This window comes from Panthera onca, chromosome E1, assembly GCF_046562875.1.
Source record: "Panthera onca isolate mPanOnc1 chromosome E1, mPanOnc1 haplotype 2, whole genome shotgun sequence".
NCBI classification, from domain to species: Eukaryota; Metazoa; Chordata; class Mammalia; order Carnivora; family Felidae; genus Panthera; species Panthera onca.
Genome location: NC_138352.1, coordinates 45,446,367 through 45,588,169, shown reverse-complemented (window position 1 = coordinate 45,588,169; position 141,803 = coordinate 45,446,367). Strand labels below are relative to the sequence as shown.

Below are 141,803 nucleotides of genomic sequence, written 5' to 3'. Positions count from 1 at the left end.
CTTTTTTTCCCTTCTTTTTCTCTTTTACAATTCTTTTCTTTTTCTTGAATACAGAAAGAAAAAATTCATTATTTTTAATTTTTATTAAAAATATTTTTCTTTAATTTTTGTTACTATATTTTTTATTTTTGTGTGAATTTTTTAAAATTCTACTTTATTTCCATCATTTTATTTTAGTCTACTTCAGTGTATTCACCTTTTCAAATTTTCAAGTAATTTCCTTTTTTGTTCTTTTTCTTTTTTTCTCTTTTTTGTTTCTTTTCTTTTCCTTGGACGCAGAAAGAGAAAAACTTCATTTTTACTTTCAATTTCTATTAAAAATATTTTTATTTAATTTTTATTACTATATTTTTTGCTTTTATGTAAATTTTTTCAAATTCTATTTTACTTCCATCATTTTACTTTAGTCTACTACAGTGTATTCACTTTTTCAAATTTTCAAATGGTTTCTTTTTTCTTTTTTTATCTTTTTCCTCTTTTTTGATTCTTTTCTTTTTTCTTAAATACAGAAAAAGAAAAATTCATATTTATTTTTAATTTTTATTAAAAATATTTTTCTTTAATTTTTTCTACTATATTCTTTACTTTTGTGTATATTTTTTCAAATTCTATTTTACCCCCATCATCTCATTTTAGTCTACTTCAGTGTATTCATTTTTTCAAATTCTCAAACGATTTCCTTTTTTTTTCTTCCCTCCCTTTTTTTTCTCTAATCTGTCAAACCACTTTCAACACCCAGACCAAAACACACCTAGGATCTAGCATCATCTATTCGATTTGTGTGTGTGTGTGTGTGTGTGTTTAGTTTTTAATTTTAATATTTTTTAATTTTAATTTTTTTAAATTTCAATTTTCTACCTCATTAATTCCTTTTCTCCCTTCAAAATGACAAAGTGAAGGAATTCACCCCAAAAGAAAGAGCACGAAGAAATGACATCCAGGGATTTAACCAATACAGATAAAAGCAAGATGTCTGAACCAGAATTTAGAATCATGATAATAAGAATACTAGCTGGAGTTGAAAATATATTAGAATCCCTTTCTGCAGAGATAAAAGAAGTAAAACATAACCAGAATGAAATTAAAAATGCTATAACTGAGCTGTAATCATGAATGGATGCAGCAGCGGCAAGGATGGACGAGGCAGAACAAAGAATCAGCAATATAGAGGACAAACATATAAGGAATAATGAAGCAGAAAAAAAGAGGGAGATTAAGGCAAAAGAGCACGATTTAAGAATTAGAGATATCAGTGACTCATTAAAAAGGAACATCAGAATCATAGGGGTCCCAGAAGAGGAAGAGAGAGAAATAGGGGTAGAAGGGTTATGTGAGCAAATCATAGCGGAAAACTTTCCTAACCTGGGGAAAGACGCAGACATCAAAATCCAGGAAGCATAGAGGACTCCTGTCAGATTCAACAAAAACCGACCATCAACAAGACATATCATAACCAAATTCACAAAATACTCAGGCAAGGAGAGAATCATGAAAGCATCAAGGGAAAAAAAGTCCCTAACATACAAGGGAAGACAGATCAGGTTTGCAGCAGACCAATCCACAGAAACTTGGCAGGCCAGAAAGGAGTGGCGGGATATATTCAGTGTGCTGTATCAGAAAAATATGCAGCCAACAATTCTTTATCCAGCAAGGCTGTCATTCAAAATAGAAGGAGATCGGGGCGCCTGGGTGGCTCAGTCGGTTAAGCGTCCGACTTCGGCTCAGGTCACGATCTCACAGTCTGTGAGTTCGAGCCCCGTGTCGGGCTCTGGGCTGATGGCTCAGAGCCTGGAGCCTGCTTCCGATTCTGTGTCTCCCTCTCTCTCTGCCCCTCCCCCATTCATGCTCTGTCTCTCTCTGTCTCAAAAATAAATAAAAACGTTAAAAAAATTAAAAAACAAAATAGAAGGAGATATTAAACGTTTCCCAAACAAAAATTAAAAGAGTTTGTGACCACTAAACCAGCCCTGCAAGAAATTTTCAGGGGGACTTTCTGAGGGGAGAAAAGAAAAAAAATATATATATATATACACACATACCAAAAGCAACAAAAGATTAGAAAGGACCAGAGAACACCACCAGAAACTCCAACTCTACAAGCATCATAATGGCAATAAATTCATATCTTTCAGTACTCACTCTAAACATCAATGGACTCAATGCTCCAATCAAAAGACATAGGGTAACAGAATGGATAAGAAAACAAGATCCATCTATATGCTGTTTACAAGAGACCCACTTTAGACCCAAAGACATCTTCAGATTGAAAATAAGGGGATGGAGAACCATCTATCATGCTAATGGTCAACAAAAGAAAGCCGGAGTAGCCATACTTATATCAGACAATCTAGACTTTAACATAAAGACTGTATCAAGAGATGCAGAAGGGCATTATATCATAATCAAGGGGTCTATAGACCAAGAAGTCCTAACAATTGTAAATATTTATGTGCCAAATGTGAAAGCACCCAAATATATAAATCAATTAATCACAAACATAAAGAAACTCATCCATAGTAATACCATAATAGTAGGAGACTTCAACACTCCACTCACAGCAATGAACAGATAATCTAATCAAAAAATCAACAAGGAAACAATGGCTTTGAATGACACACTGGACCAGATGGACTTAACAGATATATTCAGAACATTTCATCCTAGAGCAGCAGAATATACATTCTTCTCCAGTGCACATGGAACGTTCTCCAGAATAGACCATATACTGGGACACAAATCAGCCCTAAGTACAAAAAGATCGAGATCATACCATGCATATTTTCAGACCACAATGCTATGAAACTCTAAATCAACCACAATAAAAAATTTGGAAAGGTAACAAATACTTGGAGACTGAAGAACATCCTAGTAAAGAATGAATGGGCTATCCAAACAGTTAAAGAGGAAATTAAAAAGTATATGGAAGTCAATGAAAATGATAACACCACAATCCAAAACATCTGGGACGCAGCAAAGGCAGTCATAAGAGGAAAGTATATAGCAATCCAGACCTTCCTAAAGAAGGAAGAAAGATCTCAGATGCACAACCTAACCTTATGCCTTAAAGAGCTGGGAAAAAAAACAGCAAATAAAACCCAAAACCAGAAGAAGACAGGAAATAATAAAGATTAGAGCAGAAATTAATGCTATCAAGACCAAAAACCAGTAGAACAGATCAATGAAACCAGAAGCTGGTTCTTTGAAAGAATTAACAAAATTGATAAACCACTAGCCAGTTTGATCAAGAAAAGGAAAGGACCCAAATAAATAAAATCAAGAATGAAAGAGGAGAGATCACAACCAACACAACAGAAATAAAAACAATAATAAGAGAATATTATGAGCAATTATATGCCAATAAAATGGGTAATCTGGAAGAAATGGACAAATTCCTAGAAACATATACACTACCAAAACTGAAACAGGAAGAAATAGAAAATTTGAACAGACCCATAACCAGTAAGGAAATCATATTAGTAATCAAAAATCTGCCAAAAAACAGGAGTCCAGGGCCAGATGGCTTTCCAGAGGAATGCTACCAAACATTTAAGGAACAGTTAACATCTATTCTCTTGAAACTGTTCCAAAAAATAGAAATGGAAGGAAAACTTCCAAACTCATTCTATGAAGCCAGCATTACCTTGATTCCAAAACTAGACAGAGACCCCACTAAAAGGAAGAACTATAGGTCAATTTCCCTGATGAACATGGATACACAAATCCTCAACAAGATATCAGCCAATCGGATCCAACAATACATTAAAAAAATTATTCACCATGATCAAGCGGGATTTATACCTGGGATGCAGGGCTGGTTCAATGTCCGCAAAACAATTAACGTGATTCATCACATCAAGAAAAGAAAGGACAAGAATCATATGATCCTCTCAATAGATGCAGAGAAAGCATTTGACAAAATATAGCATCCTTTCTTGATAAAAACCCTCAAGAAAGTAGGGATAGAAGGAGCATACCTCGAGATGATAAAAGCCATAAACTAGCGACCCAACACTAATATTATCCTCAATGGGGAAAAGCGGACAGCTTTCCCCCTAAGGTCAGGAACAAGACAGGGATGTCCACTCTCACCACTGTTATTCAACATAGTATTGGAAGGCTTAGCCTCTGCAATCAGACAACACAAAGAAATAAAAGGCATCCAAATCGGCCAGAAGGAGGTCAAACTTTCACTCTTCGCAGATGGCATGATACTCTATATGGAAAACCCAAAAGATTCCACCAAAAACTGCTAGAATTGATTCATGAATTCAGCAAAGTGGCGGGATATAAAATCAATGCACAGAAATCGGTTGCATTCTTATACACCAACAATGAAGTGACAGAAAGAGAAATCAAGGAATCAATCCCATTTACAGTTGCACAAAAAACCATAAAACACCTAGGAATAAAGCTAACCAAAGAGGTGAAAAATCTATACACTGAAAACTATAGAAAGCTTATGAAAGAAATTGAAGAAGACACAAAAAAATGGAAAAAGATTCCATGCTCTTAGATAGGAAGAACAAATATTGTTAAAAGGTCGATACTACCCAAAGCAATCTACATATTCAATGCAATCCCTATCAAAGTAACACCAGCATTCTTCACAGAGCTAGAACAAATAATCCTAAAATTTGTATGGAACCAGAAAAGACCCCGAATAGCCAAAGCAATCTTGAAAAACAAAACCAAGGCAGGAGGCATCACAATCCCAGACTTCAAGCTATACTACAAAGCTGTAATCATCAAGACAGTATGGTACTGGCACAAGAACAGACACTCAGATCAATGGAACAGAATAGAGAACCCAGAAATGGACTCACAAACGTATGGCCAACTAATCTTTGACAAACCAGAAAGAATACCCAAAGGAATAAAGACAGTCTCTTCAGCAAGTGGTGCTGGGAAAACTGGACAGCGACATGCAGAAGAATGAACCTGGACCACTTTCTTACACCAGACACAAAAATAAACTCAAAATGGATGAAAGACCTCAATGTAAGACAGGAAGCCATCAAAATCCTCGAGGAGAAAGCAGGCAAAAACCTCTTTGATCTTGACCGCAGCAACTTCTTACTCAACAAGTCTCTGGAGGCAAGGGAAACAAAAGCAAAAATGAACTACTGGGACCTCATCAAAATAAAAAAACTTCTGCACAGCGAAGCAAACAATCAGCAAAATTAAAAGGCAACCGATGGAATTGGAGAAGACACTTGCAAATGACATATCAGATAAAGGGTTAATATCTAAAATCTATAAAGAACTTATCAAACTCAACACCCAAAAAGCAAATAATCCAGTGAAGAAATGGGCAAAAGACATGAATAGACACTTCTCCAAGGAACACAACCAGATGGCCAACCGACACATGAAAAAAGGCTCCACATCACTCATCATCAGGGAAATACAAATCAAAACCACAATGAAATACCACCTCACACCTGTCAGAATGGCTACCATTAACAACTCAGGCAACAACAGATGTTGGCGAGGATGCAGAGAAAGAGGATCTCTTTTGCATTGTTGGTGGCAATACAAGCTGGTGCAGCCACTCTGGAAAACAGTATGGAGGTTCCTCAAAAAACTACAAATAGAACTACCCTATGACCCAGCAATTGCACTACTAGGCATTTATCCATGGGATACAGGTGTGCTGTTTCAAAGGGACACATGCACCCCCATGTTTATAGCAGCACTATCAACAATAGCCAAAGTATGGAAAGCGCCCAAATGTCCAACGATGGATGAATGGATAAAGAAGATGTGATATATATATATATATATATATATATATATATATATATATATGTATATATATATACATATATATACACACACATATACACACACACTGGAATATTACTCGGCAATCAAAAGAATGAAATCTTGCCATTTGCAACTATGTGGATGGAACTGGAGGGTATTATGCTAAGTGAAATTAGTCAGAGAAAGACAAAAATCATATGACTTCACTCATTTGAGGACTTTAAGAGACAAAACAGATGAACATAAGGGAAGGGAAACAAAACTAATATAAAAACGGGGAGAGGGACGAAACAGAAGAGACTCATAAATATGGAGAAAAAACTGAGGGTTACCGGAGGGGTTGTGGGAGGGGAGATGGGCTAAATGGGTAAGGGGCACTAAGGAGTCTACTCCTGAAATCATTGTTGCACTATATTCTAACTAATTTGGATGCAAATTAAAAAAAATTAAAAATTAAAATTAAAATGTAAAAATAAATAAATAAATAAAAATAAAAAATAGAACTACCTTATGATCCAGTAATTGCACTACTGGGTATTTACCCAAAGAATATGAAAACACTAATTTAAAGGGATATATGCACTTCTATGTTTATAGCAGCATTATTTATACTAGCCAAATTGTGGAAGAAGCCCAAGTATCCATCAGTAGATGAATGGATAAAGAAAATCTCATGTATAATATACACAATGGAATATTATTCATCCATAAAAAAGAATGAAATCTTGCCATTTGCAACAGCATGGATGGAGATAGAGAGTATAATACTAAGCAAGTTAGAGAAAGACAAATACCATATGGTTTCACTCATGTATAAAATTTAAGAAACAAAATAAATGAGCAAAGGAAAAAAATAGAGTGACAAACCAAGAAACAGACTCTTAGGGGCATCTGGCTGGCTCAGTTGGTCAAGAGCACACAACTCTTGATCTCAGGGTTGCAAGTTCAAGTCCCATGTTTGGTGTAGAGATTACTTAAAAATAAAATTTTTAAGGGGCGCCTGGGTGGCGCAGTCGGTTAAGCGTCCGACTTCAGCCAGGTCACGATCTCGCGGTCCGTGAGTTCGAGCCCCGCGTCAGGCTCTGGGCTGACAGCTCGGAGCCTGGAGCCTCTTTCCGATTCTGTGTCTCCCTCTCTCTCTGCCCCTCCCCCGTTCATGCTCTGTCTCTCTCTGTCCCAAAAATAAATAAAAAAACGTTGAAAAAAAAAAAATTAAAAAAAAAAAAATAAATAAAATTTTTAAAAAATATTTCTTTATTTTGAGAGAGAGAGAGGAGAGTGAGTGGGGGGAGGGCAGAGAGTGGGAGACAGAGAATCCCAAGCAAGCTCCACACTAGCACAGAGCCTGACACAGGGCTTGATTTCACGACTGTGAGATCTCATGACTGTGAGATCTCAAGACTATGAGATCTTGATTTCGGCTGGCTGAGCCGAAATCAAGAGTTGGATCCTCAACCGACTGAGCCATCCAGGTGCTCCAAAAAATAAAATCTTGAAAAAATATAAAGAAATAGACTCTTAACTATAGAGGACAAACTGATGGTTACCAGAGGGGAGTTGGGGGGAGGGGTAATGAGTGGAATAGGTGATGGGGATTAAGTTTTTGTTGTTGTTGTACTTTGTTCTTCTTAAAGTTTTATTTATTTATTTTGAGAGAGAGAGAGAGAGAGAGAGAGAGAGAGAGAGATCACACAAGGGTAGGGGCTGAGAGAGAGGGAGAAAGAGAAAATCCCAAGCAAGCTCCACACCAGCAGTGCAGAGCCCAATGTGAGGACTGAACTTATGAACCGTGAGATCAGGACCTGAGCCAAAACCAAGAGTCAGACACTTAACTGACTGAGCCACCCATGTGCCCCAGGAGTGCACTTGTGATGAGCACTGGGTGATGTATGGAATTGTTGAATCACTATATTGTACACTTGAAACTAATATAACACTGAATGTTAACTATACGGGAATTAAAATGAAAACAAAACCACTATGAATTACTTTATTCCCACTAGGATGGTTATAATAGAAAGACAGATAGTAAGAAATGTTGGTGGAAAAATTATGCCTGCTTGTACACTGCTGGTGGGAATAGAAGATGGTGTAGCTGCTGGAAAACACACCGGCAATTCCTTAAAAGGTTAAACATAGAGTTATCATATGACCCAGTATTTCAACTCCCAGGTATATATTCAAGATAATTGAAAACATATGTCCACACAAAAACATGTGTACAAATGTTATATAATAGCAGCATTATTCATAATAGCAAAAATTAGAAACAAGCCAAGTGTCCACAAGCTGACTAGTGGTAAACAAAAGTGGCATGTGCACAAGTGGAGTATTATTTAGTCGTAAAGAGGAGTGCAGTACTAACACAACATGGGTGAACCTTGGAAACATTGTGCTCAGTGGAAGAAGCCAAAAGAAAGAAGACTACATATTCTATAACTCCATTTATATGAAATGTCCAAAATAGGCAAATCTGCAGGGACAAAAAGTAGATTAGTGATTAGTGGTTGCCAGGACCTAGGGAGAGAACAGGCTGGGTAGAAGGTTGCTTTCAGAGTGAGGAAAGTGCCCTGGAGTTAGATAGTGGCTGGTGATGGTTACACAAACCTGTGAATATGGGAAAACCCATTGAGCTGTACACTTTAAATTGGTGAATTTTATGGCATGTGAGTGATATCTTGAGGGTAAACTTAGCCAAGTTGTTTTTGAGAAGGTCACGCTGGCTGTGAGGAGAGCAGATCAGAGACTGGGGTGAGAGATACCTTAACAGTTGGACACGTGAAAAAAGGCTTTGGAGTTTACTCTACCGAAGCCCTGACCTGCACCGTGTCCTAGAATAGAGTTCACTTTTTCAGTTACTGTGGTGGTAGCAGAGGGTGGAGGCCTTGCACTGCCCATGGTGCTGACCTGAAAGGCTTTGGTTCTTATAAACCTCCCTGGGAATTCATTTCCTGAAAGGGCTCTTAATCCTCTTCATTGTGGTCCTATGATCAGCGCCCCCAGAGCGTTGGGTCCCAAGACAGTTTCTCAATGGTAATGTGCATCTGATGCAACAGTTCACACACTTTTTAATAACTCCCATTGCTCTTGCCCTCAACAGCCCCAGCCCAGCTTCACTGCATGAATTAAGCCCAAGTTTCATACCCTGAGGAATGTCCCTTCCCTTAATTAGGCCAATCCTCTGTGTGTTCTTGGTCTGAGATAGGCCAAGAGAAGAATGGAGCTGTGGGAGAAGTGTGATCTGGAGAGTGGAGGCTCTAAGTCCCCTTGGCCACTTTGGGCTGAAGGTAGGTGATGGCCCAGTGTCCTTCCCATGGACAAGTCAGCACTGAGAAGGCTCCCGCAAAGTCTATTGTAAGACAAGCATGGAGTGGAGGGAAAGCGTGGGGCAAGAATGTTGGGGCAAAGGGATTGGGGGAACAGTTGATTTTATCTGGAACTACGACTTTGGTCTGTACTAGCTTATGTGTTGTGTAGAATTTAGGACAGAGGGTGGGAGGGATAGCAGAATATAGACACAGCTGGTTTCTCCCCCATCTCCCACACACATGCTCCAGCTTCTTCCCACACCTAGAAGAAAACACACCAGGTCTTTATCTCACACTTCCCACCCTCTAATGTTTCCCTTTAAGTCCCCTCTTCCACCCACTCTGAGTTTCCATTCCCTCTCTATTGCTATACCTCTATCCTCCTTTCTCCTAAATCTTGTGTTAATAAACCTATTAATACTTCCAAGATGACCCCAGACTAGATTCACCTCCATTTTTGGAATTGCTTTTTCTCCCTCCCCTCCTCTCTTTCAGTCCCGTGTGGATGGATTTCCTAAGAGCAAGAGGGATGGGAAACAAGGTTGAGCAACAACAGAAAAGTGTTTGGGATCCATCTCTTTATTTATTTATTTGTTTGTTTGTTTAATTTTATTTTCCATCTAAATCTATTCTCTTTGCATGTAGGTGGAAGAATCATTTCCAAAGATTCTTACGAGTTTGTGCTAAGCATGCTGGCCATGCTAAGATGATGCTTTTGTAAATGTGGTGATGCTGGGAATTCGGATTTTGGGTTCCTTTCAAATTCCCTTGAACTGAACTCTCATTCGATGGCTACTCCCTCTCTTCTCACCTCCCACAGTGCTCGGGGCCCATGCCAGCACTCCGCCCACCATCAAGCCGCCAAGCATTCTTTTGGGAACCATCTATGAGAAAGGCTATGTGCACCCTAAGGAACTGTGTAGCACTCGACATATCAGACTTGCACTGAAATTACAAACACAAGCGAGAAAATAGAACCATCCTCATGGAAAAATACTAGTCCATGATAATGTAATGGATTGGCTAATTACTCTTGGGCCTTGAAGGAAAGGTGAGATTCAGATAGGTGAAGATGGGAAGGAAATCCAGGTGGGGCACTGGCCTGATGAAATGCCTTGATGCTTAAGGAACTGAAGAGGAGATCAGTTTGGTTGAAGCCAAGGGTTCTCATCAGGGAGCAAGTAGGAAGAGAATAGTAGTTAGGAGTGCAGATTCTGGGACTAATCAGACCTGGGTCAGAGTCCCAGAGTAGCAAAGCTCTGCTACTCACTCTGTGTGACCTGCGGCAAACTATTTACCAACTTGAAGCCTTAGTTTACCCATCTGTAAAGCGGGGATAATTAATAGAATTTACTGTATTTTATAAGCATGCAAAGATTATATGAGAATTAAACAGGCTAATGTTTATGAAATTCTTAGCATAGTGCCTAGCACATAGTAAACACGCAGTAAATGTCTACTACTACAACAACAACGATTCCTGCTACGAGTGCAAGAAACGTTTACTACCTCAACTACTGCTAAGTGACAGATGGGTGTGCAAAGAAAGGTAGGAGCCAGTTTATGTGGAAGCCCTTGAAAACTCATGTAAGTGTGAATTCTTTCTTGTAGGCAATGAAGAACCAGGGAAAATTTTTGAAAGTTTGGATCTAGAGGGAAAATGTCTTTTAGGAAGTTGACGTTACACAGTGTGTATTTCTGACTGATAAAGGGATATAAAAGTGCCTTAATGGGGCATAAATCTTAATAGGGATAAAGATAAAAACAAGGATAATAAAACTGTGCTGTTGGCATTTTGGAATCCATGATCAGGTGGGAGGGTTGGGATTGGGGTAAAGAGTTAGGAGGTCAGGAACTTTCTCAGAGAGGTCAAACCAGGCCATTTAAACTGCTGCCCACCCAGATTGACCTTGACACCATGTGGTAGAGCAAGGACACAAAGCCAGAGACAAAGACATATGATCCTCTGTTGGGGTTGCTCTGACAACACCCCTGGAGTGCCAGCTCCATTTTCGCCTGTCTCGGGGCTTATCCCTAGTGTGCTGGGATAAGCCTATTTTAACTCTGTCTCATCACATCATTTCCCACCAAAAGGCTTACAGGGGTTCTTAGTTATCCATGGGGACATTTTTCAAATAGTTTTATGCTGGAAGTTGGTGAAGCCACAGAATAAACAGAGTGAATCTTCCTAGAACGCAGTTTTTACACAAATATTGGGGACAAATGTGAGTTTTTGATAATATAAACATGACAGTATTTTCAATACTGTAATACCTCACAGATAATTTCAGAGATAATTCTGTTTCATATTTGCTAGTAGAAATCTTTTCACACATATTCATTCAATTCCCTGTGAAAAGTACCTCAGTGCAATTGCTGCTGTCCTTCCCATATATTAGGTGGGAACCAGGGAGGAGAAATCTTGTTCTGTTCTATTATCTTCACAGGGTGGGGCCTCAGGGCAAATTTTCCTGAACGATTAGAGAAAACAATTTTAGAAAATGTAACTCAAGTGAATGGGTTTTAATATTAAAGAACTCAGTTTATTTTTCAAGTGAATGTCCTTCTGGAACTTTCACTTACTGAACTAAAGAAATTGATTTCTTCTTTACCTTATATTTTCTATAACACCTTGGCCTTAGCAATCAAAGTTTACAAGCCACAATACTTAAATTTTAAAAAGCCTCTCAAAGATTGTCTAGAGATATGTGTATAATAGAAAGTTACGTAAGTGTTAAAATATAAAGCTTGAGAGTTCAAGGAATTTTTGCATTTGTCCTGGGCTGATTTGAATTACCCCCACAGATGGCCCCATGGCAACAAATACCATTAGAGGAGTTTTTATGTGGAAAAGTTTGAGAAGTGCCAATCATCCCAGCCCAGCTTCAGCCAAGATCATCTGCTTGTTTGCTTTACATTTGTTTCCGAATTAGGACATGACAATCTCTTCTAATCCACACCTCTCTTCCTTCAGTGGTGAATCATGCAGCTCTTCAAATCCCTGCCAGGAAAAAGCATCTATGTGTTTATCTAAAATCATTAGTTTTTATATCCTCTCAAGATTTATGCATCCGGGTTGATGACGTTTGTGGTCACAGGTATTTGCTGATATGCTTATTCATTCATTCATTGATTCATTGTATTTGGGGAGCCTGTAGTTCACAAGGCATTGGGCACATCTGGTGTGAATCAGACTTGAAACCCATGGATGAGGACAGTGATACAAAGGGGAAAAGATCCATAAATGTCTGTAATACATTGTAGGGTGTGGTTAGGGAGATAAGTCTGTGAGAACCTTGAAAATGTATTTATCTCCATGGAAGGCTCCCCTAAACTCCATCTTGAAATATATTCAACAGTGACTTTGATCAACCAATTCCTGACTCTCCAAAGGAAAACAATGGAATTTTCATAATTTTTGTTTTGCACGGTTTTCCCTTAGGCATGTGGGGAAGAGCCCATGGAAGCACAGAATATCACAAGGGTGTCAGAGTTTATCCTCTTAGGATTCTCACAGACCCGGGACCTTGAGAAATTCCTGTTCCTGGTGTTCCTATTTGTCTATGTCACCACTGTTGTGGGAAACCTCCTTATCATGGTCACAGTGACTTTTGACTGCCGGCTCCACATGCCCATGTATTTTCTGCTCCGAAACCTGGCTGTCATAGACCTCTGTTATTCCACTGTCACTTCTCCAAAGATGCTGGTGGACTTCCTTCATGAGGTCAAGACCATCTCCTACCAGGGCTGCATGACTCAGATCTTCTTCTTTCACCTCTTGGGAGGTGGGACTGTCTTCTTTCTCTCAGTGATGGCTTATGACCGCTACATAGCCATCTCCTGGCCCCTCCACTATGTCACCATCATGAACACTCAGCTCTGTGTGGGGCTAGTGGTGGCTGCTTGGTTAGGGGGATTTGTTCACTCCATTGTCCAGCTGGCTTTGATGCTCCCCTTGCCTTTTTGTGGTCCCAATGTTCTGGATAACTTCTACTGTGACATCCCACAAGTGCTGAGACTTGCCTGCACTGACACCTCCCTCCTGGAGTTCCTCATGATCTCCAACAGTGGAATGCTGGTCCTCATCTGGTTTCTTCTCCTTCTGATTTCTTACACAGTCATCCTGGTGATGTTGAGGTCCCATTCAGAGCAGGCGAGGAAGAAGGCAGCTTCTACCTGCACCACCCACATCATTGTGGTGTCTATGATCTTCATTCCCTGTATCTATATCTATGCCCGGCCCTTCACCCCCTTCCCCATGGACAAGGCTGTGTCCATCAGCTACACGGTCATGACCCCCATGCTCAATCCCATGATCTATACTCTGAGGAACCAGGAGATGCAAGCAGCCATGAAGAGATTAGGCAAGCGTCTAGTAATATGTAACAGGGAGTGAACTTAAAATATCTTGACTCAGGAGTGTCTGGGTGGCTCAGTTGGTTGAGTGTCCAACTTTCAGTTTTGGCTCAGGTCATGATCCCAGGGTCGTGGGCCTCTGCCCCTCCTCCCCTCAAATAAAAAAATTAAAAAATTTAAATATCTTCACTTTAAAATGACAAGTCTTCCCTCTGAACTTCTGTTTTCCCATGTGAAAAGTGGAGGAAAGTCTTTATAGAGTATGACATTTGAGATGAAATCAATATTTCTATGGACCCACACCTGTGTCAGGTTACTGTATTGGGCACTTTCTCACTTCTATCTCATTTTCATAAAACTGATAATGGATATGTTATTATTATTATTGTATTAAATGCTTTAACAAATGAGAGAACTCAGAGAGAAGTGACTTGCTCAACGATGAATAGCGAGTGGCAGAGCCTGGCCGGGACTTGGTTCCTTTGACTCCAAGTTTAGAGGTAGGGCTATGGGTGGGATTTGAAACTCGGGATCTCCTACAAACACAAGGGAAAACCTAAAGAGTTCCTCGGCTATGGATGAATACCTGTGATAAATGGTGAAAAATTTCATCTTAACCCTGGAACAATAACACTCTTTTCGGTCCCCTGCTTTTAATCTTCTTTCTTTATCTTTGGAGTTCTGTAACTTTACTCAGCTATGTCTTTGCATTCATTGATGGTTGTCAATTTTCCTGTGGCCTTTCAATCTATTGATTCCATTTATAAATGATCAGAAGTCACTTGCTGGTTTTATTTTTTAAAAAGTGATCTTGAGTCACTTTTTTAATTTATGAAAATTTTACTTTTATGTGATCCAGAACATCAATTCTAAGGATGGTAGGAAGCATAGAAATTCTAATTATAATCTATAACATTGACCTAAAGGAAAGAAATGGGGAGAACTTCCTCAGATTTATCTTACAGGTGATCATTTCACAACACGAGATACTCAATTCTGAACTGACTTGTGGAGACATATCCCCTTTTGATGAACATAGCTATATCCATGAGAATTTAAGACATCTCTTACTGAAGTTATGCTATGTTTATGATATAAATGTGACTCAGATATAAATTAACACTAAATGGTTAGGTGCAATGTCTCTCACTATAAAGAATGTAGAGGAAAAAAATATAAAATACGTTGCTCATAACGGCTTAAATTTAAAAAGAGCTCTGGGAATTCTGGTTAACAGAAACTTTCTTTTTTGTAAATTTTTTTAATGTTCATTTATTTTTGAGAGACAGAGTGAGAGCGAGGTAGGGTCAGAGAGAGAGAGGGAGACACAGAATTTGAAGTAGGCTCCAGGCTCTGAGCTATCAGCCCAGAGTCCGACATGGGGCTCAAACCCACGAACTGTGAGATCACGACCTGAGCTGAAGTCGGACGCTTAACCAACTGAGCCACCCAGGCGCCCCCAGAAATTTTCTAGTAAGACAGAGGGCTTTTTTATAATTTTATCATGTGGAGAATTGGAATATTTACATATATGCCTACTTTCATAAAATACAAATGTTTTAGAGAAGAGTTAATTCCCCATTTCAGATATTAGGTACTATAGGTACCGAACAGTGGTTCGGATATTTTTTTGTGGGTTGCCTGGCCAGTTCAGTAGGTAGAGCATGCAACTCTTGATCTCAGGATCTCTTGAGCCCCACATTGGGTGTAAAGGTTACTTAAAAATTTTTTAATGGCTTTAATTAAAACTTTCCCCATGTTCTGATGCTGTCTTAAATTGTATAGTGAGACAATAACAGGATTTGAAGCCATGGCATTCCATCCAGGCTTTAACTCCTGCTGGCTGTGCTCCTTTTGGACATCATTGAATCTCTACTTCTTTAGCTATAAAATTTAGCTGTATTTCCTCACAGTGTTGTGTGGGTCAGTGAGGTAAACGTAAAATTCCAATACAGTACTTGGTATATAGTAGGCATTTAATTAATATTAGTTCCTCCACACATTCCTATTTAAAATTATTTTTTTTTACTTTCCATCAATACTTTTTATTAAATTTCAATTTCAGTATAGTTAATATAGAGTGTTTAGTTAGTTTCAAGTATACAATACAGTGATTCAACAATTCTAGACGTTACTCAGTAAGTGTGCTTAATCCCCTTCACCTATTTTACCTATTCCCACACTGACCTCCCCTCTGGTAACCATCAGTTTGTTCTCTAGAGTTAAGAGTCTGTTTTTTGGTTTGTTTCTTTTTTTTTTTTTCCCTTTGTTACTTTGTTTTGTTTCTTAAATTCCACATATGAGTGAAATCATATGATATGTGTCTTTCTCTGACTGACTTACATTGCTTAGCATTATACTCTCTATCTCCATCCATGTTGCTGCAAGATTTAAATTGCAAGATTTAATTTTTTTATGGATGAAAAATATTCATACACACACACACACACACACACACATATATATATATATATATATATATATATATATACATATACCTATATTTTGGGGTTGGAGTATATATATATATATATATATATATATATATATACACATATATAGGGGTGCATACATCCTTTCAAATTAGTGTTTTTGTATTCTTTGGATAAATAACCAGTAGTGCAATTACTGGATCATAAGGTAGTTCTGTTTTGTTTTTTTTGTTTTTTTTTGAGGAAACTCCATGCAGTTTTCTACAGTGGCTCCACCAGTTTGCATTCCTGCCAGAGTGCATGGAATCTTTTTCCACATCCTCATCAGCACTTGTTTCTTGTTTTTTTTTATTTTTTATTTTAGCCATTCTGACAAGTATGAGATGACATCTCATTGTGGTTTTGATTTGCACTTCCCTGATGATTAGTGATGTAGAGTATCTTGTCACGTGTCTGTTGACCATCTGGATGTCTTCTTTAGAGAAATATGTGTTCATGTCTTCTGCCTATTTTTAATTGGATTATTTGTTTTTCTGGTGTTGAGTTGTGTAAGTTCTTTATATATTTTGGATACTAACCCTTTGTTGGATATGTGATTTGCAAATATCTTTTCCCATTCAGTAGGTTGTCTTTTAGTTTTGTTGATGGTTTCCTTTGCTATGCAGAAGCTTTTTATTTTGATGTAGTCCCAATAATTCATTTTTACTTTTGTTTCTCTTGCTTCAGGAGACATATCTAGAAAAATGTTGCTATGAGTGATGTCAGAGAAATTACTGTCTGTGCTCTCTTCTAGGATTTTTATAGTTTCAGGTCTCATATTTAGATCTTTTTTTGAGTTTACTTTTGAGTTTACTTTTGTGTATGGTGTAAGAAAGTGGGCCAATTTTATTCTTTTGCACGTTACTGTCCAGTTTTCCCAACACCATTTGTTGAAGAGACTGTCTTTTTCCCATTGGATATTCTTTCCTGCTTTGTTGAAGATTAATTGACCATACAATTGTGGATTGATTTCTGGGTTTTCTGTTCTGTTCCATTGATCTATGTGTCTATTTTTTGCCAGTATCATATTGTTCGATTACTACAGATTTGTAGTATAAGTTGGAATCTTGCCATAGATACTTTTAAATTAAACCAAGATACAGTAAAACTTTGGTTTGCTAGCATAATTCACTCTGGAAACATGCTCGTAATCCAAAGCACTTACATATCAAAGCGAATTTCCCCATAATAATGGAAACTCAGATGATTCATTCCACAACCCCAAAATATTCACATAAAAATGATTACAATACTGTTATATAGTACAAAATAATAAAGAAAAATAAACAAATGAGCCTGCACTTACTTTTGAAAACCTTCATGGTTGGTGTGAGGGAGACAAGAGAGAGGAGGGTTATTGTGTAGGATGATTTTCACTATCACTAATGGAATCACTGCTACCTATTGGCTCAGTGGAACCTTTATTTTTCATGCAACTTTAACAAGGAACCTACCCAATGACACTTGCTTTTGCCTTCTTTCAAGGATTTCGTGGGAATGTGAATTGCATTGTCGTTAAACAGATTCATCGTTCACACTGCTACAGCCTTATTTGGGTGGTGCTTTACTACAAAAATTTTCACTGTTTCCCACAATTTACACATCTCCCTAATCTCATCTGAAGTAAGGGATTCCTCTGCTTTTTCCCCGTCCTCCTCTGCAGACGAGATGCAGACGTAGACATCTTATAAAATCTTGCAATTTCAGCCATTTGCATACCTTGTTTGTACTTCTCAACGATTTCCTTCTTAACTTCCACCGTAATCATCTCCTTCTTCTTGCCACCTTTCTTCTCAACCTTTTCCTGCCTGGGGGCCATTGTGTACACTTGCACGGATGTTGACTACAGTACAGTATTAAACACTTGTCATATACTGTATTTAATGTAACTGGCAATAAGGCAGAAGAAAGGGTCTATATCTGCAGGCAGCCTGACCTAGAATGAAGCAAATCATTCCTAAGCTTGCTCTTCTATGTAAAAGCAAAGGACTGTCCATAGGTACTTTGAGGTGACAAAAAATACACTAATGCCAGTTTAGGCACCACCCAATGTTCTGAAAAATCACTGATTTCTGCCAGACACCACAGCCTGAGGCCAAGCATCTGCGCATGGGAGCTGATCATCCATAAGCATGCAGCATGACAGAGAGAGAGAGATTGAGAGAAAGAGGGAAGAACCATTGGCTCAGTTGTGATCAGGTGACATCTGGCATCATGTATTGTTCATATTGCAAGACATCGCTTGTTTATCAAGTTAAAATTTATTAGAAATGTTTGCTTGTCTTGTGGAACACTTGCAGAACAAGTTACTTGCAATCCAAAGTTTTACTGTAGTTATCAGGTTCCTTAGGGTCTAAATAATCAGATTTAGTCAAGTAATGCTTTTTAGTCACTTTGTTTACATAGGATTAGTGAAAACAGATACAGATCTCTTAGAAGTTGTTGATGGAAGGCTGTAAATTATTTCAGTGATAGATTTAAAAAATCAGGGGGTGCCTGGTGGATCAGTCGGTTAAGCACCCAACACCTAATTTTGGCTCAGGTCATGATCTGATAGTTTGTGAGATCGAGCCCCATGTTGGGCTCTGAACTGACAGCATGGAGCCTGCTTGGGATTCTCTCTCTCTCTCTCTCTCTCTCTCTCTCTCTCTCTCTTTTCTCTCTCTCCCCCTCTCTCTGCCCCTCCCCTGCTCATTCATGCTCTCTCTCTCTCTCTCAAAAGAAATAAATTAAATAAATAGATAGATGATAGATAGATAGATAAAAAGAGTAAACATTCTGGTTTCTTTATAAAATTTCTTTTCTATTTGAGTGTAACTATACTCAACTGACACAATATTACATTAGTTTCAGGTGTACAACACAGTGACTCAACTTTTTTTTTTTTAAGTTTATTCTTAGAGACAGAGAGCATGAGTGGGGAGGAGTAGAGAGAGGGAGAGAGAGAATCCTAAGCAGACTCCATGCTCTGTGCTGAGCCCCACGCCAGGCTCAAACTCATGAGGGTGAGATCACGACCTGAGTCAAAATCAAGAGTTGGGTGCTTAACCAACTGAGCCACCCAGGCGCCCTATCATCTTCTCTATGTGTTATGCTCCATGGTTGTAGATTGGGTCTGGCTCAAAGGATACTTCACTTCTCAGCCTTATTAATCCGTCCATCTTGCCATTCCGGTTGTATTTATAATCAAGTTCAGGGATGATTGATGTATGAGGAGGAAAAGGCCTCAATCAACCTCACATAAGATGTGTTTTTATTTTATGTTTGATCCATAAAAGGGGGTATATTGGTCAGGGTTCCACCAGAGCAACAGGACCAGTCAGATATAAATATATGTATATTAAGAGATTTATTGCAAGGAATTGGCTTACATGATGTGAGACTGAACCCTGGGCCAGTAGAAATGCATAGGATGGGCATCAGAAAGTGCAGGAGAGGACTCTGTATGAGCTGAAGCTGCAGTCCAGAACACTTTCAAGAAAACCTCAGTTCTGCCCCCAAGGTTTTTTAACTCATTGAATCAGGCAAGTTCCAGATTATTTAGGAAATTCTCTTTTACTTAAAATCAACTGATTATGGGGCACCTGGGTATCTCAGTCCATTAAGCATCTGACTCTTGATTTTGGCTCAGGTCATGATCTCACGATTTGTGAGATCAAGCTCCATGTTGGGCTCTGCGCTGAGCATGGAGCCTGCTTGGGATTCTCTCTCTCTCTCTCTCTCTCTCTCTCTCTCTCTCTCTCTCATCCTGCCCATCCCCCACTCACTCGCAGGTATATGCAAGCATGTGTAAGCTCTCTCTCTAGATACGTAAACATTTAAAAACTCAACTGAGTATAGACATCAATCACATGTGCAAAGTACCTTCACAGCAACTCCTAGGTTAGTGTTTGATTGAATAACTGGGAACTATAGACCAGTCAAGTTGACATATAAAACCTACCACCATAATGTAAGAATAACTAATTATCAGAGATGCAGGGTCCCCTCAATGAGAATATAAATGAAATTCCTTCTGTATGTATCCTGCATCCATTTAAGTTTGAAGTTGTAGCAACAGTTAAATCTGACAAATATTTATTTTCTTGGGTATATAGTGCATAGGGAAATACTTTTCTCAGTTCAGTTTTCCGTGACTAGGTCTTTAGTGTAAATACTCCATTCCTGCCATCTGGTCTTTGGAATTCATTACATTGGCTAGTGGATGCAGTGGTGAAGAGATTAGGTTTGGAGGGCATTCCGCAGACCCGTATGTGCCTTGACAGGGGAAATATATTAATTGGAACATATCAGCTTTCTCTTAGCGAAAGCTAAGCCAGAATCAGAACTTAAAATCACCCACATGATAATCAACAAAATACACAAGTCCTGTCTCCTTCCCCAGAATCAATCCAGACCACTTTTTCACATGACTATATTTTAAAAAGGAATGAAGCTCTACATGAGAATTAGTGGTTTGTTTGTTCAAAAAAATTTTTTTAATGTTTTATTTATTTTTGAGAGACATAGAGACAGAGTGTGAACAGAGGAGGAGCAGAGAGAGAGAGGGAGACACAGAATCCGAAGCAGGCTCCACGCTCTGAGCTGTCAACACAGAGCCCAATGCGGAGCTCGAACTCACGAACTGTGAGATCATGACTTGAGCCACCCAGGCGCCCCTGTTTATTTGTTTTTTTAATCTACATCTCTTGAATGTGGAAAATCTTCACATGGTATTCTTGTCTGCCAGAGGCAGATACTTTATTTAGCCAAGTGTAAACATTTGCAATGAAAGAATTTAGAGTAACCTGGAAATGCTATGTAGATCAGAGAGCTCTAAGAAATCAGGTTTTATGGCACGTCAAGTTTACAACGGCAGTTAATTCCAGTTTTGATCTGTTTTCATAATGAGAAAATATAGGGGTTTCTTGCACCAATCCTCATGTTAGAAGTAATAATAACTCACATGTAAAAAATGCTAGCATTCTATAGATAATGTGAGTAGACCTGGATACGGTTGGTAAATCAACACGGGGGTTGGGGGTCTGGTTGGTAAAATAAAGGACAAGATTTTTAATATTGTTCCTATTTAATAAGGAATATTTTATAATAATAAATAATATTAATTAATTATATTATATAATATATATTTTTATATATTAATGTATATATAATATAAAAATATATATAATATATAATAATATATCATTATATATATTATATAATATATAAATATATTATATATTAATTAATTAATTAAAATAATATTAATATTAATAATAAATAATAATGCAATAAGTTCCTATTGTAGCATACAAACATTTCCCCACTTATGACTTTCTGTAAATAAAGATCAATTAAGTTCAAAAGTAGAAGGAAAAGGAGAAAGAGAAGAAGAAGGAGAGGAGAAGAAGAGAGAAAGAAATCAAAACAGCTTGATGATTCTGCACACACGCATGAGACAGAGAACAGTCAGTGGTGCTGAATGTGTGGCCCTAGAAACAGGAACATCAGCATTATCTAAGAACTTGTTCAAAATGCAAAATCTTGGCCCTATTATTGACCAACTGAGTGAGAAAGTCTGGGGCCTCGGGGACACACTAATCTATCTTCTCACATGATCTCCAGGGGATTCTTTTAAGGGTAAGAATCACTGGTCTAACAATTGGGTTTGTCTAACACTCCCAGAGTCCATTTCTTTGGAAGAGACTCTCATCCTTTTAGACAGTGGCCTGAAAATCCTACATCCTGAAAATTTCTAAAATTTTCAATGTCCTTGGTACTTTTGGCCCAAGGAAGACCTCTGAGAGAGTAAGTGTTTTTGAGACATTTAGAAACTTTTTAACAACTCCCATTGTTCCCTTGCCTCAGCGGGAATAGGGCTAGAATCAGCCCAGCTCTGCTTCCTGAGTGGAGCCCAGTCCAATAGCATCTCCCTGAGGATATGCCCTCTTTCCCTAGGGTCACCCCCGCTGTCACACGTGATGTGTGGGCAGTGACCAGGGACCTGACGCTGCAGGAAAAGGCTCTCCAAGACAATGTAAGACCTGAGGACTTTCTCTGGTTCTGGACTGAAGGAAGGTGAGAGACCAAGGTTTTCTCATCTGTAGATAAATCAGCTGCAAGAAGGACCCAGAATCACTTACTGGAACATGGAGAGAATATGTCAAATGACATAGACTTGATGGTAGTAAGTCTAAAGTATGAGGAGAGTCTCGGGAAGTTATTCAGGGGAACTGAGATGTTGAAAACAGATGCCTCAGGTTGCATGTGGAAAGCTCGGCTTTTAACAACCAAGCAGGGATGGAGGGTGCTGAGGGCTGAGCGTGAGGAAGCGCACCACACAATCCCCCACCTAGTTGCATAAAATCAGGTCACATACTTACTTACTCATACATTAAGTTAGCAAATAAGTTTTGAGCAACTGCTAGATCAGGGTTGCTGTTAGAGGTGCTGGAGCTAATTTGCTGAATTTACAATCTAGTTTAGAGGGACAAGAAAAGAACGTGGAAGATGCTATAATGTAGGTATTTATAAAACATTATTGGAACCCAGAAAAAGAAGGGATTAATTCTGCATGGGAGAGATATGGGGAGGAGTCACAAGAAGGTGATATCTGAGTCCTTCTAGGTTGAGAAGGTAGTAGAAGATATTTCAGGAAACAGAACTCATTACCAAGGCTACGGAAATAACTGAGCATATGGCACATGTGAGAAGCTATGAATTTCTTGAATGGCATTCTGTTCCTGGGTAACAGGGGTATTGATTACAAAGGCAGATGAAGGCTACATTTCATAGCCTGTGTGACATGCCGATAGGGAGTTGCAGGCACTTCTGTAAGTATGTTTCAACTCTGTATAAATCCACAAAACCTGTGAGGCAGCTTCTAAGAGCTGGAGTTTTAAGCTGTGAGCTCTAGGCAGTCATTAAAGACTATAATGGGAGAGAAACGTGATCAGACATGAGTTTAGAAAGGTCTCACTGACTGTCTTATAGAACCAGACTGCAGTGGAAGCAAATGGAAGCAGAAGGATGAGATTAAAATGACCTTTAATACATAATGGATCTCAATAGGCATGTGAGAGACAACAGGACTGAGACAGGGCAGGAGTGGGGAGGCCACCCACCCCTAACCTTGTGCCCCTCCATCTCTTTCCTTCCACCTTCTTCTCCACATTTGACACCATTCCCTGCCCCCTCCGTTGCCCACCACCTCCCCATTTCCCCTTCCTTCACCTGTTCTGTTCCTCCCTCTCCTTTCTCTTCATCTCCTGCCTTGATTCCTTTGTCTATTTCCATTGCTCTTATTTCAACATCTTCCTTTGTCTTCTACCCTTGTATTCAGTAACATCTTCTAAACTTCTTATTCCTTTCAGAAGATCTCCTTGAGTCCCCATCATACTATATTCATCATCTAATTTTTAATGCATTCTTTTTTTAATGTTTATTTATTTATTTATTTATTTAGTACACACAGGCACCTGAGCGAGCAGGGAAGGGGCAGAGAGAGAGGGAGACAGAGAATCCCAAGCAGGCTCCAAACTATAAGTGTTTCTCACAATGGTGAGATCATGACTTGAGCCAAAATCAAGAGTCAGACACTTAACTGACTGAACCACCCAGGCGCCCCAAGAGAGTCTCTCTCTCTCTCTCTCTCTCTCTCTCTCTGGACTCTTTCTTGTCTCAGCACACACTCCATCACTTCCCTGGCCTCACTGGGTAAGGGGCTATACCCCATAGCTCCTCTCCCACCCACTAGTCCACACCACATGCTTTTGGAGTGTTGACTGTCCACCAAGATGGGCACTGTGGGGCAGAAATAAAGATCTGTGTTTCTGCCTCTGGGAGTTTTCAGTTAAATTACAGAGGAAAAACATGGACACAGGAACAGTCCATTAAAATGAGGATGGGTTAAATGTTGCATGAAAAATGATTGCTAGAAAAATGTATTGACACTGGCAGAAGGGAGGATGTATTTAGAGGAGGAAACTACCCAGAAAAGAGTGATTGCCAGAGTGATTTATTTCCAGCACTGTTCCAGGAACTTCATGTGTTATTTTATTTAATCCCCTAGACAATTCTATAGAGATGATGTTTTAATTCCTATATTGCAGATATGGAAACTGAGACCCAGAGAGATGAAGTAGCTTAATCAAGGTCAAATCTCAAGGAGGCAGAAGCCCTGAAATTTTACTGATGTTCTGTTGGACTCCACCTATCTCTCTACAATTGTATCACATGGAATCTTTGAAAGGCAGGTTGCATATGTCTCTGGATGTCTTTAAAGATATGTCACGAATGCATATGACAGCACCAACTTGTAAACTCTCCACAGACAAGCCAATTTCATCAGCACCTAGTGATATGGTCTACACATGAGGCTCCATCATCTGGAGCTGGACAACTCTGAGCCCTGAGCACTAAAAGCGACTTCATGCATGTATACCTATGGTTCATTTTCCTTAGGTGTATGGATGAGATGCCATGGAACCAGGGAATCTCACGTGGGTATCAGAATTTGTCTTCCTGGGGTTCTCACAGACTCGAGAGCTCCAGCTTTTCCTGTTTCTGGTATTCCTGATTGTCTACACCACCACTGTCGTGGGAAACCTCCTCATCATGGTCACGGTGACCTCAGACACACGGCTCCACACACCCATGTACTTTCTGCTCCGAAATCTGGCTGTCTTAGACCTCTGTTTCTCCTCTGTCACTGCCCCAAAGATGCTGGTGGACTTCCTCTCTGAGAAGAAGACCATCTCCTACCAGGGCTGCATGGCCCAGATCTTCTTCTTCCACTTTCTGGGAGGCGCCATGGTCTTCTTCCTCTCAGTCATGGCCTATGACCGCCTTGTTGCCATCTCCCGACCCCTCCACTATGTGACCATCATGAACACACAGCTCTGTGTGGCACTAGTGGTGACAGCCTGGATGGTAGGTTTCGTCCATTCCATTGCCCAACTGGCTCTGATGCTCCCATTGCCCTTCTGTGGCCCCAACATCCTGGATAACTTCTACTGTGATGTCCCACAAGTGCTGAGACTTGCTTGCACTGACACCACCCTCCTGGAGTTCCTCATGATCTCCAACAGTGGGCTGCTGGATGTCATCTGGTTCTTTCTCCTCCTGACCTCTTACTCAGTCATCCTGGTGATGCTGAGGTCCCACTCTGGGCAGGCGAGGAGGAAGGCAGCTTCCACTTGCACCACCCACATTGTCGTGGTGTCTATGGTTTTCATTCCAAGCATTTACCTCTATGCCCGGCCCTTCACCCCCTTCTCCATGGACAAGGCTGTGTCCATCAGCCACACGGTCATGACCCCCATGCTCAACCCCATGATCTACACCCTGAGGAACCAGGAGGTGCAGGCAGCAGTGAAGAGACTAGGGAGGCGCCGGCTGGTTTGTAAAAGGGAGTGACAATGAGTGGGTCACTTCTCTCTGGCTTTGTTTTCCATTTGTAAAATGGAGGGAAAGCTACTGTGTCTGCTGGCTGTCTTCATAGCTTGTGCATATGTTGTGGAGGTCATCATAGAAGTGAGTGAGTTTTGAAACTAAGCAACTGACTCAGATTTTTGGGAAAAAGGGAAAAGTCCCCTTTGGTGGCTAAGGTTTGTGCCAGGTTTCTAAAACCCCTGCTCATTGAGAAGTGTTCTCATGACTCTGGAAAGCTACACCCTTCTTTCCCCCTTCTTGGGGGATCGTTTCCTCTTGTGATGAGGGCATTTCCCCCAGCGAAGGCACTTCTAGTTTATGTGTTTTGACTTCTCTTCCCAGCACCCCTTTTGACCTGTGTCTAGAGTGTTAGAGAAAGCACAGACCTTGAAGACATAGCCTTAGCTTGGGAGCCCTTGACCCATATGTTACCAGACTGCTGACCTTGGATAAGCTACCTGGCCTCTCTTGAACTCATGGATTCCTCCTCACCAAACTGGCATAAAGCAATATCTGTCCCAATAATCTCACAGATTTGTTATAAGATCCAAAACGTGTATAAGAATATTTTATCAACCTTACATAGAACCTATGTGAGGGTTATTGTCATTGTTATGATTATTCCTGACATATATTTTTTCATGGGTTGAGCGGTGTTTTGGAAGTGTTTGGTGGCGATTCCTCAGTGTGGTGAGGGAGGCATGGAGAGGGTGGGAGCTGAACTTCAGAGGGCCACGCAGCATGCCCATGAATGAAACAGAGAACAGAGAGTGAGCATAAATTCAGGGGCATGTCTTCAAGGAAATATTCTTATTTTTATTTGTGATGGATGATTTGAACTCTTCTATGACAGTAAGATATATTCTCATAGGAACATTCTGGAAAGCCACACTCTCACACATTTCTGCCTTCTTGGTGGACAGTTTCCTGTTATTATGACACCATTTCTCCATAAGAGCATTGTATTTTCTTTATTTTGACCCCTTTTTCCAATACTCTGTTTTGGTGTGAGTCTGGATTGGTGGAAATAGCACAAGACTTAGAGGTTAAGCTTTAAATGAAAATCTCTAACCCATAACTTACCAAACTGATGATGACCTGGGATGAACCACTTGACCTCTCTTGGCCTCGTGACTTCTTCTTCAATAAATTTGCTTAAATTATTATCTGACCTCCAAACCTCCCAAATTTATTATAAGAATCAAATAAAAAATCATGTGAGAAAACATTGGGGAAACCATGTAAATATTTTTTCTTCCAGTCTTTTTTTGATGATTTTATTTTATTTTCAAATTTGAAAATATCATGAATGTCCAGATTATTTCTGCATTACATTTTCAGTGTAGAATAATGATTGTTACAAACAAAGGATTATGTGTAAAATACATGTAAGTTCTAGAACATTATAGCATTATGAGAGCTCCTAGAAAGACTACTTGATTTAAGAAATAGAAGTTACCAGTAACTTATACCTACCCACAGGGTCCTCTGCCTCACATTCACTCTCTCCTCCCCAGTGAAACTGTTTTCTTGAATTTTGCATTTGCCATCCTATTGCTTACAAAAACACTTTTATCACGTTTTTACATAATCAGTAAATATACTGATTCTGTTTTGTTTTATTTTGAGCTTTCTGAAAATATCCTACTGGACATAATATTCTTGGATTTACTTCTTTTTCCACTGAACATTATATTTTTAAGCTTATTTGGGTTGTTTCCAGGTTTGTTTGTTTGTTTGTTTTGCTATTGAAAACAGTGCTATTTTGAATATTGCCTTATTTGTCTCCAGTTGCCATGTTGAGGAGCTATGGGCTATACCTTGAGACAGAATTGCTGGGACGCCTCAGTGGCTCAGTCGGTTGAGCGTCCTGACTTTAGATTTTGGCTCAGGTCATGATCCCAGGGTTCTGGGATCAGGCCCTGTGTTGGGCCCTGAGTTGAGTGTGGAGCCTGCTTAGGATTCTTTCTCTTCCTCTGCCCCTCTCCTCCACTCTTGCTCTTTCTTTTTTTTTTTTTTTTTTTAATTTTTTTTCAACGTTTTTTATTTATTTTTGGGACAGAGAGAGACAGAGCATGAACGGGGGAGGGGCAGAGAGAGAGAGGGAGACACAGAATCGGAAACAGGCTCCAGGCTCCGAGCCATCAGCCCAGAGCCCGACGCGGGGCTCGAACTCACAGACCGCGAGATCGTGACCTGGCTGAAGTCGGACGCTTAACCGACTGCGCCACCCAGGCGCCCCCACTCTTGCTCTTTCTATAAAAGGAGAGTGAGAGAGAGTGAAAGAGAAAGAGAGAGAGAGAGAGAGAGAGAGAGAGATGGAAATGCTAGGTTTTAAGATCTTCAAAAACAAAACTTTACAAAACGGTGCCAAATTGTTTTCCAAAACTGTTGTACCAAATTACACGTCCATAAGCGGTGTCTAAGTGTTCCCACCAATTCACATCCTTCTAGCAGTTGATATTCTGAAACATCTTAATTTTTGCCAGTTTCATGGGTAAAAAATATTTTCTCTGTAGTCTGTAATCATTTGCATTTCTCTCCTCCCTAATGGTTCTTTCCATGTTTTTATTGCTTTCACTTTTCCTGTGAATGCCTTTCGTTAATTTTTCTCTTAACTTTTTCTAGTGAATGTGGGAATTCTCACATAATTTGATTACTGATCAATTGTTGGTTATGTTATATACAATACCTTCTCCCAGTTTGTGATTTGTCTCTGTCTGTGGTGTTAATTTTACTGTAGTTGGATATATTAGTCTTTCATTTCAATATGAACTCATTGATCTCTAATTTAAAAAAAAAAATGCTTCTTACCCAGAGGACAGAAAGATATTCTACATATTTCTTTTATCTTAACTTAAACAAATTTTAACTTCTTGAAAAATCTGAGATTTATAGAAAAGTTGCAAGTGTAGTAGAAGGACTGTTTTTTCCTGAAAGCTTGAGGATCGGTAGCCGATCTGATGCTCACCATTCCTTAATACTTGAACATGCATTTTCTGCAAAGATGTTTTCCTATGATACTGCCACACAGTCATCAACACTGTTGCAGTAACAATATGTTGCTAGAATCCAGTTTTCAGCCTCTATTCAAGTTTTGCCAAATATCACAGTAAAGTCATCTAGAAAGAGAAGCTGGATCCAAATCACATGTTGCATTTAGTTGTTGTGTCTTTTTAGACATCTCGAATCTGGAAGAGCTTCTTGAATTTGGTTATCTTGGCACCTTCAAAGATTACAGGCCAGTGATTCTGTAGAATGTCCTTTAATTTGGATTTGGCTGATATTTCGGGTGATTAGCTTCAGGTGATGCATTTTGGTCACTCTTTCAAGGACATCCCAGAAGCCATGCTGTGTGTTCTTATTGCATGTTATGAGGTGCGATTGATGTTGCTTTGTCTCATTACTAATGCCCTATCACTTCGATTACTTGACTGAGGAGGTGTTTGTTAGGATTCTCATCTTTGTTATCATTTTCTCTTGAAAAATAGTAAATATTTTGTGAGGAGGTACTTTGAGACTATGTCAATATCTGGTTCTTTATCAAACTTGCAGTTTATTCTTTTGTTTATTTCTATCTGTGTGGACTTGTATTTTCCTTTTTTTTAATCAATTGAGTTATAATCTGTTACTAATTTGTCCCAGAGTTGGCCAGTTGGAGTCTCTTCAAGGTGCTTTTTCAAGCACATCCTTACTTTCTGGCACAGTGTCATGCACATGCTTATCTTATATTTTCCTGTTCTGGCTCTGGAATCAAGTATTTCTCTAAACAGTCCTGCCAAAAGCAATTTTGGTGAAGAATGGTGTTTACGGGTCACTATCTGGGTGCTGGGAGTGCTCACTGATTTAGCCAGGGTCATGAAGATTTACTCTAGTTTTCTAAGAGCTTTATAACTTTAGCTCTTATATTTAGGTCTTTTTTGAATTTTTTTTTAAGTTTATTCATTTATTTTTGAGAGAGAGGGAGCATGAGCATGAGCCAGAAAGGGGCAGAGAGAGAGGGAGAGAGAGAATCCCAAGCAGTCTCCACACTGTCAGCAGGGAGCTGATGCAGGGCTTGAACTCATGAACTGTGAGATTATGACCTGAGCTGAATCAAGAGTCAGACGCTTAACCTACTGAGCCACCCAGGCGCCCCTCGAGTTAATTTTTGTATATGGTATAAGGTAGCAATCCAACTTTATTCTTTTTTGTGTGGATATCCACTTGTCCTCATGCCATTCATTGAAGAGACTATTTTCCCCCATTGAAGAGTTCTTTGAAAATCAATTGACTGTAAAATAAATAAATAAATAAATAAAAATAAAAAATAAATCAATTGACTATAAATGTATGAATTTATTCCTGGACTCTCAATTCTATTCTTTGGTATATACATCTTTTCAATGTTTCTTTGGAGGGATGAGTCCTGGGAGTTCCCCACTCTGCCATCACTCTATCCTTAATTTATTAATTTATTTAATTTATCTCCCTCTATACAACCCACTGCCCATACCAGATCCATTTCCTTACTGCACTTGGGCTTTGGTATCACACTGCAGGCCAGCCCCCCAACTCAGTCAGCTTCTTACACTACTCATGCTCCAAAAATCTCACCTCATAATGTCCCCCATGTGGACATCCTCCTCGCCCTGCTTGGTCTCCAAGTCCTGGTGTCAGACTGAACCCCTGCATGAACACGCACCTCATCCCTTTGAAGCTTTGATTCCTTGCACTGAGTGATGTTCTCCTCACCTTGCTTTAACACCCACAATGGGCAGGTCCCAGGAGGGGACACCCAGGCTCTGACAGCCCATACTGGGTCACATCCTATGGACACCCCATTCGAAATATGTTTTCATTCTACATTCAGAAGGGATTTTCTCAACTCTATTTTCAAATTCTGCTATTACAGTTTTCATTCCTGTCAACACATTTTAATTTCCAAGAACTCTTCTTTGTTCTGTGACTTTTGTCCATGCCATCCTGTTCTTATGTTATGGCTACTCTACCTTCTTGCTTCTCTCAAAGGATGCTAATTATATAAACTGGAGATTAAAAAAAGTTTTCTTCTGTTTCCCAGGCCATTTATTTTTTCTTCTCATTTATTTTTCTATTTATTTTGTGTTTGCCCTTTCTGTTGGTGGTCTTCCTTAAACTCCTGGTGATCTTCTATTATCTGCATTTAAGAGTAAGGCAATACAATGCTAATTGGTACCTCTATGTATAGTGTAGATTTCACTTCAGGGGTTCAGGTAGAACCCCTGAAGAACCCCCAAGTGACAACACATAAAGGTCTATTTTTCCAGAGCTTTTTCTCCAAAGGAAAAAAAATCTTGATTTTCTGTCTTTGGCTTAGATGCGAGAATTTTGCACTGGGGTGATGAGCCTCAGTACCTCTTAGTATAGAAAGATTCCTACCTGACATCCCTCTCTCAAGTACATTACTCACATCTGAGTTTGTGACCTCTGCTATTACGAATTTTCTTGTGTAAGAGAGACTTTGCATCATTGTCAAGATCCTTTTGCCTCCGGCCCATTATGTTCATTCCTGTTCCTAGGTGCTTTATATGAATATAACATTGCTCTTGGGTGCCTACCCAACAGTCATCCCCAGCCACTTCTCCCTTGGTTGTCCCTCTCATAGGTGTTCACTTTGCCAGAACACTTTAAAGCTAGGAGCGCTCACATGTTCATGTGATCCAGGAATGACAAATACTACAAAACGTGTGTTTTCCAGAGAGCTTTTGGGAAAGATTTTTCTTCCATGATTAAAGGCCAGAGATGTAGGAGGAAAAATAAACTGTCCCACACCCCTTTGCTTCCCTCTAGCCTTTGAATGAGAGTGTGTGAGGACACACATGATTATTGAAGCCATGGAGTTCATCTTGGCTCATGAGGGAAAGGCCAAGAGCATCACAGAGTCACTCAGGTGGTGTCTTGATATCATTGGGCCATGGCCCCACCTGGCTCATTGGCTTTGACTCCCTGATTTTTCTGAATCACATTTTTCTCTCCTCCTTTTCTTTTGTTTTTGTTTTTTTTAATTTTTTTAATTAAAAAATTTTTTTAATGTTTATTTATGTTTGAGGGAGAGACAGAGTGCAGTGGGAGAGGGTCAGAGAAAGAGGGAGACACAGAATCCAAAGCAGGCTCCAGGCTCTGAGCTGTCAGCACAGAGACCAATGCGGGGCTTGAACTCACCAACCACAAGATCATGAGATGAGCCAAAGTCACCCAGATGCCCCCTCCTCCTTCTTTTCATATCTCCCATCTCCTTTCCTTTATCCTCTCTTCCCTTCACTCTCCTCACATCTTTAAGTGTTTTGAAGCTGGGATGGGATGAGTCGAGGACGCAGGCAAAGTTACAGGCCCTTACTGCCCTCGTTAAGTCTTTGCTGAAACAAGATGGGGTGTGAAGAAATGGAGGAACAGCTCCCCCATGTCTGTTCCATCCACCCTCTCATCTCCTTCCCCCTGTGGCTGTGGAGGCCTTCATCTGTAGGTCACTCTCCTGCATCATGCTCTCCACTGGCTTCTCATGTCCTGTTAGATAAATCTAAATTCATTAACCTGGTTCTTCCAAGCTCTCCAGAGTCTGATCCCTGCCTCCTCTCCTCCCTCATCCCCCACCACTTGCCCTGTGCTCTGGCCTTGCTGAGGCGCTCGGGGTTCCTGGAGTAGATGCTGTGCCATTTCATCCCTGGGCCTCTGTTCTTCCTGCCAGAAACACACTTCTGCCTACATGCATGAACCGTCCCTTTGTTCAAATGTCCCCTCCTCTGGGAAGCTTTCCCTTCTCTCCCAGGCATGGCTAGGTGCTCAGTCCTTTAACCTTTGAGTCCTTCCTTGATAGAGCTGTTTCCTCCTTGATGTGAGTGCATTTATGTGTTTCTGAGCCTGTTTTCCCCACTTGACTGTGAGTTCGTTGAAAGCAAACTGTATGCCTTATATTTGTGTCCCCAGCACTGGGCAGAGAGGTGGACCCAGACATCCTCTCTGTGCTCTCCTGCTCTTCAAGGATAACTTCCACTTGTGCTAACAAACATTTACCGAATTTTCAAAATAGGCCAGCTACAAAACTCCAAAGCAATAAGCCACAGTGTAATCAATTTTAAAACAGATAAATCATCCATAATCTCACACGGAGGAATCAACTTTGGGGTTGACATGTGGTTTAGGAGACATTTTACAGACATTTATGTGCCTTGAGAGGAGAAATATATAAACTAGAACATACATGGGCTTTCTCACTGAGAGGTAAATCAGAATCATAAGGATTTAATCTAGGTAATTTAATTAGTTACTGTGAATTATCTTATAGTTAGTGACATCTGATAGTTAGTGAGATTGATAAAGGCTATTCCTTTTTCCAGCATTAACACAGGCTATTTTTACAAGCAGCTGGATTTTAAAATGGAGTATAGCTCTAAATTTTGGGAAGAAATAGCTTTTTAAGTTTATAGCTCTTGTATGTTGGAAGAAACCAAAGCTTTGCATAGTGTTTCTATATGCTAGAGGGACTTCATTTTATTAAGTATAAATATTTGTACTGAAAGAACTCAGACCAACTTGGAAACTTCATGTGGAACAGAGAGATTCTATCTAAGAAATCAAAGTTTCCATAGTGCACCAAATTTAGGAAGCCAGGCAATTCCAATTCTGACCAGTTCGTCATAATAAGAAAATATATGCACTTCCTGTACTAGTCCTTGTATGAAAGGGAAGATCTTACTGAGTAATAAAGAGTACTAGAATTTTATAGAAGGCCCAATAGAATTGGATATGGATGGGGAATCAACTTTGTGGTCTGGTTGGCAAAAAGAACCCCACAAAGTTTACAGGGTTTCAGTTTCCAAGGTGGTATACAAACATTTTTCCACCTATGAATTGCCCAAGTTAAGATCAATTAAAATTATTTTTAAGATAAATATCAAATAATTTTTTTTTAATATATCAAACTGGTCGTGTTGGTGATGCTGTGAGGGAGAACTGTCCATATGCTGACAAACCTGAGGTAAGTCGTTCTCAGACTGAGGCCCCAGAGAAGCAGCATCAGAATCATCTGAAAGCTTGTCAGAAATGCCAGTTCTCAGGCGCCCACAAGACCTACTCAATCAGACACTCTGTGCGGGCTGAGTTTCAGTGCACCCTGCAGGTGATTCTAATGCATGCTCGAGTGTGTGAACCACTGCTCTATGAAATGGGTCCTTCCAAAAGTCTCAGACATGTTAATTCTTTTGCAGAGACTCTGTCCTCCTAATTCTATATTTCATGAATCTCTACAATTTTCAATGTCTTTGGTAGGGTTTTTGTTTTTGTTTTTGTTTTTGTTTTGCCCTCAAGGCAGACCTCTCAACTAGTGTTTTTGAGAGACTTAGCAACTTTTTAACAACTCCCATTGCTCCCTTGTCCCCAGTGGGAATCATTCCAGCTCTACTTCCTGAGCCCAATAGTTTCTCCCTGAGATTATGCCCTCTTCCCCAGGGTCACACCCATGAGTGTGCATGGGGGTATGGGCTGGCACCAGGAAGCTGCAAAGGGACATGGAAAGAACCCCCCCAGAAAGATGTAAAACCTGAACTCTCTTCTCCCATTCTGGGCTGAGGAAAGGTGAGAGACTGAGGGTTTCCTCACCTACCAATAGGTCAGCAGTAGTTGGGTTCTTGAAAACACCTGCTAGAGGGTGGGCAGAATAAACAGGTGACATAGACTTGAAGGTAGCTAAGTCTAAAGCGTGAGGAGAGCCTCAGGAAGTAATTCAGGGGGAATGTGCTGTTAAAACAGTGGCTTCGGGTTGCATGTAAAACCTAGTCAATTTAGCAACCGAGCGTAGAGGGGGCCTTAGGAGGTACAGGCAGGGGATAAGTAAAATCACTCAAAACTTCTCCACATAATCAGTTGCCTACTTGAGACATTAATTTGACAACATTTGTTGAGCATGTGCCATATCAGAGTTGTTGTTCCAAGTTCTAGGGTTACTGAGATATTGAAATTATAATATACTTGGTTGACAGAAGATGGAACAAATGAGTGATGATAAACCTATAACCGAGGTATTTTAAAAAATATTATAAGAAGCTGAGAAATAGTAGTTCTGCAGGAGAGAGTTGGTGAAATAAGTGGCAGAGAAGGTTATGTCTGAGTGGGTAGTTTCTAAGGCTGAGAAGGTGGGAAACAGGATTCTAGGAAACAAACATGGAAATAAGCAAATATGTGGCATGTTTGAGAAACTACAATCCATTAGAGACAGTGGTTCATCAGATGCAGAGATACTGATTAGGAAGGCAGAAGGAGGCTTCATTTCGACAGCTCATATGACATGCTGAGTGGATGGTGTGTGTGCATATGCAGGTATGTATTTCCCCTCTGACATGATCTACAAAAAGTATTCAATGTGGCTCCTAAGGAACGCTAATGAGCGGTACTGTGCGGAAGGTGGACTTGAGGGAAAGCAAATAGGTGTGAGCAATTCAAAGAGAAAGCTCTCTAATAGATACTGGATTGCACAGGCAGGTGAGAGAGGATGGGAGACTGAGGCCCCCCTAACCCTGTTTCCGTTGACCTCTCTACCTCCATCACCTTCTCCAGCTTTGGCCCCGTTCCCTCCCCGGCCCACTGTCTTCCTATTTCCCCTTCCTTCACCTGCTCTGTTCCTCCCCTTGCCCTTCCTCTTCATCTACCCTTAATTCTTCATCGATTTCCATTTCTTTTCCTGTAATATTTTCCTTTCTCCTCTACCTCTGGATTCAGTACCCTCTTCTGAAATTGCTGTCCTTTCAGAAGAGCGGAGTCTTCTTCAAACAATATATTCGTCACCTATTACTTGATGTCATGAAAGTCCCTTATCCCTCTGCCTCTTGTGTCCACATATGTTCTGGGGAGCCTCACCAAGTAAGGGAACACCTATGCTAGGGGGTGGGGGAGACCAGATATCCCAGGTGTTCAATCATGTCTCCATGGGCTCTTCCATGGGCTCCTCTGCACGAACCTGCATACCCTACTCACCCACCCAGCAGGCAACATCTGGCACTTATTAAGTACCGACTGTGAGCGTGGATGGGGACTGAGGGACACAAATATATTGTGAAATTGAGACCATCTGTCTGTAAGATGACATGGTTGAATTGTGGAGGAAAAACAGACAATATAAAAAGTTCATTAACATGATGATGTGGTCAATATTGTGTGAAAAGTGACTAAAGAAAAATGTCTTTGGGAAGAAGGAAGGGTGTCTTTAGAGGAGGAGGCTACACAGAGAGTGATTACCATTTATTTCCAGGCACTATTCTAGAAACTTTGTATGTATCATTCTACTTCAGCCATCTGAAGAGGCCATAATGTATTTTTATTCCTAACTTTCAGATAATCAGATAGACCCAGAGAGATTAAGTAAACTTAATCAAAGTCAAATCTTAAGGAAATGGAAAACTTTATATTTGACTGATGTTCTGTTGGACTCCAACTGTCTCCCTACCACTGTCTTTGAAAGGCAGGTTGATATGTCTCTGGATGGCGTTAAGATATCTTATGAATGTATATTACAGCACCAACCTGTAAACTCTCTAGAGATAAGCCCATTTCATCAGCACCTAGTGATATGGGCTACACATACGATGCCCATCATATAGACCTGGACAACTCAGTTCTGAGATCCAGAGCACTAAATAGACAAGTGGTAACTTCATGCATCCTGTGGTTCCTGTGGTTCCTGTGGTTCCTTTTCTTTAGGTGTATGGAGAAAATTGCCATGGAACAAGGGAACCTCACGTGGGTATCAGAATTTGTCTTCCTGGGTCTCTCACAGACTCGAGAGCTCCAGCTTTTCCTGTTTCTGGTGTTCCTGTTTGTCTATACCACCACTGTCATGGGAAACCTCCTCATCATGGTCACGGTGACCTCAGACACACGGCTCCACACACCCATGTACTTTCTGCTCCGAAATCTGGCTGTCTTAGACCTCTGTTTCTCCTCTGTCACTGCCCCAAAGATGCTGGTGGACTTCCTCTCTGAGAAGAAGACCATCTCCTACCAGGGCTGCATGGCCCAGATCTTCTTCTTCCACTTTCTGGGAGGTGCCATGGTCTTCTTCCTCTCAGTCATGGCCTATGACCGCCTTGTTGCCATCTCCCGACCCCTCCACTATGTGACCATCATGAACACACAGCTCTGTGTGGGACTTGTGGTGGCTAGCTGGATAGGAGGATTCGTCCATTCCATTGCCCAACTGGCTCTGATGCTCCCATTGCCCTTCTGTGGCCCCAACATCCTGGATAACTTCTACTGTGATGTCCCACAAGTGCTGAGACTTGCCTGCACTGACACCACCCTCCTGGAGTTCCTCATGATCTCCAACAGTGGGCTGCTGGATGTCATCTGGTTCTTTCTCCTCCTGACCTCTTACTCAGTCATCCTGGTGATGCTGAGGTCCCACTCTGGGCAGGCGAGGAGGAAGGCAGCTTCCACTTGCACCACCCACATTGTCGTGGTGTCTATGGTTTTCATTCCAAGCATTTACCTCTATGCCCGGCCCTTCACCCCCTTCTCCATGGACAAGGCTGTGTCCATCAGCCACACGGTCATGACCCCCATGCTCAACCCCATGATCTACACCCTGAGGAACCAGGAGGTGCAGGCAGCAGTGAAGAGACTAGGGAGGCGCCGGCTGGTTTGTAAAAGGGAGTGACAATGAGTGGGTCACTTCTCTCTGGCTTTGTTTTCCATTTGTAAAATGGAGGGAAAGCTACTGTGTCTGCTGGCTGTCTTCATAGCTTGTGCATATGTTGTGGAGGTCATCATAGAAGTGAGTGAGTTTTGAAACTAAGCAACTGACTCAGATTTTTGGGAAAAAGGGAAAAGTCCCCTTTGGTGGCTAAGGTTTGTGCCAGGTTTCTAAAACCCCTGCTCATTGAGAAGTGTTCTCATGACTCTGGAAAGCTACACCCTTCTTTCCCCCTTCTTGGGGGATCGTTTCCTCTTGTGATGAGGGCATTTCCCCCAGCGAAGGCACTTCTAGTTTATGTGTTTTGACTTCTCTTCCCAGCACCCCTTTTGACCTGTGTCTAGAGTGTTAGAGAAAGCACAGACCTTGAAGACATAGCCTTAGCTTGGGAGCCCTTGACCCATATGTTACCAGACTGCTGACCTTGGATAAGCTACCTGGCCTCTCTTGAACTCATGGATTCCTCCTCACCAAACTGGCATAAAGCAATATCTGTCCCAATAATCTCACAGATTTGTTATAAGATCCAAAACGTGTATAAGAATATTTTATCAACCTTACATAGAACCTATGTGAGGGTTATTGTCATTGTTATGATTATTCCTGACATATATTTTTTCATGGGTTGAGCGGTGTTTTGGAAGTGTTTGGTGGCGATTCCTCAGTGTGGTGAGGGAGGCATGGAGAGGGTGGGAGCTGAACTCCAGAGGGCCATGCAACATGCTCACGAGTGAGTATAAATACAGGGGCGTGTCTGCACGACTCTGACTACCATCAGAGCCTGCCATCTACCCATTAAACCCCATTTTCAGACTCAACACTTCTTGCAAACAGGAATGGGAAGATCCATTCATTTGCTCATTCATTCATTTTTGTAAAGATACATTTGGGGCCTGCTGCAGTACTTTATGCATAGACAGTGCTCTGTAACAGTTTGCTGGCTCTCTGTTTCTCTTTATCCCCATCCCTTTTTCCTTCTCTACCTCCTGCATTGATTTCTGCCAGTTCAGTCTTTACATCCATCTGGGCTTTCCCTCCATCCCCAGTTCACTGGTGTTCCTTGCTTCCTCTCTTCCTAAACCTCATTGCCATGCACCCATCATATCTTTCCTTCACTATCACAATGGGGCTTTGGGATCAGGTTGTTAGACAGAGTTGAAGAGAAGAAATAGGTTATGGTTAGAGTTGCAAGGGGTTGCAACCCCGACAACTTTCAATAAAAAGAGGAGGTTTAAAGTTCTCTCTGAAGTTGCATATTGTGGGTATAAGAAGCTGTCAGGACTGACACAGCTGGTCTCTCCTCTTTTCCCTCCCTCCCTCCTAATGCAGTCACCTTATATATGGCTCAGATGGGAGCCTCAGCCTGAAAACCTGACTTTCCCATTCTGCTTTCTGCAATCAACTAGCTCAGTGTCTCAGGTTCCAATTCCAAAACCCTATGAAAATAATCTGATTGGCTGAGGCTGGGCCACATGTCCCATATGGCTGAGGGGATGTGAATATCATGTGACAGAAGCATGACCATCAAGGTCCGTCCCTTCAGCGAGAATTGTGGGTGAAGGTTGTTCCCAGAGAAAGAGCATGTGGGTAGACAGACTCCCCTATAGATATATCTGCCATGAAAGGCACAAGGAGGATACCCTTTAAATGACACCATCCAGGGAACTTGTAATTAGTTATGTCTAGACATTCATGTGTTTATTCATCCATTAAATAAGTATTCATTGAGTGCTTTCCAATTTAGTTTTTCTGTTCTACTTGTCCTTTTTACCCCAGGTTCTTAGGGAAACTGTCTTTGTCTTGGCTGAACTGAGGGGAGAGAGGGCAGCGTCCTGGGGAAGCAGGACATTCTCAGAGGACACATGTGGCAGCAGCAGTGGCTGATCCAGGAGAAGCCATCAGCAGTCGCTGGGGGAGCTGGGATGCAGAGAGAACTGAAAGCAGGAGAGGAAGCAGCTGAGGCACCAAAGACTATGGACAGCCATGTACAGGCATATCTCCTGCATCTCATGGATGCAGGGACATACCAAGGAAAGGGCAGAGGGTGCCTGTGCAGGCCATAGAGGGATCTTTTTCTGTGGAGAATTTAAAACAATAATAAAACTGACTAAAGTTGCTTCAAAAAGTACCATGCCTGGGCAACTCTAAACAATGTTGGAGCTAAAATTCTCCCTGCCAAGTGGGTTATTCCCACCACCCTGCCTTTCATAAACCTGGTGTGTGTGTGTGTGTGTGTGTGTGTGTGTGTGTGTGATATACAGGCAGGACCCTGGGAAAATGGGAGAAATAATTAGAACTAGAGAAGGGAGAAGACCAGAGACCTTATGAAGGAGGAGAGTGTATGCAGTGGAAAGAGAGAACTTCATGCTTTCTCTGATTCTGTACTGATGTCGATAAAACAGCAAGGTTATGGGGAGACCACTGAGGTGAAGGCCAAGGGGGAAAGACGAGTTTGAGCTGTAGTCCTGTCTCCCATGACAGGGAATCTGCCCAGGGAGCCCCTTGCAGCCCCCCCTCAAGAACATGAAAATGGGGCCCACAGGCCCTTGGGCTTGCCCCATGCTGTGAATTGACAAAGAAGCTACAAAAACCAGGACACCTACTGCTTTGCAGTGAGAGCTCTCATAAGAAAAAGACACATCATTTGCTCCTTTCATCCTCCCCAAAGGAGGTGCTGGAAAGAGGAAGGAAGAAGTGTGAAGGGACAGATGAGTAATAAATGGACACATAAATAATTTCAGGAACAAAACCTATGAAGGAAAGGCATGGAGCAATGTGTCTGGTAGGGTGGGCAGTATATAGTAAGATGTGGTGGGGGAAGGTATCTCTGAGGAGGGGATATTTGAACAAAGATCTGGATAATGAAGAGTCAGTCAGTTCAAGATCTGGGTGATGGGCAAGCATTCCAGATAGAATGAAATAGCAAGGTCCTGAGGTAAGAATGAACTTGGTGGCCAAAGGAAGAAGAAAAGAGACTATAATAGGAATGTGGTGAACAAAGAGGATCTTGGTAGGAGGTGAGCTCTAAGATGTTGTATTAATTATCTACTACTGCATAACAATCCCAAACCTAGCAGCTTACAAGTAGTTATATGTTATCTCTCATGAGATCCATGGGCCAGGAGTTCTAGCAGGGCACAGCACAGACATCCTATCTCTGCTTCTTGGGCCTCGGCTGGAAGACTCAAAGGTGAGGGGTGGAATCGCTTGACTTTCATTCACCCGACATGTCTGGCTATTGATGTTGGTATCAGCTGAGTACCTAGGTGGGGCAGTGGACTGGTCTCTCCGTGTGGCCTGGGCTCTCTCACAACCTGGTAGCTGGGTTCCAAGGACATATGTCCTGGGGGAGAGAGACAGGTGGAAGCTCATGTGGCTAGTCTCAAAAGTCAATGAGCATCACTTCTACCACATTCTGTTAGACGAAGTGAGCCACCAAGCATAGCCCCCATTCAAAGGGGGGACTTAAACTCTATCTTTTGAATGAGGAGGGTCAAAGAATTTGTGGATATATTCTTTTTTTTTAAGTGTTTTGTTGTTTTTATTTTTTTTCAATATATGAAATTTATTGTCAAATTGGTTTCCATACAACACCCAGTGCTCATCCCAAAAGGTGCCCTCCTCAATACCCATCACCCACCCTCCCCGCCCTCCCACCCCCCATCAACCCTCAGTTTGTTCTCAGTTTTTAAGAGTCTCTTATGCTTTGGCTCTCTCCCACTCTAACCTCTTTTTTTTTTTTTTTTCCTTCCCCTCCTCCATGGGTTTCTGTTAAGTTTCTCAGGATCCACATAAGAGTGAAAACATATGGTATCTGTCTTTCTCTGTATGGCTTATTTCACTTAGCATCACACTCTCCAGTTCCATCCACGTTGCTACAAAGGGCCATATTTCATTCTTTCTCATTGCCATGTAGTACTCCATTGTGTATATAAACCACAATTTCTTTATCCATTCATCAGTTGATGGACATTTAGGCTCTTTCCATAATTTGGCTATTGTTGAGAGTGCTGCTATAAACATTGGGGTACAAGTGCCCCTATGCATCAGCACTCCTGTATCCCTTGGGTAAATTCCTAGCAGTGCTATTGCTGGGTCATAGGGTAGGTCTATTTTTAATTTTCTGAGGAACCTCCACACTGTTTTCCAGAGTGGCTGCACCAATTTGCATTCCCACCAACAGTGCAAGAGGTTTCCCGTTTCTCCGCATGTGGATATATTCTTAAGTTACTATTGATGTGTAGATAAGAGCCAGATGATGAGAGAGTTTGAATTTTATTCTGAGTGCAGTGAATCTTTGGAAGGTTTGGATGGGAGGCGGGGTGGTAGCATGACTTAATTTATATTTTAAAAAGGTCATGTTGGCTGCTGGACAGAGCAGATGAGTTATAGAGGTCAGACCTGGTAGAGGGTGGTGAAAATTTGACTTGGAGAAAAGAGAGCTGGATTCAAGTTCAAGTTCCTGCACTAAGTATCTGTTACCTTGGGCAAGTCTCCCAACACAAGGATATAGGAGTACCCTTTTGCATTTATATGAGGATGTACCTCGGGCTTCTCCCTCAAACCTGCAGGGGCCGATGTTTGTTTCATGTCTCTCCCCTGTTCGATGCCTGTTTTTGCTCACCACCCTAACCCCAGTGCCTAGCACAGGACCTAGAATGTGAAGGCTCTCCACAAATATTTGTTCAAAGAATAAATGAACATATAATATTGTAAATATTGTTCCTTAACAGCAGACCTCTCTGACCTTCTGGTCCTGGAGAGTATCCACCAACGCCATAGGCCTTCAGTGATAAGGCTGTGGTGAGGAGGAGCATTGAGGGAGCATCTGGTTGCATCTCTTCTGGAATGATCCTGTGCCCATTGTATTCAGAATGCCCATTGCATTCAGAACCATTATCACTGTCCAGATGTACATAAAGAAAGCAATTCTAAAGGTTCAGAGCCATCGGGGCTGTGGCTGCTGTTGCACTTGATGCCTGCCATCCCCTGTAACATTGCATATTCTTGCTTGTAAATAGTTGGTTTGATACAGCAGTGAGAACACGGAGATTGCAAAGATGAAGAGACAGAACTTGGGTTCCTTCAGTTCCGTCACTTTATGTGACCATTTGGAGTTATCAGTTGTGTATAAAATTTAAGACCATGAAACAGAGTGTAAACTGCGAAGTACAATGTTCTTAAACGGAAATTTTACTTCATAGATGAATGGTGTACTGAATTTGAGTATCTTTACCATTGAAACGTATTCTTCTTTTAAAATTCCAAATTGTTTATTTTAAAATAAAACAAAAATCACCAGAAACTATAAGAATATATTAAATATTATATTAAAAACACCAATTTGTAGGTAGTTTTTCTCCTTTATTTATTTATTAATTTTTAAATGCTTATTTATTTATTTTGGGAGAGAGCGTGCGCACACGAATAGGGGAGGGGTAGAGGGAGAGGAAGAGAGAGAATCCCAAGCAGGCTCTGCACCAGTGCACAGCCCCACCTGGGGCTCTGATCTCATGAACTTCAAGATCATGACCTGAGCTGAAATCAAGAGTCACACACTTAACCGACTGAGCCACCCAGGTGCCCCTCCCCTTTATGTAAAACATAGTCACATAATTAAAAAGTATTAATCCAATACTTTTTTCCTTTATATATTTTAAAAATATTTTTTAAAAGTTTACTAAGAGAGGGGCGCCTGGGTAGTTCAGTCAGTTAAGCATGCAGCTTCAGCTCAGGTCATGATCTCATGGTTCGTGGGTTCGAGCCCTGCGTTGGGCTCTGTGCTGACAGCTCAGAGCCTGGAGCCTGTTTCAGATTCTGTGTCTCCCTCTCTCTCTGCTCCTTCCCTGCTCTCTTTCTCTCAAAAATAAATAAAACATTTTTTAAAAAAGTTTACTAAGAGAACTTTCACACATTTCCAACCATTATCATTACTTTTTTCATTATGTAAAAGAGGGGCTATCAAAAAACAATCTGCTCCTGGTACCAGATACTCGAGGTTGCCACTGGGCAACCTTGGGGCCACTGGGGGGTGGAGGAGGGCCGCTGAGGTGGGAGGCAGGGGCTGCAGAGGCCGGAGACTGGGTTTAGGTAGGGCATGGGGACAGGAGGGCCGGGGGCAAGGACTCTTGGAGCAGGTGCAGGTCGATACTGAGGAAGGGATGGCCCTGGGGCAGGAACAAGGACAGACAGGCTGTGGGGCGCGGGGGTGGAGAGTGGGGTGGGGTGGGACGACGATCCTGGAGCTGAGCAGCAGCTAATGTGCTCTGTAGGTGGAGTAGGATGTGGGGGAGCCAAGGACGATCTGCGCCTAGCGGAGGACACATGGGAGGAAAGGCCTGGTTATGAGAAGGCGTGGCCCTTGGGGACCTTCCACGCTTCTGATGTGGAATTGGAGGCCCGGCTGGGGTCACACAGGTAGTGACAGAGCCGATCCAGACCTAGGCCCCCTACTCAGCTTGAGCCTGCCGCTGATGTGCGCCGAGGAAGCCCGCGCAGGAGCACTGAGCCCAGGACAGGACCTCTGCTTGCATGGAGGCCTGCCACCATCGCTCTGCTGGTGTGTTTCCGGTGACATCTCATTGTCTCCCCCGATGGCCCCATGATGCAACCCTTTAATTTTCAGGGCTCAGCACTGCCTCAGCCATCACCTCACCCTCTCCTGGCATCTTAGAGCTGGCAGGGATAGGGAGTAAGGGGGAGGGGCCTAGTCACTGACCTGAGGTTTTTCATGCACTCAGTAAACATTCATTGAGCACCTGCTGAATGCCAAACCTTGTGCTGAGGGGTCTGGGGAGATACAAGAGTAAGGCAGACCCAATTTCTGCCGGGGGAGGAGAGGAGCCTTTCCAAAGTTCTGGCCTAAGTCCCATTTTAGGGATGTGGAAACAGGCCTGGAGAGGGGAAGTGACTTGCCCAAGATCGTACAACTACTTAGTGTCAGGACTGGGCCCAATCTTCTGAGGCTTGCTGCCCCTCAATCTTCCAGCAAATACACACTGAGCAATGCCTGTTCCAGGCGCTGCCTTATGCCTTGGGAGAAACACATCAGTGAGCTCAGTAGCAAAGGGGGCTGGGGGTTCAGTCTCACAAGTCCACTGAAGATCAGAGGGAAGTTCCAGAGCTCCACCTCAAGAGGCTGGACTTCCCCTCCCTCACCCTAGGACAGGATATAAAAGTCCCTTCCCAGCTACTTCCAGAAAAGAGGAGGAGGTGAGAGGTCAGTTTGGGGATCTCCAGGTGAGAAGGAAGCAGGGGACCCACCTACGTGCAGGATGTGGGTGTCAATCCCTTACCCCACTGTGGCTGGGGTCTCACGGCAGAGAGGAAGCTGTTCCTAGCCCTGGCAGGGGTCTTAGCTACACTCATCCTGGCCCAGCCCTGTGAGGGCACTGTCCCAGGTGATATCCCTCTGCACAGCCAAGGAGGAGGGCAAAGGAGGGGGAAGTGCTTGGGTCTGGGGGAACCTGTGGTGCCCCTGGACCTTGAGTCCCCTTCCCTCTGGACAGCCTTCCCCAGGACAGTGGAGACCTCGGCCCTTTGGGGCTGTCTAACAGAGGCCCCGTTGCTGGTGAATGCTACAATCAGACTCAGGAGGTGGGCCTGGGAGGGTTGATGAGGTGGGGGTGAGGGCTCCAACCATGGTCATGTCAGCTATCACCTGCCCCTGGGCACCTCGGGCCAGTGCCATGTGGGTAGAGAGCCTTCCTTCCATCCATCCATCCTGTCCACACTGCCCTGACTCTCCGCCACCAGGCTGGAACTTCCGCTAGGTAGCTGAGCTTCCTTTCTCCAGCCCTCGCCCTCCTCTTGCAGGTTCAAGCAGCAGCTTCACCGCTGAGGCTTGGCCAGCCCCATGGACGTCCTGTTCTACTTCAAACAACTGTTAGCAGCCACCAGGACAGTGGTTCGGGCTGCTGATTGTATGCACGTGGCTTTGGGGCTGCTGGAGGAGCAGTTGCAACTCCAGGGATCCAGTTCCTTCAATGTCACTGGTACTGTGCCCCTCCACGGAGTCCCAGGGACTGCTCTGGCCTGAGAGGGCAGGATGCCCAGCTGGGGGTGTTGGGAGAAAGAGGGTACAGGGATGGGAGATGTGGAACAGACCAGCTCAGCAATATGAGGTAGGTTTTATACCTGAGATTCAGCTATATTACTCGCCCCAAGTCTCTTAGCTGGCCGAGGGTCAAGCCTGGATTCAAGCTGCCTCTGGGCTGGGCTTTTACTTCCCATGCTTGTAAGTGATGGAACATCTTCCAGACCCTCAGCTGCTACTCACGAGAGGGAGGAGGAAGCCATTGCACCTCTTGGTGGGTGTCCAGCTGAAGGGAAGTGACAGCCTGTCCTCTTACTCAGCTGGCAGCCAGCGGGCCAGGGCCTGGTTGGAGGCCCCCAGCAAGGGTCTTTCCCTGCAGCAGTGAGTGGGCTCCAGTCAGAGGGTTCTGGGGCTGGAGGCCACTCGGTGTGGAGTGAGGGGTGGAGGAGGGGAAGGGAGGCACCCTTGGGTCAGGGGCAGCCCCTGCACCCACTTGTTGCATTTCCCAGTGATGGTCCTTTACTTGTCACTGCACTTCTCCTCCTGGTCCCGGAGAGCACAGCCACTGGCCTGGGACAGAAGCTGAAGCTGGGGTTCCATCAGCATGTGTGGGGACAGGAAAGGTGGGCAGGGGCCTGGGTCCAGGGTCCTAGCTCCTTCCTGAGCTTAGTATAAGCATCTATATAGGGTGTGATCTATTAGTACCAGCCATTATAGTATTGTTTTTTCTACAAGAGTTAGTGTCAAAGTATCTTGCTAAATATAAAGAGTGATGTGCCTTGTTCTATGTCTATTGATCTAAATGATTTCACATTTATCAGTTTATCAATTTTCTCTTCATATGTCAATATAACAATCAATCACCTACTCATCTACCAACATCTATTTATTAATTCTTCTTCCATCTATTCAATTCTCTCTGTATTTATTATCCGTCACCTACCAACTAGGCATCTATCTGTCAGTCCTGTCATCTAGGCATCCATTGGTCCATAAATTGATCTATCAATCTGATCTATTTACCTCTTTGGAAATGCTCGTGGGGTCTCAGCCAGCCAACCTGGCTTCTCCCCTTCTCTACTCCTGGAATCCTCAGGGCCACACCAGAGACCATCCTTCTCGGGATGACAGCCACACAGCAGGTGGGGATGGGAAGGGAGGGCAGGAGAAGAGGAGACACTGTGTTAACTCCAGCAGGAGCAGTCTGCTGCCCCTGAGTCCCAGGGTGGCCCCAACATTTTGTGGGGTCCAGGAGTCCACGCCCCACACTGACCTATCTCCACACTGGGTCTGGGCCATCTCGAACCAGATTGTGCTCTTCTCCAGTGAGAGGCTGACCTCCCACCGGGGCCTGACCCTTATGTTCATGCAGTGCGGCCAGTTCATTGACCACGACTTGGACTTCACCCCTGAGCCCCCAGCTAGAGTGGCCTTCACTGTGGGGGTTGACTGTGAGAGGACCTGCACCCAGTTGCCCCCCTGCTTCCCCATCAAGTTACCCCCAGCCAGTCCCCCAGGCCCCAAATGTGGCCCTCACCCCAGGCCCTGAGCTGGAAGACTACCATGCCCTCCTTAAGAGCTGTCTATGATGTTTGAGTATCAGACCAAGGCAGGAAGCACGGCCCGGGACAGACCCTCAGTTCTGTGCGTGTTTGAGGGCAAGACTCTGGGCTGCTGTTTTTGAGAGCCTGTAGGTTCCCTTAGCTCTTGCCCTTCTCTCTTTCCTGAAGTCGTCCAAGGGCCCTGTATCTCTCACCATCTCCTGGGATCATGTGTGAGCAGGACACTATCCTTCAGGCTGAGAGGCAAGGGTGGTGTGGAACACTAGAGAAGAAAGGATGGATTCCAGGGAGCAGAGCCTCTCTGGGAATCTGGGGCAGGCGGTGGGGGAACACATATGCATACACTCCCACATTCGGCGACATTCTTGGGGCATGACGTGTGAGGGCTCCTGGCTGGCTCCTCCCTGTTGCAATCTCACCCCTTCCTCTGGCTCTGGTTCGGGAGCACCTCCTTGGGAGAATCTTCCCATATTTTCCTATCACACCTTTCGCTTTTGGCTTTTAGATCAAGCATAGCAAATAGCGTCTCAATTTAGAGTTACGTCTCTATGCGTGCACCTGTTTTCACTGAACGCCAGCTTCCTGCAACGTGTGCTGGGTTTTGTTGAACTTCGTAGTCTCCAAAGCACCAGGCATAAGCGTGCTTAGGAAATGTCGAATAAAATGGAATAAAAGAAGCACAGGCCTAAATGTCAAGAGAACTAATCCTTCCTCTCCTGCTGAGTAGTTGTCACTACCCCTCTCTGAGCCTCAATTTCCCCATTGGTAAAATGGGGATCTAAGGCCTTACCCGTTCCTAACCTTTCATGACTCTACCATACAAAGTGCTAAGGCTGCTCAGACTGACCTGACTAGTACTGCGAGCAGCACTAGTCTGGGTGAGTCAGGGAGGGCTTCCTGGAGGAGGGGATTTTCGCCCAAGGTTTTGAAGCAGGTGGGGGATGATCGAGAGGAGTGAGCTTGCTCTTCAGGGGCCCCCGTGTCAGTGGCTCCGCTTCCACCTGAGATCCCATCCAGTGACCCCCGCATCAGGGACCAGAGTGACTGGATCCCCTCCTTCCGTTCAGCGCCCTCATGCCCCCCAAACAGGAACCAAGTCCAAAACCAGCTCAGCGCGCTCACTTCCTTCTCAGATGCCAGCATGGTGTATGGCAGCGAGGTCTCCCTCGCCCTGCAGCTCTGCAACCAGACCAATCACTTGGGGCTGCTGGCCATCAGCACCTGCTTCAGTGACAACGGCTGGGCCCGGCTCCCCTTCGACAACCTGTGTGATGACCCCTACCTCCTCACCAACCCCTCCCTGTGCGCCCCCTGCTCCCCGGCAGGTCAGCCCCAAGCAGCCTACTGAAGAGTATGTTAAATAAGACCTTGTACAAAAGGTTTAGTTCAAAGGCAGCGGATGACTGTGTGTAAGGCCCACCTTCAGGAATTTGCTTTCCTTCCTGGCCTCTAGGAGAAGCTGTGGCTCCAGGAACAGGCTTCTCGTTCTCTTTCCCTGGGGCCCCTGGGGAGAGCGGTCTGACACCAAGGGCACAGCTGGGGAAAGGTCCAGCCCTCGGCAGGGAATGTGCCGATGGATACAGTTCATGGGATGGGTGGGTTCACAGTCCCAAGGCCAAGGTTCCCAGAGTCATGTGGGTCCCTCGGCCAGCCGTGGTCTCGCTGACTTACAGAATAGAATCCTCAGGCCCGAGTCCAGAAGCTGCTCCATGCTTTCCCACCCTGCCTGAATCTGTTCCGGTAACTGGGATCTGAGACCCACAGTCCCCCTGCTCCTGACCCATTGTGCTGGAGCGGAGGGTGGCAGTCAGTGAGGAAGTTCATAGCACAGTTGAGGAGACGGAGGTCTGGCCAGGCCGGGGAGCCTGGCCCAGGTCACATAGTTCTACCACCTCTTTCTAGTCCCCAGAGCTCTGTCTGCTTCAGCAGAAAGACACTTCTCTGGGAAGGGCTGTGGTGACTCTGAACTCGGGGTTTTCAAGGGGACTGTTGACCATCTGAAACCCCCAAACTGGCAGCAATGCATACCCTGTTTATGCGGGAGCACACCCGGCGGGCTATGCAGCTGAGACGCCTGATTCCCCCGTGGAGTGGAGACACCCTGCTCCAGGAGGCCCGGAAGACCGTGGAGGCCACGGTCCACGTGGGGAGTCCTGGGTCCCAGCATCCCTGAGAAGACAATCTGGCCTGAGACACCATTTGAGGGAGTGGCTCCCACTTCCCCTAATGCATCCTTTGGGGAAGTGCCTCAAATCAGCTAGGTCTGGGTGGTTGGGAGTGTACCTGAGATCCCACCTGTACCCCAAACTGTGCCACTAACTGGCTGTGTGTGACACCGTCCTTGTCATCCAGCTATCTGGGCTTCAGGAGCTTCACCAGCCAATGGGAAATAAACATGTCCACTTTTGACATGATGGCAATAAGGAATTAATATGTCTGAGCAGCCCTTTGGAAAGCGGAAGTTTTGTCCAAAGGCAAGGGGATGGGGTGGGCGGCCTCTAAGGTTATGTTCCTCCGGTCTTCTCTTGTAGATCATCACCTACTGAGACTTTCTGCCCCTGGTTCTGGGCGAGGCCCAGGCTCCCCCCCGGGAGAAAACCCTGGGGCCCTACCGGGGGTCTTGCTCCAATGTGGACCGTCGTGCGGCCAGTGTCTTCACCCTGGCCTTCCGCTTTGGTCACACCATGCTCCAGCCCTTCATGTTTCGCTTGGACAGCCAGTACCGTGCCTCAGCACCCAACTCATGTGTCCCTCTTAGGACTAGCTTCTTTGCCAGCTGGCGAATCGTGCATGAAGGTGACCAAGTTTTAAGAGCAGATGGGAATGGTGGTGGGGCCAAGCTTAGTGCCAGGAGGCCAGGCTGCTGCTCAGGCCCCTGCTAATCATCTCCCCAGAGCAGTGAAAACAAGGCAGGTGCCACCAAGACCCTAGGTCCTGGGCATCCCATCCCCTCAGGGATCAGAGGATTTCCAAAAATCCTCATGTCAGACTGGTGGCTTGCGGGCCTCACAGGAGCTTGTCTTCTGCTCCTTCTTTAAGAAGTGGGGGTCACTACTTTCTCTGCCAGCCCCAGCACACTTCGAGTCTACCCAGGCCTTTGTTTCCGGATACAAACATTATAGAATACAAGCGACCAGCTTGTCCAGCTCTGAGCTAACTTGGCGTCATCTAGTGTGTGCTGTTCACGTTCCCCACCACCAGGTGGCATCAACCCCATCATCCCAGGCCTCATGGCCACCCCTGCCACGCTGAACCCTCAAGATTCCGTGTGAGTGGACGAGCTGCGGGACCGGCTCTTTTGTCAAGTGAAGAGGATCGGGCTGGACCTGGTGGCTCTCGACACGCAACGCAGCCGGGACCACAACGCGGCCTCCCGGGTCAGGGGGCTGCCCGTCCCTCCTCCCAGGCTTTGGCCTCGGGTTGCTGCTGCTGGTGGTGAGCGGGTTTCAGAGAAGACCCTTGGTGCATCCTTTCTGACTGCCACTGTCTAGGCGATGTGCTGTGGTCGAGAAGCATGCGAGGCCACGCTTCATGTGGTAAAGCATCCCTGGGACCAGCCTTTGGCCATCCTGTCCTATCTTCTCCAGCCACTGTACGGCCTCTGGCTGTAGATTCACAGCACGGCCAGGACTTGGACACAGGAGTGGACAAAGCAGTACAGGAATTTCCGGGTAAACAGTAGATCCAAAGGGCGGGGAAGAACAGCTCCATTCCCCACTTACCCAGGCGAGCTCCAAGGAGGAAGACTCAGGTTCCAGGGATACAGAAACTGACTCCTGCTCTAAGTCCAGAAAGGCCAAGAGCCCCAGAGGCAGGAACAGTTGGAGTAAAATTAAGACAGCCTCGGCTGTTTTGTGATGACACAAAAATCCCAGGAAAGAGGAAAAATTCATCCCGGAAAAGAAGAAAACGTAGGCACTCTGCTAGGAATTTTCATGGATATTAATCATTTAGTTCTGCCAATGACCTTGAGAAGCAACAGTTACAGCCATTTTTATAGATGAGGAAATAAGCTCAAAGATATCTAGTAATTTTCTGAAGGCCACATAACTAGGAAGTAGTAAAATTTGAATCAAGTTCAAAATTTCTTTCTTCCCCTTGTTTAAGCTACAATGTTAGGGGAAGGCTTTGGTCACTACCTTGCTCCCCTCTCCCTCCCCTGAACTCCCTACTTTTTTGTCCAAATGCAACCCAAAGCCCCATCTGCTTTGGCTAATCTTTGGCCGTGTATGACGGAGTGGGGGCAGTCTCTACTGCACCTAACACAGCACTTGGCGGGCACACAGCAGGCACCCAGGAACCTGAGTTTCTTTCCTCCTTACATGCGGGTGCTATTGACAACTAAAGAGCTGTGGGCGCACCCTGATGGAGAACTGAGATTGCTAGCCCCCGGCCCCCACCCAAGGGCCACACAGTTTTTGTGCCCCCACCCCCCATACCCTTTCCTCCAAGCTGTCCCAGAAATATTCTCCAGATACTAGCTCTGACAGTCTCCTCCATTCCAAACACCAAACCTGGAGTTGGAAGATCTTGTTTGAACTCCACTTAATGGTGGAGTGACCTTAAAAAAGTCACAGTTGGGGGCGCCTGGGTGGCTCGGTTAGGCATCTGATTTCGGCTCAGGTCATGATCTCATGATTCCTGGATTCGAGCCCCGTGTAGGGCTCTGTGCTCACAGTTCAGAGCCTGGAGCCTGCTTCGGATTCTGTGTCTCCCTCTCTCTGCCCCTCCCACACTTGTGCTCTGTCTTTGTCTCTCAAAATGAGATAAATAAATGTTAAAAACATTCATTTTTAAATTTTTTAAAAATGTTTACTTTTGAGAGAAAGAGAGAGAATGTGAGCAGGGCGAAGGGGCAGAGAGAGAGAGGGAGACAGAATCTGAAACAGATTCCAGGCTCTGAGCTGTTAGCACAGAGCCCGACCCGGGGCTCGAACTCACGAACCACGAGATCATGACCTGAGCCGATGTTGGATGCTTAACCAACTGAAGCACCCAGGCACCCCCATAAAATTTTTTTAAAAGTCACAGTTGCTCAAGCAAATATCCGTTGATACAATGGGGATTACAAAATGCCTCACAAAGGTATTGTGAGGATCAGAAGAGATGATCACATAACTGTGCTTAGTGAGGTAAAACATTGCATCATTTTCCTTTGCTCAGCTGGAAGGTGGTGTTTGTGAGTTGTTCAATGGACAATATTGGGCAAGCATTTCTTCAAGATTGGGCCAAACCTCTCTCGTATCTTGCTGGTCCCCACCCCATCATCGGGCTTGGTTCTATTGTGGGATCCTAATAGCAGAGAAATCAGTATGGCTGGTCTTTGGAAATTTCTGAGCAGCTGAAAACAAATTTTAAAGCAACTTTATCGAGACATAATTAGCACATCCCAAAAATCACCCATATGAAATATATGATTCAATGACTTTATCAATGACTTCAGTAAATTTAGAGTTGTGCATTGTTGTTTTTGTTTTGTTTTTGTTTTTGTTTTGCCTGTTAAGGTCTTTGGCCCATTGATCTCCATTGCTAATGTCAGAACATTTTCATCACTCACAAAGAAACCTTATAATAACAGTCCCTCCCCATCCCCACTCCAGCCCCTGACAATCACTGATCATCTTTCTATCTTTACATAATTGCCTATTTTGGGTCTTTCGTGTAAATGGAATCATAGCATGTGTTCCTTTTCTGAGTAGATTAACCACATTTCATTTCTTGGTTTGTTCACTTATTTACTTCTTCACTCATTCCTGCTACAAACCTGATTAAGTCTTTTATGTTCTAGGTCCTATCTTATTTGCACCTAATTGATGTGCCTGAGCCCAATAAATCATATCCCTGTGGTTATGAGTGTTGGATTACTACAGCTTCTTATGTTAGGACACACTCACAAAGCCTGGTTGTCTACTTGCTTTGAAAATTAGAGCGCAGTGGTTCGACATTTGGAAGGTTCGGGCCTCTTCTGTCAGCAGGGATCTTGTCCTGCCTAACATTTCCGGACCACAGAGCTCTCTCAGGAGAAACTGGAGAAGTAGAAGCTAAAGGGAAGTCAGACTGAATCCGCTTCTGCCCCTTTCCCTACAGGGCACAACGCTCGGAGGCGCTTCTGTGGGCTTTCCCAGCCCCGGAATCTGGCACAGCTTAGCCAGGTGCTGCAAAACCCGGATTTGGCAAGGAAGCTCCTGAATCTGTATGGGACACCCGACAATACTGATGTCTGGATTGGGGCCATTGCAGAGCCTCTTTCGCCAGGGGCCCAAGTGGGGCCTCTTCTGGTTTCTCTTTTTGAAAACCAGTTCACAAGAGCCTGAAATGGTGACAGGTAAGTGACCCTACCCTAAAGAGACCAGCCCCAGAGGAAGGGCAGAAAAGCACTAGCATTTCAAGTCTCAGCAAGGGGGAAAGTGCCTTTTTTTAGATTCATTTTTTTTCCAAGTTCACAGGGTCTAAGACCAGGAGGCTCCTCTGGGGAGAGACTGGTCAGAGGGAGAGAGACAGTGGGCCAGGCAAGGCTGATATTGCCTGAGCTACGGACATCTTTAACCCATGAGACTGACTGGTCAGCCTCGCTCTTCCTGGCTAGTGGATCCCAGAAAACATGGACAGAAAGGGCTAAATCTGGTTTCCTTCCTAAACTTATGGTTAAACACTTGACTTATTTGGATTTGGTATCTACCTGGGTTCAAATCCAGTCCTGGCCGCTAAATTACTGTGCATTTATACTGGGCAATTTACTTGACCGCTGAACCTGTTTCTTCGTCTATAAAATGGGAATAATACCTATTTCGCAGGAATTCTGGAGAAGTGAATGAAATGATGTGAAGCACCTGGCATGCAATGGGTGCCCGTCCTGTTAATTCCTCCCTACCACACGAGGCCCTGAGCCAGGTTTCCTGGTCTGGAATTGCGTATGACCATACTGGTATCCCCACCATTTCGAGGGACATCTTCAGGGCCAACACTTACCCCCAGGGCTTTGTAAGCTGCACCGCATCCCCAAGTTGGATCCGTCAGCCTGGCAAGGCTAATGAGGCCTCTGCAGGTAAGGGGGGGGGGGGCCCTCCTCCAACAGCCCTGGGTGGGGCCAGGCTTCCACATCCTTCCCTGGACCAGATGGCTGAGACCCTTTAGGCCTCTCAGCAGAGACAACAAAACTCGTCACTAGGGACAGGGTACTCTCCCCTAGTGGCTTCCCGGTATGCTAGTTTCTGGACTGTTAATCCAAGGCTCAGGACTTTGGGGGCAATTGGGAAGTGTCGAATCAACCCCAGCCGAGTCATCAACACCCCGACACAGCTCCATGTCTGGACACCCAGCAAGTTCCACACTGGCCCACTTGTGCTGCTTCCACAGGAGCCCCATTCCACGTCTGCAGCCTCGGACACAGGATCACGTAGGGAAGACCACAAGGCTACCTTCTCCCCCGGAGCAAGCACGCCTGCTGACGCTTTTGCTGGCTATGGCTCAGGGCTGGTTCTGTGGCTGGGAGTCACGGCTGGGGCTCCCAGCAGCAGTGAACCCTCCCACCTTGGGAACCTCTTAGGTAGAAGGTCAGGCATCAGCTCTGGGTGAAAGGAGGTCTTGAGGCCCAGGCAGGAAGAGTCATCTGAACGATTTCCAGCTTCTTTTTTCTATTTCCCAGCCTGTCCCCCACACCTGCCCGTGGCTGCAGGCCACCCCACACCTGGTCCTGGCCATCCCACAACCCTCTGCTGGAGCCTGCAGGCTGGGCAGCAGGCTCTGCTCGTACCAATAAAGGACGGCTGGGGGGCAGGAGCTGGTTTCTGAGTTAGGCTGGGGAGGGCATGACATTTGGGCTTTGCTCCAAATGTCTAGAAGGAGCACAGCCAGGACACCGGTGGCACTAACCCCTAAGGCTCTCCTGCGGGCTCATATAAGAGAACCGAAAGAGACACTATGGATAGGAAAGGGTACAAAAGGGGAAGATTCAGGAGAACACCTTGGCCACGCCAGCAACCTGAGCAGAAAACCAGCCAACACATCAGTCAATATACAAAGTTTTTATGTACAAGAAAACACAATAAAGGTACTACCCAGCTAGCAGAAAGGACTGGGCACTGCCTTTAGCCTTCATTTACTCCAGAAATAAGCTGTATCTCCAAACACAACAAGCCCAAGCAGCAAGCCCAGGCTACCCTGGAAAGAGGAGGCTGAGGCTCTCGGGCCAGGAATTCAAGATATCTCTCACCTTTCTTTAGCCTCCATTGTTCTTTTTACATTTTTTTTATTTAAGTAGGCTTCACGCCCAGCACAGAGCCCAATGCGGGGCTCGAACTCACGACTGTGAGACCAAGACCCGAGGTGAGAGATGAAGAGTCAGACGCTGAACCGACCGACCGAGCCGCCCCGGTGCGCCTTGAACCTCCATCTGTAATGCAGGCTGCAGACCAGGAGTTGCCTGCGGCTCTCCGCTGGGAGACGGTGAGACAAGCCAGAAAAGAGGCCGTGTTGAGGACTGAGCTAACTGTGGGGTCACCCCAAACGGAGCTAAACCAATAAGTCTGCCTTGGGGTGACTCCCGCTTGCAGTAAATGAAATATGAAGAGGGGGACCATAGGGTCTCCAGCTTTATTGCTTCGCAGCAGGGAGGAGACCCTGCTGAAGACCAGGCAGAGGCACCGGCCTGGGATTTTCTCAGCTCTTCTGGTTCTCGGCAGGTCAATGGGGTCACCAGTCAGAAGGACGAAGGTAGGGGGACACCAGCGTTAGCCATCACGCATCTTGTCCTCTTGCCCAGGGGCCAGTGCAGCAGTGCTCTAGGACACCATGGTTCCCGAAGGGCTCACCAGGTCCTGGGGAAGGCTTTCTCGGGCCTCCTGCATGCGGCGCCGGGCGCGACGGAAGGCCTCTGCGAGGGGAGCAAGTATAGCAGTCAGCTGCCACGCTGTGGGGAGGAGCGTGGCTGCTGCTGGTGCTGGGTGGCCGGCTGCGGGGGGCAGGGAGACCTACCCAGCACACTGTGAACGGAACTCTGCTGGCTGAATCCCTCCAGACGGTCCAGCACACTCCGCATCCTTTTCCGGAGGAAACTGGACTCCATGAAGGCCCTGCACACAAACCCACCACACGGCCACAGCTGCTCTCCAGCCCTCAGGGGTAAGGCTCCCCGAGGCAGAGGCCAGGGTTACTCACCTGGATTGCTGCAGACAGTGCAGGCGGAAGGTGACGCTGCCTGTGGTCTCAGTGCGGAACCCAAAGCGGCTCAGACGCTCTCCCTGTGGTGTGCAGTTAAGACAGCGTCAGGCTTCTGTGGCTTCTAGATCCCAGGAGCACGCTGGCCTCACCCCCATCCTTACTCCCATTCTCGGAGAGAATGGGGAAACCTCATTCCAGCACCCAGACTCCATCATCTCAAGGCTAACACTGGGCTCCCAACTGTAAATGAGGGGACATTCCAACCTCCCTGGAGAATAGCAGCCTTATAAGCGGCCTGCCAATCCTCTCCACCTTCGATTACTGAAGCCTCCGTGATGGGCTGGAAGGAGGGGCCAGTAACTCTGACGGGACCAGGGGAATCTCTGAGTATACTCATTTCCAGAGATCTCCTAGGATAGGAGATTTCCTAGGATCTCCTATGTCTGTACCTGGTTCAAGATGTGGCCATGACCTCCAGCTTAAACCACAGGCAGGAAGGGACTAAGTAATAATGATGCAATTAAGGGGCCTTAACCCTGATCCCACCTTCTCCAGAAGAGACAGGAACCTAAGCTCCCAGCATGAAGTCTGCCTAGAGACAAAAGTGACCTTGAAGGTTCCCGGTATCCGCACATAGGAGAGGTCCTCCAGTTCCAGAGAGCCGCCAATGAAAAACCTCCTCAGCTCAGCCACTGTGCCAAGTTCCATGGGTCTCCACGTGGAGACTGTCAGGGTGTGAGAGCCTATGCAGAAAGGACAATGGGGCCACAGCCAGAAAGGGCATGTGGTCTCTCACTGACCCCCAGCAATGACACAGGCCTACCAACCACGAAAACACCTGACCTCTGGTGAAGGTTATCATGGGGGCTTGGGGCACCTGTTTGGAAATCAATCAGCTAGAAATTAAAAGCTCTGCCAGTTGTTACTTGCATACCCAGGTCAAGTTTCTTAACCCCCATGATCTCCATTCTCCTCACTAGTAAAACGGAAACGGTATAGCGCCTACACATGGTATACAATGGTATAGCGACCTCGCAGAGAGGTCGGCAGAATGAAACGAGACGCGCTTCGTGCAATGCCTGACAACAGAAGACAGTGGCTATTACTTCAAAATGAATGCTGATCCATCCAATACATGTGTGCCGAGAGCCCACCCTGCCTGAGCCGGTCCCTCAAGGCCGCGAGTCAAATCAGCGGAGCTCGGAGCGGACGCCACAGATGCTCAGGCTGCTCTACTTTGCGGTTAGTTGCAATTTCACTCAGTTGTCTCTAACAGAGCGGGGGAAATTCCTCAAAACGAGCAAGGAATATTGCAAGTTAAATGCGTCTAATTCCTAACCGTCCCTACTTCTCACTGGAAGCGATGGAATCTTTTGGAAGTGTTAGTCTCGCTCCTAGGAGCTGGGGCACAGAGGCCACGTGGAGGGCAGGGACAAGAGGTCACCTGGGGTGGCGGGCAGCACCACAGCCCCGTAGCCTTCCACGCGATACCTCTGCCAGAAGTCCAGTGAGAGGACCTCACAGTAGAGCACAGGCCACTCTGGGAGAGCATCTGGGAGACATGAGAGAAGCAGCAGGTCACAGGAGGCCTTCACCAAGAGAGGGTACCACCAGAGGAGATGCCGGGCCCAGGATCTACTGAGCTACTCACCAGCAGATTCGTCTTCATGGAGGAAGGAGGCCTCAAATGTGAATGGGTAGGAGAAGTAAGCCACCTTATCCTAAAAAAGAGAAGTTTTATTTTATACTCGGTGTCATGGGATAGGCTAGGCCTCAACGGGAACTTGTTCTCTCTGTGGCCGATGACATACCTTCACGAGGGAAAAACTCTCACTCAAGATAGGAAATAAGAGGCTGAGAGGGGAGGGGACGCCCAAATACAGGATGCTACCATCCACAGAAAGACAGAGAGGGAGCCCCTGGACCAGGCAGCCCTGCAGAGCCCACAGAGAAGGGCCAGAGCCAACTCTGAATCCTCCCCAGTCCTGATAATCTTCGGAGTCCTGTTCCCCTCCAGATACCCCTCTTGTTTTCCATACCAGTCCCAGGGATTTGGTGGCACAGGTCTGTGTTATTCCTGAGAGCTGCTGGAATGCTGGGCTTGACCAATCTGAAAGCCAAGGGGCATATATACAGTCAGTTGACCTGGGAGGAAGGCAAGTGGTTGAGAAAAAGACAAAGTTCCTTTATCGGTTCATTTACTCACACACTCAGTCATTCACTTAACATTTACTGAGTGTCTGCTATGTGCTATGACCCATCACTGGGGAGAGAAAAGATCCCTGTCTCTCATGGAACTGACATTCCAGTTGGCAGGGGAAACACAACAAACCAGCCAACAAGAGGCTATTGGGTAGTGACAGATGCTCTGCTAAAAATAAAACAGGCTCATTTAGACTGGATGGTGAGGGAGGACCTCTCAAAGGTGACACTTTGGCTGAGACCTAAACTCGGAAGAACCATTCGTGCAAAGATAGACAGAAAGGTTTCAGACAAAGGAAATGATCCCCAATAGGCCCTAAGGTGGAAATGAACTTGGCATGTTCAAGAACAGAAAGTCTGACTGGAATTCTGTGAGGGAGAGATAGGCAGGGGCCAGTTCATTCAGGCTCTGGAGCTTGGTTTTTACACTAAGTGGGAGGGGAAGCTGTTGGGGTTTAAAGCCGAAGAGAGACACAGCTAGCTTCCATTTTCAAAGCCATGTGGCTGTGGCGCCTGTGGCAGATGAGGTGTAAAGGAAGCAGCAGGGTAAGTAAGAAAGTTAATGCATTGGCCACGGCAGAAGATGAGAGATGCAGGTGGCTTGGTCTAGGGTGCTCGAGAGAGCAGATGTTCAGGACATCTTTTGAAGACAAAGCCGACAGAACTGCTGATAGAATGACGGGCTGCAAGGAGCTAGAGAAAGTGAGGAATTCAGGGTGTCTCCTGGGTTTTCGGCACCAGCAACTAAGTAAATGACATGGCCATGTCCCTTAGGGAAGGGACTCTTTCCCTAAGATGGGGGAAGACCATGAAGGCAGGTTTGATGCAGGAAGGAGAATCAAGAGTCCTCTGGGTCATGCTAAGCAGAAATGACAAAGAGGTAGCTGGATATGAGCCTGGAGCTCGGGGGAAAGGCCAAGGCTAGAGAGAAATCTGGGGGGTCTGAGACGCCATTACAAGTCATGGATGGATGGGACCACCTAGAAAGGCTGTAAAGACAGAATAACAGAAGGCCCAGGCCCAGCCATGGACACTCTAATGCTTTAAGACCAACAGATGACCAAACAACCAAGGGGACTGATGAGCCACCTACAAGAAAGAAGAGAGAAGTGTGGAGCCAGAAGCCTAAAGGAGTTTCAGTGAGGAAATGCAAGCTGGGCCACGAGCTTCTGAGAGGTCATGTAGGGTGAATGCACAGAGGTCACCACAGGATTTGACAACTTGGAAGTGATCTATGACTTTGAAAAAGACAATAACTATTTCTTTGAAAAAAGGTGGGAAGGAGGCCTGACTGAATTCCTCTAGAAAATTGTCAGAATGGGTATAAAAGAGACTTATGAAAATTACTTACTAGTGGTTGGCAATTCCACAAAGAAGTGCACATAGAGATTGTCATACTCGTAGCCTTGGGCTGAAACTAAGAAAACAAAAAATGATTTCAGCTCATTCTCCTATCACCCTTAGCACCCGACTCAGTCCTGAAAGGCCTACACACTTCAGGAAGCAAGTCCCTGGAGGGCCAGGAACTCTCTGCGTTTCCAGGAAAGACTCAGGACTGAGTTTCCCAAGTAGTGCAGACAACCTGGTGCGTCCACTGCGGCTACAGGAGCTACTTCGCAGCTCTACGGGGCCCCTGCCCAAGCATCAAGGGATCTCTGTCTGGCAAGGCACTTACCTACCTCTCCGTTTACAAAGAGCCGGAGGGCACCTGGGGCAGTCTAAGGTGGAGAGAAGCGGGAAAAGATCAGGGCATCTGGGGGAGTCAGCACTTCTCCTCCAGCCCGTCCACGAACCCCAGGAAGACCTGACACCGGCCGCCAGATCTGGGTGCGTCACTATTGCGCTTCCTCCCTACCCTGCCACTCCACAGATCGGTTTCCTTCATTTCTAAAATTTGTAACAGAAAAGAAAGCACATAATTTAAAGGGTGAGGAGGGCAATGAAGTATGGAGAGTTTACAGGAATAGCCAAGGGAAGCAACAACCGCCGCCCTTCGCCATACAGGGTTGGGGGGCGCAGCTGGACACCCCTGTTCCCTTTCGACCCCTGGTCAAGGAAGGAGGGAGCTCACTTTTTGAATTACTTGTGTTTTCTTATCTAACTTTTTAACACTGCCCGTCTACTGTTAATGCAATATAAAAATAACGAATTGGTTTGGGGAGAGAGGGAGACTGCTGGGTAATCCTGTGCTTGTTTCCTGACCTAGGAATGGAACTCCCGGAATAAAGAAGACAAAGAACAGGACCACAGAATGACTGACATAAACTATTTTGTTTTGGTTGTTTAAGAGCTAAATTATTTGACAAACAGAAATGATTCCCCTTCCCTCTCCATGGGGCATCTTAGGAAAAATATCCACATGAAGAATGAGGAAGACATTTTTCTTCCCTACATTTATTTTTAAAAACAATTATAAAGGAACACCTGCATGTGTTAACCACTGATAAAAACGTAAAACTACTAAGTTTAGGGAATGCAAAATAAACATTCCTGACGTACCCCTCTCACCACCCAACCCCCACCCCAGAGAAAGCAATCCATAGCACGTGTGCCCTTTTAGAACCTTTTCCCTGACATTTTCTTTTTCATTAATGGTTCTGTCAATATGCTGTATTTCAAAACACGTAACAAGAACTGTGCTCTACATGCTATCCTCTGACTTCCTTCTGGCATAAAGAATATGTCCTTTAAGAAACGTGCTATTACTCAGCCACAGTCCGAATGCCCTGGCCAAACCCAGCTCGTGGTGCTGCGGGCAGCCACGCTACTCACCATCTCAAAGTCAGTGCCCACCAGGCTGCTGAGATATTCCTTGTGGCGGCCGTAGAGCTGAGGAAACAAACCACATGAAAACTAAAGATGCAGCCCCAGCCAGGCCATGGGTCAGGTCTGAATGGGTGGGAGAAAAGAAGCTGTGGCAGGAAATGCCGCAGAGAGCTGGAGGCCTAAGCATCCAAGCCACTGACTTTTAAATTAAATTAAATTTTTTGAGAGAGAGAGACGAGGGAGAGAGAGCGAGCGAGCGTGCACATGAACAGGGGCGGGGGGAAGGGTCAGAGGGAGAGGGAGAGGGAGAGAGAGAATCTTAAGCAGGCACCACATCCAACGTGAAGCCCGACGTGGGGATCGATCTCAAACCGCGAGATCATGACCTGAGCCGAAATCAAGAATCAGACACTTAACTGACTGAGCCACCCAGGCGCCCCAAACACTACTGTCACTGACATTTTAGAGTGAAGCACAGAGGCTCTGGAGTCTGCTAGTCTGGGACCAAATCCTGGCTTTTGCACTTACAAGCCCATGACCTTGGGCAGACTTCTTAGCTTTTCAATCTCAGTCTCCTCATTTATAAAATGGTAATAATAAAAGTATTCACCTCAAAGGGTTGTAGTATTGTCTAAATGAAATAAAGCATGTGAGGGGCCTAGCAAAGCTTGGCAAACGCTCAAAATAAATAGTCATTGTTATGTTATGTGATCAAAAACTTGTGGCTGACACTCAGCAGTGCTTCCCATGTAAGAAAGACTGCAACTGCGCACATCAACCTCGGACGTGGGCTCAGCTCCTGGGCACCAAGGCTCGTCCCCGCGCTCGGAATGAACTCGCTCTTACATCCTTGAACACACGTTGCTCCCGCTCCTCTTCCTCTGGCTGTGCGAGGGAGGACACGTTGTCGATAGTATACTTCCACAGCTCCTGCTTCTCCCCCTCGGTCTCAATTCTGTCAGGTCAAACCACAAAAAGACCAACTCTCACCAACGATGAAAAAGGCCAAATGATGAGGAGAGAGAAACAAAGTGGAAGAGCAGAAAGGGCATCAGAGTGGACACAGAGTATAGGTCCGGGGCCCCTTTCTGCCTCACAGTCACGGGGAAGCCCTAAAGCACAACTTCCCTGGCACCCGGTTCTCTCACCCGAAAAAACAGACAGGTAGGTTTAGGTCATTTCTAATTTACTGTCCTGTTATTGTAAGACATGGAGGCAGGAATAGCCAGCCCAGAGGAGGAGATGTGGCTGAGCTCCCCTCGCCCTGTTCAGGCCGGTGCCTTCATGTAGCGGCACCGAGGATTATTTTCACTTAACTACACCACCGAAGTTATCCCTTTCAAACTGGTATAGCTGCACGCTTTCTGAGAACGGGGTCCCCACGATCCTATGAGTCTATCAGAAAACAGAATACGAACCATTGCCTGGGAATAAGGAAATCAGAGAAGATGAAGGACTTCTCAGAATCCCAACTAGGGGCCAGAAGTGAAGCCAAGGGAAGGAATGCCAGTCTCCACTCTCCCTTACTTCTTTCCCTCACCTGTAGGGTCCTTTGAGGCCGGTGAAGTCAGGTTTTACTGTGATCACACCATTGCTGTCCACCTTCAGAGTACAGAGGACATGTTCATACTTCTTATAGCCAAGCCTAGATACCAGAAAATCAACACCCAGGTTCAGGACCACTGGTCCCACCTCCAGAGAGAGGAAGACATAGTCAGCCCACGTCAGGCGAGAGGACAGAGGCTATAGCGAGAACCGTCATAGTACCTTCTTCTGAGTACAACTAAGAAGTAAAAGAGGAAAAAGTCCCTCCCTCCCACATACCCCAGGATGACTGTAACGGGTAGGTGATGGTTAGCGAGGGAAGAGGAGGAGAATCTGAGCTGGGGGGTGAGAGGCTTCACTCACTTTCCATAGGGCCCCAGGTCTGCCATGATGTACATTGTCTGAAGAGGGGTGTTGATGACATGGTTGTTCCTGACAAATTCTTCTGATGGTTCCCAGGTGACAATTCGCGACTTGAGGATGCCGCCCTCCCTGGGAGACACCACAGGAAGGGTCACTTCCCCGGCACCTCCTAACGAGCCTAAAGGAGGAATCTAGGGGAGCACACCCAGGGAGGACCTACTGCAGAATGGGAAGCTCGAGTGGGTGAACATATCCGGATATTGGCCTGGAAGGACTACAAAGCCCCCCCCCCACCCCTTCCCCCATACAGATTTGCACTCACATCCCTCGCCTGTCCTGCCGTCGCCGCCTGACATTTGCCATTCGCTCAACCAAGAACGATGGCACCTCCCGGGCTGCAGTGGTCATTTTCTGACAGTGCTAGGAGAAGAGAGCAGCCCTGTGTGATCCATCTGGTCAGGGCCACATGGGATCAGGTACTGAAGGCAAGCCTTCCTTCTGAAACCTCATCTGGGACCCGAATCTAACAGTCACACCTCACAACTGTATGTGTCAGTGGAGGAGAGCAGTAACACAAACATGGCACAGAAGATTCCTACCATGCCTTGGTTTGCTCCAAGATTTTAGCAGCATATCATCCTTCAGAAATGAGTTTCTTTATGATAATATTAAAAGGAGTCTGCAATCTCTGAGTACACACCAACAAAAAGTTGGGCGAGTGTGCCTGGTAGCTGTTCACATTACCAGGTACTTGGAAGATGCCAAATGGGATACAAAGTATCGCGTGAAAAGTCCTTTGCATGGGTAATTCAGCACTAAGTGTAATGTCATTTACTTTTCTAAAATAGAAAACCCAAATTTTATATGCTACCAACCCAGAGCCTTCCTAACATAAGCACCAATCTTTCAAAAACATTCATTTAATACCTGCTCCTTGCAGAGCTACAAGGTCATAGACAAAAATCAGAAAATACAGGCTCCAATCTCAAGGAGCTTAACATTTCCCAGGAAGAAAGAACATGTCCTACAGGGACGAACACGTAAAGCAAGTCCACAAGGGTACGTGAGCCGCTCCCGACGGCTGTACTGAATCCCTCTTCAAACCCACAGACTCAGAGTTGTGGCTGCATCCCCTGATGAGTTTTATCTAGATGGTTCAGGACTCCACCCACCTGTGTCATCTCATGATGAACGGAGGAAGTCCAGCCCAGGGGCTGCTTCCCTCGGGTCCGGGTCCGTAGTCTGCAAGCCTATCATTAGACACACTACCAGCTTCCCCGGGCCCTCTAGCAGGTGGAGAAGGAGCAGCCACACCACCCGAAAACTGTGCCCACTGTCCGGCTTGGCTCCCAGCAGCACGAGGCAGTTCCTACATAGGCTGTCTGTTGCCCCTTAACAGGCTTCTGGCTTAACATACAGAACCCGGTGAGACCAGAAGCTAGGGGAGGAAAAGGAGAAGGAAGCCATGGGACCCCAGAAAAAACCAATACCTCCTCCACATTGGTGTATCTATCAGAGTCAGTGTAGGTAAAAATCCGTCGGTTCTTCCTGCCACCCGAAGCCTCCAGCTTCAGGATCTCTTGACGGTACTGATGATCCAAAGGGCTCTGACAGGCCGCTTCATTTCGGTACAGATCTACTTCAAACTGAGGTAACAAGGACACAGAGATGTACTGAGAATATGTCAAACTTTTGTCCCTGTAACTGTTTAGTCAAATCAGTTCTATAGAGTTAATGCTATTTGGGGCGCGTGGGTGGCTCAGTCGGTTAAGCGACCGACTTGAGCTCAGGTCATGATCTCGCGGATCGTGGGTTCAAGCCCCGCATCAGGCTCTGTGCTGACAGCTCAGAACCTGGAGCCTGCTTCAGATTTTGTGTCTCCCGCTCTCTCTGCCCCTCCCCCACTCACACTCTGTCTCTCTCTCTCCCTCAAAAACTAAATAAACATTAAAAAGAAACTTAATTATAGAGTTAATGCTATTTGACATGTTTTCATAGCCAATTTCCATTTATCTGAATGAATGAAGGGCAAGGGATCCAAGAATGTTAGATCTAAAAGGAACCAGAGTGATGGTCTAATCCAACTTTGCTGTTACAGATGGCAGATTTCACCCAGAGGTGAAAAGTGCCTTACCCAGGATCATAAAACAGGGTAGCGTTGGTCACTATGTTATACTGCCCTTTAAACACATCAGGGGAATGTATAAACTGCTATAACTTTCTGGAAATTAGACAATATGTGTCAAGAATCTTTCCCTGCTACCAGCCAGGTGGAGGTAGACCAGGTAGAGGTAGGTAAGTGACACTGGCTTACCTGGCTAAAGAGCTTCTCCTGCCACCCAATCACGACCTCTTCCTCTTCCTCTTCCTCTGAGCGGTGTCCACCTCCAAAGACCACAGAGTGAGTCAAACGTCTGAGTCAAATCAGCACCACTTCTTGCTCTGTGATTGGTTACTACTGAAGTCCCTGCTCTAATATTTGCCACAAAACCAGCTGGAGTTTTGGGATTTATTAAGCACTCACTCTAAACAAAGGTTAGAGAGGCTGTGGATATATGTAGAAGCCAGGATTAGGACCCAAGAAGTTTTAATTACTACTTTAATTTGAATAAAAGGAAGTCGTGGCTCCCAGGAATCACTTAATCTAATTCAGTGTCAGGAGTCAAATTTAGATATGGGCTGAATACCTCTTCCTCAATCCCAATTGTCTACATTTGCTAGATAGGAACTCTGGTGTTTTTACCTTTACTGTTCCTGAAACCATATATCTAGAACCACAAGCCCTATAACCTTTAGGAGACCAAGTGCCAGAAGAGAGGAGGAAAGGTGAGTATTTAAAGAACCAAATTGAATACACTCGTAGCTGAGTATGCCTTTTTCAGAGACACATGCTTCACAACCCACCAGCCCACCCTTGCCCAAGAATATATCTGAACAAAAACAACAAAAGCAGAGAGATTAGTGATTTAACACAAACACACTGTCCTCTCTTCCTCACTCTTCTGGCTTCCAAGATAAGGTAAACTGCAAGACACCAGTTGATGTTAACATGTTCCCTTTTCAAGCAGATGCCAATTAAGAATTATTTTTAAATAGTGTGTATGTGTGTGTGATATAGATATAGGTATAGATATATGTAAAACTTAAAGTTATTTTTAGGGGCGCCTGGGTGGCTCAATCAGTTGAGCATCCGACTTCGGCTCAGGTCATGATGTCACAGCTCGTGATTTGAGCCCCGCATCAGATTCTGTGCTGACAGCTTGGAGCCTGGACCTGCTTCAGATTCTGTGTCTCCCTCTCTCTCTGCCCCTAACCCACTCGCATTCTGTCTCAAAAATAAATAAACATTAAAAAAGTTTTTTTAAGTTGTTTTTAAAAGCGTGTGTATATATAATATACACATATATTAGGAATTTGGGGCATATTTTCTCTTAGAAAAAAAGGCCACAAGCAGTATTTAGGTTTCTAGGCAGATTTATAACATATCTAAGGTATAATCTTTGTTATTTTACTACATTTGACCACAATTCGGATCAACTCCTGATGGCAAGAATCAGGTCTTACTCAATTTCCATACACAACATAATGGAGCAATTAAAACTGCTTGGGATCGGGGCGCCTGGGTGGCGCAGTCGGTTAAGCGTCCGACTTCAGCCAGGTCACGATCTCGCGGTCCGTGAGTTCGAGCCCCGCGTCAGGCTCTGGGCTGATGGCTCGGAGCCTGGAGCCTGTTTCCGATTCTGTGTCTCCCTCTCTCTCTGCCCCTCCCCCGTTCATGCTCTGTCTCTCTCTGTCCCAAAAATAAATAAAAAACGTTGAAAAAAAACAAAAAAAAACAAAAAAAAAAAAACTGCTTGGGATCAAATCCTTGCTTCAACATTTACCGACCGTGTGACCGTGGGCAAGGAACTCAACCTCTCTATGCCTTTTCTTAGACTACAGAACGGGGTCTACTAGGTCTTAAAAGGTTACTACCGCCCCAGGCCCTTCCCCAGATCTCCAAAGGGTCGCATCACCACCAAACACCCACTGGCAGTTGGGTGAGGCCTAAAAGTGGCCAAGTCTATGAGGTCCTTCCCAGGCTGGGCAGCAGGCTGGTAACGGAGGAAGTTGCTTGATGTGATTCTTTGCAGGTGGACTCTGTCAGGAAAAGAAAAGCCCGAAATACTGATTACAAGACATACAACCTGGAGATGAACAAAGAGCAAAGATGGGGGGGGTGGGGGGGGGGGAACCAAAAGAAAGAAGAGGGCGGGGCTACCAAGGTGGGCCTAGTGCACCTGAGCGCGGCCCGGGATCCTAAGGGAAAGAGTGCCGATTAGAGAGTGTATTGGGTACACAGAGCTCCGAGGAATTTGAGAAGGGCAGAGACTTGAGAGGGCTTGGACAGGTCTGGAAGTTGTGAGTGGAGAGGGTTGAGGGTAGTGAGGGAGACGCGAGGAGACCAGAAAGGCAGAGATCAAGATTGAAAGCGGAAGTGGGCACTCAGCAAACAAGTGAGGTTCAGGCTCGAATTATTTGAGAGTATAAAAGCACAGGGCTCTGGGACGATGCGACTACCGGAGACGCAAGTTGCGCACGGGGTCCCGGGAGCGATACACAGCCTCCCCGGTGTCAGTGCTCCAAACTGTCTCCGCCATGACAGCTGCGACTCGTCGCGACAGCGCCGGAAAGCGCACAGCCCCCAGTTCCCCTGGCAACGGAGACGCGGGGTTTGGGAGGCGATGGAGGTGCTGCGCGCGCAACCTACGGTTCCTGGCACGGCGCCGCAGGCGAGCGACCGGAGCTGGCGGGACCCTGCCGGAGCTATGGGGTGCGGTCAGGTTGCGGTACCTCTGGATCATGTGCTTGCGACCTTATCGCATGTACGTGCGACAAAGCTCGTTCACACCCAGGACCGGATTTGGTGCCCTTTACAAGTGAGAAAACTAAGGCAGCACCATCGACTCCTTTCACAATGGTGAAATGGTGATTCCGAAATGGTGATGGAGATTCAGACCCAGGTGACCTGAGTCCTCGACTCGACTTGTCTTATCACGCCACACTGCCTTCCACTGATGCTCGAAAACTTTGACCTGAAAATCGGTGAACGTGATTCAGAATGCACCCATTCTTTCAGGGAAGGCGTTGGCACTTATTCAGACATGAAAATATATTCTTGGAAGAAAACAAAAAAAGTGTCAGAAGAGTTATTAGTCCTTGAATTGGTATTCCCTGAGCCGGAGAAAGAAGGAACAAGGAAGCTAACAGTAAGGAAGGAATATTTGTTATTATTGAACAGTTTTTTCCCCTGAATGTGTTGGTTCCGGATATTTAAACCATCTTAAGAAATTGCACTAGCCTCCTGAAAAGCCAACAAAGTGCTATTCGAAAGTCATGTTTCATTGGCCATCAAAGCAAGACACACCATTATATGGAGTATGGCTCTCTGGCACCTTGAGGTATATCAACAGTTACCGAACTCTGACATTTGCTACTCCCCCAACAGAGTAAGCAATTGTCCCCTGAACTCAGCAATCTCTTGCCAGTTTGATTATATGGCTTTGGGAGCCCTGGGCAACCTAGCTGCTGTTGTGTAACACCGAGGACTTAACCATAAAAATAGCACCATTTATTTAGCATCCAGTACAGCCTGGGTGCTTTGTTTGCATTGTCCCTAATCCTCATAGAAACCCCTTAAGTAGGGTTACTCCCATTTAAAGGATGACATTAGGGAAGGCCAGGGTTTAAAAGGCTTATTAAGATTGAACTCTAGTAAATGGTGAAGGAGCTGGGATTCCAGCCCAGGTCTGTCTTTTGAAGCCTGAACACCTTCCAGTCTGCCTTGCAGCCTCTCACCCACCATTTTATTTCATAAGAGCACACAGTTTCCAATGTGAGAAATAATTATTTCAACAGATGAAACTGGAGGCAGAATTCTAGCTCTTAAGAAATGGTCTAATTTTTCCTTTTAAAGTTGTAAATAGACAACACTATGCCACATGAACAACAAATGATAAAGGTGGAGGATGCATCAAGAGTTTAGTTTATTGGGGCACCTGGGTGGCTCAGTTGGTTAAGTGCCTGACTTTGGCTCAGGTCGTGATCTCACAATTTGTGAGTTTGAGACCCGTATCAGGCTCGTGTGCACTGACAGCTCAGAGCCTGGAGCCTGCTTTGGATTCTGTGTGTGTGTGTGTGTGTGTGTGTGTGTGTGTGTGTGTGTGCCTCCTGCCCTGCCTGTGTGTGCTCTCTCTCTCTCTCTCAAAAACAAACGTTAAAAAAAAAAAAAAAAAAAGTTTGCAACCAAATCAAACTTATAGCCAAGTCAATCTGACATAATTATAAGCAAAATAGGAACTGTACCACATGGTATGGAAACATAAGTTATTGTATAAGTAACTATAAATGAATTATTTTTATACTGGTAAGCCAGATTTTTGTATTTTCTCTTTGTTTACTGGTATCTATATATCAGGATTCTTAAACCTGGGGTCTATGACTGAGGCTCAATGGGTCTATTAAGTCTTTCCCTAGAATTTTGTGGCATGCATTTTCTGGAACAAGTTCATGGCTTTTATCAGATTCTGAAAGGAGTTTGTACTGTGATATCAAGAATGGTGTGCTTCCCACTACACATATATACTGACATCTTGTTAAGAGTCAAAAGTTTGGGTTGTATCGGATAAAGGACAAAATCTCTTGAACCATCACCAGCAACCCTACCACCCTCATCTGGATGGCTCAGAGTTGACATTTACTGTGTTCTCCCTAAAATAACACCATCATGTGGAGAAACTGGTTTAGAAAGCATTTGTACAAACCATCATGAAGGGCAAATATTGCCTTCATATCACATATTTATAAACCAAGACATTAATTAAATTTCTCACATTCTTATGACAAGGAAGCACAGAACCTGGGCTTATATTAAAGGTGTTCTGACTCCAGTCTGTGGGCTTTTCTTTGCATTTTGATTTTTTTAATGTTTATTTTTGAGAGAGAGAGAGAGAGAGAGGCAGAGAGAGAGGGAGACACAGAATCCAAAGCAGGCTGCAGGCTCTGAGCCGTCAGCACGGAGTTTGGGCTCTCCTTTGAATTGTGCTGTTTCCTTATATCTACTCCTGCCCCAACCCCTTCCCTAATTTTTTCATTACAAAACCAGTGAGCCACATCAGAACAGTCCAACACTGTCCCTTTCCCCTCCCCAACTTGTACTTTATAGCTTACTTGGGCTCTCCTTACTCCTTACTTAATAAGACTTTGGGAAAGCATGAAAGGAAGAACATTATTATAGTTCTTCAAAAACTTGTCTCGGTCCCCCAGTGTCCATGCTGTGTGCCTAATAAATATCCCTCAAACTCACCAGTCCCAGGAAGAGATCCTCCTGAATGAAACAACCTTAGGAGGCGTAATAGGATTGATTTCTGCTTTATTCTCTTTTTCTCCAACTTTGAAGATGGAGGAAGGGGCCATGAAATGTAGACATGCCAATTATAAAATTGTTTTAATGTTTATTTTATTTTTAAGAGAGACAGAGCATGAGCAGGGGATGGGCAGAGAGAGAGAGGGAGACACAGAATCCGAAGCAGGCTCCAGGCTCTGAGCCATCAGCACAGAGCCCAATGCAGGGCTCAAGCTCATGAACCATGAGATCATGACCTGAGCCGAAATTGGACACTCAACCTTCTGAGCCACCCAGGTGCCCCTAAACATGCCAATTATAAATCAGAGATTGTCAGATTAGATAAAAAGTAAAATCCAACTATATGCTGCCTACAAGGAACCCACTTTAAATAAAAAGATAGTTTAAAAGTTAAAGGATGGAAAAAGATATACCATACAAATATTAAAAGAAATCTAGAATGGCTATATTAGTAACAGGCAAATAGACTTAAAAATGAGGAATATTAGCAGAGATAAAGAGGTGTATTTTATAAATTTAATTATATATTGATAAATGCAATTCATCAAGAAGACATAAACCTAAATGTTTATATACTTAATAACAGAACTTCAAAGTACATAAAGCAAGAAATTAATAGAAATGAAAGGAGAAATAGGAAAATCCACAATTACAGTTAGAGGTATAACATATTTTCTTAGCAGATGATAAAATATGTGGGGAGAAAATCAGTAAGCTTATAGAAGGCCTAAACAACATCATCAACCAATTTGACTTAATTGACATTTGTAGAACATTTCAGTCTACAGCAGAATGTATATTCTTTTCAAATGCACATGGAACATTGACTAAGACCATTTCTGGGCTATAAAACAAGTCCTAGTAAATTTTAAAAGATTGAAATCATACGAAATACATTCCAAGACCAAAATAGAATCAAAAGCAGAAAGAGATCCAGAAAATTCCAAGTATTTGATATTTAACTTCTAAATAATTTTTCAAGAAAGAAGTCATATTGGAAATTAGGAAAGACCTTAAGATTCTCTCTCTCTCTCTCTCTCTCTCTCTCTCTCTCTCTCTCTCTCTCTATATATATATATATATATATATATATATATATATATATATATTTCTGTCTCTCCCCCTTCTGCCCCTCTGCCCCTCTCCCGGCACACTCTCTCTCTCTCTCTCTCCTAAGTAAGTTAATTAATTAATTAATTAATTAATCCACCTTGCAGGAAGGTGGACAAATGAGAAACTTCCAGTTATAAGAAGAGTAAGCACTAGGGATGTAATGTATGACATGATGACTATAGTTAACACTGCTATATATTATATAGGGAAGTTGTTAGGAGAGTAAATCCTAAGAGTTCTCATCACAAAGTAAAATTTCTTTTTCTTTCCTTTTTATTGTATCTATATGAGATGATGGATGTTAACTAAACCTGTTGTGGTAATCATTTCACAATATATGTAAATCAAACCACCATGCTTTACACCTTAAGCTTATACAGTGATGTATGCCAATTATTTCTCAATAAAGCTGAAAAAAAGTACAATTTTTTCTTGTACTATCTTTTTTCTTTCTATCAGATTTGAAAGACAATTGCATAAAGGAAGAATTTAAAACTGTGTTGATGAACTTATCAGGAATAAAGATGTAATTTGTAGGACAATAAAGGAAGAGGAAGGGAACAGAGCTATACAGGAGCAAAGCTTTTGTATGTTATTGAAATAATAATGGAATTAATCTAAACTGGGTTGTTATAAGTTAAGATATTAATTATAGGGGCACCTGGGTGGCTGGTTAAGCATCTAACTTTGGCTCAGGTCATGATCTCATGGTTTGTAGGTTTGAGCCCTGCATTGGGCTCTGTGCTGACAGCATGGAGCCTGGAACCTGCTTTAGATTCTGTGTCTCCCTCTCTCTCTGCCCCTCCTCCACTCACACTCCATCTCTCTCAAAAATAAATAAACATTAAATTAATTAATTAATTAATATATTAATTACAATCCCTAGAGAAATCACTGAGAAAATAACTCCAAAAATTTTTTAACGTAGTAAAAAAGACAGTAATGGAACTTAAATGGTACACTAGAAAATATCTAACACAAAATAAGGCAGTAATAAAGGATCAGAAGAACAAAAAGAATACATATAGAAAACAAATTTAAAAAATGGCAGATGCGCTCTGGAAAGCAGTGTGGAGGTTCCTCAGAAAATTAAAAATAGACCTACCCTATGACCCAGCAATAGCACTGCTAGGAATTTATCCAAGGGATACAGGAGTACTGATGCATAGGGGCACTTGTACCCCAATGTTTATAGCAGCACTCTCAACAATAGCCAAATTATGGAAAGAGCCTAAATGTCCATCAACTGATGAATGGATAAAGAAATTGTGGTTTATATACACAATGGAATACTACGTGGCAATGAGAAAGAATGAAATATGGCCTTTTGTAGCAACATGGATGGAACTGGAGAGTGTGATGCTAAGTGAAATAAGCCATACAGAGAAAGACAGATAACATATGGTTTCACTCTTATGTGGATCCTGAGAAACTTAACAGAAACCCATGGGGGAGGGGAAGGAAAAAAAAAAAAAAAAGAGGTTAGAGTGGGAGAGAGCCAAAGCATAAGAGACTCTTAAAAACTGAGAACAAACTGAGGGTTGATGGGGGGTGGGAGGGAGGGGAGGGTGGGTGATGGGTATTGAGGAGGGCACCTTTTGGGATGAGCACTGGGTGTTGTATGGAAACCAATTTGACAATAAATTTCATATATTAAAAAATAAATAAATAAATAAAAAATTTTAAAAAATGGCGGATGTAAATCCTCACCTTATCAATAACTATATTAAATGTGAATGGATTACATACACCAATCAAAAGGCAGAGATTGGCAGAATGATTTGGAAAAACATGATCCAACTATATGCTGTCTACAATAGACAAACTTTTGTTTCAAAGAGAAATAGGTTGAAAGTAAATGGATGGGAGAAGGTATACCAAGCAAACAATAACCAAAAGAGAGAGAGAATGACTCTACTAGTAATATCAGACAAAATAAACCTTTAGACAAAAATTGTTATCAAGACAAAGGATATTTTATGATCATAAAAAGGTCAATCCATCAAGAAGACATAATTCCTAAATTCAAGAATTAAATAGGGGCATTACTACAGACCTTACAGAAATAAAAAGGATTATAAGAGATTACTATGAACAATTGTATGCCAATAACCTCAATGAAATGGACAAATTCCTAGAAAGGAAAAAAAACTACCAAATATGACCAAAGAATCAATTAAAACTCTGAATAGACCTATAATGAATAAATTGCATTCCTAATTTAAAAAATCTTCCCATGAAAGGAAAACTCAGGCCACATAACTTTGTTGGTGAATTCTTCCAAACATTTAAATAATTAATGCCAATCCTTCACAAACTCTTCCAAGAAACAGAAAAGGGAACACTTCTCAATTCACTCCATGAAGCCAGTATTACCAAGATAACAACCACACAAAAGACAAAACAGGGAAAGAAAAATGTATACCAATATCCCTTATAAATATAGATCCAAAAATCCTCAAAAACTACTAGTAATGTGAATCTAGCAATATATAAAGTGGCTAATACCTCATGACCAAGTAGGATTTATCCCAGGAATGTAAGACTCAACATACAAAAATCAATCAGTGTGATACACCATATTAATAGAATAAAGGATAAAACCATATGGTCATCTCAATAGTTGCAGGAAAAGCTTTTGACAAAATCCAACACTCTTTCATGGGAAAAACACTCAACAAATTAGGAATATAAGGAAACTCCCTCAACCTGATAAAGGACACCTAAAACAAAAGCAAAAACAAAAAACCAACCATACCTAACATGATCGATAATGAAACACTACAAGATTTGGAACAAGATAAGGATGTCTCTCATCATTTCTATTCAACATTGTTCTTGAGGGTCTAGCCAGGGCATTTAAGCAAGAAAAATAAATAAAAAGCATCCAGATTGGGAAAGAAGGAGTAAACCTATTTCTACAGAAGACATGATCATACTTACAGGAAATCTTAAGAAATTCACAAAATAACTATCAGAACTAATCAATGAGTTCATCAAGGTTGTAGAATATGAGCTCAATATAAAAATTCAATTATATTTCTATACACTAGCAATGCACAATCTGAAAATTAAATTAAACATTCCACTTACAATGGCATCACAGAAAACAAAATATGTAGGAATAAATGTATTAAAAGAAGCACAAGACTTTAAACAATGCAAACTTCAAAATATCATTGCAAAAAATGAAAAAAGACTTAAATAAATGGAAGATATCCCAAGACTTAATACTGTTAAGATGGCAATACTTCTGGGGAGCCTGGGTGGCTCAGTTGGAGCATCCAACTCTTGATTTCAGCTCAGGTCATGACCTCATTGTTCGTGAGATCAAACCCTGAGGGGGCTCTTCACTGACAGCATGGAGCCTGCTTGAGATATTCTCTCTCTCTCTCTCTCTCTCTCTCTCTCTCTCTCTCTCCTCCCTCCCTTCCTCTCTCTCTCTCCCCCTTCCTCCCTCCCTTTGCCCCTCTTTCCTGCTCTTAGTCTCTCTCTCTCTCAAATAAAAAATAAAACAAAATTTTAAAAAATGACAATTCTTCTTAAACTGATGTACAGACTCAACATGATCCATACCCAAATCCCAGCTTCACTTTTTTTTCCAGAAAGTGACAAGCTTATTTTAAAATTTATATGGATACTCTGGGGCACCTGGGTGGCTTTGTCAGTTAAGCGCCTGACTTCAGCTCAGGTCATTATCTCATGGCTTGTGGGTTCAAGCCCCACGTTGGGCTCTGTGCTGACAGCTCAGAGCCTGGAGCCTGGTTCAGATTCTGTGTCTCCCTCTCTCTCTCTGCCCTTCCTCTGCTCATGCTCTGTCTCTCAAAAATAAATAAACAAAAAAAAAAATAATAAAAGAAAAAAAGAAAAAAAGCAAAATAAATAAATAAACATTTAGAAAATATTTAAATAAAATAAATAAAATAAAATTTATATGGATAATCAAAGCTGGAGGACTCACACTTTCTGATTTCAAAATTTACAAAGCTAAAGGAAGATGGTGTGGTACTGACATGAAGATAAACATATAGATTGATGGAATAAAATGAGACTCCAGAAATAAACCTTTACCTTTAGGGTCAATTGATTTTTGACAACTATGCCAAGACAATTTAACGGCAAAGAGTAGTCTTTTCAATAAATGGTGCCAAGACAATTGGATATGCACATGCAAAAGAATGAAGTTAGATTCCTACCTCAGGGCATTTATAAAAGATTCAAAATAGATCAAAGACATAAATGTAAGAGTTAAACTATAACACTTTTAGAAGAAAACAGGCATAAATCTTTATGACTACAGTAGGCAAAGCCTTCTTAGACATGACACCTAAATAGAAATGATTTAAAAAAATAAATTGGACATCATCAAAATTCAAAATTTCTGCACTTCAAAGGACAATGAAATATTAAGAAAATGAAAATACAACTCATAAAATGAGAGAAAATAGTTTCAAATAATGTATCTGACAAGGTACCTGTATCTAGAATATACAAAGAAGTCCTACAAATCAATAATAAAAAGATACATAATTCAAGTAAAAATATGAACAAAGGATTTGAGTATACATTTCTCCAAAGAAGATATACAAATGACCAAAGAGTACATGAAAAGATGTTCAACATCACTGATCATTAAGAAAGTGCGAAGTAAAGCCACAGTGATATACACTTCACTCCCACTAGGATGGTTATAATAAAAGGATAGATAATAAGTGTTGGTGATGATGTCAAGAAATTGGAACTCTCATACACTGTTGGAGGGAATACAAATTGGTGCAGCTGCTTTGAAATTCAGCCTGGCATTTCCTCAAAAGGTTAAAAATAAAGTTAGCATATAATGCAGCAATTCTACTCTTATGATATTTACCTTGGAGAATTAAAAACATACGTTCACACAAAAAGCAGCTAACATCATACTTAGTGGTGAAATACTGAACACTATCCCTAAGACTGGAAACCAAGAAGAATATTTGCTTTCACCAACTATACACAACATGATCATGTATGTAAACAATCCTAAATAATCTACAAAAATACCACTGGAACTAACAAGGTTAGCAAAGTCACAGAATATAAGATCAATATACAAAAATCAATTGCATTTCCATATATTAGGAACAATTTGAAATTGAATTTTAAATATTAAAGCCATCTGCAATAACATAAAAAAAGAAACAAAAATTAACAAAACATGTGCAAGACTTATAAAACTTCAAAATATTGGTAAGATAAAATAAAGACCTAGTATATTGAATGAGGTAACAGGTTTATGGATTGGAAAAATTAATATTAAGATAGTCTCCTGGGGCACCTGGGTGGCTCAGTCGATTAAGCATCCAACTCTTGATTTCAGCTCAGGTCATGATCTCATGGTTTGTGAGATAAAACCCTAAGTGGGGCTCTTCACCGACAGCATGGAGTCTGCTTGAAAGTTTCTCTCTCCCTCTCTCTCTCTGCCCCTTTCCCGCTCATGCTCACTCATGCGCTCTCTCTCTCTCTCTCTCTCTCTCTCTCTCTCTCTCTCAAAAAAATCCTCTCCCCAAAATGATCAAAGTCTCAATAAAAATCCTACCAGGTTTTTTGGAGAATTGACAAACTGATTCTAAAATTTACATGGAAATGCAAAAGCTTAGCCAAAAACAATCTGACAAGGAAAAACAGTTGAGAGTTTACAATATTTGGTTTGTAGGCAATATAAAATACAGTAATTACTACAGTGTCCCATTGGCATAAAGGTAGACATATGGATCAATGGGACAGGATAGAGTCCAAAATAGATCCATACATATACAATCAATAGATTTTAAATTTTTTTAACGTTTATTTATTATATATAGAGAGACAGAGAGAGAGAGAGACAGAGCATGAGCAGCGGAGGGGCAGAGAGAGGGGAAGACACAGAATCGAAGCAGGCTCCAGGCTCCAAGCTGTCAGCACAGAGCCAGACACGGGGCTCAAACTCACAAACTATGAGATCATGACCTGAGCCAAAGTTGGTCGCTCAACCAACTGAGCCACCCAGGTGCCCCTACAATCAGTAGGCTTTAGATTTTTGACAAAGGTCCCAAAGTAATTCTATGGAGAAAAACAATATTTTCAATAAACAATGCAGAACAACTGGATATCTATATGCAAAAAAAAAAAAAAAAAAAAAAAAAAACCCAAAACAAAACAAAATCAATTCCTTACCTCATAGAATTTAACAAGTTAAAGCAACGTGGATCATAGACCTGAAGTAAGAGCTACAACTACAAAACTTGTAGACAAAAACACAAGAGAAAATCTGTGAGATCCTGAGTTGGGTAAAATTTTTTTCTTAACATCTTTTTATTGTATCTCTCTTTTTAAAAAAATTATAGTTGACAGGTAAAAATATTTTTTAGCTAATACTCAAGATGTACAAACTACAAAAGAAAAAAGCTAATGAATTGGTCTTTATCAAAATGAAAAACCGTTCTTAGAAAACACCTGTTAAGAAACAAAAAGATGAGAAACATATTGGAAAAAAATTGTAAATGCATATGTGATAAAGGACTTATATCCAGAAAAATAAAGTACTCTCACAGCTCAGTTATCATAGGACAATCTTATATTTTAATGGCCAAAATATTTGAACAGATATTTCACCAGTGAAGATATATGAATGGCAATATGTCCACGAAGAGATGTTCAACATCATTAGTTATCAAGGAAATGCATTTTAAAACCAAGATAAGACATTACTGCACATTTATTCTACCTATTAGAATGCTAAAGTTTAATGAGTAGAAAATAACAAATTCTGGTAAGGATGTTTAGCAACTAGAACTCACGATATTGCTGGTCAGAACACAAAATAGTATAGACATTTTGGGAAAACTAGACATTTCTTACAAAGGGAAACATTTACCTACCATATGATCCAGCAATCCCATTCCTAATTATTTACTCAAAAGCAATGTCAACATATGTCCACACAAAGATTTATATGTGAATATGCATAGCAACTTTATTCCTAATAGTAAAAATGGGAAACAGCCCAGATGTCCACCAGCATGTGTATATTTAAATAAATTGTATAGTATTTATACAATGGAATATTACACATTAAAAACAAAGTAACTACTGATACATAAAACTACATGGATGAATCTTCGAAAGTCATTAGGCTAAGTGAAGGAAGCTGGACACAAAGTGATATATTCTGTGTGGTTTCTTTTATATGGCATTCTAAAAAAAAATAAAAACTATAAAGATGGAACACAGATCTGTGGTTGCCTGGGGTTGGGGTTGGAAAGACACTAAGCATAAAGGGGCAGTGGAGGGAATTTGAGAAGTAATGGAACTATTAAAACCTATAGAACCATGTGTGACAATGAGTGCATTTTATTGTATGTAAACTCTTTACCAGATTGTGACAGGTACCTAAACTGTAATGCAGAGTATGACAAAGAAATTGAATTGTGTTATAAGTTATTCACTTAATCACACTGAAGGAAAAGACAGCCAACCTAAATAACCTCAGAAAACAGTATTTTGATTAGAAACCCAAGGCTAAAGTAAAAAGAACTGTACACAAATGCTGTACTATAGTTGGTAAATTTCTTTCTCAGGGGGGTGTGGGTTAGCAATTCTGAAACTAATTTATGTGTATACTAAGTTTGAACTAATACGTAAATATATTGTAAATAATGAGAGACATATTTCTCCCTGCCTGAGATAGAAATTACAAATAAGGGGAAGGGTGAAGGCAAGAATGAACCCTGTGGTGCTGAATTAGAGTTGGAGTTAGCAATAAAAACTCATGGGTATGTAAAAATATGTATAAAAACTGGGTCAGAAATGAATGTAGGTACATATGTATGCATGAGTTGGCATCCATACATAGCATTCTTAGCTCTGTCCACTGAGAGAGCCTAGACGTAATGACTCCCCAGTAGAAATAAGCCCTCCCATACCCAAACCTTGGTTTCTAACTACCATACCACTCCATTACAAAGCAATCAGTGTTCATTGAAGAATTGATTGACTCCCTGAAAGAAGCAGAATAGAACCTCTTAGGCAGCTCTAGGCTAGGGAGCACCCATCAGCCAAGAGCAATCCTGAGACATGTGCATGTATTAGCTGTTGACAGACAACATGCTCAGCAGCTAATCAAGTGGACCTGGGCAGGGCACCAACAGCATCTGTTACAAGTATATTTGAGGGATGTGATCCTAGGAAACACTGGTATGGGAGTGGCACTAAACCCAGGCCAACTTGCTCAGGGCATCCCCACTCAGACAGTGTACCAACAGGTGGAATAGGTAAGACTACATGGGTATTTCCACACTGACATTACCAGAGTTGGTAGGAGAAGAAAATACGTCAGTGGTACCCAGAAGTTCAGCTTCTTCTTTTTAAAAATGTTTTATTTTTGAGAGAGAGAGAGAGAGAGAGAGAGAGAGAGAGAGAGAGAGACTGAGAAACACAAGTGGGAGAGGGGCAGAGAAGGAGGGAGACAGAGGATCCAAAGCAGGCTCTGTGCTGAGAGCAGACAGCCAATGTGGGACTTGAACTCATGAACCGTGAGATCATGACCTGAGCTAAAGTTGGATGCCTAACCAACTGAGCCACCCAGGCGCCCCTAGAAGCTCAGTTTCTGAATCAGTTCACTCATATGCCCCAGTCAGATCTCAAATGCCTTTTCACAAGAAATATACTCAGTTTCTGGTAATTAACTGCTTTTATCTTGAGCAGCCTCATTTTCCCTACAGTGTGTCCCAACAGGTTAGCCCAGGTCTTCAGTGACTGTTCACTCCTATCAGTAGGAGTGTTCTAAATAGTAGGACTCTGATGACATTGGCTTCTATGGTCCCTCCCCCTCCAAGATGCTTCAATTTTTAGAAATACAGAGACTTTAAAATTCACCTTTCACGCTCCTCCCTTTCTTGTATTTCCTCCTGGAAATACAAAGAAAGTAAAGTTTTCAATAAATTCTAATAAGTGGCAGAACTTTCTGCCAGCTGCAGGACTCTTTCAAGTTTAATCTTGTTAAAGTCTACTGACTTTTCCCAAATCAGAAATGACCTTTTGACAGTCTATATTCATATCTACACAATAAGTTTGATTCAAAGTTTTGGCTATTCTCTCAAAAAAAATTACTTGGCTACAGTTATTGGTATTGAAAGTAGACGGTGATGAAATTACTTTGAGTAAGGATTCTCAGCAATTCTGTCCAAGCCCAAGATGTGGTGGTTATGAGTTTGTTCCACCATTCATCAATTAATTCACTTCATTTATTCATTTAACAAATATTTATTGCTAGCCTCTATGTGTGGGGCACTGTGTTAAGCCCTGGGGATGTACAGTCTCTGACCTCATGGAATCTACATTATGGTCCAGGTAAATAGAAAGTAAACAAAAAAGTAAAACATGGTACAATATATAGTGGTCAGTTCCGTGAAGAAAAATAAAGCAAGGAAGGATGATAAGAATTGTGGGAGGAGTTTGAAATGTTTTTTAAGGGAAATCAGGAAAACATTCACTGGAACTGTGATATTCAAGTAAATACCTGAAGATGGTGATGGAGCAAGCCACATAGATATCTGGAGAATAAGCATTCCAAGCAGAGGAAACAATGCAAATCTGGGTGATGGAGCATGGGTATGCATTGTATTTATTCTCAACTGTATTATGTGAATAATTATAATAGTATACATTGTTAAATTAGATCTGGTTCCAAGCTTCCACTCAGCAAAGCTGATGGAAATCCAGTGTCAGTCAATATTAGCAGCCTTTTCCACTCCCTGGAGTAGTGTCCCCCTGCCTTGGAAAGACATCCACTCCATCATGGTCATTACTGGGATGGTCATGGTCTGCACTCTCCGAGGAGCAGCTACTTTCTGATCATCATGTCCATCTTCCTCATGACTAACTCATGTCCATCTTCCTCATGACTAACTTCCTCATGACTAACTAATCCCCAGCCTTAGGGATTAGCCACAGATATCCATGTGCCACCCCATTAGAGGTCCTGCCCCATCTAGGAAAGCTGAAAAGGAGCTGAAGTTCCCTGTTTCTTGGCCCTGCATCTCCAACATAACTAGCAATCCCTCCATCCCTTCAGCCTTCAGAAACCAAGCTGTCTCCTTTCTACTTTCCCTCCTCCCCTGAGTACCTCGACGGAGCTCCCTAACCTTTGTGAGCTACGTTTGTCAGTTATGTTGTTGTTGTTGTTGTTGTTTTGTTGTTGGCGGTGGAGGTGGTGGTGGTGGTGGTGGTGCAGGGGTGGTTAATTTATTTGCTTGTTTAGGTAAAACAAACGCTTATTAATTTCCCAGGAGGCAAGGAAAATGCAATCCACCAAGACACAAAACTTTAATTGCTTTCTTGAGGAAGGGTTGAGGGGAAAGTATTTTTATTCTTTCAACAGAAGAAGATAGAGTTAAGGCCTCAATCAGGTTAATCTACCGCATAAATATCTCTGGAATCTTGTTTTGGCTCCCCACCTCCAGGACAACCAATCACTATCTTATTTCAAGTTACCACTAGCTCTTGCCTAGATGACAGCAATAGGTTCCCACCTGACCTCTCCGTCTATAGTCTTTCCCCATCCAACTCTTCTCCATACTGAAACCAGAGTGACCTCTCTAAGGCAATAATCTGATGAGGTTTAAAATCTCCTTGCCAATTAAGAAACCAGCATGTGATCCAATTCAGGCCAATGAGATGTGAGAAAAAACTTGCCAACATTACTGGGAAAGCTATTCTCTCTCTTCTGTGAGATTCTCCGCCTGTCTCTGAATGTGGTTGTGTGCCATCTTGCTTCCAAAGGAAGGATGGCTAGAAGCTTGGAGAAGGCAAAGCCAGGAGAACTGTAGAGTAAAGGAAGCCAGAACCACTGAATTAAGTCAATCCTGAAGTCCGCCTTATCTCTAGACTTCTGGTTAGATTTTTTTCTTTTTTTAATGTGTATTTTAGATGATCAAAAATGTGGAACAGACATTGGTTGCACAATGACGTGAATACATTTAATACTGAACTGTGCACTTAAAATGATTAAAATGGTAACTTTTATGTTAAGTATATTTTACCACAATTTTTAAAAAGTTACAATGATAGAAATATGGAACAAATAGTATTAATGACTACTTGTGTATCTAGCATCCAACTTAAAAATTTCCCTATTAATTAGGCCAACTTGAGTTGGCTTTTTGGTGACGTGGACCCAGCAAATGCATGATAAGTAATGCAGAATTTGGTAGCAATAAGTAGGAATGTTTAAATGAACAAACAGATCATAAGCCTGATGGAATTGGCTGAACTGAAGAGATAGGGGTTGATCATGGGCTGGAAAGTCAGCAATCCTTTTTTAGGTGATTGTGATATACTTGGTTTATCTGCCTCTTGAAATTTAATGGGCAAAAAAAAAAAAATAATTTAGGGGTCTCGTTCAAATAACTCCAGTTCAATAGGTCTAGGGTGGGGACCAAGAGTCTGCATTTCCTTTTTTTTTTTAAGGTTACTTTAATGTTTATTTATTTTTGAGAGAGAGAGAGGCAGAGTTCAAGAGGGGAGGGGCAGAGAGGGAGAAACACAACCCAAAGCAGGCTCCAGACTCTGAGATGTCAGTACAGAGCCTGACACAAGGCTCAAACTCATGAACCCTGAGATCATAACCTGAGCCTAAGTCAGACACTCAACCGACTGAGCCACCCAGGTGCCCCAAGAGTCTGCATTTCTTTCTTTCTTTTTTCTAATGTTTATTTATTTTTGAGAGAAAGAGAGAGAGAGGCAGAGAGCAAGAGGGGGAGGGGCAGAGAGAGAGAGACAGAATCGGAAGCAGGCTCCAGGCTCTAAGCTGTCAGTACAGAGCCTGATGTGGGACTCAAACCCACAAACTGTGAGATCACAACCTGAGCTGAAGTTGCACGCTTAACCAACGGAGCCACCCAGGCACCCCTAGAGAGTCTGCATTTCTAACAAGCTCCCAGGTGATGCCAATGTTGGAACACACTTTGAATAACAAGGAATTAAACTCATGTACCCTGAAAAGAGGGACCTTATATCATGCGGGCTGTTGCATCAGGAGGATAGTGGGCAAAATTCAGGGTATTGGAATGTGTTAGCAACTTATAACCCCGGGTAAGATTTTACAAGAGACATGCTTAGCCTCACACTGGCCTGTGTGCAAACAGAGAAAGAAGAAAATACATCTCTGTTAACACAGGTTCTCAATCTGTGAACTACAATAAAGAAACGGCTGGAATTCTGATAATGCAATTATGTTTATCTTGGTCAACTTTTTAGAGTATCTCCATATTTATAGAAAATACAAGTGAATGGTGAATAAGTGAACTCACCATAAGAAAAAGCTGCTCGGACACATAATCAGCAAAGAAATTGAATCAGTAATTAAAAATCTCCCAAGAAACAAGAGTCCTGGGGCAGATGGCTTCCCAGGGGAATTCTACCAGCCACTTAAAGAAGAGTCAAGGGGCACCTGGGTGGCTCAGTCAGTTAAGTGTCCAACTCTTGATTTCGTCTCGGGTCATGATCTCACAGTTCATGAGATTGAGCCTCGCATCGGGCTCTGAACTGAAAGTGTGGAATCTCTCTCTCTCTGCCTCTCTCTCTCTGCCCCTTGCATGCTCTCTCTCTCTCTTGCTCTCTCAAAATAAATAAATAAACATTTTAAAAAACCAACAGAGTTCATACCTATTCTTCTCAAACTCTTCCCCAAAAAATAGAAATAGAAGGAAAACTTCCAAACTCATTCTACAAAGCCAGCATTACCTTGATCCCAAAAGCAGACAATTGTAGGACAATATCCCTGGTGAACACGGATGCAAAATTTCTCAAAAAGATATTAGCAAATCTAATCCAACAGAACAGTAAAAGAATTATTCACCATGATCAAGTGGGATGTATTTCTGGGCTGCAGGGCTAGTGTCCTCCCAACACACAAGAAGTTCTCAGTCAGCATAAATACAGTGTGCCCCTTCTGTCTGATATCTGTCTGATATCTGATAGATATCTGTCTGATATCTATTCCTCTACTTCCCTACTTAAGCCCGCTTCCCTTCATACTTGCCTCACACCTCCCCTTGCTCAGGGCAGCCTCCTTCGCCCTCAACTATATTAGGCCCCTGCCATGTGCATTCAGATCATATGTACCCTTATTTCCTACTATTCATACAGCTGAAGTTGCACAATTAAAAGTGTGATTTAAAAAAAATTACTATCAACTCTAAGTTCCATGAAGGCAGAAATCATGTCTATCTTGAGTTCCAAAGCATTCCCAGAACTTAAGAGCCCAGCACATAGTAGGCACTTGCTCAATAAATGAACAATTATCTTTTTATATGTCTTTCTGCTCCACTAACCAGTGAGCTTTATAAGAGGAAGAACCCAGATTCAATTTATCTTTGTATCCTCAGATAACCCAAACAATTGCTCAATGCATAATTATTTGGCTTGTACTGAACTGAATTCAACTATCAGGAGGAGCAGTGCCCCAGGGACTTGGCTAGAGTTTAGGAGGAAGTTCCAGGGTTTGGACAGGAGAGGGTAACAGTGAGGCCATCTACTCAGAGGCCCAGGTATTTAGATGAAGGTGGGCCTTCTAAGGTCTGCAGCCAGAAGAGAAAAGAGAAAACACAGGTTGCTATCAGCACTGCAGATTGGTTTGAAGTGTAAGGCTAGGAAACCCTGCTAGGCTGCTTTCCAGGAGACAAGCATCACCACCTGCGCAGTAGTCGGCCCACAGGGACTTCTGAGAGATGGGAGCAGCTAGCCTGGGTTGCTGGGTTCGAGAGCAGAAATCCCGTCTGGGCCAGCTGCTATCCCCTAGGCTGTGAACATCCACATCCCCTCAAAAGGAAAACCGAGAGCTGGCCCCTTGGGGAACAGGGTGGTCTCCATGGTCCTCATTACTTCTGTCTTTCTCATCAGACACCAAGTAGGCCACAGGGGGGTTCTACAGTCACCAAGGCAAACAGGAAGTCCAGCAGCAGAAGCCAAAATTTTTTTTTTCCATTTCCCTCTTTCACATCTGTGACATGCAACCCAGCAATGAGAACGTAGGATTTAAGCAGTTTCCTTTCTTAGTTTCAGCTTTGGACCCTCCTTGGGACTATAACTTGAGAGCCAGAAGAGACTATGAGAACATGGAACGTGATGATTCAAGAACAAGGGCACGCTGCAGTAGCTGCTCCCCCCCATGACTAAGAACTCTTCTTGATAACTAGGTATGACATGTGAATCATGCTTTATGTGTCTGCACACACAATCTCAGGTTACGACATATGCTGGTGCTACTGCTCCCTTTTGCCAGAGGAGGAAGCCAAGGTTCAGGGATCAAGTGACCAAGTGACAGCTACTGAGCAGGGTTGTTAGGATCCAGTGAGATCTGCTGGCCCCACTCCAAGTTCCCTCTCTGCCCAAGCTAGCTGGACACCTCTCCAGGGGAGCAGGAATAGCCCAACGAACCAGAACACAGGCTAAATGTGCCTCATACTGGGGTGTCTGCTTTAGCTAAATAGTAAGTAAATTTAAATTTTTTTAACGTTTATTTATTGTTGAGAGACAGAGAGAGACAGAGCATGAGCAGGGGAGGAGCAGAGAGAGGGAGACACCGAATCTGAAGCAGGCTGCAGGCTCTGAGCTGTCTGCACAGAGCCCGACGTGGGGCTTGAACTCACAAACTGTGAGATCATGACCTGAGCTGAAGTCGGACACTTAACCAACCGAGCCACCCAGGTGCCCCAATGGTAAGTAAATTTAAAATGTTATATAAAAACAAACACAGATCACTTCTGCGGGACATGAAAGCAAATCTTTTTAAAGTTAAAATGTGAGATATCAAACTTTTAGTTGATAATAAGGTAACAATGTTGGTTCATTAATTGAGATAAATGTACTGCAGTGACATAAGATGTTAATCACAGTGGAAACTGCATATGGGTATAGGGAACTCTGTACTACCTCTGCAATAACATTGGAAATCCAAAAGTGTTCTGAAGTAAAAGTTCTATTAAAAAGTATGAGATATTAAAGAAATTGTAGAATCTCAGGTTCTTCCAGGGACACACGCTCATAGTACTCTTTTGTTAGAGGTACACAGAGGCAATGTTTCAAAAGCTTGCCCATGCCCTATTGTTTGCAGAGTAGAAGGACATTATACAGAATTCTTATTTCTTAAGGGAAGAACAAGAAGGCAGAATAGTAAATATTCGTTCACTGCCCTCCCTGGGCCTCTGTCCCTTCTTAGCACCCCAAGAAGAATAAGAGGCAAATAACCACTTAGCCCTCCCCAGGTTCCCACCAGAGTGGAAGGGATTCTATTATAGAGTTAGCTGAAGCACCTCACCATATTCTAGCCTCCACAACAATCTTCCAGAGCATGTTATTCTTGCACACCCCCAAATCTGGATGGAGCGCCATCAAGAAGTAGTGAGAACTCATCCACTTATAGTAAGTCTGGGAAGCACACATCTTGGCACCCAGTGTGCACCACCCACCAGTGGTGGGCTAGTCAGCAGGGGAGCAGGGTGCCTTCTCAGGGATGTCCATTCAGTACTCCAGCCTCCGTCCAGCACAGAGACCTAAGCAACTTTACAAGACTGGGGTCACATGGGTCCTGCTGCTTCTGAAAGATTCTTCAGCCATCTGGGAAATAGACATTGAAGTTCTACCTTAAGTTTGAGAAGGGTATTTAAGCTACTCTTTTCTCCCAACTATAAAAGGACCAAGACTCAGATGTTCCTTATGATCACTTGGCCCTATTTTTGTGCAGCTTAGGATGGGCAGTGGGGCTGTAAGTTGGGGAAAGTAAAGGAGAAAAGAGAAAAATCCAGAAATTATTTCCTCTAGCTACACCTTAAATAGTCACAGAATTTTAATCAGTCTAGGAAATGGTTTCTAGAAACAGCTTTAGAACTGACAGTCAAGAACTTGGACTTCAATGACTAAGTTAAGCCAAGTGATTTTTACACCACTGTCATCATCTTTATAATAAAAAAAAATATTATTGATTACCTAATATAACTTAGAGCTCTTAAGATATTGAGAATCTGATTTTGGCAACAGAAAAGATGCATAAAGAGATAATAAATAGGAAAAGCAAAAGGGAGAGAAAATAAACCAATGGACAGTGCTCTCTGGAGCTTGGCAGATAGGGAAGGCTTCATAAAGAAGATAGGGCTTGAGCTGAACACTGGACTTGGAAAAGAAGGGAGAGAACAAGCCAGGTATGGAGGATGGCAGAAGGAAAGGCACAGGAGCAGGATGTGCTTAGCATGTTGGAAAAAAGGAGCAGGTGAATTTGACTGGAATGGAGAGTTTGGGTAGAGGGGTGATGTGTGATGGGCTTGGAGACATAGGAAGGGATTTATGGAGGACAATTGTACAGGAGTTGGTGACTGAGATGTGAGACAGAAGGAAGAAAAAGAGAAAGAAAAGAAGGAGGAGGAAAAGAAAAAGGAGAAGTAGGGGAAGAAGGAAGAGGGGGGAGGAAGAGAAAGAGGAGGAGAAAAGGGAGAGGAAGGAGGAGGAGGAATAGAAGGAGAAAAGTAGAAGTAGTAAGAGCATCCAGGGGGACTCCCTGGTTTCCAACTTGAGTGACTGAGAGAATGATCACATCCCTGCAGAATTTTTCTTCCTCTTTCTCAACAAGATTCCTCTCATCTTTTATTTCAGTTGTCCCCCAGAACTAAAGAAAACCCCATCTCAGCTGGTCCTGAAAGTGAATAACATAGGATTCTGGTCCCCTATTTGTGTAAAGAGGGTAGGTGAGGGTATGTGACTTGCACAGGATTGTACAAGGGGGCAGGGGCAGACTGGTACTGGGACCTACTGGATCTGATGACAGAATCCTAAACATCAGAGCCTAGGGGAAGCATCACACTTATTTAGTGGATCCACTTCTCTTTTCAGATAAGGAAACTGAGACCTGCAAATAAAGAGTGACTTCCCCAAGGTCACACAGCCAGTGTGAAGCAAGCTACGACTAGGACCTGACTTTCTGAGTCTTACTCCAGCACTCCTTGCTCTTCCACTTATTGCTTAATGTTTCATCTATGTGTTCGCATGTGCACACGCAGGCTTGCTTGAGCAACGGGAATTTTATTGGAATGATATTTTCTTGTGTATTTACCCCAAGGTATACCTCATTAGACTCCTCACATAGTAACAATAATAATTTAAGGTTGCTTTTGTTGAAAATTCTGAGTTTATTCATGACATATATGATAGTTAGCTTATCTCCCCATCTCTACCTCAACTGTTTCTGGATTTATTTTGGGCCAACTTGTCTTGGCTGAACTCTGAGGTCTGTGCTTCTTCCAGTCCTATCCCTACAATACCCTCCCAAGGCACAGAACTGATCTGATGCCTTTTTCAGTTGAAATAAACTTACAGAAATTTATAATATGTAAGCTAAGAAGAGAAAGAATTGAGAGTAAGAAACAAAACAAAACAGGACACACATAAGGCCAGGTGCTCAATGAATATCCAAGAGGGCAGAGAATAAGAGGAAGGAAGGACAGGACATTGGGGGAAATGGGAGAATGGTCTTGACCAAAAAAAGGATTTTCACTGAATGAAGAGAAGGAAGGGGTAACATTCTACCCACCCCACCAAGGTTCCTGGGGAGGCCTTAACAAGACCCAGCACTTTAGTTCCCAGCATACTGTGGCTAATTGGAAAAACTCATTGATAGGAAGTTTGTCACTCAGAATCCTTATGTTATGCCAATCTCAGAAACCACCAAACATTTGGCGAATCTTCCCACTACAAAATACTTTGAAAAGACAATGGAGCCCCTTCCTGTCTGTTGAGGGAGGCACACAAATTATCCCAGACATTTTTATCTTCTGCAAATCCCTCCTTGCTCTGATGGGTTCCGCCTGGCAATGTGCCATGCCTCTCAAGGGCCTGTGCTGCCCAGAGACCAGATTCAGAGAAGCTTAACCATCTCTACCCCACTCCAGAGGCCAGGATGGCTCAAGCCAGAGCACCTTCCTTAAGGTTCCTTCCTTCCCTGGGGTAGAACAAATGGACAATGCCCAGACAGGGTAAACATTGGTATATGGAGCCATGCTGGGGACAAGAAGTCTGTTTGTTTGGTGTTCTGGGAAACAAGAAGGGGAAATGCATTTTAACCAGGAAAGAAAAAAATAAACTATCCAGCTCTGAATGGCAGCCACACCACTGGGAGATCACTGCAAACAGACATCTGAGGAAGGGACTGGCAATGCTTCCAAGGAAGATGGCACCTGAAATGGTGGAGATGGTGGGGAGGCCATGGGACAGGGTGAGAGCTACAATCACCTCATAGAAACAGTGGCCACTTTGGCACTGACCATGAGTGTCCCTTTGATCAGCCAAAGGTTTTGTGTGTAGCATTCAGAATTCTAATTTTGGAAGGCAATAGAAAAAAGCAACCATGTCTGAGGTCGAATGGACTTTATATTCATTGAGTACTCCCAGCTGCTGATGCTCTATTACTAAAATATCTTGAAATCTCTGTGCTCTTATATGAGAATCTAATGGCCTTTTTAGCCTTCTACTGGACTTTCTGTCTTCCTGTCTCCATTTCTCAGGCCAGTTTGCCATTCCCTAATTGGAAGACAAATAACTGTGCTAAACAGATTTAACTATCCTGAGATAAGTCCATGATAACATGTCATTGCATGTCAACAAAGTTCTGAAAACACAAATTAGCCACAGGACAGTTATATGTCCGCTGTGACTGCCTCCAGGTATACTTCACGCTAAGAACAAAGCAAGGGCCACACTGGTCTGGAGCAGACACTGCCCCATCCTTGCCCATTACAAAAAGGTCAGACCTAGGACATATCACATCTTATTATAACATGATCAAGACCCAAGAATAGTCAGACCTGCCTTTTGCTGTTACCCTGACTCCAGCAGTTCACTATATATTGCACATGGGAAAGTGGTGTTATCTCATAGATCTTCTAGAAGGAAATTCCATCTTGAAATCAATTGAAACCAACTAGGTCAGATTCATCTAGTGATGTAGCTCTGTTAACCCATAAAGCATGAAACCCAGAGGTGAGAGCCTGGAGAAGCATGTTCCAAAGTTCAAGGAATGGTCACACAAAGAAAAACAATGCTTGGCTGAGGAACAGAAATGTCTTTCAAAGAAAACAAGAGCCTAAAGTCCCTCACACCCCTTTCCTGGACGGCTGCCTTTTTCTGGGATGCCCAGCTCATTTGCCTGGGCAAATCACAAGAGAAGCAGCTTTTAACTACCTTCCATAAGCTGAAGAAAAGGGATATCACTTTTTGGAAGGTAAACCCAGGGGTTTGGTACATGGTTGTTGAATTTCTGACAGTCTCTCAGAGTATTTTCAACCCAAGGCATAATTTCATGAAGAGCATATGGGTTTTTTTTTTTTATTATTTTTAAAAGTGTTTATTTTTGAGAGAGAGAGAGAGAGAAAGTGGGGGAGGGTCAGGGGGGCGCAGAGGATCTGAAGCAGACTCTGTGCTGACAGCAGAGAGCCCAATGCAAGGCTCAAACTCACAAACTGTGAGATTGTGACCTGAGCCGAAGTCAAACGCTTAACCGACTGAACCACTTGGGCACCCAAGAACTTATGTTTTTATCTGTCTGTCTGTAAAATACATTTCAATGAAATTTCATTTTCCTGAAATTTCAGGAAACTTCCTGTTTCCTTCCTTTGTGGAGTTAACTTGAAATTTCAAAGTCATTGAGGTAAGGGTGGTATATTACATATAAGTTCCCAGATATTGGTGTTTTTTAATGGCCATCCTATAGAAGGCATGAAGTTACAGACTCCTAGTAATCATTTAAACTATCAATTTTCTAACTAGAGAATGTGATATACCAAAAGGTGAAATGACTTTCCCAGAGCCATATAAATGACAGAAATGGGGACTTAACCTACCACCCTGACAAGTTCAGGGTTCTTGTGACCTCTCTGGTGGCCAAAAGAAGGGGCAGTATTCACAGAAAAAAAAAAAGTCAGTTTTTTTTTATTGCTTTAAATCCAGGACAAATCTATCTCCTTCTACAAAGAATCAGGTGAAAGGTAAGGGAGGGATCAAAAGGCAGTAAATAAATGAGTGGAGAAGAGGGCCATTCAATTGTTCCCAATTTAAGAGTTTTTCAGATGCCATAAAGGGCTTAAGAGGGACAAGCGTGCTCAGAATTTGGAGTTTTGCCTTCCACAACTACAGCAGGACCATGTATTTAACCTTGAAAATGGGAAGAAGAGGTTCTGTTTCCACCCAATCAGTGATATTGCATCAACCAATCCCTGCAGTTTCCTCATGCATCTGCCTGGAGTCACAGGGTGTTTCCTGCTGAACCTCCAAGCCACCTCAGTCCCTCAAAATCTCCCTTCTTGGCCTTTCCCAGAAATAAATTCTTGGTGGAAGCTATAAAACACCAGTTCTTCCTAGCAGAATAACTCCACTGGCTGCCACCAGAGGCCCAGGCACTTGGCAGGTAAGACTCATTAATTTTAATCTTTCATGATTTCTGCAAAGTTGATGATGAAATTTCCTAAAGGCTTCTCAGAAAGCTTGGTACTGCATTTGGACTTGTCTTCAGTGGGCATTTTCTGGTGCCAGATTTGGCTGCCACAATGGCAGATCATTCCTGTTTGGTGTAAGGAGAATGTGATTAAATCCATGTGGGGCAAGGCAGATTTTCCAAGTCTGAAAACAGTCACAGAATCATAAACTCTTAGGGCTGGAAGGTACCATAAGACCTCTCATCCACCATTTTTAGGAACTGAGGCCCAAGAGATAACACACAGAGTTGGGGATAAATAATAACAGAATGATGCTCCAAGTGGTGTTCTTAAGATTGCTATCATGTAACCTCTAAACTAGAGTGAAAATTTACAGTGTTTTAAGAGTTTCCTAAGATAGGGCTCTCAGATCTTTATCTTGTTTCCAGCATCTTATGCCTGGTATTTATAGCATATCTGAACATCTAGTTAGCCCTGAATGCCTAGTCCCATATGTCTTCAATGCTCTTGTGGACACCTGAATCTCAATCAGATATATGAATTGCAGCAATATGAGATGGCCTTCATTTTGGAAGAATGGAGTGGTTGAATCATATTGTGTTTTATGTGATTGGGTGTCCCAAACCCTGTGGCTGAAGTAGGGGATTGTTTCTTCTAAGAAGATCTTGATAGGGGCATCTGGCTGGCTCAGTTGGTAGAGTGTGCAACTCTTGATCTCAGGGTTGAGTTCAAGCCCCACATAGGTCATGAAGCCTAGTATAAAAAAATTTTTTTAACTAAAAAAATAAGAGATCTTGATAAGAACTTTCTCCTCTTGACCATTTTCCTCTTGATCCTGGAATTACTCAAAAGATCAAATAGAACCTTTTCGGGGGTGACGGCGTGTTTGTTAGTTTTCCTATGGCTCATCCTACCACCCTCAACAGAGCTCTTGCCACTCATGGAAAAGAATCCCACTGATTCCTTCCCTTCTCAGGCTTTCCTGAAGCCCCTCTTGGTGACTTCTCAGCAAGTTTGAGAGCCAGACTCTGGAAGGCCTTGGTGCTCAGAGTGTGGACTGCAGACCAGCAGAAGCAGGAGCATCTCCTGGGAGCCTGTTGGAAATATAGGCTCTCAGGCCCTTCTGTTTCCTTCTGAGTTAGAATTTGCATTCAATCAGGTCCCCAGGTGATTAGTAGGCACATTAAGGTGTGGGCTAAGGGACTGTCACCATCATGACTCTCTGTACCTTCCAGATGCTGAACTTCTCTGCCCTTGGAGTTTCATTTATTCAGCATGAACCCAACACATATTATGTACCAACACTAGGCTTGGGCATGGGAAAAAACAAAAATAAGATATAGCCCTTGAGGAGCTCATGGTCTGATAGGGGAAACAGACACGAAAACAGTGATATGTGATATGAGTGGAGTCCAACGGGAGGACAGAAAAATGAATGACCTAACTTTGCGTGGAGAAATCTGCTACACTTCACAGAGAAAGCAAAATTTGGCCTGGCTGTTGAAGAATGAATAGTTCATCAGGCAGAGAGAGCACTGCATAAGAGGATGTGAATAGAGGCAAGGAATTGTGGACCAGCCCTGCCATTAGAGGGGCAGAGGCTATGACTCTGTCTCAGGATATTGCTTCATGTCCCAGAGAAGGCCCCAGGCTTTGCTGCAAACCAAAGGGCTTGGGAAATAATTTCTGCACTGAGCATGATGATAAGAATGTGGATAAATATCCAAACATCACAGAAGCCTCTTGGTGACCTCTTACACCTGAAGCCCTATGTCTTCCACCCTCCACCCTGCTTGGCTCTGGCTGCAGACAGTGTCCCTTCAGGATCTTTTAGCATACCTTTTTTTCCAGCGCAGTGGCATAACCTTTCATTTGCCTGGCTCTGCTTTCTGTCCCACATCCTTCCTTCACACACACCAGGGAAGTTGGCCAAGACATGGAAAATAATTTGGCTTTGGCCTTGAGGTCTCTCCCTGCCTTCCAAGTGAGAGGAGTATGAGGGGGAAGGGGGTCCAAGGAAGGGAGAAGAGAAATGAGCATGGAAGTTGATTTTCCTGTTTAGATTTCTCAACTGTCATGTCTTCAACTACGATATTTCTCTTCCTCTATCTCAGATGATGTCTTTTTTCATAGACTAACCTTTTACTTTTGTTTTTAATTTATTACAAAATACATTAGTCATTGAAAGAGCAGTATAATGAATACTTGTGTGCCCATCAGCCCTCTTTAAAAATCAATGATATGGTTGTTGCTAGGGGAAGAAGGAAAAGGGAGTTGGTCTTTAGTGGGTATAGATTTTTAGTTTTGCAAGATGAAATAGTTCTAGAGATCTGCTGTACAACAATATGAATATACTTGTCACTACTATGTACTGTATGGTTAAAAATGGTTTAAAACAGGGGCGCCTGGGTGGCGCAGTCGGTTAAGCGTCCGACTTCAGCCAGGTCACGATCTCGCGGTCCGTGAGTTCGAGCCCCGCGTCAGGCTCTGGGCTGACAGCTCGGAGCCTGGAGCCTCTTTCCGATTCTGTGTCTCCCTCTCTCTCTGCCCCTCCCCCGTTCATGCTCTGTCTCTCTCTGTCCCAAAAATAAATAAAAAAAAAACGTTGAAAAAAAAAAAAATTTAAAAAATGGTTTAAAACAGGGGTGCGTGGGTGGCTCAGTTGGTTAAGTGTCCTACTCTTTTTTTTAATGTATTTTGTAATGAATAAATAAATAGTAAATAAATAAATCCTATTTATTTTTGAGGAAGAGAGAGAGACAAAGCGTGTGCAAAGGAGGAGCAGAGAGAGAGAGAGACACAGAATCTGAAGCTGTCAGCACAGAGCCTGATGTGGGGCTCGAACTTCTGAGCCAGAAGATTATGACCTGAGCAGATGTTAGCCAACTGAGCCACCCATAATTGTCCTATTCTTAATTTTGGCTCAGGTCATGATCTCATGTTTCTTGAGTTCAAGCCCCCAAGTTGGGGCTGTCAGTGCAGAGCCTGCTTGGGATTCTCTCTCTCCCTCTCTTTCTGCCCCTCCCCCGCTCTCTCTGCCCCTCCCCTGCTCTCCCTGTCCCTCCCCTGTTCTCTCTGTCTCTCAAAATAAATAGATAAAAACTTTTAAAAAATGGTTAAGATAACAAATATTATACTATATGTTTTTACCAGAATTAAACACACACACACACACACACACACATATATATATATATATATATATATATATATATATATATATATATATATATATATCAGTGATACATTTTACTCCAAACCCATCATGCGCTTTATATGCCTGAAAGGGCAGATTTCTGGCTGGCTCAATGTTCTCCTCGAATTACAAAGAGGAAGACTATGGTTCTACTCGGGATCATAGAAGTGTAAGAACAAGATCCCATCGAGGGTTAAGCCATTTGAGAACTCCTCTTGGAAATAAATGGAAGTGCCCAGGAGAATCTTGGCCAGAGAGGTACTTATTCATACCTTGCCTTTTTTTCTAGAGTTAGCTTACAAAAAGTACACTCAACAAGATAAAAATTGTCAGAGGAATCATAAAAGGACAGAGGGAAAGACTGGGGAAGTGTGGCGGAGACCAAAATTACCTGGTCCAGATATAGTCCTCTTCTGGACTGGCCGAATTCAAGGGGAGAGTATCTAAGAGGGTGTCCATAAGACCACCTAGGTGGCCTCTCAGGCAAAGCTCCAGAACCACAATTTCTCTTAGGAAGCTTCAAGTAGATATGGAGGGAGCAGCCAATCTGAGATGTTCTCCCTGGTGTGTTTCTGGAATCCAACCAGTGAATGCACACTGAGGGAAGAACCCATGCCCACCTGTGAAATCTGAGGGACCTGTCGAGAACATGATAGAAACAAATGATCATTCCATCTCATGCCGTGGGTGCTTCCTGGGGCTGGAGCCAGAATCTCCTCAAAACATATTTTGGTTCAGGGGGCGCCTGGGTGGCTCAGTCGGTTGAGCGTCCGACTTCGGCTCAGGTCATGATCTCGCAGTCTGTGAGTTCGAGCCCCACGTCGGGCTCTGTGCTGACAGCTCAGAGCCTGGAGCCTGTTTCGGATTCTGTGTCTCCCTCTGTCTCTGACCCTCCCCCGTTCATACTCTGTCAATCCCTGTCTCAAAAATAAATAAACATTAAAAAAAATTTTTTTAAAAACCCATATTTTGGTTCAGGGGCACCTGGATAGCTCAGTCAATTAAGCATCCAATTCTTGATTTCAGCTCAGATCATGATCTCACAGTTGGTGAGTTCGAGCCCCACATCAGGCTCTGCGCTGACCGTGCAAAGTCGGCTTGGGATTCTGTCTCCTTGTCTCTCTCTGCTGCTCCCCTGCTCCTATGTTCACTCTCTCTCTCAAAATAAATAAATAAACATTTTTTTTTAAATTTTGGTTCTATACCACCAAATCTCATGAACACTCTACCCCCCAAAGCCCCTCATCAGCCAACAAAGCTGCAGGTATTTTTGTCTGATGATTTACATTCAGGGTTAAAGCTCACAATGAAGGGGTTAATCTAAGATCTGGAATCTCTCCAGGCAGCCTGGGGCACAGCTGTGGGCCCAGGGGAGCCCTGAGCTTTGTCACAACTTTCATTCATGTGCTCCCATCAAATTGGCTCTTTGAGGAAGGGTAGAAGCCCTTGCTGGTTTCTGAAGGGAGGAGCTGAGTGCGTGCTTCTCAGGCATGCTCCCCGGATGCAATACATCCCCAGGGGAAGGAAGGAGGGGAACTCCAAAGACCTGTTCCAGGTTTGGTAACAGCATTTCTCACACTTGTGACAAGACAGGTACAGGATCTCAGGTCACAGGCTATCAGGGCAGAATCAGACATCCTGTATCACTTGGCCCTCACTTGCCAGGACAGGGGCCCAGAGACGTTAAGTAACCTGCCCAATGTCACAGAGCTAGTTGTAGCAAATGCAGAACTTTAACTCCAGATCTCCTGACCCTGAAGCCTGAGTTCTTTCCCTTCCAGCCCTGCTTCTTTCCATGTCTCCCAATAGCAGGCATGGGTCTGCACAGATGATTGATGCTAACTTAAGTTATTGTAGCTTCCCCACCTCTACTCCAATATTAGGGCATCTGCTGTTCCCTGGGCTTTTTATGCTTTACCATCCCTTTCTGTGACTCCGTCCCTCCCATGGGGGCTCTACAAGGCTCATATCTGATCCTGGGTCTCGTTTCAGCAATGCAAGCCCTCCATCTCTCAGTCCTCTTAGCTTTCCTGACTTTGCTTCAGGCGGCAGCATTGGCCACAAATGGTAAGTGTCTCCATATTGAATTCGTGGGGCTGCTGTGACAAAGGATCACAACTGGGTGGCTGAAGACAACAGAAATGTATTCTACAGTTCAGGAGGCTAGAAGTCCAAGGTCAAGGTGTCAGCAGGGTCCTAAAGTCTCTAGAAGGGAATCCTTCCTTGCCTCTTCCTAGCTTCTGGTGGCTCCAGCAATTCTTGGTACTCCTTGGCTTATAGCTACATCAGTTTAATCTCTGCCTCTCTTCACATACTTCTCTGTGTGTATCCTGTGTGTTCTTTTGCTATAAGACCACCAGTCATTGGATCTAGAGCCCACCCTAATCCTATACCTTTATGACCTTATCTGAATTAATTACATCTGCAAAGATCCTATTTCCAAATAGGGTCACATTCTGAGACATGTATTTTGGGGGGACACCATTTAACTCACCACACCCCACCTCCATGCTCCAGACCCCAATACAAGTGAGAACAAGAATTCCTAACGCTCCTTCTCTACCTCAGGGCCCTGGTGATCAGCTAAGTCCTTTGATGGACACTTACGTGTCTACCTCACCAAAACCCAGAAAAATCCCCACAGCCCAGTAGCCCAAGCCAACCTGGATGGTCACACACCTTAATCCCATCCCTGGGTATTCTAGTGGACCTCTGAAGAGCAATTCCGACATCTTATCAAGGATCAGAGAGCATTCTTCCCATTCTATTCTTTTTCTCCTTGAGGATTCTTGTGAATGTTTCCTAATCTCAATCTTCTGCCTGCTTGGATTTGAGGGGTGAGGGTAATGGCTGAGAAAGAGGGAGACAGAAGCAGAGGGTATCTCAAAGGAATGGTGTCAGATACTCTGCTCCTTGTCCCTCCTCCTCCAAGCACGGGCCACCACAACTGCTGCCATCTCTGATGCTGTGAATCAGGTCAAGATCCAAGTCAACAAGGCCTTCCTGGATTCCAGGACCAGGTACGTGAGACACAGACACAGCGTACTCCCCTTGCTAGGCTTCCAGTTAATGACGAGCACATCTAGGCCAGCCCTGACAAGCCAGTGAGAAAGCAATCATCCAGACTGTGCTACCACCACCCCCCAACTCTGAGTGTGTGACAAATAGGAGTCTTAAAATCCTTAGCCTGTAAATTACCTTTAAGAGGATGTTTAATCTAATCCTGGAAGCACTTTCTTCCACATGGCCGGATGTTTCCTTGGGTCATGCATTACAGAGTCTCAGAAAGCCTGTTGGTAGAATTTCTCCATTCATTCAACTAATATTGACTGACATAAGCCCGGTTCCCTAGAAGCAGAACCTGAGACATGGATTCACGGGCAGGTGACTAATTAAGAATTACTCTTGGGAGAGCTGTAAATGAAGTGAGAGGGCAAAGCTGGAAAGGTCAAAGAAGGAAGTTAAGCAAGGATTGGCTCAGTAATCACACAAGGGTACAGGTGTGAGCCGTCAGCAACTACACCCAAAGCAGCTAGGGGGCGCAGCACCCCAATGCCATAAAATGATCCAAGGGCACTTGGAGATCCCACAGCCCACCAGCAGAGTCAGCCACCCTCGAACCACATGTTAGGGGCTGGGATCTTTGAAATAAGCAATGAAGACTGGGTGCCAGCTCTCAGGATGCCCATCAAGCTAGAGGCAGGCATACAGACAAGAATAACCACTGTGTTGAGCAGAAAACAACCTTATTCCTTCCTCTTGCTGTCTCTTTGCACTAGAATTGGGGCTTCCTTCCTCCTTGGCCCTTGAATGACTTTTAAGCAGTTCCATACTGTTTTTTTTACTTTTAGAAGACAAGAGGTACTCCAGCCACTTCTAGTCCCAAGAACAGTATCCTTTCAGGAATTTAAATGTCAGCGTAAGAAGACAAAGCCTAGAGCTTCCTACATCCCTGGGCTCAGAGCTGCTTTATTAGGTTTATAATGAGAAATGGAACACAGTCTGCTAGTTCCTCCTTCCTGGGCTCTTCCCAATCCCCCAACACAGGTTTCTGACTCCTCAGGGTTAAGCTGGGGGTGGGGGGGGCGGTGGAGGAGAGATAGCAAAGGGCAAGGTCTAAGTCACCTCACAACTTAGTGCCCTGAAGGGGTCAGAAGGTCTTCCCCACCTTGGGCACTTGTTGGCTGTCTCAGAGATTCTGCTGCCAGCTCCCTGACCCAGAGAAGTTTCTGGCCAGTAGCTGACAGCTCCAACCTTCAGTACAGAAGCATCTGGCTCACTTTCTCACCTCCCCACACCCTCTTGAGCCAGGTGCCTTTTAAGCAGGCTCCAGAAGACTACAAGCTTCACCCTGCTGCTGGAGGATATACAGATCCCATGCAGTGTGGCCCTGTCTGGCTTACTCTATTAAGTGCGTGGTGCCAGCCTCCACTCCTGTAGGCTCTTTGGGCAGGTATCAGCCACTGGCCATGACTCTAGCCCACCTCTTAAGTCCCTTATCACTAGAATTAAAGCACAGATGAAGCCCCATGGTGGCAGTAGGGAAGTACTTGGTATTTCAGTAACTATCTCCAAACAAAAATTCTCTCTCCCTCCTTAACTTCAATCCTTTTATAGGCCCAAGGTAAGGATACAGTAAAGGCCACAAAATCAGTGTTCATCACCTCCTTTGCAAGCTGTGCACTGACCAGCCATGCTTTGGACTTCATTCGTACTGGTTAGTTCTTGGACTTAGGGGCCTCATGGAGACATAAAGAATCACACATAACCATCTTGTTACACAAACAATCCAATGAAGGAAATAAACAAAGCGATGGTTGCTACTCTAGGCCCAGGGATCAGGGAAGCCTGATGGAGGATGAGAAGCAGCCAGCCATGTAGAGAGCCGGGAGGATAGCATCCCAGGGACTGGGAAGGACAAAGGCAAGGGTGCTGAGGCGGGAAAGAGCTTAGGGTGCTCGGGAAACAGAAAGAAGCCCAATGCTGGTGGAGGTGGTAGACAGGGAGGAGCACACCGTGCAGGTAGGCCAGAGAGGTGGACGCTAAGGGCCATAGAGTCAGAAAGCAGATTAGAGGTTGCTGGTGGAGGAGGGCAGGGGAGGAATTGGAAGAGACTGCTTAATGGGTATAGGGTCTCCTTGGGGGGTGATGAAAATGTTTTGGAACTAGGTACAGGCAGTGATGGCACCACAATAGGAGTGTGTGTGCAATAAGCAGATGGATTCATCCATGTCCCAGGGTAAGCAGAGTGCCATGGTCTGCTTTTGACTCTAAGTGCGCTCCAGCAGCTGTGTGGGGAACAGACAGCAGGGGGTGGAGAGAGACAGGGAGTGGGGCGGGGCCCTGGTCAGGAGGCCGCTACAGCCGTCCAGATGAAGGCGACGGTAACTAGGATGAGGGTGGAGGCCTGGAGATGGGTAAAGACTTCTTCCCAAACCCTGGCTGATCCCACGGAGCCCAGCCCTGAGCAAAGCAGGAGGGATCCCGCATTCAGGCGGGAGAAGCACGCAGAGCCCAGGGCACAGGAGGAAGGAAGGAACGTGCAGAACCTTGCGTGGGACCTTCCAGGTAGAGCCCTGGAAGGCCCAGCAGCGCACCTTGTTTATTGGGTGGGGGACCCTTTGGGCCCTGGCCCATGAGGACGGTGGCGCTGAGGCTAACACATGTGTGTATTCCACGCCAGATACAGCTCAAGGAGCTTTACAGCCCTTCCTCCCCCAAACCGTATGAAATGCTAAATTGAACTACATGAAATAGCTTGTTTTTGAGGTCAAAATGATCAAATAGCATGGCTCAACGAAATGTCGTTATTTCATTTTATGGATAAGGAAGCTGGGTACAGAGAGGTTAAGTAACTTGCCCAAGGGCACATAACTAGTAAGTGGCAGTCACAAGTCAAACCAGCCAATGTTCAAATCTTGCTTCCTAAGCCCCAACTCCAGGTGAGTGCGGGCCCACAGAACTTTCCGTGATGGTTTTCTGTGTCGGGGCCATCCAATACAGGAGCCAGTAACTACGTGTGGCCGTTGAGCACTTACTGGCTAGTACCAGTGAGGAACTGAATTTAATTTAATTTTAATGAAGTTCCATTTAAATAGCCACTTGTGGCTGGAAGTTACCATACTGGACAGTGTAGCCCTCCTGGCCACTGGGCCACGCAGTCTCTTGCAACAGCAGCAAAAAGACAGTCTGGCTTACTGTCTTGGGTCTTTTTAATTGAGGTTGGGGGAGGCTGGTCGGGGGTAGGCCTGCCAAATAGAGCGCAATCATCCCAGTCATCCTTGTCCCTGTCCCACCTGCCCAGGAAGTCCCTCAGACTGAGACACCATGCCCCCTCACCCTGGAAATAGGTAAGAACCTAACCTATAGATCAGGCCAGCTGTTGCAGCCAGCGAACTGTACCCCAAAAGCAGAGCTGTCTTTTGTGAGAAGCTGAGCAACTTCCAATGTTTCAGAGTCTCAGAGCCATAGATATCATCTCACGGAACCCTTCCTCCCACATGTGTGGAGACTGAGGCACGGGGAAGGGGTGGTGGATTCTCATGGAGGCACTTTTCTAACACCACCTTGCACTCAGTCATCTCTGTGTTTGTCCCAAACTTCTTAGTAGCAGGGATTCGGGCTTCTCCCTTTACACATGGGAAATTAAGAATAAAAAGGCTGAACATCTTGCCCCAAAAATGGTCAGCAAGAGGCTGGATGCTACAGCCCACATCGAAGCAAACTCCACGCTAACTCCAGGGCTAGCTGCAGTTAAGGATGTTTCCATGGGAAGAACTGAAGGCCCCTAGGCTTGTTATCTCTAGAATTCTCTTGTTATTTCTAAACTCCTACATGACAGGAGTTCCTCAGTCTGAGTCAGGACATCCTGGGCTTAGGTGTTTTTAAGTTTCTCTAATTAATTCTGACCCAGCCAGCACAGCTACAACCCTCTGATTCTAATTCAGGAAGCGCTCACCTCCATCTGCCTGCCCTTTCTCAGAACCAGACCCAACAAAGCTTAAAGACACACTGTAGCTTCCTCCTCCCAGAAGAGATTTTCCAGAGGCATCAGAAAGGAAATGAGAAAGATTCTGAGAGCACGGGAGTGCTTGTCTCCTGCCCGCGCTGCCGCCACCCCCTGTGGCTCCTCCCCATACACACATCCCTTCACACCCCTTCTAAAGCTTCAGAGCTGGAGGGCCCAGTCTTGACTCTCCTATCGCTCTCCATTGTAGGCTAAAGGCCGCCATGAGCTCAGAGGCACCCACCACTCGACAGCTCTCGGAGTACCTCAAGCATGCCAAAGGCCAGGCACGCACAGCCATCCGCAACGGGCAGGTGTGGGAGGAATCCTTAAAGAGACTGAGGCAGAAAGTGGCCTTGACCAATGCCACAGGTACAGAAAACCCACTGACCCTCTGATGGCGGGAAGGGGCCATGACCCTGCAGGAGAGAACAGGAGTCACCAAAAGCTGTATCCCCTATTAGGAGCACCTCCTTGGCTCTCCCTGCTCAGGTTCGTGGGCTTGCAGAGCAAGGAGGGGCTGAGGGGACAGCTGTGCCAGTATGGTTTTGTTTTATTTTGTTTTGTTTTGTTTGCAGAGAAAGGAACTCAAGCCCAGCAAGGTCACACTGCCAACTCCAAATAAGGGGACATTCATGCTCTTTGTGTAATGCCATCTGTAAAGCCTCTGTCCAGAGGAAGTACTAAAGTCAACAAACATGGGCTCCCTGTCCCAAACCAGTGTCACCACTACTCTGCTTTATGTCTCCATAAAGGAGACATGTAAGCCACCTGTACCAGGGGGATTTACTGGGATTATGTCACAGGAGATGAGATTTCCATCTTGTCTTGCATAATATGGAGCTGAAACAATGACGTGACGGATTGATTGTGATCTCCAACCCGTCCACTCCCACCCCTACCAAATGTCACAGCTTCTGGAGGGTCAGGGAGGAAGGGGCTTGGTCCCAACCAGAGGAAGGGGCTGCAAGTTCTTCCTGGGAAAACAGCAGGTCCAGGAAGATAGCAGGCTTAGGACTTGAGCAAATTCCAAAGTTCCAAAAGAAGGAAACTGGGATGAGGTAGGGAGAAATAAGGATCACTTTAGACTCTGAGACTCAAAAGGTACAGAGGGTTGAACCCCTGCCCCTGCCAACCTTCACAGATGGTCCCCTGAAGAAGCCCCCATAGAGCAAGATTCCCTTGCTTCTCTTTCATGCAGGCACCAGGATGGATCACAGACTGCTTTAGGAGGTTAGCAGTTCTCTCCTTTCTGTGCCAGCACGGGAGCCTCTGCTGCGTAAAGCCCCACTATGTTACTCCTCCCAGGACCACAGCGCCCCTCACTTAAAAATTACCTGTCCCGGGGCACCTGGGTGGCTTCGTCGGTTGAGCATCTGACTTTGGCTCAGGTCATGATCTCGTGGTTCGTGAGTTCGAGCCCCACATCGGGCTCGCTGCTGTCAGCCTGTCAGCACAGAGCCACCTCTTCAGATCCTCTGCCCCTCCCCCACTTGCCCTCTCTCAATAATAAACAGTTTTTAAAAATTACCTGTATCTTCCCAACATCTTCCTTATCTAGGTTCCTGCTTGCTTGGTACTTTAGATGTCAGTGAAGCTTTAGAAGAAGAAAAGCAGTCTTATCAGACTAACTCCTACTAACATGTGCTTAACCTCTCAGGGGTATTTTCGTTCTAAAAGAAAGATCTGTTGATTCGAATGCCCTGATTAAAAAAAAAAAAAATCACTAACAATGCTAGCACTTTCACAGTTACTACCTGTGTGGCCTTGGGCAAGTCCCTTGAGCGCTGTGGCCTCAGTTTCTCATCTGTAAAATGGGACTTAAACCTCTTACCTCAATGAGTTGTCAGGATTAAACAAGAAACCACCTGAGAAATGCTTACCTAAAACAGACAAATGCATTCCCAGAAAAGGAAGTTCCCCTCTGCTTTCGGTTTCCTGCCTCCCCGCCGTGCCTCAGAATGGAGAAAGAACTCAGCCCCTCTGGCGTCCCTTCTGTTTCAGAACCTGGCCTTGACTTGACTGCACTGTCTTGGGAGGTGGGCTGTGGTGCCCCCGTTCCTGTGGTGAAATGTGACAAGGACAATCCTTACCGAACCATTACAGGAGATTGTAACAACAGGTGAGGGGGCACGGGCAGTTGTCCGGGGCGGCCCAGCTAGGGGCTTTGCCGCTTGGCCATTCCCGGCAGAACCCCCGCTGCCTCCCCCTCCCGGGCCTGCGGCCCACCGGAACCCGTTCATATTGGAACCTTCCCGAGCTTCCCCGTCTTCCAAAGGGGCCGCCGTAGTGCCGCGCCTTCAGAGCGGACGCAGTTCAGCGACCCCCCTCCCCGACTGAGAGGCACCTCCCCCGCACCCCCTTTCCCTCGGGCGGAGTCCCGCCCCTTCCCTACGGGTCCCCCAGGGCTTTGGAGAAGCGGAGCCCGGAGCGCGGGCCGAGGCTGAGGGCGCGTCTTGCTCGATTTCAGGAGGAACCCCGCTCTGGGCGCCGCCAACAGGGCGCTGGCGCGCTGGCTGCCCGCCGAGTACGAGGACGGGCTCTCCCTGCCCTTCGGGTGGACGCCGGGGAGGACGCGGAACGGCTTCCCGCTCCCGCCGGTGAGGGCGGGCCCGGGGTGCGCGCGAGCCCCGAGCGGGAGGGTGCAGGGGGAGAGCCCAGAGAGGACGGGAAGCGCCCCCAAACGCGCACGGAACGGAAGAAGAAATAGGTGGGAGGGCGGAGGTGCGAGGTGGGGCCCGCAGCCGGGGAGAGGTGGAGACTTGGACGGGCTCGGGCCGTGCTCCCCTAAGTGCCACTAGAGGGCAGCGGAGCCCGGAGCCCAGGCACGTGGTGGTCACGTCCCAGCTGCCCACAGGCCAGATACCCTGGGGTCTCCCAGGCAGATGGCCTCCCTGCCCCATCCTGCCCGCGCTTACCCCGCCCCGGCCCCTGGGGTGCATCAGCTGTTGTTTGCCCGGAGGTCCTATCTGTTGGCCTCTTCTGAGTTGGCAGCCCCTCCCCCAGAGCCCCTCTCCTCCTCGCAGACACCTGGCACCTCCCTGTGGCTTCACAAGCAGCCTGTCTTTGTTTTCCCATTTCCATAGTGGAAAGGGCACTGGCCTTGCAAGCCATCAATTCCCGCAGACGTGTGTTCAGTCCCATCCCTACTATCCCCTTTTGTAGCTGCAGGACCGTTGGAAATTGGCCTCACCTCTCCAGTGTCCTCACCTTCGGAAAAGGTGTAATGCCACCCACCTCACAAACTTGTCATGGGGATTAAATGTACCTGTTATACCCTGGGTGTTCAATAAAACTGCAGTTGAATCTGACTCCTCAAAGCACTTTTTCCTCCAATCCTTCCTCCCCTTCTGTCTCCATCTGTAGGCCCGGGAGGTTTCCAACAAGATTGCAGGCTACCTGAGTGAGGAGGGTGTTCTGGACCAAAACACGTCCTTGCTGTTCATGCAGTGGGGTCAAATTGTGGACCATGACCTGGATTTTGCCCCCGACACCGAGCTGGGGAGCAGCGAGTACTCCAAAGCCCAGTGTGACAAGTACTGTATCCAGGGAGACAACTGCTTCCCCATCATGGTAGGCCCCTGCAGCTGTTGGTGACAAAACCCCTGCCTCCCTGACTAGCAGGGTACCTCATGGTAGATCTCGAATGCTGACTTGACAGCTTCCCAAGCCTCACACATCCATTCATTCACTCATCCATTTATTCAATAAATAGACATTAATCATCTACTCCGTGCCAGGCACGGCACTAAGCACTGGGGATTCAAAGGTGAATAAGACACTGTTCCTTTCCTCAAGGACAGAGAGCCTGTGTGGGAAATGGACAAGTAACCACTAATGGTGAAATTGGGAAGCTCTGGGGAGGGGCGGGTCGTCTATGTGCCTGGCCCAGCAGCATTGGCATCACTTGGGGACTTCTTAGAAATGTAAGATCTCAAGCCTCATCCCAGACATTGGGAAACAAAATCTACATTATACCAGGATTCGTTCTATACACAGTGAAGTTTGTAGAACGCTGCTGTAAGTCATCGGGGTCTGGGACGGCTGCTCCCAGAAAGAGCTGCAATTTGATGGATGAATCAGTGAGAGCAGGGATTTGTGGGCAGCAGGAAGAGAGAGGCACTTGCAATGGTGCCCCATTTTTTTCTTATTTTACAGTTAGAGAGTGATTTATTCACTCAAACAAATCAAGGCTCTGTGCTGTGGTGTAAAGAACACGGACTGTGGAGAGAAGTCAGTCTAGATCTGAATCCCATATATTTCCCTTCCTGTTTACAAGTTCTGGAACAAATTACTTAACCTTTCTGAGCCTCGATTTTCTCACCTGTAAAATGGAACTGAATTATCTACCTTACATTTTTTGAGGACCAAAGTGAGATAAAGTATGCATAATACATAGCACATGTTAGATCCAAAATAAATAAATGGTAGCTGTTTTTAGTAATTTTGTTATTGTTTATTTCTTTTGAGAGAGTGCATACAAGCAAATGGGGGAGGGGTCAAGAGAGAGGGAGATAGAGAATACCAAGCAGACTTGGACTCAGGGGCTCATCACAGTGTTCACTGGGGGGAGGCTTAATGGGAGGAGGGAGTTCGTGAGGGAGGACTCTTGCAGGAAGGGCTCAACGCTGGACTCGAACCCATGAACCACGAGATCATGCCCTGAGCCAAAATCAAGAGTCGGTCGCTCAACCGACTGAACCCCCCAAGTACTCCGTTCATAGTAGTTATTAACAAAGCCTTTCCTATTTCTTGTCCTGCTTCCCTGTCCAGGGATCTCAGGACTCCCTCCCCACCAAAAGTTTGGAACCTCTGCTATAAAAGAGTGAATGATTCCCCTCAGACTTTTTACACAGTGGGATGTAATGAACTTCAGGGCATTGTGGCTCGGGATGTATAGTGTCAGCAGGAGGCATCTGGAATCAGTGTCTGGTCCCAGGGTCCCAGGAGGGCTCCATCAGCATCTTTGCCAGCCGCATCCAGACCCACCCTGGGGAGAGGTTGCCAGATCCCAGCTGTGCCACCTCTGCCCAGTCACCCACCCCCCAATCTCTCTGCAGTTCCCTCCCAATGACCCCAAGGTGAAGACTCAAGGGAAGTGCATGCCTTTCTTCCGAGCTGGGTTCGTCTGCCCCACTCCACCTTATCAGTCCCTGGCTCGAGATCAGATTAACGCTCTGACCTCCTTCCTGGATGCCAGCCTTGTATACGGTCCTGAGCCCAGCCTGGCCAGCCGCCTTCGAAACCTCAGCAGCCCGCTGGGCCTCATGGCTGTGAACCAGGAGATCTGGGACCACGGACTGGCTTACTTGCCCTTTGACATCAAGAAGCCAAGCCCCTGTGAGTTCATCAACACCACCGCCCAAGTGCCCTGCTTCCTGGCAGGTGAGTCCAGGCTGGGAACAGAGGGGCCCAAGGACTGGGAGCAGAGAGAGACCAGAAAAACTTCAGGAGGCTGCTAGGTAGCTTCCAGAGAGGCTTTACTGCTGCTGCTTCTCGCATGCTTTCTGGAAAAATGCACACCAAGCCCCCATTGCCTCTGGCACTGGTCCAGGACTGGTAGAAGGGCCCGGATGAATACAGAATCTAAGAACATGTGTTCACCATCAAACAAACAAACAAACAAAACAATTAAATCCAGAGAAGCACAAATAAGAAAAACCTACCACCCACAAATGATCATTGTTAACATTTTTAATGCCCATCTTTCCAGGTTTTTTTAAATCATAGATATAGTTCTACATTGTTTTACATAATTGGGGTTATACTATCAGTTATGTTCTATAACCTGATGTCTTCACTTAATATGTCACATCATTAAATATTCTCCAGCATGATTTTTACTGGCTGCCTGATATTCCCTGACATACATTATCATGATTTATTTTCTCAATCCTATTTAGAAACACTTAAATCATTTCTAGTTTTCCTGGTTTTTTTTATTTTTATGTTTTATTTTTTTATTTTAATTTTAATTTTTACTTTATTGTTTTTAGGTAATGAATATCCTTGTTGATGAATCTTTGCACTCATTTAAAAAATTTTTTTTAATGTTTGTTAATTTTTGAGAGAGAGCACGAGCAGGGGAGGGGGGAGGAGAAGAGAGAGGGAGACACAGATCGGAAGCAGGCTCCAGTCTCTGAACTGTCAGCACGGAGCCCTATGTAGGGCTCGAACTCAGGAACTGCGAGATCATGACCTGAGCTGAAGTCGGATGCTTAACCGACTGAGCCACCTAGGAGCCCCTGGACTCATTTTTAATAATTTTATTAAGATAATTTGTTAGAAGAAGAAATTTTAGATTAACAGGAATGCATATTTTTAAGGCTTTTTATAAACTTGGTACAAGGCCCCTGCTCCATACAACCTGTGCACAACCAAAGCCCCCCAATTCTGTTCATTCTGGGGGCCTCATGTCCTCCTGGTCCTCTTTGCCTTGGGCTCCTGGAGGCCTTTCCTCTTCCAAAAATCTACTCTGTCAGGATAACCCCCGCCCCCGCCCCACCCACCTGGACATGGCAGAAAGCCAGTCCATAGGCCCAGATCTCTTGGGTAGATCTCTTCAATTCTGTGTTCACACATATCTCACATCAATCCAGATACAAAACTGAGCCCTTTCCTGTTTTCCACAAAAATATCCGGTAAGACCAAGCATTTGGGAATTTAATAGACTTTTCCTAAAGATTAGAGGACACAAGAAATCCCCTTGTGAACACCTGGTCTTTTGCCAGTTAGCTGACCTCCTATCCTGTCACTCTCTTCTTTCCTTTCTTCCAAAGGCCCCCATCTCTAGATACTCCTCCCATTGTTACATGGACAAATTCGACCCTACCTAGGAACCTGCCCTCAAACTCCCATTCATAAAACTTTTCAAAGTTTCTCTCCACCAAAAGCCCTTATCTGTTTGTACTGCCCCATCTTAGAAGGAGTTGGGATTGTAATTAGCAAAATTTTCCTTTTTCATGTCATCTGTAGTTTTGAGCAGTCTTGTGCAGTCAGCCTTCTTATCCCCGTTTTCACAGATACAGGGACTGAGGCTTAGAAATGCCAAGTAACTTGTCCAAAGTGACCCAGCTAAAAATCATGTGTGTGGAGCTGAGATTCAAACCTCTGAATCCCAACCCCCATCCCATTCCACTTGACTTCCCTTAGGTTAACTGGAAGGAGGGGCTTAGGAGAGGGTCCCTTGGGCGCACTATCGTGTATTTCTTTGTGCAAGTTACTGGGTTTTGGGGCTACTCAGGGGGAACCAACCTTCCTGCATTCTGGACTTTCAGGAGATTTCCGAGCCTCCGAGCACACCTTGCTGGCCACTTCCCACACCCTCTTTCTCCGAGAGCACAACCGGCTGGCCAAAGAACTAAAGAGACTCAACCCTCACTGGGATGGAGAGAAGCTCTACCAGGAAGCCCGGAAAATCCTGGGAGCCTTCATGCAGGTACAGAAGCCCAGGAGCACTGCCTCCCTCACCCACCTAGCTTCTGCCCCCCCCCCCCCGCCCCGCCACCCCTGCTCTGCCCACAGCCACCCTCCAGCTACCTCCTCTGTGTCCCGCACCTCCTCTTCCCTTCTCCTCCGCTGCTTCCTTCCCACTGCCTCATTATTTCAGCCCTCCTTCTTGTTTCTTTAGCTTCTCTGCCCCAAAATGAATCCCTGAACTCAGAGTGTTGGAGAGTCATTTGTCTGTTGGTCACTCAGTGTGCCTGCCCAGATGCCACCATCACTGGGACCAAAGGCTCTGTCTCTCCTGGGACTGACTGTTGCAGAGCTCTTTGGGTTATTTCAGTTGGATTGTCTTCTTTTTCAATTCTCCGCACCCAAGCCACATGTCACAGAAAGAGTCCATTGCTATTGTAGATTGGCTGATTGACTAACTAGAATTAACTGTGCACGTATTTTTTTAAGCATTTTATTTTGAAATTATTATAGGTTCTCAGGAAGTTGTTAAAAAAAAAAAACAGTACACACACCCAGCCTCCTCAGTGCTAATGTTTTTGCATAACTATGGTACAACATCAAAAGCAGGACATTAACATTGACACCAACCAAAGGTCTTATTCAGATTTCACCAGATTTAAATGCAATCATGTGTGCGTGTGTGTGTGTGTGTGTGTGTGTGTGTGTGTGTGTAGCTCTGTGCAATTTTATCACATGTGTAGTTTCATGTAACCACCACCACAATAAAGATACTTCACTCTCCCATCACCTCAGGACTCCCTCCTGCCCCCCTCTGATAGCCACATCCACCCTCCCCCTTCCCAGGTCCCTATCCCCTGACAATCACTAATCTGCTCTTCATCTGTACTGTTTGGTGAATGTTACCTAGATAAAACCATGCAGTATGTATCCTTTTGAGGCTGGCTCTTTACATTCAGCATAATTGCCCTGAGGTTCATCCAGGCTGTTGTATGTGTACAGTCCCTTCCTTTTTGTTGCTGAGTAGTATTCCCTGGTTTGTTTAACCATTTACCCAGTGAAGGACGTCTGGAGAGTTTCCAGTTTGGAGCTATTATGAATGAAGCTGCTATAGACATTCGTATATACATTTCTTCATGCAAGTAAGTTTTCCTTTCTCTGGGAAAACTCTGCCCAAGTGCAGTGGGTCATATCGCAAGTCCATTTCGCGTTTTAAAAGGAACTGCCAAACTATTTTCCGGAGTAGCTGTACTATTTTATGTTCCTACCAGCAGTGTATGAAACATCCAGTTTCTCTGCATCCTGGTCGTGATTTGTTGTCATTGTTTTTTATTTTACTCTTTCTGATAGGTATGTAGTGTTATTTCATTGTGGTTTGAATTTGCACTTCCCTAATGGCTAATCATGTTGAACATCTTCTCCTGTGCTTATCTGCCACCTGTATATCCTCTGCAGTAAAATACCTGTTCATATATTTTGCCCATTTTCAGATGGATTATCTTTTAATGTTAAGTTTTGAGGGTTCTTTATGTATTCTAGATACAAATCTTCCATCAGATATGTGACTTATATTTTCTCCCAATCTCTCATTTTCTTAACAGAATCTGTTGCAGAGTAAGAGTTTTTAATTTTAATGAGGTCCAATCAGGACACATTTTTTTTTTTTTCTCTCATGGGTTGGGCTTTTGTGTCAAATCTCAGAACTCTCTGTAGTCCTAGATCTCCAAGATTTTTATTGGGTTTTTCCTAAAGGCTTTATACTTTTATGTTTTCCACTTAAGGCCATGATCCACTGGGGGTTAATTTTTGTATAATGTGTGAAGGTTAGGGTGAGGCTCATTTTCTTTGGCCACAGGGTGTCCAACTGTTCAGCACCACTTACTGAAAAGGCTATCCCTCCTCTAGTGAATTGCTTTTGTTCCTTATCAAAAATTTTTTGGGCATGTTAATATGAATTTATCTCAGAATTATCTATTCTATTCTGTTAATCTATGTGTCTATTCCTATACCAGCACCACAGTGTTTACTCTGGCTACACAGCAAGACTTACTATGGGGAACCATGATTCTTCCCACTGTATTCTTTTTCCAAATTGTTTTGGCTGTTCCAGGTCTGTCCCTTTCCTATATATTTTTAAATAAGCTTATCTACATCTACAAAAAAAAAAAAAAACCTTGCTGAGATTCTGATAGGAATTGTATCAAAACTATAGATTAATATAGGAAGAATTGACATCTTTACAATATTGAGTTTTCTAATCTGTAAATGCAGTGTGCCTAAGTGTTTAGGTTTTCTTTGCTGTACTTCATCAGCATTTGGTAATTTTTATCATACAGATCCTGTACATGTTTTGTTATATTTGTACCTGAATATTTCATTTTCTTTGGGTAAGTCATAAATGGTATTACATTTTTTCTGACCTGCCACTTGCTCTTTATCAGTGCATAAAAATGTAACTGATTTTTATATGTTGACCCTGGCCTTGCTGAGCTCAGTTTGGGGAGTTCTTCTTGTAGAATCCTTAAGATTTTCAAAAAAAAAAAAAAAAAAAAAAAAAAAAAGATTTTCTATGCAATCATGTCATCTGCAAATAAAGACCGTTGTATCTCTCTTTTTGTAATCTATGTTTTTAAACATTTTTTTCTCTTGTCCTATATCAGTGGCTATAATTTCCAGTACTGTGTTGAATAAGAGTGGTGAGAACTGGCATCCTTGTCTTCCTAATCCTAGAGGGAAAACATTCAATCTTTCACCATTAAGTATAATGTTTGTTGGGGTGCCTCAGTTGGTTGGGTGTCCCAGTTGGTTAAGTATCTGACTCTGGATTTCAGCTCAGGTTATGATCTCATGGTTCATGGGTTCGAGCCCCGCATCAGGCTCTGTGCTGACAGTGCAGAGCCTGCTTGGGATTCTCTCTCTGTTCCTCCCCTGCTTGTGGTCACTCTCTCTCTCTTCCTCTCTCTCTCAAAATAAATGAACTTTAAAAAAGTGTAATGTTTGTTGTAAATCTTCTGTGGATGCTCTTGATGAGGTTGAGGAAGTTCCGCTCCATTCCTAGTGTATGGAGAGTTTTTATCATGAACAGATGTTGAATTCTATCTAAGGTCTTTCTTCATTAATAAGACTTTTCTTCTTTAGCCTATTCTGTTTGCTTCAGGTTTATTTTACTCTTCCTTCTGGTTTCTTTCAGCACTTGGAAAATGCTATACCCCTTCCTTCTGGGCTCCATGGTTTCACATTGGTGTTCATTTGTAGATAGTGTGTCACTTCTCTTTGGCAATATTTAAGACTTTGTGTTTAGTTTTCAGAAGTTTAATTGTAATGCATCTTGGAGTACATTTCTTTGGGTTTATAATGTTTGGTATTCATTCAGCCTCTTGAATCTGTAAGTGTATGTCTTTCACCAATTTGGGGACGTTTCTAGACATTATTTCTTCAAATTCTTTTTTAGCCACCCCTTTCTTCTCTATGTCTGGGACTCCATTAATAGGAGTGTTAGCTCTTTTGTTATTGTCCCACAGAGCCCTGAGGTTCTGGTTTGTTTGAGGTGTTTGTGTGTTTGTTTTGTTTATTTTCTCTCTGTTGCTTAGATTGAGTTAATTCTACTGATCTGTCTTTAGTTCTACCCTGTCATCTCCACTCTACTACTGGGTCTTCCTAACAAGTTTTAATTTTAGTTAGTATTTTTCAATACTAACAGTATTTTTCAACTGTATTCTACAGTTTCAATATTTTTTTTATAAATTCTACTTCTTTGCTGAGATGGTCTGTTTTGTGTTTCAAGGTAACTTGTAATTGATTGTTGAAGCGTTTTTATGACAACGGTTTTAAAATCTTTATCAGATCGTCTCAGTACCTGATTCATGTAGGTATTGGCATCAATTGATTATCTTTCCATTCAAACTGTGGCTTTTCTGGTTCTTGGCATTATGAGTGATTTTTTAAATGGTATCCTAGATACTTTAGTTATTATGTTAGGAGACTCAGGATCCTATTTAAGTCTGTTTGGGTTTAACATGTATGTCTGGCATACTTTTGTGGGCTTTAGTTCATATGACAGGATTTTTTTAAGTTTTTTTAAATTTATCTTTGAGAAAGAGAAGCGGAGGGGCAGGCAGAGGGACAGAGGATCTGAAGCAGGTTGTCTGCTGATAGCAAATAGCCCAACACAGGGCTTCAACTCACAAACCTGCTAGATCATGACATGAGCCAAAGTCGGACACCCAACTGACTCAACCACTCAGGCGCCCCCACCCCAAGTGACAGTTGTTTCCTGAGCCTTTGCAGTGCTATTCTGGTCTGCTTCATTCTTCTGGTGACTCTGGGGTTCACATTCAGTGCCTACTGATGCAGTCTGCAAGGCAGGAAGGCCCTTTCCTGGCTGCCTTCTGTTGCCCAGCAACCTTCTAGGGGAGCAGCAGCCACTGCACCTGGTCTCTTTATGGCTGTTGTGTGAAGAACAGAGAGATATGGGGTTTCACTGCTGCCACCATTGCAGGCATACCAGACCATCCACCAGCCTGAGTTGTGGACGGCTCAGAGCTTGGGTTGTGAAGTAGGTCTGGGGGCTCTCCACTAGGTTTCTGCTGGGTTCCCCCGTCCCAGTCCTTTGGAGAGAAAGAGCAGGCTCCCTTTGGCTCCTTTTGTGTATTCCTATTGGGGGTTCCAGGTTGCCAGGCTCTCCTGCACTCAGTCTGGGGGCATACAGGAACTCACTGTGCTGTCATTCCTCAAGTCCTGAGGTCGTCAGTCAGTCCACCTTCTTTCCAGCTTTGAAAGTCTATTTATGTTGTCTATGGAATAATTTCCAGAGTGTTTACATATATTTAGTGTGGAAGATTAGGGGGAAATGAGTCTCCTCCATCTTGTTCTGGGACCAGAAGCCCCATGCACTTAGTTTTAACCATTAAAGAGAGATATCCCCCTTTATTTCTTCTCAAAAATCTCCATAATTCAATATTAATTTTTAAATTGGATCCAGAAATCTTGCTGCTGGAGATGTTGGTAGGAAATCATCCAAGGAATGAAAAGTATCTACCTAAAGATGATTTGAGTTAAGGTTTTATATTGGTTTGTTTGGGCTGCCATAGTAAAATATCATAGACTGATTAACAACAGGCTTAAACAACAGAAACTTATTTTCTCACAGTTCTGGAGGCTGCAAGACCACGGTATCAGCAGGTTTTGTTTCTCCTGAGGCCTCTGTCCTTGGCTTGCAGATGGCCGCCTTCCCTCTGTGTCCTCACATGGTCTTTCCTCTGTATGTGTACCTCCCTAGTCTCTCTCTCTCTCTCTCTTCTGATAAGGACACCAGTCCTAACTGGATGAGGGCCCCACTCTTATGATCTCATTTAACCTTAATTACCTCTTTATAGGCCCTATCTCCAAATACAGTCACATTAGGGCTTCAACATATGACTTTGGAAGGGACACAATTCCATCTATAACACGAGCGGCCAGCAGAAAGAGTGTCATGATCAATTAGCAATGTCTGCTATGGTCACAGGAAGGGAAATGGGCACATATGCTATCCATTTGCCCTCCTAGATTTTTGAACACTCATCCCTCTCAGCTGCAGCTTCCTCCAGCCTCACTCTGCGGAGATTTAAGTGTTCTCTTACCCTTTCCTCATGATATGTATCCCCACCCCCTCCAGATTATCACCTTCAGGGACTATCTACCCATTGTGCTCGGTGATGAGATGCAGAAGTGGCTCCCTCCATACAGAGGCTACAACCAATCTGCTGACCCCCGAATCTCCAATGTCTTCACCTTTGCCTTCCGCTTTGGCCACTCGGAGGTCCCCTCCACCATGTCCCGCCTGGATGAGAATTATCAGCCTTGGGGTCCAGAAGCAGAGCTCCCCCTGCACACCCTCTTTTTCAACACCTGGAGGATGGTCAAAGAGGGTACGTCCTTTTGGGGAAGCACTGTCACCGGGCAGTCTCACTCTGCGGCCTGCTTCTAGGGAAGCCTGGCGTAGAAGCCAGACTCCAGGCACTTCCCCCGTGACCTTGGGCAAGTGAATTCACCTCATTGAGCCTCATTTGTAAAATGGGGATGATGGTACCTATCTCACTAGGATATACAAAAAATTAAGTGGCATAAATGTGAGAGCACCCCACAATGGTTCCTGACACACAGGGAGTGGTCGATATATATCAGTTATTATTCTTTCTCTCCTCCTCTGGCCTCGAAGGTGCCTGGGCTTTCCCTGCCTCAGGCTTCTCTGACCCCTGTACAAAGAATTCATGGGCTTGGGAAATAAATTGCTCTTTCCTGCTCTCCTCTAGGTCTTCCTACCTCCATCACGTGCCAAAGGTTGGCCCCAGCTCCCCTTTACCTTGAGTTGGGCTGTGTCTCAGCTGGCTTTGCTTCAGGCCTCACAAGTCAGGGCCATTCTCTGTAAGCTTCCGCCACCTCTTCTCATACTTCCAAGTTCCTGGGAGGAACATATGGAAGGAGAAGGAGCAGGCTTTCTGAGCTAGAGCTCCAGAAAACTTCTGAAGCTTATAGGCAGGCCATTGCCCCAGTAATGCCTCTGTCTTCCCCACCCCAGGCCCCAGGCAGGCAGTCTGGACTGCCCTCCAACCCCAGCATACCCTGCAGGCTGCACCTTGCTCTTCTCTCCCGGCCTCCAAGCTGATGTTCAGCTGGCCCTACTTTTACCTGAGAAGAAATGTCTAGTGGAGGGGGAGGGGCCAGCAGTGGAAGATAGCTTCACGCCACCCACATCCCCAGGACAGCCTCTGGCTCTCCTTTGCAGGTGGAATTGACCCTCTGGTCAGGGGCCTGCTGGCCAAGAAGTCCAAGCTGATGAATCAGAATAAAATGATAACAGAAGAACTGCGCAGCAAGCTTTTCCAGCCCACTCACAAGATCCACGGCTTCGACCTGGCCGCCATCAACATACAGCGCTGTCGAGACCACGGGATGCCCGGTGAGTGGGCCTGAGGTCCTGTCTGGCCCAGGGAACTTTTAGCTTCTTTCTGGGGTTCCTGGGGACTCCCTTCCATTAACCCTAAGGATCTGACCAATTCTAAAACATAAGGCAGAGATACCAGTTTTTATTTTTTATTTATTTTTTTTTTTTTTAGGTATGAAAAAAAAATGTTTATTTAGAACGATAAATTGCCACAAATTAAACATTTTTAAAAACCAGCTAACAAATATTTTTTGTTGTTGGTTATGATTTTGGCTTTTACTTGAATACTTTCTTCTTTTTTTTTTTTTTTTTTTTTTAATATATGAAATTTACTGTCAAATTGGTTTCCATACAACACCCAGTGCTCATCCCAAAAGGTGCCCTCCTCAATACCCATCACCCACCCTGCCCTCCCTCCCACCCCCCATCAACCCTCAGTTTGTTCTCAGTTTTTAACAGTCTCTTATGCTTTGGCTCTCTCCCACTCTAACCTCTTTTTTTTTTTTTTTTTCCTTCCCCTCCCCCATGGGTTTCTGTTATGTTTCTCAGGATCCACATAAGAGTGAAACCATATGGTATCTGTCTTTCTCTGTATGGCTTATTTCACTTAGCATCACACTCTCCAGTTCCATCCATGTTGCTACAAAAGGCCATATTTCATTTTTTCTCATTGCCACGTAGTATTCCATTGTGTATATAAACCACAATTTCTTTATTCATTCATCAGTTGATGGACATTTAGGCTCTTTCCATAATTTGGCTATTGTTGAGAGTGCCGCTATAAACATTGGGGTACAGGTGCCCCTATGCATCAGTACTCCTGTATCCCTTGGATAAATTCCTAGCAGTGCTATTGCTGGGTCATAGGATAGGTCTATTTTTAATTTTCTGAGGAACCTCCACACTGCTTTCCAGAGCGGCTGCACCAATTTGCATTCCCACCAACAGTGCAAGAGGGTTCCTGTTTCTCCACATCCTCTCCAGCATCTATAGTCTCCTGATTTCTTCATTTTGGCCACTCTGACTGGCGTGAGGTGGGAGATACCAGTTTTTAAAATTCATTTTGTTCATCTGTGAAATGGCATCTTCCATTTTCCCTAATGTGGAGACAAGAGAACATATCTGATACCATCTTGGAGCTCCTCAAATGAAAAAGAGATCAACAACTGACTTGTAAAACCAGTTTAAAATCCCAGAAAAGTCACAGACCTAGAGCAGCGATGATAAAGATAGTATATGTCTAGTGCCGATTCAGATGACTGATCAGTAGGGCCTGTGTTGAGATGAATCAGGAGAGGAGAATAGAGGGGCTCCTGGGTAGCTCAGTCGGTTCAGCATCCAACTTGCAGTTTTGGCTGAGGTCATGATTTCATGGCTTCATGGGTTCAACTTCCGCATTGGGCTCTATGCTGGCAGTGTGGAGCCTGCTTGGGATTCTCTCTCTCTGCCCCTCCCCCATTCATGCTAGCTCTCTCTCTCAAAATAAATAAACTTAAAATAGAGAGACGGAGAAAGAGAGAGAGAGAGGACAATAGAGAGAAACCAATGACTATCGGACCTTTCTTTTATACCCATGAAAGGCAATTTAATGTAGTAATTAAGAGCCAAACTGCCTGGGTTCAAGTCCCAGCTGTGCCATTTCTAGTTATGTGACCTTAGGCAAGTTACTGAACATCTCTGTTCTTCAATTTACATATTTTTATGGCGCTTAGAATAGTGCCTGGACCCATAGTAAGCACCACATAACCCGCTAGCCGTCTCATGCCTGAAGTACCGCGAGTGTAAAACAATGGATCCCTGCTCACCCCATCCCAAAGGCTAGGAGTCCAGACTTTCTGGGGCTGATGGAGCTGGGGCAGGTATGTCCCCAAGGGGGGCTGTGGTGAGAAGCTCCTGGGATGAGACAGCGTCAGCCCCTCTGCCTAGGGTACAACTCCTGGAGAGGCTTCTGTGACCTCTCACAGCCCCGGACACTCAAGGAGCTGGATGCTGTGCTGAAGAACAAGAGGCTGGCTAAGAAGTTACTGGATCTCTACGGGACCCCTGCCAACATCGACATCTGGGTTGGGGCAATTGCTGAGCCCCTGGTAAAGAGGGGCCGAGTGGGGTCTCTCCTGGCCTGCCTCCTGGGGAAGCAGTTCCAGCAGATTCGTGATGGAGACAGGCAAGTGAAACCTTGTGAGGAAGGCAGGGGTGAGCAGACCCTTCTGCGATGTGGACAAGTCCTGTGTGAGGACTAGTCCAGACCTCAGAGTGTTCCCAGTGACCTCCTTCCTTCCCCTTTGGCACAGTGGGGAGGGAGGGGCCACCGCCTGAGCTGTGTGGACAGACCCTGCTTCTGTCTCTGCAGATTCTGGTGGGAGAACCCTGGGGTCTTCACTGAGAAGCAGCAGGACTCTCTACAGAAAATGTCCTTCTCACGCCTTGTTTGTGACAACACCCACATCACCAAGGTCCCACGGCACCCATTCCAGGCCAACAACTACCCTCAAGGCTTTGTGGATTGCTCAGCCATTGACAAGCTGGACCTTTCACCCTGGGCCTCAGTAGAGAATTAGGGGCCCAGATTTCCCAGCCTCCCACACTGTGCAGTTTTGCTCCCTTTGGTCCATGATGCCATTTCAGGCAAGTTCAGTGACCCCGTCCCTTAGAGCTGCACACCCCATCCAGGGCCTTCTGTTCAACTGGGTTTCTTGACACTCACCAGATGCACACCTCGCTCAAACCCAAGGCCAGCACCTCTGCCTTTCCAGCTCTTCCACCTGAATCCCACTGTTTCCATGCCATCTGCTCTGTCTGTGGGATGTCACCCATCCTCTCCCTGCGGCAAGTCTTGACTGAGGCCATGGTCTTTGCACTCTTAACTTTCTTCCTCTCCTTTCAAACTAGATTGTGAGCTCCTTGAGCCAGAGACTTCTGTCTGCTTCCCAGTGTCCCCCGTGCCATCAAGCATGATGCTCAGCACACAGCAAGGGCTCAATAAACATCTGATGATTGACTGATGATGGTGGCAGTGACACTGTTCCCTTCCAAAAGCAGGCCTTGGGACCACTGCCAAATAAGTAACTAGATGTTTACAGTGCAGACACGTCTTACCACTAAGATGTGTGCATGGGTCTGTGGGGCAAGAAGGCATGGTTTGGTGAAATTTCAGAGTTCTCTAAGAAAAGTGGAAGGCAAGGGGCTCCTGGGGAAAGAAACAATGGCCGTAGATTGAGGGAGAGGGTTTGAAGTGCCATCAAGGGGTCAAACAGAAAGGTTGTCCCAGCCTGGATAATCCTACAGCTAAAGTTGATTTTTCTTCCAGAAATCCTTCTGGGAAATACCTCCTTCTTCTAGGGCAGTCCTTGGAGCCTGTGAGATCTCTGAAGGGGCATGGCCAGAATGTTCCTTGTACTGCTGCCCAATACATATTCATGTGTTCTTTTAAAATGACCCTCCCGGTAAGGTCAGCCCAGTCAGCACCTCCAGATCCCCTGACTGGTGGAGTGGATGGAGCCACCCTGTGGGAGGAGCCCAGGACCCCGAAGACTTGGCTGCAGTCCTGGCTCTGGCACCCACTTCTTCAAGCCTTTGGATGAGTCTCTTTCTTCTCTGAGCGCCCCTCTCATCATCAGTGAAATGGAGAGAAGTATTTCTCCTGCTATGGGAGGTCCTATTGTGGCCTGGGGCTCCTATGGGTACATAAGCCTCAGCATCCTGCACACCTTCAGGCTCCCAGCTGCCAGGGAAAGGGAGCCAGAGAGGCAGGGGAGAATCAACCAGTCTCAGACATAGGGCTCAAGTTCCAGGCAAGATTATTTGAGAAATACGCTCCTTCCCTTCCCTCAGCTCTGGCCCTGTCCTCCTGGGCCCAGCCATCTGATGTCTCTGCTCTTGGAAACTGGCTACATGAAGCCAAGACTGAGAGGGAGTCTACTGTCTTGAGGGCCTCTGAACCACCGTGCCAGGCTGCAGGGGTGCAGGATCCAGAGGCGCCCCATCATCTGGGAAGGACCTCCTTTCCCATGACACCTCTGTTCTTTCTCTCCCGCGGGACACAGTGTTTTGTTCCTGACACAGAGTGAGCACGTAGCAAGTATTTGCCAGAGCAATAAATGAACATAAGGGCCTGGGGACCACTGTTTCTGTTCTCCGGGGTGGTGTGGGTGGAAGGTGAGAGGCAGGATGGTCTGACCTGGCCCGGAGGCTTCTGAGAATTGACTGCCTTCCATGTGTGGGTCAAAGGACAGCTCCTCGATACCTCACCCCCAGTTTACAGGCACAGACCACACTGGTTCAAACTGAGATCCTGGAGCAAGCCTCATGCTGAGGCTCCAGCCCCACAGCAGACATGGACAGAGTAAAGGTTCCCATCAGTGGTGTTTTATTATCATAGACGTCAGGTACAAACAAATGGCACAAAAGGGCCAGTGCGTCCCAGTTCCTCTCCAGGTGGGCTCCTGTGAATAAGCAAAAGAACAGTGTGAGGAAGCAAACGGGGAGCCACCAACTGAGTCCTGCTCACCTGGGCCCACACCTCACCCACCACGCACACCCTAACTGCTAATGGCCGTTCCTCCAGGGGTCACTGGTTCACTGTCAAGTGTAAGCTCCCCGAGGACAGAAAGTGTCCGACTTTCCCTGAATGTTTCTCAGGCCTACACAGTGCCCGTCAGTAAGTGTTTGGTAAACAACTAGAGGATGTAAGTGGGGCCACTAACGAGCCAAGACAGCTTTTATTAGCAAAGAAGAAAACTCAAGCTTAGCGAGGTCGAGTAATTTGTTCAAGTCACACAGTGGAGAGCTGCGAAGTCAGGATTTTCGCGTAAGCAATCTGGCTCCTGAGCTTGTATCCATTCTAGTATCTTCCCTATACTTAATACATAAACAGCAAACACACACTCACATAAATGACACATATACGCAGCACACAAAACACTACCCACATTCACAGGAAACACACACATATGAAATGCAATTTATATACGTTGCATATGCATGCGCACACACACACACACGAATGAATGTCTAGTCATTCATGTTCTTGGTCAGAACAGGGACGGGCTCACCTAGGGAAGGGAAATCCCTGTGGTCCCAGTGGGCCAGCCCAGGGACGCCCAAGCTTCACCTCACCACCATACCCCCTTACTCAGCCTCTAGTCACTCTGCCTCCAGGGAGTCAGGTCCAATGAAGGGAGCGTATTGCAGCTGACAAAGTCCCGGGGGAATGTGTTGGACATGAAGACGTTGTTCCTGGACACGGTGGTGATGCCCGTGTTGTCACAGATGATGCGGGACAAGGAGATCTTGGCCAGCGCCTGCTGCTGCTGCCTGGTGAACACGCCCTGGTTCTCCCACCAAAACCTGCATGGTGATACCCAGGGACATTGCACCCGAGGCTGTCCTTGGCTGGGAAGGCATCAGCGGGCTTGAGCTGCTCCCTGGATGGAAGAGGACCAGCACACACACCTGCTCCACAGCAGGAGATGGCTCCAGGCCCTCAGGCAGCCCAGGGGTTTTCAAAGGAGTGGTGCCCTCCTCACAGTACAAAGCACAGCTGCCCGGCTGCCTCCCCTCTGCCTCCACCCCCCACCCCGTGGCCTCGGAGGCCCCCCCCCCCCCCGCTACACAGGGAGCTGGGCCCACACTCACGGACCCCTGTGCCCTGGCCCAGGGCTGTGACCATGGGGGTGGAAAGAATCTTGGGGTTGGTTTATAATGTGTCCACCCAGAGAGGGACACCTTTCTCTAATCTTCCCAAGGGCACAATACAGGCTAGGTAAGAACCGGGTATGACACATGTCAGGGCCACGATGAAACGACACTAGTAGGAGAGGCTTGGAGACCGTTCAGCAGTGAGTGACTGCTGTATGGTGGCACCCTGAAACCAGGGAAGGCATCGGTAAGACTTGCAGTTTCTATGTCTCCCTTCACACCCATGGCTCCAGGCCCCTCCTTGCTGTACCCCAGCAAGTTCAGGGCGCATTTAGGGATGACCTGGAGGCCCCGGAACACACTGGAAAGTCACGGATTCCTTCCTGCCCCTCACTTCACAGGAGAAAGTCAGGGCCCCAAGAGGTTGGGGAATAGGCCTGCAACCACACGGCGGGCCTGAACTGCTCGCCATGCCTCACCGGTCACCGTCTCGGAGCTTCCTGAACTGGGTCCCAATGAGGCAGGCAAGGAGCGGGCCCACGCGGCCGTTGGGCTCCAGAGGCTCGGCCACACCACCCAGCCAGATGTCAATGTTGTCGGGGGTGCCGTACTGCTGCATCAGCTTCTCGGCCAGGCCCAGGTTCTTCAGCACTGTGGCCAGCTCGCCCACCGAGCCGGGCTGCGGGAGCCCACAGAAGCGCCGCCAGGCATTGTACCCTGCGGGGGCGGGGAGCGGGGGCTGTGGGTGGGTTCCGCAAAACTCACCTCCCCAACATGCCGTGGCCACATACAGAGGGACGTGAGGGAGAGGCCACGGAGGGGCTTCTCCCAGGCTCTAAGCCCCGAGAGAACCCTGAACTGAGGGGCCAAGACTCTTCTCTTTCCCTTGCCCTCCCACTGTGAGGAAAACCCAAAACTGCCCGGAACTCCCGCGGGGTCCAAGAATAGGGACATCTCATTGTCCCCCTCTGAAGATCTCAGATCTGAGGCTTGAAGTGTGTCTAGAAGGTTCAGCCACACTAGCTGTCCCATAATGTAGGCACAGGCTTTGGGGTTAGGCTGACCTGGGTTCAAATTCAAGCTCTATCCCTGATTTGGCTGGAGAAGAGCCTGGGCAGGTTCTGAAGCTCTCCAAGCCTCAGTTCGCTCATCAGTAAAATGGAAGTGATGATAACCTCTTCCCCTCAAAGTTCATGTAAAATGAAGCAAAATGAAATGTGATGTAGACAGTTTTCCAGCCAGTGGGGAAGCTTGGGCAGCTGCGGGGCACTGGAGAGGGCAGGGCTAGAGAGTGGTGGGGGGCAGGGAGGCTCCTGCAGCCCCCTCACCTGGGAGGCCGTGGTCCCGGCTGCGCTGCATGTTCAGGGCAGGCAGGTCCAGCCCGATCCTCATGACCTGCTCAAACAACCGGTCCCGGATCTCATCCACTGCGATTTGGTTCTGGCGATTCAGCTTGGCAGGGGTGGCCATGAGGCCCCGAAGGATGGGATCAATACCACCTGGGACAAGAGGAGCAAGACTTGAGGAAGGATCTGGCTCCATATCCAGAGCTCAGACTGGACTCAGGGTTAAGTCCCGGGTGCAGTTGGGGGATGGCAGAAGAGGGCTGGGCACATGCAGCTCCTGGTGCCAAGGTCACCCCAGTGGGCAGGTCTTCACCAGGGAATCAAGGTCTCAAGGTATAATGCCATTCAGACTTGCAAGTTGGGATGCACTCAGGCCCTGGTCTCCTGGGTCCCCGAGAAGAAGCCAGTTCCCTACAAGCCACCCCACCCTTTGTTATTATATACAGAAGCAGTCAGGTGAACCGAGGCTGGAAAGTCAGATAGGATCCCCAAGGATGGAAGGCAGAGTATTTCTCCTGTCCTAGCTTCCTGCAGCCAAGCCCACCCCACCACATCCTCGGCTGCCAGCCCACTGTCTCCTGGCCTAGGTCCTGCTCACCTTCCAGCACTACTCTCCAGGTAGCAAAAAAGACCTTGCTGAGTGGAACGCGGGGGTTGGGCCCCATGGGCTGGTACTGGTTATTCAGGCGGAACATGAAAGGTTGGATGAGGGCATGGCCATAGCGGAAGGCATTGGTGAAGACATTGGAGATTCGAGGGTCCACCGAGTCATTGTAGCATTTGTAGCGCGGCAGGTACTTCCTCAGGGCCTGTGGTCCCAGCACCAGGGGCAGGTAGTCCCGGTAAGTGATGATCTAAAGAAAAGTCACGCTCAGAGTGGCCTCTCCACGCCACCTTCTCTACAGAGTCTCCACCTGCACTCCTGGCTTGGGGAGCCCCTCCATTGACTATGGCCAGGGTTGTCTCCCACAGCACTGGACCTGGGTCCAACAGAGTGGCTTCTGAGTGGTGGCTTATAAACAGAGCTCTACTGCTTACCTTCTGTGTGACCTTGGGCCTGTTATTAACCTCTGTGAGCCACTGTTACTCAAATGTAAATTAAGGATAATTATGCTGCCCTCTGACTTAAAGGATTAAATAACAAAGGGCTTTCTTAGTCAATAGCTCCTTTGCCCTTGAGTTATTAATGTTTTGCTTCTCCTAATTTATAAGCTCCTGAGGACAAGGGTTGTAGCTCATTTCTCTGGAAATTAGTGCCTAGCAAGCACTTGGCTCACAGTAAGGTTCCATACGTTTGTGGAGGTGGGGGAGGCAAAAAAGAAAAGGGCCACCCTAGATGATTTCCTCAGTGAAAAGAGAAGATATGGAACAGTCTCACTCTTGATTCTAGAGTCTGGAATTTTCTGTGAGGCTTAAATGAATCTCACTTAAGTTCTTGGTGCAAAGCAAAAACTTACCCTCAGCACCTGCAACTCTCTCCCTCTCTGGAGTCTGACAGTATTGAAAAGGTGTGTGCGTGCATGCACGCAGGTGTGTGTGTGTGTGTGTGTGTGTGTGTGTGTGTTTACGTCTTGGGGAGAGGATGGGGGTATTGAAGTATCAAAAGTTGGGAGAGAGAACCAGGAACATTTTGCAGGGGTAAATAAAGGTGAGGAGATTGGGTGAGCTATGATAGAGCCAAATGAAGAGGTGAGTGGGTGAAGGAGCCAGGGAGCCAGGAGACGGGGGGGGGGGGGGGGGGGGGGGGGGGGGGGGGGGGCGGGGGGGGCGGGGGGGGCGGGGGGGGGCGGGGGCACGGAGAGAAAAGGAGAGGCATTTATTGACCAGCTGCTACACACCAGGCACTTCAGACCCACCCCTTTAATTCTCCCAAAACCATCCCAATGGACAGGAAAGAAGAAATAGGAGCAAGCCTAGGAGAGAGAGGATGGAAGGCAAGTAACCTTCATCAGGCACTCAGTATTGCCAGGTGTTTTCATATATATCATTTAATCTTTACAGTGTCGTGGATGAATATGTTGAGGCTCAAAACACTGGCCCAAAGTCACACAGCTAGTATGTGGCAGAGGCACATCTGCATCCCAAGCCTGCCACATCCCTGGCATCATCAATACTCAGGATGGCATACCTGGACCATGGCTCCCACGATCTTGCGAGCTTCTTGGTAGAGCCTCTCTCCATCCCAGCCTGGGTTCAGGCGCTTGAGTTGTGTGGCCAGCCGGTTGTGCTCCCGCAAAAAGAGTGTGTGCATGGAGGCGAGCTCGGGCATCTCACTTGAGCGGGGGTCCCCTTGGGGAAGCAAAAGCTACTGTCATTCCTAAGACCCCATCAGAAAGGACTTGCTCCACAAAGACCCCCTCCCCAGCCAAGATCTGAAACCCAGACTTTGTTCCATCCATCTTTCCACACCATGTTCAGTTTACACCTCCTCCAGGAGGTTCCCCCTTGATGCCCTGGTCCACCATGATAAATTCTTCCTCTGTTTAGGGGCACTGCTGCTTGGAGATGCTCATTCAATAGGCATCAGATCTGCCTCATGACTTGCCACCTTCTAATGCCTGAGACTGGGAGCTCCTTGAAGACGAAGACCATGGCTTGTCCCTTTTTGTATCTGACCCTCCACCCAACTCACACACAGACACATGGAGTTTAACACAGTGCCTTCTACAAAGCAGGAGATCCGTAAACATTGCTTGGTTGACTTATTCTCTTGCTTCAGGCCAGACCAAAAAGTAGCATGCATGTTAGCACTCCTTACTTCCATGCCCATGTCAGACATAGCTAATGATCACAGCACTCTCTCCTGCTAAAATTGGAAGCAACCTCAGAATCCTTCTTAACACAGGACTCTAGAAAGCCACTAGCCACCTGATCAGAGTTGCCATCCTCGCCCTTACTACATGCTAATTTGCAGCCTGCTCGGGCTCCAGAGAACGGGGTGGAGGGTAGATTTTTACAGTCCACATCTGAGACTGTTAGAAAAAAAAAAAAAGAAAACCAAGTGAGACCCCTAATCCCTCCAGTCCTCCCCAAGCCTTCTCTGGAAGGGCCAGAGTTAGGACCAGGCCCGTTTAGCAGGACACTGGGTTCAGTCTTTATAAGTTCTAGAGGCTGGTGGGAAAGAAACTCTGGGAGCAGCTTTACCATCCCATGAGCTGCCAGAGGGCACGATGATCCAGACCCAGGACATGTGGCTCAACACCAGGATGGAGGCAGCCATAGGTCGCTGAGGAGTGCTGCTCTTCCTTCACTAGCCCAGAAAAGTCTCACAGGAGCCGACCTGGATCCTCCTGCCCAGGACCAGTGGGGGAGAGGCCACGGGGAGCTAGCCATCAGGAGAAGAAGTTGGGAGGCCAGAGGGAAGGGCCTCAGGACCTTTTTTGATCCACTATTGGATTTACATTAAAAAACATTGGAAGTTTCTGGGCATGGGCACCATTAATGCTCCAACCATATCCCCAGGGCTTCCAGGTATTTAAATTTAAAATCTCACCTTCTCTAATTACAGGGAATCAAGATGGCAGGAGGTGATATTCTGGAGCAGCACTGTCCCATAGAACTTTCTGAATTGATGAAAATGTTCTACATCTGTGCTGCCCTATATGGGAGCCACTAGCCTATGAAGTTATTGAATGCTTGAAATGTGGCTAGTACAGCAGAGGAACTGAATTTTACTTTTAAGTTAATTTAACTTAAGTTCATTTTAATTAACTTAAATGTAAATACAAATAGCCATGTGTGGCCAGTGGCTACCATAGTGGATGATGCAGTTCTAGAGAGTGAGGGTGCCATGTCTCCTTAGTTGCCTGTCCCTGGGGACTCAACTCTCTGGCAGAGTCCAGAGGGAAAGGGAGAGATGTAGAAAGGGATGGACAGATGGAAAAGAAGCTCCTTGGCTATCCCTGGGTCTCCTTCTTAGGTTTGTTCTGTTTTTGTTTTTGTTTTTTGTTGGTTTTGGTTTGGGGGTGGGGGTTGGTCTGCTTTTTGGTTTTGGTTTTTGCTCCACCCAACTTGTTACCAAGGCAACTGGATTAGTATCATGAAGTTGATGAGGACAGAGTCACAAACAGCACCCCCACCCCCAGCAGGGTGTGCCCATGCACCAGCCCAAGTTCCTACTCGTGGCTGACCTGCCAGGAAGCAGGGGATGCGCGCAGAGCGGTTGGTGAGGAGGCAGGGGTCATCATGCAGGTTGTCAAAGGGCAGCAGGGCCCGACCATTGTCACTGAAGCGGGTGTTGACGGCCAGCAGCCCCAGCTGGTTGGTCAGGTTTCGAAGCTTAGTGGCCAAAGGGTCCTCACTGCCATACACCATGCTGGCGTCCATGAAAGAGGTGAGCGCATTGATCTGGTTGCGGATGGTGATGTTGCTCTCTGTGCAGGCTGGGGAGGAGCGGAAGAAGGGGAGGCAGTCACGCTGGTTCCTGATGCGGGGGTCATCTGGTGGGATCTGTGACACATAGACAAGCCCCGCTCACCAAGGGCAGGGACAGAGTGGCTCTCCCCCGGTCCACCCCCCACCCCAAGGCCTTGATCCCACCTCCAAAGCAGCCTGGAACCCAGGACCAGACAGGGAGACCCAGACACCACAACGGGTTCCTCAGGACTTCTGGCCGCCCTCAGCCGGCAGGGAGGCCTCTCAAGTCCCACGGACGATCCCCGTCTGCGGTTGCACCTGCAGAGTGCTTCTGAGCTAAGGGGTGATGACCAGGACTCTGGAATGGGGGATGTGCACCCCCGGAAGAAGAGCCAGCCAGTCCTCACCTTAACTTTCTCTCCCTCTTTCTCTCCCCCAGTCTGCCCCTCCCTCCCCTGTTCTCTGGATGCAGTCCCTACACTCGCAGTTGGCTTTTTCTTCCTTTTCTTTTCCTGCCCCCCCACCCTTCCCCGTCGTCCTTTTCCTGTCTTTCACTCTGGCCCCTGCCTATCTCTCCTCTTCTCTCTCTCTCTCTCTCTCTCTCTCTGCCATTCTCCTTCCTTTCTCTCCTCTCCCACTCCCCTCCAGCCCTCCAGCCCTCCAGCAATGGACAGCCCAGGCTCTGTGCAATGTGCCCGGATGCGGGAAGGTGCCCCTCTCTGGTCAGAGGAAAGGGGGACTGAACACGCAGCACCTACACGCGGAGGTTGGAGGGAGGCAGGAAGGTCCTGCGCCAGGGAGGCGGAGGGGAGTGGGTGAGCAGGGTGAACCTTACTCAGGAGCTGGGGAAGGGGTTCAGCACAGAGGGAGATGGCCGCTTGCAGGAATCATGGCCCCTATCCCCACCGGGCAGGCAGCAGCGGGGCAGGAAGGAGGAAGCACCTTGAGCGGGAAGCAGGGAGGCTCCTGCTCGCAGCTGGTCTTGCAGTCGACACTAGTGATGAAGGACGCCAGGGCGCCGGGATCCGGGCTCAAGTCGAGGTCGTGGTCGATCAGCTGGCCCCACTGCACGAACAGCAGCGAGCGCTCCTGGTCCGGGGTCAGCTGCTCCGTGGGGAAGCGCACGATGGCGTTGGAGACGGCGCGCGCCTGCGGGACACGGGGCGTCAGGGGCCGCCTGGGGCCCCGCGCGCCTCTGGGCCCGGCCTCGCCCCCTCTGTCGGCCGGTGCTCACCAGGGGGACCGGGAAGCCGCCGCGCTTGACCCCGCGCGTCCAGCCGAAGGGCAGCGAGAAGCCGTCCTCGTACTCGGCCGGCAGCCAGCGCGCGAAGGCGCGGTTGGAGGCCCCCAGCGTGGGACTGCGTCTGCAGGGATCGGACGGGGCGCTGACACGACGTAGCGCCACGGGCCGGTGGGGGACCCGGACGCGACCCCGCGTCCGCCGCCCGCCCCGGGGCCGCCCCCAGCCAGCAGCACCTGTTGTTGCACTGCCCGGTGATGGTGCGGTACTTGTCGTTCTCGGGGCACGTCACCCCCACGTCCTGGTAGGCGCAGCCGCTGGACTTGGACAGCAGATTCAGCTGCGCGGGTGTCAGCACGTCTGAGGCCGGGGAAAGAGGGATGTGGGAATTGAGTCCCTCCCCCCCATTTCCTATCCTAAGCTGGGGAGCCTTGATTTGGGGGCACAGAGAGGAGACTCCGATGTGCCTGAGCCTCCCCCCGGGAAGACGGGGTGGGGGGGGGACGGAGGGGGGCACTGGGAGATGCCTGAGGTCCCGAGTAGAGCAGGAGACTGAGGTTGTAGGGGCAACGGTACCGGTGATGTTGAGGGGCCCTGGCCGCAGAGGCCGCAGCTTCCTCTCCAGCAGGCTTAGGGCCACATGCAGATAGTCAGCAGCCCTCACGGCTGTCCTGGTGGCTGCCACCGGCTGCTTGAAGTAGGACAGGAGATCCATGGGGCTGGCCAAGCCACTGCGAAGCTGCTGCTTGATGCTGTTTGCAGAAGGGAGGAGTGAGGCCACAGAAGGTGGGGGCAGAGACACTCAGCAGAGCCCGCAGGACAGTGGAGACAGACCCACGGACAGGAAGCAGGTTTCTGTTTATAAACGGACTACGGACCTGGGTATCCAGACAGAGGCAAGGCCATGGGGAGTGATGTTCTCAAACCCAAAGACACAAAGACTGACAGGCAGACAGAGGGTCCCATCCGTACCCACGAAGTCCCTGCATCAAGTTCCTTCTCCGAAAGACCTGGGGCAGCCTTGCCCAGAGCTGGGAAGTGCCCAGTAACCCACCTCTCCCGCTGTTCCTTGTAGGCCGTGTCCACTAGCCGCTTGGCCTCCTCCATGCAGGTCAGCACCACAGAGGTCTCCACCGCCTCCGGGACAGCTGTCCAGAACAGGAGTCACATAAGTCAGGAATAGGCCCCAGAGCCGGGGTGGCCTGCGCTGAGGAAAGGGATCCTTGGGACTCACAACCACCCCCAACACACCACCTTTTCCCCTTCTTTCTGCCCTGTTACCTGGACCGGCACCCTCAGAGGGCTGGGGCACCGCCAGAATGGCCAGGAGGAGCCCTGCAAGCGCCAGCAGCAGCTTCATCTCTGCAACAAGACCCCAAGCCCAGTAAGTCCAAAGCCCACAGTGCATTCGGGAGAAGAGAGCCCCACCATCCCTCTCCTTCTGGCCCTTCACTCCCACCTTCATACCCCTGTCCAACCTCCATGGGTCCTGCCTACCTCCTGGATGGAGGGGTTCACAGCACGCCTCTTTCACCAGCTTCAGTCTCTCAGCCCCTCAGGACCTCACCTCTGAAGTTCACCTGGCATTGGCCATGCGGTTCAGCTGAATCCAGGCCTTTATGTCCTCTAGGCTCAGTGGGGGGGGGTGGGGGATGGGGGAGTGGGGGGCAGACAAAACCCGCCCCTGGAGACTAAACGCTCTCTCCTCCCCCACTGGGGTTGGGGTGCCCAGAAGGTGATCGCTTCTATGGGAGAGAGGGACAGGAAAGGAGAGACCAGAACTGTGCCCAGCCTTTGAACTTAGCATTCCACCTGAGTTTCTCAGCTCCCATTGTGTGCCTGGACAATTGTTGTCCCCAGGTGTATAGGCAACTAACCCCCCTCCAAAATTCTGTTTATTTATTTATTTTTTTAATGTTTATTTATTTTTGAGACAGAGAGAGACAGAGCATGAATGGGGGAGGGGTAGAGAGAGAGGGAGACACAGAATCGGAAGCAGGCTCCAGGCTCTGAGCCATCAGCCCAGAGCCTGACGCGGGGCTCGAACTCACAAACCGTGAGATCGTGACCTGAGCTGAAGTTGGACGCTCAACCGACTGAGCCACCCAGGTGCCCCCAAAGTTCTGTTTAAATTTAGTGTCCAGGGATCCTTGGAAAGGGACAAAAGTCAGGAACCAAGAGCCTAAGGAACTATGGGAAATAGAGTGACCCCAGAGAAGGAGGGAAGGTGTAGGGGACTCTTGGAGTAACAATCTGATCAGCCTCGGGGGGTTGTCCCCCACCCCCAACAGTACGCTGGCCCTTGGCAGCCCCCCCATTCTTGGCGAAGGCTAAAGGGACAGGAAATCTGGCTGAAGACCGTTGGATTTCACAGGAAAGCCTGGGGGCTACAGGCTCAGGACCAAGGTAACTTCCTCTATCCCTCTCCTCCTCCCCTTTCTTCTGGGCTCTGGGTAGCCGGCTATCTTCAGCACTCCTGCCACCTGCTCCTGGATTTCAGGAACCAGGAAACAGCAGAGCTGGATGTGGTTAATGGTCAGTTAGGTGACACAGCCCAGGGCCTCTCTGGGATCAGGTCAGTGCAGTTAAGAGGACTGGGGCTAAACTGTAGGATAGCTCTGGAACAGAATGAGATAGTGCTTCCCCTGAAGAACGCTGGCAATGCAGCTGCCATTCTCAGGCAGGACAAGTACCCCATGACTAATGGCTGTTTGTCCATCTCCTTGGGCCCTTGTTAGGCTCCCCTGTTATTTGGTCTAGCCACACCTCCTACCCCGGCCACCTTCCTGCCCTCACTCTTGTCATCTATGCTCAGACCACATCTTGACCGAGGAACAAGGGACAGCAACACATCCAGAACACCCTCCTGGTATGCCCACAGATCCTGTCACTTGAGGGAAGTGGAGCCCAGTGGAGCCCATGAAGGAGGAGGCCATTCTTCCAGCCTGGCTCTGCCGACAACTTGTTATGTGTGAACTTGGACAAGTGGCTCCTTGTGAATCAGATTCTAGAATTTTATACTTTTGAAAATACTTTTTCAATGTTTATTTATTATTGAGAGAGAGAGAGAGAGAGAGAAAGAGAGCACAAGTGGGGGAGGGGCAGAGAGAGAGGGAGACACAGAATCCGAAGCAGGCTCCAGGCTCTGAGCTGTCAGCACAAAGCCCGACGCAGGGCTCGAACTCAGGAACCGTGAGATCATGACCTGAGCTGAAGTCAGACGCCAACCGACTGAGCCACCCAGGTGCCCCGAAAATACTTTTTTTTTTTTTAATTTTTTTTTTAACGTTTATTTATTTTTGAGACAGAGAGAGACACAGCATGAACAGGGGAGGGGCAGAGAGAGAGGGAGACACAGAATCGGAAACAGGCTCCAGGCTCCGAGCCATCAGCCCAGAGCCTGACGCGGGGCTCGAACCCACGGACCGCGAGATCGTGACCTGAGCCGAAGTCGGACGCTTAACCGACTGAGCCACCCAGGCGCCCCCCGAAAATACTTTTTTAATCCTACAAGTAATATATTTCCACTCATGAGAATTTAGAGAACACAAGCAAAAATAAAAATAAGTCAAAATCACTTATAATCAAGTGAGGTTATGGGTAAATTTTTTCTTTCCAGGCTTGTCATTTTTCATACAAATAAGCAGGAAGAAAATAATTCCTCATAATCCCACTACTCGTAAATAACCCCATTTAACAATTTGATATCCTATATGTAGATATAATATGTATTTTTTTTTTTTTTTTTGGAGAGAGAGAGAGAGCAGGGAAGAAGGGCAGAGGGAGAGAGAGAGAATCTTCTTTTTTTTAAATGTTTATTTTTGAGAGAAAGAGAGAGAGAGAGAGAGACAGAGCATGAATGGGGGAGGAGCAGACAGAGAGGGAGACACAGAATCCAAAGCAGGCTCCAGGCTCCGAGCTGCCAGCCCAGAGCCCAATGCGGGGCTCAAACTCACCAGCCTGAGTCAAACTCATGACCTGAGCCAAAGTTGGACACTCAACTGACTGAGCCACCCGGGCGCCCTGAGAGAGAGAATCTTAAGCAGTTTCCACATTTAGCATGGACCCCGACACAGGGCTTGATCTCACGACCCTGGGATCATAACCTGAGCTGAAATCAAGAGGCACTCAATCGACTGAGCTAACCAGCTGCTCCTAGATATAATATGTATTTTAAAATGTGATAAGAGCATACTCTAAATTTTGTCTTACAACCTAGTTTTAGTACCTAACAATTTAGCCTGGACATCTCTCTATGTCAATAAATATAGACTCAGTTCATTTGTATATCTGCATAATATTTTGTATGAAGTACTATGTACTAGTATATGAAGTACCAGTATTATTCACTAATTCCCTCTTGTTAGATACTTGGGTTGTTTCCCATTTCCAGTGTTATAAGCAGTACTAGGGTCAACATCTGTGGGGTTAAATCTGTAGTCCTATCTTCAGTTATTCCCTCAGGCAAGAAGTTCTAGATGTAAAATTGATGCATATTTGGGTAGCAACATTTTTAAGGCTTTTTAAAAAAAAAATTGTCAAATGGCCTCACGAAGATTGCACCTCACCCTTCCATTAGCCATGCCTGAGCGCACCTGTTCCCCGTTGCCCTCATCAGCTCTGACAATTAGCGTCCTCTTACCCTTTCAGGGGAATTGTCAAGGCTCAAGAGGACAGAGATAAGCCCCTTGCAGCTCAGGTGAGAGAGATGGAGCTCAGTGAGGGAAACGACTGTGTCAAACGCAGCAGTGTGGCACAGCTCAGAATGATCTAGCTGTCAGGTCTCCTGACTTCCACACCAGCACTCTTCACCCGGTGGCCTCTGCATCCTCACTCCTGACCTTTCTTTCGGGCATTTATTCAACAAGTACTGAGCCCTTGCAGGGGCCGCTTGCACTGTGCTGGCCACTGGGCGTACCCTGCTGAGCACAGTGCGGGCTTTGTCCTCAAGGAGCACACAGGAGAATACGGAAAGGCAAACTGATGGCACATGAGAGCCTTGTGCGGTGTTCTTTGGGGGCATCAAAGAGTAGCACGTGGACCAACTGGAGGTACTTAGGAAAGATTTCTTGAGGAGTTGGTGCTTGAGACAATCCTGAAGAATGTTTAGAAGTTGACCAAGTAGGGGCACTTAGGTGGCTCAGTCGGTTAAGCACCCAACTTCAGCTCAGGTAGTGATCTCGCGGTCCGTGGGTTCGAGTCCCATGTTGGGCTCTGTGCTGACAGCTCAGAGCCTGGAGCCTGCTTGGGATTCTGTGCCTCCCTCTCTCTCTGCCCTCCCCCACTCACGTTCCAGCTCTGTCTCTCAAAAATAAATAAACATTGAAAAAAACATTTAAAAAAGGGGGGGGGGCACCTGGGTGGCTCAGAGTTAAGTGTCCGTCTTCGGCTCAGGTCATAATCTCGCAGTTCGTGAGTTCCAGACCTGTATTGGGCTCTGTGCTGACAGCTCGGAGCCTGGAGCCTGCTTCAGATTCTGTCTCCCTCTCTCTGCATCTCCCCTGCTCACGCTCTGTTTCTGTCTCTCAAAAATAAACATTGAAGAAAAAAAAAAGAAAAAGAAAAAAGAAAAACTAAAGCCTTTTCAACGAATGATGTTAAAATACCCTTCACTCTCTGCTGCTGTGCAGGTGGGAGAATTCTTAAGATGTACAATCCCAAACCACCTGCCTTTGGCTCAGGGCTGGAGCAGTGGGCTTGCATTTACCTGCAGAGACTTGAGATGCTCCTTGACTTTTACAATGTTTCCAACCACTTAATAATGAATCAACTGGGCTGACCGCAATGCTGTCCAGTCTGTACCTCTGCTGATCCCTCATGTAGGCCGTGTTTGTCTATCCCAGGCATATTTGAGGCCCAAAGGGCTTCTCAGCGTGCAGAGTAACCAGAAGGAGACCATGTCTGTGGGAGGAAATATTCCAAACAAGCCTAGTCCCTTAAATTACCCCCAGTTCCCATCCCAGGGGTGGCCTCTGGAGGGCGCTGCAACTACTCCATCTCAAGACTATAGTCCTGGGAGGAAGTCCGCCCCCCCCCCAAACCCTCCCCGCGCGGGCGCCTTCCCTTCTCCCCACTTACCTTCCCAAACACCCCCACCCCAGGGTAAAGTCCAACTGCCTGTGGGATAACGGGCCCTCTGCTACTGCTTGCAAAACAGTGCGCTCTTTCTTAATGCTGTTTAGGAAACAGTTCAGTTGGGATTACCGCCAGATTTCCTGTGTGTGTGTGTGTGTGTGTGTGTGTGTGTGTGGTTGGAGAGAAGGAGGCTATGGAAGCTGGGCGGAGGCAGGGTCAATGACCCCTCAGACACAGCAATTGCACCTGGCCCAAAGACCTTCTTTTCTTGCTCTTTAAACTTTTAAAAATTAATTTTGAATCGTACAGGTAATACGTGGATACATTGTGAATAAAACTAAAATGTCACAAATCCTGTGAAAGCTCTCTTTAGATTAGGTTATTGCACCATCCCTAATTCCAGTCTCCTTCCTCCACTCCTCAGACCCACACCCTGTTGCCATTTTTGTGTTTGTCCCTCCAAGCCTTTTACTTTACATTCATTTATATATATGGATCTGTGGGAAACATTTGTCTTCCTTTGTTTTCCCACAAATGATAGTACATTAAACATTTTGTTGGGCAATGTGCTTCTGTCATTCAACAGGACATCTTGCAGATCTATCATATACTACTTAGAAAACAATCTCACTGTTTTAAAAACCTCTCGTACATTCTTCTGTGAAGTTATACCTCCATCGTGCGACCATTCCTCTCTTGATGGGAACTGACATTTTCCCATTTTTTCACTATTAAAAACAATGCAGCAAGAAGCCTCTGTACACACACACACACACACACACACACACACACACACACCTTGTCCTCCAGGGTAAAGATTGAGAAGTGAGCCACAGGTTTGTGCATTTAAAATTTTTAATAAATCCGTAATACCAAACTGTCTGCCAGATTTATCAAAATTCTCAAGGGCAAAGACTGGAATCACATTATTCGTTCAATTTTTATTTCTTTCGATAATAGCCACCGTCTTTTTATTTGAATTAGCTGTTCTGTAAATGTCCTGTGTTTGGCGTTGTCCGTTTTTCTATCGGATTGTCATTGTTTTATTTATTTGTAAAAGTTACCATATATTCTGAATAATACTAATCTGTTAGCTGTTTTGTATATTGTTAATATTTTCCAGCCTGTAACTTTTCACTTGTTTTTTATAGGGTCATTAAAAAATTTTTTTTAATGTTTATTTTCGAGAGAGACAGAGCACGAATGGGAGAGGGACAGAGACAGACGCACACACACAGAATCCAAAGCAGGCTCCAGGCTCTGAGCTGTCAGCCCAGGACTGACACAGGGCTCAAATTCACGAACTGAGAGATCATGACCCGAGCGGAAGTTGGACGCTTAACGACCAGCCACCCAGGCACCTCTATAGGGCCATTTTTTACGAAGTGGTCAGATTGATCAATCTTTTCCTTTATGGATTTTCCTTTTCAGACTTGTTTAAAATGATCTTTCCTTTTTCAAGAACATAAACATACTCTCCTAGATATTCGATTTTCCACATTTAGATCACTAAAGCATCTGGAATTTTTGAGTGTGAAAAGTGTAAGTGCACAGTGCATGAGTGGACTATATTCATTTCCAAATGGGTAACCAGTTGTCCCAATGCTTTCTGTTTTTTCCCCAACTGAAATGAGATACTGCCTTTTCTCACTTAACATAAATGTGTGTGTTTTTCTGGAATATTCTATTCTACTGATCTACTAGTCTATTGATTCCTATGTCAATATCATTGCAATTTTCCTAACTTTTTAATATTTTTTATTTCCATTAAGATAAATTCTTCTTCCTCATTCTTCTTTTCAAAGGAATCTTCAACATTCTAACATATTTACTCTTATGAATATTTCAATATCTAGTTCCATGAGAAATCCTATGGATATTTTCATTGATATTGTATTCAATTTATAAATAAATCTGGTGACAATTGGTATCTTTAAGATATCGTCTTCCTATTCATATACATCCATTCATTCAACATATGTTTCCCGAGTACCTGTGGTCCAGCACTGTTCTGGGAACTAGGAACAGAGCAATTACCAAATCACTTACTCTCCTAGAATTTACATTCTTGCGTAACACAGTACATCATTTTATTTGTCTACCTTTGTATTCTTCATTGAAATGTTATTGTTTTACCTTCTTGTTAGGTTTGTTCCTAAGTACTCCCTTTTTGAAATAGGTATATAAATTTTGTCATTAAGTTTCTCCACAGAACTTGTAAAATCGTATAAGTGTTTTCTTTCTTTAAAAGTTTTAGTAGGGGCGCCTGGGTGGCGCAGTCGGTTGAGCGTCCGACTTCAGCCAGGTCACGATCTCGCGGTCTGTGAGTTCGAGCCCCGCGTCAGGCTCTGGGCTGATGGCTCGGAGCCTGGAGCCTGTTTCCCATTCTGTGTCTCCCTCTCTCTCTGCCCCTCCCCCGTTCATGCTCTGTCTCTCTCTGTCCCAAAAATAAAAATTAAAAAAAAAAAAAAAAAAAAAAGTTTTAGTATGCTTCTTTTAGTTCTCTAGAAGGCAGAGACATAGATCTGAAAAACACTGGACATTTTTAACCCCCACCCCCATCCTAGAAAGGTTGTGTTCTCTAATGAACAAGGTTTAAACAAAAAAATTTTAAGTGACTATTCAAGCTATTGTTAGTTGCAAAAAATAGTTCCCAAATTTGTTTCAGGTAGTATTGTAGAGATAAAGACAAGTCAAATGATATGATTATACAAATGTTGAATGGATATTCAATTAAACCCCTTTATACCTGTGGTTATTGGTAGTGGGGGTAGGGTAAGTGTCCATGAGACAAAGTTAAAAAAAAAAACAACACTAAAAACATGAAGCACTAAACTCAAAGTAAAAGAATGCAACAGCAACTCTACCAATCAGATTAGTTAAAATGGTAAAAAGCTAATAAAGCCAGCACCAGTCAGTATGTGAAAATATAAGTGCAGATTGGCCCCCACGACACGGGATGGCAATTTGACAATGTCAGTCAGAATCCAAACTGTACATTTGTTCTGACTCAACAATTCTACTTTCAAGAAGAAATGTATCCTTCAGATGCTTTGTTAGGAAATCATAAAGATACCTGCCCAAGAGTGTTCATTTCGGTCTCATTTCCAACAACCAAAAGACCAGAAACAAGCCATATGTCCATCAAAAAAATGTTTGACACACTGGTCATTCATATAATGGTGTTTTATGCATCCTTTAAAACTAATGAAGGTGGGGGGGGGCGCTCCTGGGTGGCTCAGCTGGTAGAGCATGTGAATCGTAATTTCAGGGTTGTGAGTTCAGGTCCCACGTTAGGGCCTTCATAAAAAAAAATAAAAACTAATGAAGGAGGCCTATACATAGGAATACAGAAAGATATGTTGCCAAAAGAAAAGAGCTAGTTACAAAGCATATACCACATGATACAATTCATGCAAAACACACAGACACGCATGCTATGGGCATATATATATACATTTAAATATGCATAGAAAATCCTGGAAACAGGCACAGAAGCCTATTAAGTATGGTTACCATTTGGGGAATGGAACTGAAAGGGTTGGGTGGAGGGTGGTTATTTTAAAACCAATGCTCCTCTGATAGTTTCACAAAAAAAATAAAATAACTTCATTACAAAAAAAAAAAAAAAAAAAAAAAAAAAAAAAAAAAGGCAAGACAAAACAAAACTAGTAACATCTCCCTCCACCTAACCTTCCCAAAGTAGCAAATTTTGATTTTTTTTTTTTTACATAATCAGTGGTTTTGGATTACTTTTGCTTTGGTTTACTTAATATGAAGTCAAACACTACCAAAGATTGAAATGATAGCATCGGCATATGGGGTAAGCATTTTGCCTGTGGGAGACTTCAGTAGCATGACTGATAATGTGGCTAAGTATAAAACTCAAGTTCAAATTTCTTTCTCTTCAGCACTTGAAAGACATTGCTCCATTATCTTTACACATCCAGTACTACAATTAAGTTCTCTGTTACAAGTAGACTCAATTAAGCCCTATTTCAGGCAAAGCAGAATTAACATGAGCTACAGGACCCATCGGCCAAATCTGACTATGGAGATGTCACGGAAATGAGACACAAAAGTGAAATTGTTGGAGAAGAGAAAATAAAAAGAGCTGGTAAGGGGAACACAGACTAAGAGGGAGAGGGGCCAGGTTTCTCCAGCACGGGATGGGGCTAGGAGGAGCTACCCAGTCCCCCTCCTCTCTGCACGTTCTAGCCCTCATCAGATCAGTGCCCACCATGTAGAGACAGCAAGGCGGGGAAACAGCCCCTCAAGGCCAGCAAAAGTTTGTGAAAGGGGACGTTACATGGTGATGCTGGACCCTGGCTGGGCTGGGGAGTGGAAACACAGCTCCTTTCCTCTACCCTGACGACTAGACTATTATGACCTAATGGGAAGTTCTCACTTGGGCACAAGTACATGGAGAATCCCTAATGAGTAAGATCCCCCGGGTAAGTGCAGGGTGGAAACAGTGGATGAGCCCAAATTATAACCACAGAGTCTCTCTAAGCTGTGAGTCTCCCACCAACGCCCTTATCTGTGCCTTGTACACACTCTTCAAACTCAACAGGAGGGGGACATACCAGCTCGTAGGCTTTCATCCTCTATCCTTCTCCCAGGTCATGACCAAGTGAAATTTATCCCAGGAAACTCAGGTTGGTTTAACGCTGAAAAATCACTGAAATTTACCACAACTAAGACAGAAAACCATATAACCTCCCATTAGATGCAGAAAGATCGTTTGACAAAGTCCAACATCCATTACTGACTATTAAAAAAAAAAACAAATCAAAAAGCCCAACTCTGCAAACTAGGAGTAGAAGAGAACTTCCTTGAATCTGATGAAGGGTATCTACAAAAATATATGTCACTAACATCATTATTCATAGTGAAAGACTAAATGCTTTTCTTTTTCCCTAAGACCAGGAACAAGGCAACTGTGTCTACTCCTATAATTTCTATTTAGCACTGTACTAGAGGTTCCATCCAACGCAGTGGAGGAAGGAAGGAAGGAAGGAAGGAAGGAAAGAAGGGAGGGAGGAAGGAAGAAAGGAAGGAATGGAGGGAAGAAGGGAGAAAGAAAGAAAGACAGACCGATACAGAAAGAAAGAAAGAAAAGGCATCAAAATTTGAAAGGACGAAGTAAAACTCTTTGTTTATATACAGTATGATCACATATGTAGAAAATTCTTAAGAACCTACAAAAACTACTAGAACTAATAAGTGAGTTTGGTAAGGCTGCAGCATACAAAGCCAAAATATAAAAATCAGTTGTATTTCTATATACTAAGAACAAAGAATCTGAAATTTTAAATAACAATACCATTTATAATAGCATCAAAAATATGAAATAATTAGGGGAGTGCCTGGCTGGCTCAGTGGAGCCTGTGACTCTTGATCTTGGGGATGTGAGTTCGAGCCCCACGTTGGGTATAGAGATTTTTTTTTTTTAATTTTTGTTAACCTTTATATATATGAGAGACAGAGAGAGGCAGAGAGTGAGAAGGAGAGGGTCAGAGAGAAAGGGAGACACAGAATCCAAAAGAGGCTCCAGGCTCTGAGCTATCAGCACAGAGGCTCGAACAAACTCACGGACTGTGAGATCACAACCTGAGCTGAAGTCGGACGCTTAACCCACTGAGCCACCCAGGTACCCCTGGGTGTAGAGATTATTTAAAAATAAAACCTTAGGGCAGCTGGTGGCTCAGTTGAGCATCCCACTTCAGCTCAGGCCACAATCTCATGATTCATGGGTTTGAGCCCCTTGTCGGGCTCTTTGCTGACAGTGTGGAGCCTGCTTGGGATTCTCTCTCTCTCCCTCCCTCCCTCTCTCTCTGTCTCTCTCTCTCTCTCTGTCCCTCCCTGATTCGCACTCTCTTAAGATGAATAAATAAACTTAAAAAGTAAATAAAATCGTTAAAAATGAAATAATTAGGGATAAATTGGACAGAAGATGGACAAGATCGAATTACCAAGAGAAATTAAAGACCTAAAGAAATGGACAGGTGTACTGCGTTCATAGGTCAGAAGGCTCAACATTGTTCACATTGTCCCAACTGATGTTTGTCGAGTCTCAATGTTGAGTTTGCCTTGGCCTTAGTAGTTGAGAGCCCCTGCAAGACAGGGCGAGCAAGGCTGCTGACCTGCAGGGATTCGGTGAGAGGGAGGGGGCACTTTGGTGGCTCCTCGCCTGGGCAGTGATACTTCTGGTTTCTCCTGGGTGTCGCCAACCACCTAGAGTACCACCTGGTCTCTGACCTACGCTGCCACTCCCGCTGTTGTATCTAAAGGCAGACGCCCTCGAGCTCGAGCCCCACTTTGGGTAAGCCCACTTCTCTATCTCTGCCCCTCATGGGATTCTCTCTCTCTCTCTCTGCCCCTTGCTCACTTGCTCCCTCTCTCTCTCTCTCTCAAAAAAAATAAATAAATAAAAAATAAAGACAGACACCCTCACCTTTGCCCCTGGGCCCCTGGGGAGGAGAATGTGCAACAGTCAGTTGACCTGGTTGCTCCCCACACAGAATCTGGACTAAGCAAGCTGCCAGTAGCCCCCAGGGTTTCTTCTGCTCTGTCTGCGCCACCTCTAGGCATGGAGCAGCACACGGGGCTCACACACACACCCTGCTTTGAGGTTTCTGAGGACGTTCTCCCATCTGTTTTTCTGTCCTCTCTCTGCTGTTCTAGTCTACTAAGAGTCCCCCCCCCCCCCACCGCCCTCCTGCTTTCAAGTGGAACTATATAGTTTCCTTGCATTTTTCTTTTTTTTTTTTTTTTTTTATTTTTATTTTTTTTTTTTTTAAATTTTTTTTTTTTTTTCAACGATTATTTTATTTTTGGGACAGAGAGAGACAGAGCATGAACGGGGGAGGGACAGAGAGAGAGGGAGACACAGAATCGGAAACAGGCTCCAGGCTCCGAGCCATCAGCCCAGAGCCCGACGCGGGGCTC

At 45.1% G+C, this 141,803-nt stretch overlaps 7 protein-coding genes and 2 long non-coding RNA genes across 14 annotated transcripts; 6 read left to right on the top strand and 3 right to left on the bottom strand.

Annotated features, from left to right (window-relative positions):
- The first annotated feature begins 12,534 nt into the window (after positions 1–12,534).
- LOC132688634 (olfactory receptor 4D1) lies at positions 12,535–13,470 on the top strand. Its single transcript, XM_060647849.2, has one exon. The coding sequence runs from the start codon at positions 12,535–12,537 to the stop codon at positions 13,468–13,470; it is 936 nt and encodes a 311-aa protein (XP_060503832.1).
- A 10,530-nt stretch (positions 13,471–24,000) lies between these two features.
- LOC132676177 (olfactory receptor 4D2-like) lies at positions 24,001–27,315 on the top strand. Its single transcript, XM_060628328.3, has one exon. It carries the CDS (start codon positions 24,365–24,367, stop codon positions 25,298–25,300), a length of 936 nt encoding a protein of 311 aa, XP_060484311.3. The 5' UTR covers positions 24,001–24,364; the 3' UTR covers positions 25,301–27,315.
- Positions 27,316–36,029: 8,714 nt separating this feature from the next.
- Positions 36,030–37,726, top strand: OR4D2 (olfactory receptor family 4 subfamily D member 2). The gene has a single exon (XM_060628635.3). The coding sequence runs from the start codon at positions 36,030–36,032 to the stop codon at positions 36,978–36,980; it is 951 nt and encodes a 316-aa protein (XP_060484618.3). The 3' UTR covers positions 36,981–37,726.
- A 10-nt stretch (positions 37,727–37,736) lies between these two features.
- EPX (eosinophil peroxidase) lies at positions 37,737–53,644 on the top strand. The gene is given in 14 exon segments (XM_081791178.1): positions 37,737–37,746; positions 44,339–44,416; positions 44,525–44,612; positions 44,832–45,010; positions 45,372–45,432; positions 46,276–46,555; positions 47,620–47,938; positions 48,596–48,756; positions 49,145–49,409; positions 49,815–49,981; positions 52,512–52,515; positions 52,701–52,938; positions 53,441–53,601; positions 53,604–53,644. Coding segments are annotated over 14 exon segments (2,052 nt in total).
- Positions 53,645–54,622: 978 nt separating this feature from the next.
- MKS1 (MKS transition zone complex subunit 1) lies at positions 54,623–67,332 on the bottom strand. 3 transcript variants are annotated; one of them, XM_060646518.3, is made up of 18 exons: positions 67,209–67,332; positions 66,679–66,788; positions 64,963–65,033; positions 64,139–64,294; positions 62,971–63,068; positions 62,649–62,777; positions 62,281–62,385; positions 61,587–61,695; positions 60,747–60,803; positions 59,650–59,692; positions 59,326–59,391; positions 57,812–57,882; positions 57,424–57,493; positions 57,217–57,324; positions 56,382–56,515; positions 55,770–55,852; positions 55,587–55,684; positions 54,623–55,485 (listed from the first exon to the last, which is right to left on the bottom strand). In XM_060646518.3, the coding sequence occupies exons 1-18, from the start codon at positions 67,286–67,288 to the stop codon at positions 55,394–55,396; spliced, it is 1,680 nt and encodes a 559-aa protein (XP_060502501.2). In that variant the 5' UTR covers positions 67,289–67,332; the 3' UTR covers positions 54,623–55,393. The 3 variants fall into 3 exon arrangements, with proteins under 3 accessions (XP_060502501.2, XP_078293481.1, XP_060502502.2); XM_078437355.2 differs by lacking the exon at positions 55,770–55,852; XM_060646519.2 differs by lacking the exons at positions 62,971–63,068; positions 64,963–65,033; positions 66,679–66,788; positions 67,209–67,332 and having other exon boundaries at positions 64,139–64,256.
- Positions 67,333–91,131: 23,799 nt separating this feature from the next.
- LPO (lactoperoxidase) lies at positions 91,132–119,196 on the top strand. The gene is made up of 13 exons (XM_060646521.3): positions 91,132–91,627; positions 96,844–96,918; positions 97,784–97,871; positions 102,069–102,229; positions 103,862–103,979; positions 104,328–104,457; positions 105,224–105,430; positions 106,918–107,242; positions 109,135–109,295; positions 114,930–115,182; positions 116,040–116,213; positions 118,125–118,362; positions 118,549–119,196. The coding sequence occupies exons 2-13, from the start codon at positions 96,846–96,848 to the stop codon at positions 118,754–118,756; spliced, it is 2,136 nt and encodes a 711-aa protein (XP_060502504.3). The 5' UTR covers positions 91,132–91,627; positions 96,844–96,845; the 3' UTR covers positions 118,757–119,196.
- On the bottom strand, positions 102,215–103,913 carry LOC132687909 (uncharacterized). Its single transcript, XR_013552017.2, has 4 exons — positions 103,741–103,913; positions 103,615–103,664; positions 103,389–103,454; positions 102,215–103,304 (listed from the first exon to the last, which is right to left on the bottom strand). It is a non-coding gene; the product is annotated as an uncharacterized LOC132687909 (long non-coding RNA).
- Positions 119,197–120,541: 1,345 nt separating the features above from the next.
- Positions 120,542–130,368, bottom strand: MPO (myeloperoxidase). Of its 2 annotated transcripts, XM_060646531.3 has the most exons (14): positions 130,275–130,368; positions 130,059–130,139; positions 129,832–129,925; positions 129,354–129,529; positions 129,014–129,137; positions 128,772–128,901; positions 128,480–128,686; positions 127,312–127,630; positions 125,310–125,470; positions 123,780–124,035; positions 123,164–123,334; positions 122,315–122,552; positions 121,330–121,544; positions 120,542–120,640 (listed from the first exon to the last, which is right to left on the bottom strand). In XM_060646531.3, the coding sequence occupies exons 2-13, from the start codon at positions 130,135–130,137 to the stop codon at positions 121,337–121,339; spliced, it is 2,163 nt and encodes a 720-aa protein (XP_060502514.1). In that variant the 5' UTR covers positions 130,138–130,139; positions 130,275–130,368; the 3' UTR covers positions 120,542–120,640; positions 121,330–121,336. The 2 variants fall into 2 exon arrangements, with proteins under 2 accessions (XP_060502514.1, XP_078293482.1); XM_078437356.2 differs by lacking the exon at positions 130,275–130,368 and having other exon boundaries at positions 130,059–130,156.
- LOC132687912 (uncharacterized) lies at positions 127,423–131,811 on the top strand. Of its 3 annotated transcripts, none has more exons than XR_009614338.3 (4): positions 127,423–127,514; positions 129,853–130,161; positions 131,069–131,183; positions 131,593–131,811. It is a non-coding gene; the product is annotated as an uncharacterized LOC132687912 (long non-coding RNA). The 3 variants fall into 3 exon arrangements; XR_009614337.3 differs by lacking the exon at positions 127,423–127,514 and adding an exon at positions 128,906–129,081 and having other exon boundaries at positions 131,593–131,810; XR_013552019.2 differs by lacking the exon at positions 127,423–127,514 and adding an exon at positions 128,906–129,081 and having other exon boundaries at positions 130,077–130,161; positions 131,593–131,807.
- Positions 131,812–141,803: the final 9,992 nt, after the last annotated feature.

Excerpts from the sequence above, each read along its gene's own strand:
- LOC132688634 (XM_060647849.2), top strand. The coding sequence starts at position 12,535 with ATGGAAGCACAGAATATCACAAGGGTGTCAGAGTTTATCCTCTTAGGA.
- LOC132676177 (XM_060628328.3), top strand. The coding sequence starts at position 24,365 with ATGGAACCAGGGAATCTCACGTGGGTATCAGAATTTGTCTTCCTGGGG.
- OR4D2 (XM_060628635.3), top strand. The coding sequence starts at position 36,030 with ATGGAGAAAATTGCCATGGAACAAGGGAACCTCACGTGGGTATCAGAA.
- MKS1 (XM_060646518.3), bottom strand. The coding sequence starts at position 67,288 with ATGGCGGAGACAGTTTGGAGCACTGACACCGGGGAGGCTGTGTATCGC. Across the intron at positions 57,883-59,325 it reads TGTGGAATTGCCAACCACTA|ATTGGTCAAGCCCAGCATTC; the intron begins GTAAGTAATTTT and ends CTTGGCTTTCAG. Across the intron at positions 55,853-56,381 it reads GGATACCGGGAACCTTCAAG|GGAGAGCGTCTGAGCCGCTT; the intron begins GTCACTTTTGTC and ends TGCACACCACAG.
- LPO (XM_060646521.3), top strand. The coding sequence starts at position 96,846 with ATGCAAGCCCTCCATCTCTCAGTCCTCTTAGCTTTCCTGACTTTGCTT. Across the intron at positions 104,458-105,223 it reads ACGGCTTCCCGCTCCCGCCG|GCCCGGGAGGTTTCCAACAA; the intron begins GTGAGGGCGGGC and ends CTCCATCTGTAG. Across the intron at positions 116,214-118,124 it reads TCGAGACCACGGGATGCCCG|GGTACAACTCCTGGAGAGGC; the intron begins GTGAGTGGGCCT and ends CCCTCTGCCTAG.
- MPO (XM_060646531.3), bottom strand. The coding sequence starts at position 130,137 with ATGAAGCTGCTGCTGGCGCTTGCAGGGCTCCTCCTGGCCATTCTGGCG. Across the intron at positions 125,471-127,311 it reads CATCCCCTGCTTCCTGGCAG|GGGACCCCCGCTCAAGTGAG; the intron begins GTCAGCCACGAG and ends TGCTTCCCCAAG. Across the intron at positions 124,036-125,309 it reads TCGTGGGAGCCATGGTCCAG|ATCATCACTTACCGGGACTA; the intron begins GTATGCCATCCT and ends ACTTTTCTTTAG.